This window comes from Dermacentor albipictus, chromosome 8 (genome assembly GCF_038994185.2).
Source record: "Dermacentor albipictus isolate Rhodes 1998 colony chromosome 8, USDA_Dalb.pri_finalv2, whole genome shotgun sequence".
NCBI lineage: Eukaryota > Metazoa > Arthropoda > Arachnida > Ixodida > Ixodidae > Dermacentor > Dermacentor albipictus.
The window spans coordinates 64,195,836-64,321,289 of NC_091828.1; the positions used below are offsets into that span (position 1 = coordinate 64,195,836).

Here is a 125,454-nt window from a genome sequence, read left to right on the forward strand (position 1 = left end):
AGATGTTATTAAATCCGCCCCCCCCCCCCCCGCTTGTAGCGGCTCGAGGTGTCGTTTGTGCCGACGAATAACCAACCCATCGACAAGTGTATTCAGTTATAGGAATGAAGGAAAAGGGCTTTCTTTGTGGTTAGTTACACTCTGTGATGATACGGGAGCCCACGGCTTGCAGGAGCAGATCAAATGACTGAGTTCACATCAGGACAAGTCAGCCTTACTGCTCGAATGGTCTCCGATTTCTATGCCGTCTTCTTCCCTAGGCGACTAGACTAGCGAACCTCATGACTATTGCGGTCAATCACAATTGTCCAATCGATAGCAGTATACCACCCAGGATGTGACACTGTTCCTCCGAACACTGCTTCCAATGGTATGGAATAGGTGACCATGTGGCAACTTGGGGATCCAAGGTTGGCGCCGCTCTTGCGTAGGCGTTGACTTGGCACTTTCATCATTACATCAGGCGGTTCGGTACCGGTAAAGGGGCCTTTTCTGGACCCGTTAACAATTGGTGTCAACGCTCTGTTGAATTCTGAACACGCGCTGATGAATGGATGAGGTTGCGTCGAGGGAAAAGTCTAGTAAATGGTCTGAGCCGTTTTGAGGCGCAAAAGACACATCCGTCGCCAAGAGATTCGACCTGAAGGTGACCAGCTGTCGGATTGCCCGAAGCGTCGATGTTTGCCCACCGTGCCAGGAATTGTTCTAAAAGTGATAGCTTATGTCACAATTCATCTCAACGGCAAAGCGCTCACTATGTTGTCACCTTCACCCTGATAATATTGTTACAAGCATGAACACACTCTGGTCAATGTGCCTTAGCGATATGCCTACTGGACTCTATGCTCCCTGCATCGATTTACTAAGTTTTACCCACTCTCTCTCTTACTCCTCTTTTTTCCTGGTCAGCTATTGGTAAGACAGAAATAGGATGCCTATCTCAATAATACCGACAGCGATTCGTACAAAAGAGGTTCCTAAAAAAATACCGTGGGTTCATTGCTTAAAACCTTGCCTCTGGCCGCTTGAATTCTTACTCTCGCTCCCGCTTGACCTCGAATTCCTGCAAAATCAGACTCTATCTAGGCAGTCTCACCCTTTTTCCTGACATTTCCTTAAGCCATGCAAGAGGGCAATGGTCGCCCTCTACCATGAATTTTGTGTCTTCATTAGAGTATCCTAGCCTTTGAACGGTCAATATAGTGCTAAAACACTCTTTCTCCGAGGTGCTAAACGCCATTTCTCGCCGTGTCAGTTATCGACTGAGGTATAGCACAGGATGCTCTCGAAAGCGTTCATTAAGTTGGTCAAGGACGACATCAAGGCCAGGTTTGCTGGCGTAACGCCAGACAATAAATCTTCGGCAAAAGTCTGGTGAGACAAGCACTGGTCGTGAAAACAAGGCATCCTACTCAATACAATCATCAGATTCCGAATAAGGCTCCACAAGTCTTCTACTTTTGTGCAGCTCACGCACTAATATTTTCTCATAGTAGATAAATATTCCTAGAGAAATAACCAAGAAAACATCGCGTAAATGACGCGCTCAAAACTAAAGAAAATTTGGGGCGTATTTCTGAAGACTTCCACGCAGGCTCTAAGCGATATTCAGAACACTGTCGTTTTATGAATATACGTGCGAGACCCGCAGAGACGCCTTGTTTCTCTGTGTCGGAGCAAACCACGCCTTACAGCAACAGCACAAACGCTTCCTAAATTGTTCTGTTAAACAACGGCTCCGCTAACTAACGCGTCATTCTCCCAAAGAAAAAATCTCGCGGCCACTTGTGAAAAGGGAACTGAGACTCAAGCGCACCACTACAGGCCTTCAAACAAGAACCTAGACTTGGCAGCGCAAGCGTATCTCACGCAAAAAAAAAATTGAAGCTTAACCGCTTCAAAGGAAGAACGCCATATCGATAAAAATAAGTTTTAAAAATTATGTGTGCACAAGGTTTCTCTTTCAGAATGTAAGTGAGCTACTCAAGCAATCAACCTAAACAAAGCTCCTAACTCTATTACCGAAAGAATCTATCCAACAAAAAGCGTGTAACTTGACACTATAATGAAAGAAACAAGCAGTTCCCACACAACACGTACACCACTTTTAATTCTAAACACGCTACGATCGCGTCATATCTTTGAGCAGTACAGGAGGAGGACGTTGTTTGCATGCTCTTGCCAAATTTGGAAACCATGCAATACAAAGGGCGCAAAAGGCATTGCCCAAGCTAGAGACGTCAGATACCTCGTTCTATCAACATGCCTTTATGGCATTGGTCTGCAAATTCACTGCCTTGTATGGCCACTTCGCATCTCCTTAGCGCCGCGCTTTGCCGGCTCATACAGGTTGCACGTTAAAAGGTATCCAACGTGGGGGAACATGAATGCCCCCTGGCTTTTGTCCTTCTGCGTGCCGAACGTCGCTTTCTTTTCTTCCTCGTCTTGCGGCTCGGACCCGCACTGACCTGAAAAATTCCAAGCGGTAAGCGCGGCTTTCTCTTTCGCAATGGTGGATGGATGCATGGAAAAAACTCTATTGACGTCCATCGGTCCATTCCCTAGCACGTAGTGGGCCGCTCCCACGTCGGGACCGAAAGAACTAGCCTCGCCGCCGCATCACAGGCCCATTAGAGTGCCAAGAGTTCGGCTAAGAAATCGGGAATGTGTAGGGCAGCCTCCTACGATGGCCCTCTCTTTTAGCCTTTTGCGATTTACTCTGGCGCGTTACCATCTCTACTGCATTCCTGAATTTGCGACACCTTGTTCTCAAGATAGCACGCTATCTGCTACAACTTTTCGAGTATCTTTTCTTTCTTCCCTTTGGCAACTCCTCAGCCAGATCAACTTCCTGAAATGTTATCGGCGAAATCGGAAAGATTTTCTCCTTCAGTTTAATTACTTCTCCTGATCCAGCTGTTTTATCCTGTTTCTTTGCACTGTGTTCGTCGTCGTAAATCAGAGCTGGACTTTCTTCATCAATTTCTCTGGGGGAAATCAGAAATATTTGCTCCTCCAACTTAAATACTTCTCCGGAGCTAGGCTTTTCATGCTCTGTTCTTGTGGTTTGCTGCCCCCGAGGGCAAGATTGCAACCGTGGAAAAGGCTTTTGATCTTACAGGGAGCTACTGCTCTGTCACTGCAAACCATGATTTGCCATATGGTCATCGGCCAGCAGTGCAGCGCTCTTTGCATGCACACCTTCCAGCCCGTCCTTTACAGAAAGACGCGTGGTATGCATCAGGGTCTCGTTAAATCGCTCTAAGCAGTTTAAATGGCCCATTTACTGATGTTATCCGCCCCAGGTCCTTTCACCCACTCTGCAAAATTATCCATCAGGCGACACGCAAACGCGACAAAGCTCTCAGTAGACTTCGTTTTGGTCTTGAAATCTCCACCGAAATTCTTTGCAGCGAGCCTTTATTTTGCGAACAAACTGGGGCTTACTTAGCTGTACACGCCTGCCTCGAGTGCACTCAGTAAAGTTACAACTTGTGACGCTCCTCCTGGCAGATACTCAAGGAACTTCTCCGGCCAAGTGTGCTGGTGAAATTATCACATCTCACAAATCCATTCAAAATCATTCAGTTAAAGAGCGATTTCGTCACCCGTTTTTACGGCTAAATCAAACTCGCAATTTCCACGCTTTCAGTGTGTGGCGGCGTCGCATCTACCCTGCGTGCTGATCTCCCTTGCTCTAGTGTTATTTTCGCCCGCTCAATTTATGCCCGCTTTTGTTACATCACTTCCTGCCCCTTCTCTTCCTTGTTGTGTTCCTTCTTTTATTCCGTTGCTGTCTCTCACGACTTATCTTTTCCAAGGCATCCGTGAGCTGGTCCTGTAACTCGTCCGTGTAACTGCTTTATGGTGCCCTTCATTCAAGTTTGCTCGAGCCGTTAAAGACTCCACTGTGATGCTTCTGCTTTACTGAGCCAAAAAAAGGAGTTCTGCTGATCCTGGATCCACAGAAGTCGCTCTTGCGCCCACAGTTTACCCCAAGCACCCAAGGTTCGTCTCTCTCAGCGGGACGTTCACACGTCCGCCGATGGCAGGTGGCGGGGACTGCCTTTTGCGGCTCTTCCGTAAAGCTTCCTCGAGTCGTGCAAGACTCCATGCAGTTTCGGTGACGGTTGTGCTGCCTAAGCCGCCTAAAGGACCTCTGCTGATTTCAGATCCACGGAAGTTACTTTTCCGTCTACCGCTTACACCTTGCTTACGAATATGGCCAGGTCCGTCGATCACAGATGGTGAAGGACTGCCTTCTTGATCATATGGCTTTTAACCAGATTGGTTTATCTCGAGGCGGTTATGGGCCAAGAATCCACCAAGCACATCGACGAGTACGTAGAGCAGTGGGCACGAAAAAAGGTTTTTTGTTTTACATTAGTTACACTGGCTACTGGAACGCAAGTCCCTCCAATGGAGGGGCATATTAACCGCGTTACGTCACATTAGGACACGGCATCCTCACAGCTTGGATGGGCTCCGTTTTTGATCCCGTCTTCTTCCCTGGGTGACAGACTAGGGAATCTGATGACTATATCGCGGCCAATCACAATCATCCAATCAGTCGCAATATCCCACCAAGGATTTCACGCCGTCCCGTCAAACTCCACCTCCGATGGTATGGAATAGGTGACCGTATAGCAACCTGGAAAGCCAAGGCCGGCGCCGTTTTTCGTTAGTCATCGACTCAGCCTTTTGCAGGGTTAGTGCGGGCTGTAAGTACACGTAGTGGTGCCTTTTGTGGCCCCGTCAACAATCGGTGTCAGCGATGCGTTGACTTCTGCATAGGCACTGAAGAATGAGCGGAGCTTTTTGCTGCCAAATGGCCAGTTATTGTCCTTGGCCATGTTCATACGCAAGATCCTGCACTCAGGCGTTAGAAAAAGTAATTCGTCGAAGTGTGAATTTTAAATATTTTTCTTATGCGCCAGCATCAAGCAATGTCTTCTAGTCGACCAAAGAAACTACTAGGAAGGTCATAACTTATCCGTCACTCAGCTGGCCGGTTTTTTGAGGAATGATTCAGTGGTATGAAATCAAGAACATGTACTGTAAAAAAAAAGAAAATATTATTTACGCAATTATGCTTTCTACTCTTGCGAAATGGGTTGTTCCATTTTGTTATATATATGAGCTTGCAAGAGATACAGATGGCAAAACAAACAAAATACTGAATATTACATGTGCCAGAACATAAGCTTTATTGACTAAATCTATTCTTGAGCATAAAGATTAACTGAGCGTAACATAATCAGCATGGATGCATTTGAACGGCGCCTGGCGAGGGTACTTGTTGACAAATTGGGTGAGGAACTTGATGTGCTTGGTGCGAGTGTATGAACCAGGCATCCAGGGCTCGCAATTGCTGGGAGCGTAATCGTAGTTGACGTCATAAACAGCGATGGTGTGGTTATATGTGTTGTAGTAGAACGTCTCGCCAGGGAACTGCATGAACGAGAGCCCAAATGAAGCACAGTTACTGTATGTGCGTTTTTTAATGAAAACGTACGCATATTTATATGCTGCTCATTCAACAAGAAGCTGATGAATTCGCAATAAGGCACGGATACTCTACAACGGACCTGATCAAATGGTAAAGGAACGCACGCACACCTTCCCCCTTCCACACACATCTCACACATGTACACACGCTCTCTCTCACGCACACATACACAAACACATATACACACATACACACATGTTCCAAAGAAAAGTCAACAGGCAAGCGCCACTCATATCTTTATTCAGCGACGCCATGGTGGAATATTTCTCCAATGTGTACACATCACCAGCTGCACTATCATAAAAAAGCTCCAAACATTCATTGATAATGACGTTCTAATACATGCCTCAAGAAATGCAGGTTTTTACAAATAAAAAACAGAACATGGCAAAGTAATTCTACGCAAGCCCGCGCAACGTGAAACTTTCACTGAATGAATCATCAGTCAACTGAGACGTTCTCCATTCGAAAAAAATAATTGTTCGCCCCCCTTTAAGCGATGCAGATGTAAACAAGAAACGACAACCGGGAAGGCAGACTGATTGGATGAAGGTAGCCATAAGCTTAAAATGGATGTAGTGCATGTTCGTAACGGTAAACCCCACAATACTACACTGCACCCCGCCACGCTGTGTACTGTTCCATATGAAATCTTTCCAGCCAGAATAAAACAGAATGAAGGAAGCACGGCAGGGAGCGAAAGGCGCCAGGGAGACCGAGCCCAGCTAGAAAAAGCAAGCGCCTGAAAGAGCCGCGACGAAATGTCTCAGCAAGTCTGGATTCTTGCTCCGTGATCCCGACGCCGCCACTGAGGAAAGGGCTGGCTTCATGGAGTGCTCACTTGTCAAGGCTGGCTGCGAGACGTAATCCTTTCTCCTAACTTTCTGCTTCTTTTATGAAAACCATGCAGCTCCTCTAGACGCCTCCGGCGCCACGCACCACAGCGGTGAAGGCAGTAGATCCACAACAAATTCCGGATCCAAGATTTGAAGTGTATGGTGTCCTGTGTCTGCCTTTTGAATGTAGCTGTCGGAAATGACAGAACTTCAGCTTACTATAAGTTACAGCTTGAGTGATATTGTGAACAAACATAAGAAGGAATCCTGAAGCAATATTTTTTAAAACTTGTTTGGGACTAACAAGCGTACGTAATGTGGTTATGTACAAACGGTGGGAGGACCTCGTTTTGTTCTCGCAGCTTGTCCGGATGCTCCCATTTGTCTGCCCCGATAACAGCTGGAGCTTTTGACTCAAGGTTACTTGAAGGTCGTCGACAGCAGCACCTAAAAAGTATTTCATGCTAATTCACCTATGAGTTTTCTGCATACATTCGCGCCATATTCGGGGCGGGGGGGATAAATCGTTCCTCGCTAACGAAGCAGAAGCGTCGCTGGTGCATTCAGCTTCGTTCATTCTTCACGCTTTGTCCTTTGCATGGAGTGTGCGCATGTGTATGCGCTTATTCATCACGCCATGTATGCATCTACTAGGATCCTGCGAAGTTCCTGTAAGAGCTGCTTACTCTCACGAGCATCGGACATCAAAGGACGATGATCGAGATAGGGGGCGCTGATGTTGGGAAAGGAAAGTTTGGGAATCAGGAAACGGGTAATTTATGCTGCTACTGCTTATTTGCACCATCTCTTCCTGTGGGAGAGACTTGTAACTGCTGTCATACTTCGTTACCCGTGGACAACTTCGAGGTGTGCAACGGTTTAGCAAGGTGAAGCGACATAAGTGACACTTGACAAATGGTGATAGTTTAGGGCAGCGTCTTGCTTCGTTGTTTTCCTCAAAAGTTGTACAATAATTTTCGTTTCCTTTGCGGACGTTAAAACGACAATAGGCGTTATGATTGCATAGCTGTCAACGTAATTTCTTCAATTGGAACAGTTGCGGTGAAATAGCAAGTTTTGACATTCACTGTTCTGTTTTTCGCTTCTTTAGCATAGAATCAAACTATATTTTACGTATCACAATTAGCATGGTCCAAAAAAGATGCAGTTGATGATCATGATGTGTGGTGTTTCATGGTGCAAGGGCCAATTGTGGCCAGAGCACCAGAGCAATGTTAATAATGCTCTGAAATGGTGCTACCTAAGGTGTTTTATGTAGTATGGCTGTAAATGGACTTAAAATTAGCGCAAGATGTTTAAAACTATGCAATAAATGTAGGATCGTGCGCGCATTTAGGAATTAAATGTCTCAGAGTTGACGGTATTCAAATATAAACAAGATGAGAACAGTGCCTGTGAATAGTCATGCGATAGTCTCAGTTGGTGTATACTTATGCAAGGCTAGAGGATGTTGCTCGGTCTCCAGAATAATCAAACACCTGCTGATCAGGTGCAGTGAGACCGGCGACAAGTATGAGATGATAGCAATTCTTTCCTTCCATGTAAAAGGCTTGGCTGCAAACCGATCATTCATGGCTTCGTGCCTCGGTGGCGCGAAAATTTCAAGGTGCGGTAAAGGCCATAGTCTCGATATTAACTTATACTGGTTTATCACCCGCTTTTGTATTAATCTTTCTTTTCAGTGTTGTAGAAGCACGATAATATATTGCATTTCGGCCTGAACTTCCTTTTGAGTATACCTTTAGGTGCTCCCTTTCTACCTCGTTTTCGAACAGACTGAATGGTTATTGGCGTGAGATATATCGACTTTCTCTATTTGCTCACCCTATCCTCAGGGGACCGGAGATCTCCAAAAACGAGCGTTTTCTTTCTCCCTCGAGACTTATCGTATGTAGCCGCATATAAGTCAGCCTTCTGTGTCTCCATGTGTTTCAAGTATGCCGAATCTGATTCGTTGCAAACCTGGAATAAAATACAAAACATAACGTCACTGGTAAAATAGAAACTGCAATTATTGCACCGCTAAAAATTACAATTACAAAAAATATTGCATGTTGTATCACGCACATAATTATCGGTCTTTCGCAGGACCACAAAAGCTACTACAGAAGTGTCATTCACTCTGCAAAGCACGAATTGTTTAACGACATTGAGTCATTCTCGTTCTCCTATGCATGATTAATTTAGAATATACAGCTTTTCTATAGGAAGTTTAAATGTAGAAAAGGTGGCATTACTAAAGGGGAATTCCTAGGCGAGTCTGACTCACCTTGCGGACAAGTTACGTGAGCTTCAGAAGACTAATGAACAGAATTTATTAAAGTCCCTTTAGTACAGCTTTTGGGGCCGTTGCTTATGTAGTGAATTTCGAGGCACTCCCTTGTCGCAGTTTTTTTAAATCCTGAAAGTCGGATAAATAGGAGGTACTCCTCATTTAAATTCAATGGTAAATCCAGACAGTATTGTAGCCTACCGACATGGTAGCACAGAAAAGGCGGGCCCGCCATCATATAAGACGGAAATGTCCCGCGACGAAACGCCCGGCGTCGCTCGAAACTGAACCTTTCGGCCAGTCACAGCAAAAAGTGATACGGCGAGCTTTTCTTCGCAAGCATGTGTTGCTTGTGCAGTGTCACCTTTTGCCGCGACATGAAATCATTCAAGTTTCATCTGACACATCGTGATAGAGCGTTTCCCATTGATGTAGCAGAGGGACGTGCTTGGTTATGATATAGTCACGTGGTAGTTATGGTCAAGGACACAGTGAACAACATTGAGGGATGAAACTACTAAACGGAATGATAGCTCCGACTATCATTCTACCTGTCAAGCACAATTCACGTCGCCCATACAAGGAGATCACACAAGGTTCGGTGACAAGCAGCAACAAATAGAACCATCGTAAACATTCGGGTGTGTTCGAAACATGCGGGCGCGTCTTGCGCTGAGCGGTAACTTTAAGCTGTTAGTGGTCAAAATTAAGTACCCGAAAAAAGCGTAAGTACACGTGTCAATACTGCCTTGAGTGATCTTTGAAATGTTATGACACTTTTTTTCTAATTAGGTGCAATTTTTAAAATTTAGGAAGTATGGGTACCATGAAATGGGACGGCCTCTAAATTTGCCATGTACGCATGTGCCCACAAAGAAAAAATATTAAGACTGAATTTCTTATGTTTATTCATGTGAAGGTCACGTTACTAGCAGCAAAGTATGTCCGTTTCGCCCAACTTACATTTGCTTAATGGCGTGTTCACAGAGTTTATAGCGTTTTATAAAAATCTGCATGCTTAAAAGGAAGACGATCCTCTACGGAAGTCAAAGAACATGAAACATATTGCCCTCCAAATATCTAACATAGCAAATTATTTACTTTGTAGACTCACATTGGAACCGTTATCGCATCACCAAGCTCTTGAGCGCATGAATGAAGGAATGTTTGCAATTTCCCTCACTATGAGAAGCAGCTAACCCATAGTTGGTGAACGAAAACACGCAGTAGCGTTTCACTGCTACGTGCGGTCTACTTTGTTGCAATATTTGAAGATGCCCTCGAGCAACCTTCTTTAGCGACATTATTAAATAGACATGCTCCTTCAGCAGCTGTAATGTAGAAGGCCAAGCATATTTTATTGGCCAGGGGAACGCCGACGCGGTTCACTTGCGCGCAGGTGCGCTAACATCGGGCTCCGCAGTTTCTATGTTTTCCTGGTGGTCCAGTTTCTGCTAACGGCCCAAAGAGCACAAAATTCCATCCATGAATTCAATACATCCGACGATACCAAGTTTTTGCACCTACGACCCAATTCGGTGGATTCACGACCGAAAGAAGACCTCCATCACGTGGCAGCCGAGATAAGCCTTCCGAGGAGTAAAGGACGGCGGCGGTCACTAAACCGTCGACGCCGGCGAATGCGCACGATGCATCGGAGACGCTAACGCAGATGGCGGCCCGTACACCGTCGTCCAGAGGGGACAACAGCTCTGCGCGTGCCTCAAGGAGCCGTGAATCGACTGCAGAAGAGCGAATGAATATTTCTAACGCCCAACCACGTCCGAAACCGGCCACTATGGTCAACGAGCAAGCCAACGATTCCCAACGGTGGATCCGCACGACAACGCGCTTCACTGAAGCCTATGAAGAGGGCTGCGGAATTACCCGTCGTGATTGCTTAGTGGCTATGGTGTTGGGCTGCTAAGCACGAGGTCACGGGATTGAAGCTCAGCCATGGCAGGCGCATTATGATGGGGGATTAAGGCGAAAACACCCGATTACTTTGATTTAGGCGCATGGTAAAGCACCCACAACGCCGTGGCTCATATTCAGAAAGGGGTTTTGGCACGTAAAACACCATTTCTTAGTTAATGTTTTTTAAGGCTGGAGGACGGCGCCACTTTCTTCCAAACAAAGCAGCAAGCTAGGAAGCGCCAACAAGTGGCGAGGAACGGCCCTCGTAACTGAAAGGAAGACAAATCAAAATCTCGTCGTCGACTCAGAAAATTCCTAAAACTACCACCCCTGCCGCACGACGACTTCAGGGTGATTATACGACCGCCCCAGGGCCTAACGATGCGGACTCTGACAAGCCCAACGTTAGCCGACGCGCCCATTGAGTGTGCCAAAAAAAAGTCACAGGTGAGCAGTTCTTGCTACGCATGAAACCGGCTCGAACATCACGATAGAGTCGACCCCATGCCAAAAGGTGGCAAAGCACTTGCGCAAGCTCACATCGAAGGTGGTAAACGGCAGGTCACACGTGGTAAACGCGTACGTTGCCACAGACGAGGGGCAGTACGTGGAGACCTTCATGGACTGCCGCCTCGCACTCCTCCCGAATCGATGAAAAGAAATCTCCGCTACGAAAGAAATAAGATGACGAGTAGGACGTTCGTGCCCACACCGGCTCCTGCTTTCTTCGATATTTTCGTTGAGAAATTCATCTCAATCTCTACGATTTCTGCATCAACGGATACCAACTTTTCTACAATGGGTGGCCTTTTCGTTAGTTTTTTGAGCTGCTTCTCTTCCGTGACGCCACGCTCCCCTCAGTCTTACGGCAAGGCCTAACCAGCGATCGCCGGGCAGGGTTAGTCCCGCCTCGTCATGGCAGAGAAAATGGTTGTTATAATGGATAGAGACGATCTTCCGCCGGAAGAATTTGGTGCGGAGCATGGCTGGTGCTCCGCCGCTGTAAAGAAAAATGCCCTGCGCGTCTCTCGTCGCGACAGCACCCGTGAAGCGGCAAGCAGCGAGGAGCACCGCGAGCGTCTCAATGGCAGCAGGAAGCCCATTAGCCTAAAGCACAAGATCATCAAGTCGTCGCGAATGCCTCAGCTCCCGAAGGAACACTGGAAGATTATCGCCCGCCCCAGGGGTGGCCTGGATGTTCAGAAAATGGGCTCCGCTCGGCTTGGTCGGGCCTTCGCCGCCGCGGTAGGACTCACGTCCGAGCAAGCTAGCCATGACATCGTCTGCCCCAACGCAACACAAAATATGATCGTCCTCAGCACCGCCTCTCGCGATAACGCAGTTGCTTATCTAAAAATGAATAGCATCACCCTGGGAATCAAACAGTACGAACTCAGCACTCACGAAGCCGCGCCGCACGCCACGTGTAAGGGTGTCATACGTCAAATTGATCTGTCGGAAAGCCAGGTCGACCTGGACAGAAGGATCCTCAATGACAGAAATCCATTAGCCCTGGGAGCCAAGCGAATCAAGAATAGCGAAACGGTAGTCATCGTTTTCGACGCCTACAAGGTCCCCAACTTCGTTTTCTATGGCTCGGCGCTCGTCAAGTGCTCCTTGTACCTCAGGCAGCACGACTGCTGCTACGCCTGCGGTAGACTAGGCCACAGAGCCGCCGTCTGCCCAGCGCCGGAGGACAAGCTATGCAGGAATTGCGGGGCCAACAACCCCGACGACAACCACACATGCTCGCCTACTTGCAGACCCTGCGGGGGCACGCACGCCACAGCGGACAAGATTTGCAAGCAAAGATTCCAACTCCCGTACATCGTTCGACGGAGGAGAAGGGAAAGAAATGCAGAATCCAGGAATCGAGACCTGTCGCCAGCACAGACAAGCGCCGACAGCGAACCGGCTAAATCTTCGAGCAGGCGCTCCCGCTCGAGAAGCCGCTCGAGGTCCAGGAGCTGTTCCCGCTCCAGGTCCAGGAGTCGTTCCAGGTCCAGGTCCCGGGGCCGCTCCAGATCGCGTAGCCACTGCCAAGGCCCACAGAACAGTGTCCGGTTCGAGGAGCCAGCCGGTGCTGAGAAACAAGGCGTCACATGGGCAGACAAGGTTCGGAGTGGAGGGAGAACTGCCTTAAAGTTAACGGGGGGTGTGGGGCCAGAGCATGGTTCGTCTGAAATAAGCAAGCTTAGGAAATAAAATGCCGAGATGCACAGCATAATCGACTTAATGCGAGCCGAAATAGCAGAGCTCAGGAAGGCTAACCAACCTCACAGCGCTCCAGTCCCTAGTTCAACCCCGTCAGAAATCCCTTCGGCGACCCCCCTCTGTCCAACCCCCTCGGGGACCTCACGCCGTTCCAGTCCCTAGTTCATCCCCCTCGGGGACCCCCTCTCCCCAAACCGCAGACGTTCCCATGGTCGTGGACGCAAGCCACACGGGCAACCCCACCAAAAGAAAGGCCGTTCCCAGCATGCCCGAAAGTGTACCGGCTAAAGCCAAGTCCGAAGTCAAAGAAATGTTGAATTCAATCTGCTACGAGATCAAGAAGATTACCGAACGACTATCTGCAGTGGATCAGCGACTCTTGTTCGTGGATCAGAAGTTAGACGCGCAAAGTGTAAAAAATTCAATGCTTCGAAAACAGAATGTCAGAGATAGAGTCCAAGGTGCCGGATATGGACATCAGGACGTCGACTCACATACGTCCCGTTTACTTCACCCATGGCACGTTGGTACCTACGCTGCCACCACTGCACATTCCCGGACCGATTAATAGAACCATCTCCCTCGAGACCCTAGCAGCAACGCCGGAAGGCGCTCTATACAGCATGGATGGCGCCACACACCAAATTTAGGATTTGGCAGTGGAACTGCAGGGGGCTCAGCCGTAAAAGGTGCACCCTGCAACAGTTTGTTCGCACTCACAAAGAAAAGCCACATGTCATTTTATTGCAAAAAACGATGACTGATCAGGTTTCACTTCAGGGATACAAAGCTCTTGCTATCCGTGGGGACGGCAGAGGAATATGCACATTAGTCAGCAGCAAGTTCACTTCCGTCGCACACGATCTAGGGGTCCGGCCTAGCAAGACGGAGTCCTCGCTAGTAGAAGTCATCCCAAGCCAATCCAACATCTCTAGCATTTTTATACTTAACGTTTATAGCAGCCCGAGCGATCACAGACAACGTTTCAAAACCATCATCCCTACGGCAACGAAACTCGCCGGAAACTCTCCACTGGTTGTGGCCGGCGATTTCAACGCCCCCTTTCATGCGTGGAACTACACGCACGACACGGTCAAGGGCAGAAGCCTGTGCCAGGAGGCGGGAGATGCGGGACTCTCTCTATTGACTGACCCAGCCTTTCCCAGCAGACGGGGCACCTCCTCGACGAGGGACTCTGTTCCGGATCTCGCCTTTGTTAAAACGCTGGCTCAGCCATGTGGTCGAATCTGCTCACAGACCTCGGTAGTGATCACTACATAACGGTCACCAGCTTACATGTGGAGCAGAAAAGAAAGAAGGCGTTTTTGGTGCCCGACTGGGACAAATTTCGTGAGATTCGCAAGGCCCGCGCCGCCCAAGGAGAAAAGCCGGAGAGTCTCGTCCAGTGGTGCGCACTAATTCTGCAAGATGTCTGCTTCACCACCAAAACCATAGAGATGGATCTACAGACAGACAATATGGATAGCAGGCTACGCACCTTCTCGAGGCTGAGCAATCACTTCTCGAGAGGTGGAAAAGTCAACGTTTGAATCACACGCTAAGAAAAAAGATAGCCGAGATAGACAAGCAGATCGACGAGCACTGCCAAGCCCTGTCTAGGCAGCAATGGGACGACATTTGCAATTCAATTGACGGGCAGATGCGCACAGGCGGGAAGTGGAATCTTCTCAAACATTTGCTGGACGACTCCAGCACCAAGTCAAACCAGAGAAGTGTCCTCCCTAAAGCGCTCCTCGAAGCCAAGAAGTCATCTTCGGAAAAGGACATGCTGAAGATGTTGGCTAAGAAGTACCTGCCGCTCAGAACTGTGGCCGATGATGCGGCATACCCAGTATACAAAGGGAAGCCGAACTCCGCGCTGGACGAGCCTTTCAAAATCAGTGAAGTCGGCGGCGCCCCACACGACCTCAATGGTAGGTCAGCCCGCGGCCCGGATCACATTAACAACAAGGCTCTCAGAAACCTAGAGGACGCATCGATCGAGTTTCTAACAGATGAGATAAATGGGCTTTGGGAGCAGGGAATTGTACCGGAAGAATGGAAGTTCGCGAAGGTCATACTAATCCCAAAGCCCGGTAAACCGCCGAGTCTGGACAACCTCCGCCCAATCTCACTGACGTCATGTGTAGGGAAGGTGGCCGAGCACGTCATCCATAACAGAATTGCCGAGTATATGGAAACCAACGACCTTTTCCCTCACAACACGATAGGCTTCAGGCCAGGCCTCTCCACCCAGGACGCCATGAAGCTTATCAAGATCCAAATCCTGGAACGCTGCACTCGGGACACGAGAGCCATCCTTGGTTTAGACCTGGAGAAGGCCTTTGATAACATCTGTCACGAGTTCGTTCTCGACGCCATCTCCAAACTTGGCCTAGGCTCGTCCTTCCATGCCGTCGTCAGGTCTTTCTTGAGCAAACGATGCGCCACTCTCAAGGCTGGAGATTGGTAATCGGAGAAAATGGAGCTGAACAGCAAAGGAACCCCCCAGGGCTCAGTCATCTCACCACTCCTCTTCAACATCGCAATGGTCGACTTCTCAATGTATCTAGGCAAGGTCAAGGGCATCGGTCACATGATCTACGCGGACGACATCACCATCTGGTGCGTGGGTGGCAGTGACGGACAAGTCGAAGCCGCTCTCCAGGAAGCTGCCGACACTACAGAGCGCTTTTCAACCAACACGGGACTCCGGTGCTCCCCAAAGAAATCCGAGCTCCTTCTCCACAGCCCAAGTAGAAAGGGCCGCAAGCCACAGAACTAGAATCCCCCCACTGAAATTGACGTTATTCTCTACACCAATTGCGGAGATCTCATTCCCAAAGTCGCGTCCATTCGAATCTTGGGAATGGCACTCGAAGAGGCGGGCACGAATAGCATCACCATTCACAAACTAGAAAAATAGACGGATAGCGTCATCGGTCTAATCAGGCGGGTAGCTAACAGGAGGAGAGGCCTGAGCGAAGACAGTCTGTTAAGACTAGTCCACGCTTTCTTGTTATGCCATTTTACGTACGTAGCGGCCATGCACGTCTGGAAGAGGGCCGAGCGAGACAAGCTAAATGCCATGATAAGGAGGGGGATCAAGAGCGCGCTCGGACTACCAAACTACACACGTACCGACCGACTCCTGCAGTTGGGTATTCATAATACCCTGGCAGAGATTGCAGAAGCACAAGAAAGGGCACAGTTTCTCAGGCTCTCCGGCACCAGGGCGGGCAGACGACTCCTAACTGAGATGGTCGTCCCCCCGGCCAGTGTCGAAGACGCCTGCCAGGGCCTTCCGAAAGAGCAGAATCATCACATCATAATATCGCCTGCCCCGCGCAATATGCATACCCAGCGCAACGTAGAAAGAAGGAAGGCCAGAGCGGTAGCGCTCCTACACCGCGCAACCGAACTCCCTGCCGGCAGCCGCTTCGTTGACGCGGCCCAGTATGGCAACAGCAACAATTTCTCGGTAGTGTCAATCAACCACAGAGGTTCGTCCGTTAACGCCGCTTCGGTACGAAGCACGTCATCACGTGCGGCCGAGCAAGTGGCCATTGCCTTGGCTCTCCTGGACGACGGACATGCCAATATCTTTAGCGTCTCCAGGGCAGCCATCCGCGCCTTCAGCGTTGGCGCCATGTGCAAGGAACCCTGCAGCATCCTCGACGGCAAAACCATCGCCACCCACACTCTCACGAGGTTCCCCGCTCACATGGAATTCATCATGGGAGGCCCCACAAACCTCAACGAGCTGGCCCACTCCAAGGCGCGAGGTCTCGCTTTCCGCGACCGTAGAGAACTCCAACGCCTGCCCGCAGTGGTGGAGAACAGAGATCAACCGACCACATACAACGAAATTGCGTAACACTTTTATCTCGGCAGGCGAGACTTTCCCCTTCCACAAGAAGTTAAATAGAGCGCAGGCATTGACCCTCAGATAACTGCAAACAGGTTCATATCCCAACCCGGCTTGTTTCCACAAAATTTATCCCGACACCTTTGCCACTAGTTCTTGCAGGCACCGCAATGACATCGTTAGCCTAGACCATATGCTCTGGCGTTGCCCCTCGTTACGAGGCCAAGAAGAAATCGACGAGGACAAGTGGCTCTCCGCTATCAAGAGCCCCGATGTCGGGGCGCAACTATGGGCTGTCCAGAGGGCCCACGATGCGGCGGTCGGGCAAGGCCTGACTGTCCCAACGTAGGAGCGGCCCGCAGTGTGCTGAGTCGCGTACCTCGGGACGTTATTAAAGTTTTGCATTCATCCATCCATCCAAATCTCCGCTACGTTACGCAAAACGTTGAAGTGACCCAAGCGAGCGTGCTAGGAGACTCTAAAAGTGCGGTTATCACCTTCTGTGGAATTTTTGTCCCCCGATACTTGCATTATCAGGGTGGGGCGAACTCGCTTGTTACCCTTAACGCAACACGGCACAACTGTGTAAAATCAACCAACAAGTCGGAGATCGGACCACTGTTAGCCGCAACCAGAATTTACAGTCTGCAAAATCTGAAGCACCCAAAAACCACCTCAAGGGCACGACAGCAGAGCGCGGTGCGCTCCACGTGGCGGAGAACACGTGATTGTGGACTGGAGCTGCAGAGAACAACTAAAGCCAGCTCAGCGCTGCCTCAATGATAACCCGAAGAAAACCCAGATGAAGGGAGACACCGCCTCGGTGTCCTACAAGGACTGTCCAAGTTGGTTCACATCCGAGGACGCACAAGCGTGCTTCTTCGTCCTTCCGAAAGGGATACAGCAAAGGGATACGTCCTTCCGGAAGGGGCCTTCCGAAAGGGATAAAGCAAGACCGACATCCCACTCTAAGTCCAGGTCAAGATCCCGTGCCATATCAGGAACGAGATTCCGAAACCTTGGAAATAACACCAAGGTCCCAGCCCACTCAAACAGGTAGTAAAAAACAAACCACAGTCTAAAGCGGCGGCTGGCAAAACAGTATCGGGGGCACAACCGCAGGTTAGCTACGCTCAGGTCGTATCTCCCTATTCCAAACAAATTACTCAAACTCCAGAATATTGTTACGTAGGAAGACGCAGACGAAAAGCTATTTACAAGTATATTTACAAGGAAAGGCGCCGCACTTGGCGAAGAAGCAACAGCCCGCGTTAGCCTCTAGTCGTCGTCGTCGTTTTCACCCTGCTCGCCTCTTTGTCATCGTAAATACTGTTCCAGAGCACTACCCCCGGCTGCAAAAGCGCCGTCCCAGAGCGACTAAACACCGGACTCGGAATCAGTGTAGTAGGCCTTGAGCCTACTGACGTGCACAGCATCACTAGGTGCTAGAGTAGAGGACGAGGTTGAACGCACAGGAGCAATTTCATACGTCACAGGCGTCACCTGCCGCAGCACGCGGTTGAGCCATGTGTATCGCGAAAGGAGTTTCTCGGAAAGTCTGACGTGACGAGATAGCGACAGCAGCAGCACGAGCGCACCAGGCGAAAACTGTAGGTCGTGGTGGCGGGCGTTGTACTGACGCTGCTGAGTGGTTTGCGAGGCCGTCAGTCGAGTGCGCGCAAGCTGGCGTGCATAGTCGGCAATTGCGATGGCGTCGCGCGCATACTCGCTGAGATCGCAGTAGGAGGAAATGCCGTGTCAAGGGTCAATGTCGGTTCGCGACCGTACAATAGATAAAATGGAGAAAATCCGGCGGTGCCATGCCGGGAAGAATTATACGCAAATGTGACGTAAGGAAGGGCAATGTCCCAATCGTGGTGGCCCTTGGCAACGTACTTGGACAGCATATCGGTAAGAGTGCGATTTAACCACTCTGTCAGGCCATTGGTTTGAGGATGGTATGAGGTAGTCAGCTTGTGTTGAATGGAACAGGAACGCACAATGTCGGCGATAACTTTCGAGAGGAAGTTGCGACCATGGTCAGTAAGCAGCTGTCGCGGGGCCCCACGAAGCAAGATAATGTCACGCAAGAGGAAGTCCGCAACGTTAGTGGCGCAACTGGTAGGGAGAGCCCGCGTGATAGCGTATCGGGTGGTGTAATCAGTTGCGGCGGCTACCCATTTTTTCCCAGAGGATGGCGTGGGAAAGGGACCAAGGGGGTCTAAGCCAACACGAAAGAACGGTTCCACAGGGACGGTGATCAGCTGGAGATGAACGGCAGGTAGCATATGAGGTGTTTTCCGAAGCTAGCAGTGATCACAGGCAGCAACTTAGCGTCGGACGGAGCAAGCGAGACCACGTCAATGGAAGCGGCGGCGGACGCAGTCGTACGTGCGGGTTACTCCAAGATGTCCTGTAGTGGGTGCGCCATGCATCTCAAAGAACATCGTCTATTGTAGATGTTTAGGCACGACAAGATGATCAGATCCGTGAGGGAGGAAGTTCCTTCTGTACAGAATGCCGCCCTGGAGAACATATCGGCGAACGGATGCGTCGGTAGCTGTACAGCGCCGACACTCGATGAGTGCTCGCAGTGATAGGTCTCGGTACTGCTCATCGACGATGTTAGCGAAGGCAGACACAGAAAAAATGCCGTCGGCGGCACTACTGTCGGCGTCGTCGGGCTCGTCTACGGGTAGCGAGACAGGCAGTGAGCGTCCTTGTGTAGTCGGCCAGATTTGTAGGTGACAGAGTACGAATATTCTTGGCGGCGTAACGCCCAGCGGCCAAATCTTCCTGTAGGATCTTACAGTGAGCATAACCAGCAAAACATGTGATGGTCTGTGACAACGGTCTGTGACAAATAAGTATGGGCGGAACCTCGCAACCGCCCAAACTAGAGCCAGACACTCACGCTCAGTGATGGAATCGTTGCGCTCCGCGGGCGAGAGGAGCCTGCTGGCGTAAGCGATAACACGGTCGTGGCCGCGCTGGCGTTGTGCGAGTACTGCGCCCATTCCGTGACCGCTGGCATCAGTACGGACTTCGGTAGGCGCAGAAGGACCGAAATGGGCCAGAACGGGAGGCATGGTGAGAAGGTCGATTAGAAGCGAGAATGCAGAGGCCTTGTTATCGCCCCACTGGAAAGTGGCGTCTTGTTTCAAAAGCTCGGATAGTGGTCGTGCTATGGCCGCGATATTTTTCACGAAATGGCGGAAGTACGAACAAAGACCTATGAAACTGCGAAATCCTTCACACATTTTGGAACAGGAAATTGCGTAAGAGCATGGATCTTGCCTGGGTCCGGTTGCACTCCGTTTGCGTCAACGAGATGTCCAAGGACGGTAATCTGGCGACGGCCGAATTGGCACTTCGATGCATTGAGTTGCAGACCGGCTCGACGAAAAACGTCCAGGACTGCTATGACGCGCTCTAGGTGCGTAGTGAACGTTGGGGAGAAGACTATAACGTCGTCAAAGTAGCACAGGCACGTGTATCATTTCAAACCGTGAAAAAGGGAGTCCATCATGCATTCAAAAGTGGCAGGAGCGTTACATAGACCGAACGGCATCACTTTGAATTAATGAAGACTGTCGGGTGTTACAAAAGCATTCTCGCGGTCGAGATCGTCCACTGCAATCTGCCAGTAGCCGGAGCGAAGGTCAATAGACGAGAAATGGGCAACCAGCGCTGGCCAGGAGGCGCTACGACATTTTTCATGCGTTACTAAAATATGCTGAAACCGTCCGATAGGGTGGCTACGAAGATGGCACGACATATTTCGCGATAAGAAACGTGCGCCTGTATCAATGTTTGTCTAGCCCGATGCGGCCAGCCAAGTTCTGTCCATGGCCATGCGCGCTGCGTAGAGCGCATGCGCTGCTACGTCCTAGCACGTCGGTTCCCTGCCGTTTGGTGAGCCGTGAAAAGTGTGACTCAAGACAATCGGTGAATTTGCTGACACGAAATCACTGCGTGTGCTACTGGAAACTGTGTCTACCGCTCGCTAGGCTATGTGTTACGGCGCTGCTGTCGGCACGCGAAGCTTCAGCGCTGGTTGCCCATAGCGAGCAACGTGGAGGCAGTCAAAGACAACGTCAATGCGAGGTAGGGGACACACTACTTTTTTCTTAACCCTGTTAAAGTGCCGATAATCCATGCAAAAGTGCCATGAGCCATTCTTTTTTTTTTACCAGTACAACAGGTAACGCCCATGGACTACATGACGGTTCGATAATGTTCTTTGCAAGCATTTTGCGAACCTCGGCGTGAATAACTTGACGCTCAGCCGGTGACACTCAATACAGGCGGCGATGAATAGGAGGGACATCGCCGGTATTAATGCGATGTATAACAGCTGGAGTTTGGGCCAAAGGACGATCGTGAAAGTCAATAATATCGTGGTAGGAATAAAGAACGTGATAGATCTCACGAGCGTGCTCCGACGGTATGTCGGGCGCAATCACCTTCTGTAAGTCAACGATGGTACAAGTTGCCGACTGCGATGGTAGAGGAGGATCAGCTGAATCGTCGTCTACTGCAATAGATGCTATTGAATGACCGTGGAATGAGCAAAGCTGGGCCAGAGACATCCCACGCAGCATCACTTGTGTCGTCAAGCCAAAGTTGACCACTGGCAGGCAGACGCAATTCGCCGTAATAGATAACACTGTATGAGGTACTGCTATCCCGTGTGTAAGGAGGACGTCTTGCACAGGAGCCGCGATGTAGAGACTGTCGGGGCCTGGACCGTCGGGGATGACACGAAGTCAACGTAAGTCAGTGCCGAAGGTGGCAAGCGAACGAAGTCGACGGAACTGAGGCGACTGGGGTGTGGTTCAGCGAGACTCAGAATAGGCAGGTCAAGGCGGATAGTACTGGTGGAACAATCTATGATAGCAGAATGTGCGGAGAGGAAGTCTAAGCCGAGGATGATGTCGTGGGGGCAGTGGGCGATGACTGTGAATAGCACAATAGTGGAGTGATCGGCAAAGGAGACGCGGGCGGCACACATACCAATTACGGGGGCTGTTCCGCCATTGGCGGCATGGACACCAGGGCTCCTGGTGGGCGTGATTATTTTCCTCAGCCGGGTACAAAGGTCAGCGCTCATTACCTACAAATACATTGCAGATACAGAAACACCGTCGACTTGCACGTCAAGAAGGTTCAGATGAGTGGGCAATGTCAGTGGAGGATTTGGTGGCGTAGGGAGCAGTGCAGCGTCACCTCGAGACGCTGCATCGTCTAGTTTTCCGGCTGGGAACTGTGTCCGAAGGTAGTCGGCGAATAGGAGCGACGGGGCTGGGGGTAGCGGGATTGTCGTCGTTGAGGCGAAGGCGAACGAGACTAGGGGCGATTCGACGAAGGATAATCTGTGGCGGCATTATCGGAGCAGGCGACAGAAGGAAAAGAAGGGCCACCTGGGGTGTCAGAGTAGGCACTATAAGTACACCGGTTCGGGGAACTCCAGCGACTGCGACAGTGCCGAGGAATATGCCCGATTCGATGGCAGTGAAAACAAATAAGCTCGTCGTCAGCAGTGCGCCATTGAGACGGGTTGCTGAAACGTGGTGGGTAACAAGGTGCAGGGTGGGGCGGAATCGAAGAAGCCGGGTCGGTATAATGGCGATGGGCCGAGCAGATGGTGTGAAGACCAATGTTGGCGAACTCCTGGCGGACAACTGCCTGGATTAGGGAAACCGTAACTGCAGGTGCGTTGGAGGGACTGGAGTCCAAGGCAGCCGGATAGGCGGCCTCGATCTCACGCCAGACGATTCTGGTAGCATCACCAGTGTCGTTGGGACGAGGAGCGTCGGCACAGGAAGATGTCGCTGGGGTGTTAAGCAGACGGGCAAACTGCTGGTCGATACGTCGGCTTTTAACAAGTTCCAGGCGGCGGCACTCATTTATAACTGCTTCCACCGTCGCGACGTTGTTGAAAACGAGCAAGTTGAAGGCGTCATCGGAAATGCCTTTGAGGATGTCAGAAACCTCGTCGGACTCAGTCATATGTGCGTGAACTTTGCGACACAGAGCCAAGGCGTCCTGAATGTACGTGACGTAGGGCTCCATTGACATCTGCACACGGCTGTATAATGCCTTCTGCGCGGCAAGTTGGTGACCCTAGGGGATGTCGAACAAGTCCTGGAGCTTTTGCTTAAGCGAATCCCAACTGGTGAGCTCATCTTCGTGCGTCCGAAACCAAACTCGAGGTGTGCCACCGAGGTAAAAGACTACGTTGGCGAGCATGATAGTAGGGTCCCACCGGTTATTACGGCTGACGAGTTAGTAAAGGCTGATCCAGTCCTCGACGTCTTCCCCATCTGTGCCCGAGAATACGCCAGGATGACGGGGAGCGGGGAGAGTGATGTAGGTCGTCGAAGTGGCAGCAGGTGTCGGAGCCGGTGGAGTCTAGTTGTCGTCGCCGGGTGCCATGAAGCAAGGCTCGATGTACCATCCACTACGAAGCTCCCTGACGAGTTACAGGGAACGTCCACCTCCACCAGATATGTTGCGTAGGAAGACGCAGACGAACAGCTATTTACAAGTATATTTGCAAGGAGATACGCCGCACTTGGCCAAGAGGCAACAGCCCGCTCTAGCCTCTAATCATCGTCGTCGTCTTCACCCTCCTTGCTTCTTTCCATCGTAAATACTGTTCCGAAGCAATATCAAAAAATAATTGCAGAAAACCACCTTCTAAAAGCTAGCCTGGCCGAGATTACGCAGGAGCTGGCCGCTCTGAAACAATGTCAAAACCAGAGGTAGCCACGGCCAGGCCAATAACAAAAACCCCGGATGAGGCGGAACCAACCGGCAATAGCAAACAGCTTGTCGAAATAACACAACAGATCCTGCTTCTGCTCACACAAATAAGTACACTGAAGCGAGCGATACACGAATCGATCAATTACCGAAAAAAGCCACCCGCAAGAAAACTAACGACAGCGCCGGGGCTGCGACCCGCCGTCCCAAAGCTCTGGAGACGACGGATAGCGACGCCGCCAATCATGCCTAGTTATGGAAACAGCTTGCATGAAAACCTCGAGCTGCGACAATGGAACAGCCGCACACTGAAAAACAAACATGCTTTCCAACTCAATAGGTAGAGTCGGCACTAATACCGCCAGACATTATCTGCATCCAAAAAAATTGGCAGTAGAATACCGAAGCTCCGCGGTTACGACGTTCATTGGAACCCCGTTTTCCCGAAAATCGCTAGTTTTGCCAAAGCATGATGTTGCGCTATCTAATAAGCACATCCCTGTCTGCGAGATACAACATCAGATAATCATGATGGGGCCATACAAAAGAAACAAAGCAAGAAAGTTATACGGAACGCTTACAGTCCGCCCAGGCAGAAGCCAGTAGACTTCAGTCGCCTCGTGGATTTTACGAGGGAGGAAGCTTTGGGGGTAGACAGAATTATGATACTAGGGGACTTCAATGCACAACACTCGCACTGGAATTACCCGAACGACACACGTAAAGGCAAGACACTATTGGAGTCAACAGTACAAAGAGGTCTGGAATTATTAACAGGCCCAGGAATGCCCACTCGCACGCGCAATAGTGTAGCACTAGATACGACACCTGAGCTAACGTTCACCAACGACCCCAACCGACTCATGCGGACAAACACAGAACAAAATTCAGGCAGCGATCAAAACATAATACTATTAGCAATAAACTCCCCGAAATTAGGGAGGACTACAGGCTCCGCCATGATAACGGACTGGACGGCCTTAAGGGCACAACGGGACCGACTACATGGAGAGGGAAATGCGACATCCTGGGCCCTATACATTAGGACATACATGGCGAAACAACAAGAAAGGTAAGAATCACAACCGAAACACCGGCACTGGACAGGCGTCTCTTGTACTTATGGGAAGCTCGATGCAGTCTAACTAAGGTGGAAAAGACAAACCCACAACAGAAGACTACAATACGCATCGTAGAGATAGCGCAGAAAGTGAGTCAGTGTGCTCAGAGCTTATGCAATAACAACTGGAAATAGTTCTGCGACTCGATGCAGGGGAAACTACATGCGAAGAAGGCGTGGGCAATCCTTCACCTTAGTAGCATGATGGATCCCGCCACTACGAAAACAGCCACAAACACAACGCTTAAACTGCTAGAGAGCGAATTGGCGGGAACAAACACTAAGCTAACAGTAAAACTTAAAAGAAATCTACGTTGGCGCAGCAACGAACCAATGGTACCTCAATACCAACTATGAAGGGCCGCCAAATCAGGTATAAGCCGAGTCTATAACGGTATCTGAGGTGTACGCCCAATCGTTTAAGAAAAACACGGCGCCCAGACCCGATTTAATCACAAATAGAATGATCCTTAACCTGAATCTCAATACCCTCACCCAGGTCCCAAATTTTTCAACAAACACGTCTGAATGGAGGGAGGTGAAGTACCAAAAGAGTGGAAAGGCGCAAACATCATATTAATCCAAGAAACCAGGAAAACCCAGAAACCTACCGAATTTGCACCCCATCTCACTTACTTCGTGCACAGAAGAGCTGTTTGAGAAAGTAGCACAAACAAGATTAAGCAACCGCATAGGAAGTCACAGGCTATTCCCGGATTCCATGTTCGGGTTTCGACGACACATCTCAGTGCGAGACGTGTTTCTCCTATTAGAAGCGGGAGCACTAATCTCACCAAATGTAAGCGACGAGTCCGGTCTAGCGCTAGAAATAAAAAAAATGAGCTTGACAGAATATCGCATAGCCTCATCCTGGAACAAATCGAGAAAAATTCGATGCAGAAAGAAAGTATACCAATATATACACTCTTTCCTCACCAATAGAATGGCAACAATAGGTCTGGGTTTGACCAGGTCAGAACGTTTTAGAATGCCAGACAGAGGCACCCTCAGGGTTCGATACTCCCCCCACTACTCTTCAACATAGGAATGAGGAAGCTAGCTATTTAACTAGGGGAAGCAAATGTCCTGGGACAAGCAATTTGCGCCGATGATATGATGATCTGGGCACATAGAGGCTCATATGGAAACAAGCAGGACTCCCTGCAAATAGCTATGCCAAAGTAGCGAGATTTACTAAAGAAGCAGGCATGAAATCCTCACAAGAAAAGTCCGAATTCGTCAAAGTCCGAGCCCCACACTCGAGAAAACAGCAACGAACACATTGAGAGCACACCTGAGTGGCTGGTCCATCAAGAGGGTGGAAAGACTGAGCATGCTAGGTCAATGGATGCAGGAGAACGGCAAAACAGATCACACCTTGCCTGACCTAAGGAAAACAAACATAAGTGTGGCGTGCATGAGCCACCGGATGACCAGAAATAAGAAAGCTTTCACGGAAGAAGAAACCAAAAGGCTAGTGCAGGCATTTCTCATCAGTCGCGTAACCTACGGGCTCCCGTTCCACAAGCTCTCACAAAAAAGAAATAATGCAGTTAAATGCCTCAATACTTGCAGCATACAAAGTAGCACTATAACTACTACGCAATACAAGCACTGAAAAACTCCAAGACCTGGGAATACACAACACGCTTGAACAAACCGCGATAACATCCATGATACTCACGCAGCGAGAAAGGCTAAACTCATTAGAACAAGGCAAAGCCCTACTACAAAGGGTAGGCTATCCCCTAAGACCGCAACACTCCGGAGTGCAGACACTTCTAAGAACAAGGTAAGGTAAGATAACACATTATAGCATCTCCCATTCCCAAAACATGAGTGCGAAATATCATAGGGGCAGACGCGATGCCAGGGCTAGAGCGTCACAAAATAATTTCGGAGGCAACTGGGACACGTACTATACAGGCGTGTGCAGCGTATCCACAAAAAAATACACTATACTAGCTATAAATCAAAACAGCATGCTCACAACAACCTTACAAATGGTATCGGTCTGCACGGAAGAATCGGCAGCCACAGCCTTGGCCATCTGAGATGCCGAACACCAAACCAATTGAACTAGTCATATCCGACTCGCAATCAGCATGCCGTCAATACATGGCGGGAACTGTATCGAAAATTCTTGGAACAGGCATGCAACAAAATCAAGCGATCACCTGGTGACCTGCACACGCGGGGCTAGAGGGTAACGAGAGGGCAGATGCTATACTTGAGCAGATGCTGTTTGCTTGAGGAATATGCGAAAGTGTATCTTGTAGCTTGCGGAATATGAGCGCCGATCAAGGTTTGCGAAGAACCTCCGATCAGCCCACGCGACATCCTGGAGGCACAAAGAAAGGCAACAATTCAGCCGGCTACACTCTATACTTGAACTAAGGCAGACTAGGGACTGGCGCCGACTGCAAACAAACGCCTACCCGAATCTGTAATTCTTCAACAAAACACATTCAACGGAATACCCGAACACATGTCCGTGGTGTTGGGAGTGGGCATCTTACGTAACCTGGAGGTGTCCACTAAGGCCACCGGAAGTTAACTAAACCTTGTTATGAAGAAACCCATTTGAAAAGCAATACGAGGTTTAGCTTGCGAGCAAGGATCGGGAGAGCCAAATTGCTCTGCTGGACAATGCCCAGCGAGCCGCTCAGGCAATTGGAGGCCTGGACTAGGGGTTTCTTCCATTCGTGCCCTATTACCCAAAAGTAGCGTAAAGTTTTTACTGCTATTACGATGTCCATGCAATCCAGCAATATTACGGGAATTGTTGGCAAGAACACACTCTATGGGTATCATTCTCACCTACACAGGTTTTACAACACCGGGACATATGCGATGGAATTTTTAAAAAATTTCAGGCTCTTTCAAGATTTCTCGTAAGAGGTGAATGGCGAAAGCCTACTCTTACTCCTGTTATCATTCGCCTCCTTCTCTCTGCCTCTTCTCTTTCTCTTCATATTGGTTATGTCATAGTCCTTTTTAGTCATTAAGGTCATTTCAGTGATTATCAGTCATTGCTGCTCACTAGTAAGCATTTTTCGTCATTTGTAATCAATTCTGGTCATGCAAGCCATCGTTCGACGTATTGGTCATTTCGTGGTCATTAGTAGTCATTACAAGTGATGATTAGTCAGTACTGGTAATTACTAAGCATATTTTATCACTTGTAATGAATTCTAGTCGTTACTAGTTCTCGTTAGACAAATTTGACATTTCATACTCATTACTAGTCATTACAAGTCATTATTAACCTCTACCGATCTAATTATAACGTTATTATTCACTAACTGTCACTTCGAATCATTTTTCATTCTTTAATCTGTCTTCATAGGGCGTAATGACGCTTCGGCGGACACTCCGGTTTTCAGGTGCGCTGACGCAAACTTCTCCAGGAGCCTAGAAATGTTTTCGCCTTATACTCTTGATTTTTACACTTTGGCCTATATTTTTAACGCATCATCTTCATAGAAAACGCAGAAAAGCCGTGTTATGCTTTCTGTGTTAGATTTAGCTTGTGCTTGACGCATTTGCCTTAAACACATCCGCAATCTAGGTATTCGCGTTCGTAAATATCTCCCAAAGAGTACAAATTCATCCTACATGGAAAGAGTTTGCTGTTGCGATTGCACGTCAATTTTTTTTACGTTGCCTTAACCGTGGATAGGCCAACTCGCATGATATTATCTAATTTGTCATAAGAATGCAGACGCTCGAAAAATGTGATTGTAGTGTTCTGCGGGTCTATAAACGAACGTCCCTTTTCGTCTGTCTTCCATGCCCTCTATCTGCTGCGGTAGCACGATGTCCCGGCATCAAAGGCTGGCCTTGGCGGCCACATTTCGGCGGGGGAAAAATGCAAGAACGCCCCGTGCATTAGAAACATGTTAAAGATTGCCTGGTGGTAAAAATTAGACCGGAGACACCACTAAGGCGTGCCTAATGATGAAATCGTGGTTTTTAGACGTGGTAGACGTGGTACCCAAGTATTCAATTCAATTACCTGCCCCTGTAGTTGTCACCATTTGGTCTTGGGAATATGGACTAGAATGATAATCTTTGTAAAACCCTCACCGGGAGCTTCTTCTGTTCCCCAGTTTCGTAGGTTCGATATCTTTTCTCACTGCTATATACAAGCTCTACGTGAAATTTGCACGGCAGCTCAACAGTGACTATTTTGTTTCTTGTCAGTCAACACCTAAATTGCGTTAACCAGTCTTCTAAATGTGGTGTAAGGTACATCGCCTAGCTTTGTACTATGGCGCTCACCAGTTGGGGAATCCCGTACCCTTCGAAGCGATTGCACGGTTTGAACACAGAGTACGCGCCCCAACCTGCATAGTCTTCATCGTCCAGTTTGGGTGTGTACCAGCGACCTTTCATGGTTAAGGAAACAGCGAAGAGTTGACTATTGAAGCTTTTTTTTTTCCGCATGCATTTCACCAAATCCACCGCGTCACCCTGCAAAAAAATATTAAGAAATGTTCACCTATTTTCGACGTAATTATCTGTTACAAATAACACTTACTGCAATCGGGACTTACCCGACATCATAACCTAATGGCATGGGTACATAGCACCACCAAAAGCATCACGAAAATGTCTCGTGGCGCTCAAAGGAAAAGCGTTGAATCAGGTCGAATCGTCCACACATTGCAGGTGGGAAGGCAGCGTGCAGAAATATTCTCTTTAGAATGAAGTTCCCCATTTCTCTTAGTTTTGAAGAAAAAGCTGGGCAGTCTTCTATTGGAGTGTATCTTGACACGCCGCCTAGTAACCAAGTCTGATTTTATTATCAGTTTGGCATAAATCATCTTTCCAGTAATGTAGTGAAACGACGAAATTGACGTTTCGAAGCCCGTACGGGTACGTTATGTCAATGGAATGGGTGAATGAAAATATTCGCCTCATCTATGCGAATTGACTTGGTCACATACCCAAGCGTAAATAAGCTTTTCTAGTGGCGACCATCTTCCATTTATCTTTTTGTGAACAAGGTATCTGCACTAGAACCGAAACATCAATGTATTCGTTTTACTGCTCGTTGACATTATATAAAATTGCTACACAATTAGCATGCCTGTAGCACGAGTAAATATGATGCCCATAGGGGAAGCTTTTTCTTTCAGCGAACCAAGGATACCTACATAAAATTTGCCAGTTTCAATGAGCTGATTAGGCTAATAACACAAGTAAAGGAAGCACGTTTTGTTGATGGACACCTACTTTACACATGACAACTTGGCTGTAGTTTAGTCGCAGACACCATGTGGCTGTTTATCAAATTTTTCGTAACAGCTAAAACTATAGCGGTTGATTGAACAATTTAACCGTTCGTCGATATAGCAAGTGGGCATGCCGTAATTCAATTTCATACAGCCCTGCGGCTTTATAGAAGCTTGAGAAATATTCCATATTTGGCTGCAGCTCACTGCAAAAAGAAATTATTTAAGCAATATTTCTAGACAAGATAAACTAGCACTTTACCCTGAAGCTAATATAATCCGTCAGCGCATTTTCTCGCACCTACGCCAGATAAAGGGTTAAATACGCCAACCCATGGGCTAGGTCGTCCGCAGTGACGAAGGCAATTTGTGCTAGGGCAGTTCGCCTTAACGAGTGTTGCAAATTGCTTTTGCCACAAGTACGTTATGAACCGCCTCCCAAATTTCGACGATGGCTCTCTATAATCGTGCGTCGAGGTGCGATCGACAGTAGCTCACGCAAGCACGCGAAGTGCTCTCCCGTGCCCCTCTCGTCAGTGACTCTGCCTACTTCAGGAGGGAGCACGCCGTGTAGTAAGCGTGAAATACTTTCAGCTCCCGTTGTCGGCGGCCTTCAAGTGACCTTCGTAGAAAAGACAGAGCAGTTATGAAGGCGCCTAGATGAGAACATCAGGGCATCGTTGCGAGAGTAAAACGAGATCATCCGGGCAACCAGGCATCACTTAAGAAAAACTCTCTCTCACTCCCAACAACTTGCAGAGGACCACATTACTCACGATAGCTACTGCCCATAGAAATTGCAAAAAATATTTCTCCCGAGTTCTTCCTAATGTATATTCGCAATATCATCATCACTAGCCTACTTTATGTCCACAGCAGTACGAAGGCCTCTCACTGCGATCTCCAATTACCCCTGTGCTGCGCCAACCCATTCCAGCAAGCGCCTGCGAATTTCTTAATTTCACCACTCCATATAGATTTCTGCCATCCTCGACTGCGCTTCCTTTCTCTTGGCACCCTTTCTGTAACCCTAATTGTTCAATCGTTATCTAACTTACGAATTGCAGTACCTGCCCTGCTACATTCCTTTCTCTTAATGTCAATTAGAATATCAGCTATATTTGCTTTCTCTCTGATCCACGTCGCTCTTTTCCTATCTTATAAGTTACGCCTAACATTATTCGTTCAACCTCTGTTTGCATGGTCCTTAACTTGTTTTCGAGCTTCCATTTCAGTTTCCGAGTCTCTGCCCCATAAGTCAGCACCGGTAGAATGCACTGATTGTACACCTTCCTTTTTAATGATGAAGGTAGCTTCTTGCCAGGATCTGACAATGCCTGCCGAATGCACTCCAACCCAGTTTTATTCTTCTGCAAATTTCCTTCTCATGATCGGAATTCGCTATAATTGACCTAGGTAAACGTACTCAGACTCTAGAGGCTGACTGGCGATCCTGAACTTTTGTTCTCTTGCTCGGCTATACATGATTATCATTTTCTTCTGCATATTATTCTTCAACCCTCCTCTTACACTATCCCTGTTAAGGTCCTCAAATATTTGTTGTAACTCGTCCCCAGTGTTGCTGAACACGACAATGTCACCTGCAAAGTGAAGGTTGCTGAGATATTCACCGTTGATGCTTGCTCCGATGGCTTTCCAGTTTAATAGCTTGAATACTTCGTCTAAGCACGCAGTGAATAGCATTGGAGAGATTGTGTCTCCTTGTCTGACCCCTTTCTTTATAGCTATCTTCATGTTTTATTTTGGAGAATTATGGCAGCTGTGGATTCACTGTAGGTATTTTCCAAGGTATTTGCGTAAGCGTCCCGTACTCCTTGATCACGTAATGCCTCTAATCACGTAATGCCTCGTAATCTATGAACGCCGCACAAAGAGGCTGTTTGTACTCAGCGGGTTTATGGATTACCTTATTGATGAGATGGATGTGATCCATTGTAGCGTATCCCTTCCTGAAACCTGCCGTTTCACTTGGTTGACTAATGTGCAATGTTGTCCTGATTCCATTTAACGGGAAGGTGTATGGAAAAATACCCGCTAACTTTGGGTGGTCTTACCCTTCCATGCATCAAAACGCAAAGGTTTCTTAGAGTGACTTTCGATAGGAACCTCCCATGGTCGCCTCAAGTGAAAAAAAAGGGAGTGTGAAGGCTTCCTCGGTGTCTCACGTATTCCGATTTTTAGCCGAATCACAGTGGGGCAGCAACTGTCGATCAATGGTGCTCCCCCATAAGGCCTACGCCAACGGAACACAATGATATTACCTTCCGATCCTGCACAAAATGTCTCCCACAAGCAAGAGAAAACTTGAGCCAGCACGGAACAAGTGTCTTCGCGTATGTCTTGGCCTTCCGCAGGGGTCATCTCGCTCAGGAATTGTAGCAGAAGCTGGAGGCCTGCCCCTTGAAGTGCTATCCTCTCAGGCGAAACTTTGGATTCATCTTCGCCACGTCATTCATACGAACACTCACTTTATAAAAGATATTTCTAGAACCCGTGCTACATCCAGCTTTGGAAAGGCCGTCGGTAGCATATCTATTTTGATTCCTACTCAGGCGCCACAAATTATGCCGCGAAACAGTTCACAATCGACACTGTCCGCGCTGTAATTTCTGCCATATATCCTTGGAATCACTGCGAAAAAGAAAATTCCTCAAGCATGACTTACCAGATGGCTTTGTAAAATATGCAAAGCGAATACGCAACCTCAGCGCACATTTTAACAGATGGCTCTATAACTCCACATCGCTCATCGTGCGGACTTTTTGTTCCCTCTACAGGGCAACGATTCTCGTTTCCTCTTGAGCGAGCGACATCATCTAGTTCAGCAGAGCTATATGGCGTTAAGGAGGCCTTTGTGTACGTAGCCGCCAAAGACACTGGCGATTTTCACGGATTCAAAAGCAGCACTACAAAGTGTGTGGAACAGGCACAAGCGTTGTAAAAATCAACCTGCAGCATTTTACATTGCTTACCTTCACCACAAGGCTAAGATTGCTGGGCATTGCATCAAGTTGCAGTGGATACCTGGCTATGCCGGTATTTCGGGAAATGAAAAAGCGGATGGAGCTGCCCGAAATGGACTCCAAGACCGCAATTTCAAATGGAAATATTTTACAAAAGCCGACGCTTCACACTTAGCAAGCACATATGCCTTTCAAGAAAAACACCGTATCTGGAATCTGCCGTTTCACGAAGATAACTTCCTGCGTTACATTGACCCCGAAATGAGACTGAAAATTGCACGACCACTTCGTCAACACTTAGAGACATTGTACCATCGTCTTCGCTGAACATGGCATACACGAACAATTATCTGTGCCACAAAGGGCTTACCACTATCCCCTACTGTGATAACTGTGGCAACTTAGAGACAATTCAGCACACATTACTAGAATGTCCCACGTAGTGCGACGAGACACAATTTTTTGAGCAACAAGTGGGCATGATTTGCCACGAACCGTTGATATTACCAAGCATCTTAGGTACAATGCCCCGGCCCTTCAACACAGGAGCGGATTTTGGATTTATTGTTCAAATACCTGTCAGAAATTGGTTAATAGGAAAGCTTTAAAGATTAACACATTTCATTTACAAAAGCCTAAATTTACCCGCCATGTCACCTGTAATTATTAGTATCAGATCCACTTGTACATTTCATATTTATTTTTACTCTCTTTTCCTCCCACTCTTCTGTGGAATCCTTTAATCCGATTCCTCATCCCTATACAGAGTAGCATGCCAGCGGTTGTGTACGCCGCGGCTAAATTCTGTGTTGTTCTAATAAAGAGTCTCTATGTCTCTGTGATTCCACTGGAGCTTATCTTCGTGAATATTTTGTATAATATTGAAAGTAAGCTAATGGGCATTTATTTTTGTAATTCTTTACGTCTTCTTTTTTTGTGGATTAGTAAAATGTTTGCATTCTCCAGTGCCCTGGGACCTATGAAGTCAATAGACCTGTATTATAAAGGGCCGCTTGTTTTTGAAGCAATATGTCTCCTCCATCTTTGTTTAAACGGAATGGTAGTTCTTCTCCGGCCGCTTTTACCCATTTCATGTCAAGAAAGGCCCTCTATCTTCATCGCTAGTTCTAGAAGGAGCCTCTATAACCTTTTCATTACTACTTTGAATAGAGGTATCCTGGCTACTCATAGTTGGCTGATCTGAAGCTTGGGAAAAAAGTAGCTGCAAGGTTATTTGAGTGTAATGACTAATGAATGTGTACCAATCCTATACTTAGTAGGAAGGCACGAAAACTTGTTTCTATCTTTCATAACACCACTCTCCAGTGATGTGCTAAAAGCCGGTACTCATACCAAGCATTCGGGCTTCATAATGCTTGCTTTTTCTTGCCTTATAATAAATTAAACACTATGTGAGAACGTCAGAACGATTCTGCAACATGAACGAGAGAAAGGACTGATATTTCCTTAACACAAACACTGTGATTACAGATGGCTTGGCAAATGTGTAACTCAAATACCACACATGTTCGCTCAGTAAATCTGTCACTTTGGCAGAAGTACGACATAGAAGGTTACTTTCTAGCGAGCAGATTGCTGCTCATGCCGCGTTCTGTGACATTGTCCAGATAAATGCATATATCTAATAGTTCAAGATCATGAAATCGTTCCCCCGGGCTATGTCATCATTCGCAAAGACAGGGAATCTAGGGGTGGGGGAGTGGCCTTGGTCTTAAAACGTGATCTACCCTTTACGCAAATGCCTGACATTCCTGGTGTAGAAGCCGTTTGGTGCAAAGTTCACTTGAAATGTAAATCTGTTAATGTGGGCGCGGTCTACAGGCCACCAAATGCTGAAACTGTGTATTTGGATCTTCTGTTTGATTACATGTATAAATATGTCTATGGCTCTATGATCATACTAGCTGGCGACTTTAATTGTCCGCTAGTTGACTGGAATACATTAAGCTCAACTGATGCAACAAGTAATGCCATGTATCGTATCCTATTCACTTTAGATCTTGTACAAATTGTTAGAGAGCCTACTCGTGCGCAAGGATCATCCAATTCTATACTAGACTTCGTGTTTGTTAGTAACAACTTCAGAATAGATGATTGTAAAGTTGAAGTGTCAAAAGGAATTTCTGACCATGAAACGGTACTGTGTACGCTGTTCTTGCCAAACTTGGGTCGCCAGCGCGGTCCGACGAAATATGTGCGCGCATTTAACAGAGCGAACGACGCGGCTGTTATGACGTATCTTATTCATGAATTTAATGATTTTTATGATTTATATGCTCAGAGTATCGTTACTGTTGACGCCTTGTGGGTACAATTTAAAGAGCACGTGATGCATTGCATCACAAATTTTATTCCTTTGAAAAAGAAGGCAACATGCAAGCACAATCCGTGGATTACTCGAGAAATAATCCACATGAAACGAAAAATTAATAGGTTAAGGCAACGAAATAGGCAACGACCAAACTTAGAACTAAAGGTAAACATAATTTCACTAACAAAACAATTAAAGAATAAAGTACTCGTAGCTAGGAAACGATTTTGTGGCACTACACTTAACAACTTCATTAACAATTCGCCGGCCAAGTTCTGGGGGTATTTAAACAGAAAGAATGTTACTGCTAGTTCGCCTACACGTGGAAAGCAGCAAGCTGACTCATTTACCAATTACTTCCAGTCGATATTCACCGCCGATAACGGTGTTTTAGGACCATTAGCGTGCTATGGTAATGAGTCTACACAACTTTCTGGCGCCCCGGTCATAAGTGTACCTGGGATTCTTTCTCTGTTGTTGAACCTTGATGAAAGAAAGAGTTGTGGTCCTGACGGAATTCCAAACTGCTTTCTTAGGCGCTATGCCGAACCAATCAGTGAATATCTCTACCTCATATTTTCTAAGTCACTTCAGGACAGCTGTCTGCCCGCTGAATGGAAGGTAGCAAAAATTGTGCCCATTCACAAATCAGGCGACGTAACGACCCCGTCCAATTACCGGCCTATATCCCTCACATGTACCTGTTGTAAAATTCTTGAGCACATCTTATTAAAATTTCTTAAAGAACATACTGAGACTAAAAACATAATTCACCAAAACCAGCATGGCTTCAGAGCAGGGTTGTCCACTGTTACCCAACTGGCAGAAATATTTCATGACCTCGCAGAGGGAATCGATCATCAATGTCAAACTGATATAATTTTCCTTGATTACTCAAAGGCTTTTGATCGTGTGGCACATGCTAAACTGAATTTCAAACTAAACAAAATACTTGGCGATGGTCCCGTTACGAGGTGGATAGCCAGCTACTTATCAGAACGCCGACAATATGTGCAATACAATGACCATGCTTCTGATATCGTTCCGGTCATTTCTGGCCTGCCGCAGGGCTCTGTGCTAGCACCATTTTTGTTCATTTTATACATAAACGACATAACATATCACGTTGATGTGAAGGTGCGTCTCTTTGCGGATGACTGCGTGCTCTACCAAAAAATAAACACTCATGCAGACCAAATAAGGTTAAACACAGCTTTGGGCAACGTCATAAAGTGGTGCAATACATGGCAAATGTCAATCAATATGGAAAAAACTGTAGTGATGTCTGTCACAAATAAGAAAACAAAACTTAATTTCTCTTACGGTACCTGCAACGGCGTTCTCAGAACAGTAACTGAAAAGAAATACCTTGGTGTGATTATTTCTGATAATCTCAGCTCTAAAACCCAAGTACAAAACATTACCAAAAAAGCAATGAACAGTTTATACTTCCTTAAGCGCACCTTGCGCTTTGCGACTCCAGATACCAAGTTACTGGCTTATAAAGTCCTTATCCGTCCAATCTTAGAATATGCAAACGTCGTCTGGTTTCCATATATGCAAAAAGATGTACGCATGCTCGAATCAGTTCAACGAAAAGCTGTTCGTTTTATCTTCCATAGATACCGGCGCACTGATTCTCCCACAGAGCTGCTTTCCTACGCAAGCCTAGACACCTTATCAAGCCGCGCCATGCTCCATAGACTAAAGTTTCTTTATCAATTAATTCATAACGCATTTAACATGGATCCTGCTACTTACATTAGTTTTAATCGTTCTAGAGAAACACGTCACAAGCATGACTTTACGATTAATGAATACTCTTGTGCTAACAACACATATTACTTTTCCTTTTTCCCTCGAGCCATAAGAGACTGGAACGGGCTAGATAAATCTATAACTGCGCAGGATTCCTTAAAAAAGTTCGCTGAGCTCGCAGCCTCGTCAGTCTTGTCAACAATCCACACCTTACGATCATGTTCAGACTGTATTGATATTGTGTTGCCCACACGGTGTGTAACTGGCGTATTACTGTACTGTATACTGTTTGCATTATTGCCCGCTTGATGTGTAACTGGTCTATTACTGTACTGTACTGTATTCCTGTATCTTTCTGATAAACCCACTCCTGTAACAGTCCCAGTGGGACTAACAGTATGTTAAATAAAAAAAAATATATGCATCCCGCATACACGATAATTTAGGGGCAGAGCCAGCAATATTGTGTGGAATCATAGCGTTGCATCACAGGCTTAAGTCATTTTTTGATTGATGACTTACAAACTGCTTGCAATGGAAGAATGATACTTTGTATATTCATATAGATATTAGTATGGAGGAACTACACAAGGCTCAACATATATTACTCCTGGTTTTATCTTGAAACATTGCAGCGCTTAATGTTCAATAGTATTTCAAAGTGTCTTTTAACCTAAAAAGTCAGCTGTGCGCGCTAGAAAATATTTTACTTGGAACAAATGATATGAAGAAGTGGCACACACTACTTCAGATGAGTAAAAACTACATTTACCTTTAACATTCTGCGAAGTCCTCAGCACTCAGAACTTGCTGACATACCGACACATGATTGTAAGATTCACGTACTGGAACAAATTTACATATTTTGATTTGTAGCTCGATGTGCAGAGCTGGATTGCTAAGCCCTTGTAAAATTACTACTCGCTGCTATTCTCAAGGAATAAAGAGCCGGAATTATTCGGCCACATCACAGACATTTGTACTATCAAGCAGGACAATCTTTAAAAGGACACTCATTGAGGAAGGCAAACAAGACACAAAGTTACACATTCATAATGCAACGTCATGAAAACGCATTGTGGTAATTTTAGCACAGATGCAGATAACTCTCAAAGATAATGAACAAAAAAAGAAAACTGTGTGTTACCGGCTGCGTCTGCTCGCGGAAATGTGTTGCATCAGTTGGCTCCAAACACATCGAACACCGCCGCACACTTGTGGAGCACAACACATGGGACACATTCACACTGAAGAGATTCGTGGGCCCCATGATAAACACACAAGGTACAGACAACCAGAGCGCAACCGGCGCGCATTCAACACACCGACACGAAAACGATTGCGGACGACACGGGTGTAACCTGTGCCGCACGAGCAATTTTATTGCCTTAGAGCGAAATTTAAAATATTTATAGCATTTTTTTGCGGTGGCAGAGATTAAATTCGGAAGTAATCGTTTTCCTAATGTGCGTCTGTGAGCATACTCCCGCTTTTCTGGTGAAAATGCATAGCGAAGACGCATCTGCCTTTTTTCCGATTATTTGTGCAATGATGTTTCTTCGCTTATGAATGCTTAGACGTTATACATGATATCTGCTTACAACGTTTTCGGTATACGAGGAGATTTCGGTGAAAAAATGTGAGCATTCACAGATTGCTACTAGTATATCTTACTTTTTAAGACAACATGTGTTCACATAAGTTTCATGTTACTAAACTTGATAGCGGCAAGTTGATTAAGCTGTCATGAAAAAAAAAGAATTATTACGTAAGGAAACATTCTTTTGTAATGTGCAGTTGCTGTGTGTAGGTGAAACTTTTATGTGATGAAGGTTCCTATTATCATTACTTTCATCAGTGATTTCTACCTTGTGCTCTTTTGTGACCCTGACCAAATGTAAACAATGTTTTCATAACTATTTTAAGTGCTCCTTGCATGTGTTTATAATGTGACAGCTTCAAGTGCCGCTGCCATTATTTAACACACATCTTCTTTTGTACTGCCGAGGCGGTCACGCACAACGGTGTCCACATAACGGAAGAGCCCCCAGAAATTCAGCAGCATGGTGCATAACCTGGATGGTCGGCTCAGGTATGTGTGAATAGTACAGGTTCCAAAAAGGAGAGTATAGCAATCATTCACGGATAAGCGTACAGGCATATTCGTAACACACCTTACTAAGTGCGCTAAATATATATGCAACTTTATTCAACTTGCTCCTTATTTTTCTTCTTAGACGTTATGCCCACAATATGGCGTTCTCCAGAGAAGTATATCTAACATGTCATGATGCTTACTATATTTTATTGCATCAAATGCTTGACTGCGAGTTACTTTTATCTTTGCTGTGTGCCCTATATACATAATATCACTTCTTGAAGGTTTTTCTGTTTAGAAGTTCTTTTCTGTGCTACAGCTTGTATTGAAGAATTTTTTTCTGTTTGTACTGAATGCTCATGTAAGAATACAAATTGCATGGGGAAAAATATGTCACAGGTCTAAGCGTACAGCGGTTTTGCCGTTGTTTATTAAGAATGACACAATTATGACACAACTGCCACTGGCAAATACATATTTGGTGAGGAGGAATTCCTTGAAATTTTACACGAACGTCCGTATTCACTGTGCTGCTGTTATTACAGTAGTGAGGTGTTTTCTAGTAGGCTTGAATTACTTTCTTTTTTGTTTCTTTGCAACGTATCCTCATTCGTGCAAGTGGACATTGTAGTAGTTGCAAGTCTGTCCAGTAAAATTATTTTTTCACTTCAAGTCAATACAGCAATCTCTCACTTAGTTACCTGGTAGATCTATCACTAAAGAAGCACACATTTTCTTCCATAGTGTTTAATTGTGTCCTTGCTCTTGCTAAGGCGTTTGCTGGTGATTGCAGTGTTGCTCATCAAATAAATTTCATTTCAACAGCACCTCGTAAAACACACTGATTGGCACTGGCCCTAATTCTACACCTTTCAAAATTTACTGCTAATGTGTTGGGTTCCTTTGCATATGTTGTTTCATCCTATGTATTTGTTGTGCACTGTGAGCAGTGTTCTATTCATTCTGCTTAGCACTGTTCAGGTCAGAATTGGTTCAATCAGCAAGCCCCAATTGCGGTGCTATCAGTGAGGCTTCTGTGTCTGGGCCGATAAATTGAAAGTAGAATATGCAACCTTAACCCTATTTTGACAAAAATACTTGTGCCTAGAAGAACCATCATATGCACTGCAACTCTTATGGTTTTAAGTTGGGTTGCAATATGTATTGCAAGTTTTCTGTGTTTCAGCTATACGAGACAGCCTATGTTCTGTCTGCTGAAGCCAAATCCATGGTTTGTTTGCATTCTTGTTTTTGTTGTGGTACACTTACACTTCTGTGGTGCTTAAGCACTGTAGCCTTGCGAGAGCTGGAGTATTGTGGCAATGTCGAAGCTTGCTTGCACCTATACAGTATACGAACACAGGCCTATCACCGTATTTGTGCGGCTTCTTAACACTACCCATATGCTCCAGGTGAAACTTGTAACGTCCCTTTGAGTTTGCAGGTCAGTTCATATATCTTTCCCGGACAAAATTTATGCAGGGAAGCGAGGGAGACCATACAAGACCACTGCTAAATGAATATTTTGATGGAACAAATAAAAATTTCATTAGCACAAGACATGTGAATATATGGTACAGAAGTTTTTTTCAGTGGGGAGGTGCAATTTCTAGTACAAAGGCACTGCTTAATATAGTAAACTTCCTCTGACAAACTCTAGACACATTTGCTGATATCTGTAAGGAAGCAAAGCTCGCTTGCCTGCTCACCTTTTTAAGTTCACTAGTGGACTCGTATATATACTGCCTACATTATTTTTTGCTGCAAATATGTGTGCGAAATTGGCACACTAGTAAATTGGAAAAGGCATCCAGGCAAGGGGTCCTTGCTTAGTTAGAGATGCCAACAAATTTGACTGCTGTGCGTCAGGAGTAGTGTAGTCTATTCCTTTGATCATCTTTATATTTGGTCAAATGTACATGGGGCAGGTGGGCTGGTCCCTCAACACGCACCCAAGAGAGCAGCATTATTCATTCAAGGGGTAAGTATACTTTTGTCACTTGATGATGCTCTGACACGAGTTATGCTGCACCCCAGATTTCTATTATTCATCTGGTCTTTTCACTTGCGGCAACCGATTGACAAACAAAATCAGTGAGAAATACCAGATTATGATTCCATGACAAATAGGAATACTCTCTGGATGACATCGACTAGCAAAAATTCCGTGCTTATTTATTCTGTTTTATTATGCACACATGGTTACACTTTTTGTATTATTGTATTGCAACTTGCGCTCTCTTCTTGAGAGAACTCTGCTGTAGAAGAGCATATGCATTGTAAATATTTTCTTTATTCCTTCCAGCAAAATAAATGTGGAATTGATAGCTTTTTTGTCATCTGGTCTCCCTTTTGTCCATTATCTCGCACTCAAATGTTGAACATGCAATGGCAGCAACTTTCTCGCTACTTGTCAGTCAGTGCTGATAAACTCGAAATATTTCTTTGAGCTAGAACATTTTGCCATTTATGTCACCTACAGTATAAGCATAATGTACTACCCTTCTGCCTTCCCATAAAGCATGCTCGAATGAATTTACTTTTCTATTGACGGTTTATGTAATGATAGCCTCATAGCACAAGCCGAGTGGTGTAGAGGTAAAACCTGTATTTTGGCTCTCACCAATTGCATAGAGGGTGGTCAGGGGCGAGTACTAGGAGAGGTTTTCGGGTTGGCTAGCACAAACTTTACTTCTTTCTGCCCTTCACAAAGCTGAAATACTCTACTTCGGCTCAAAGAAACTTCTATTGCTTTTATTTACTTTAAAGATGTCTTTCACACAAACGTAAGGCATACAATTTTCGTGTAGCACCTTCAGTTTTCCAGCTAGCGTACCTGCTCTTCCAGGTTACATTTGTCGCCAATTTAGGCAGACTTCGCTTTGTTACTAGTACTTAATAACAGAAAACTGGTAATGGGGTAACTTTATTACATGGAAACAAGTTTTATTGATGTCATGAAGAATGTGTAATGAGGCGTACAATTGCTTGTATATTTCAGGCTGTACTGGGTCTCTGAGAAGCATCACAGGATGCAACTGTCTGTTTACTGGCCGTGGCTTCCACACAAAACTTCCAAGTTCCATTGCCACTCAGCAATAGGAGGCAGCGCTATCCAGCTCCGGCTCGACGGACCAGCTCAACCCGGTCAACTGAGTGAAAAGGGCAGCTAAGGCCGCTGGACTGAGGGGATCATCCACCGCAGAGCCGATGAAGCATTCTACACTCGTGTGCTTTTTTTTGTATGAAGCCAATTCTCTCTCTATGGGTATCAAGCTGAGAAAGCATTTAGTTAGAAATAGGAAGCTACGCAGCTCATATATAGCATACTGACTTGACAAATTAAGTAGTTACTAGGGCAGCAGAGTACGTGCAAGGAAATTTGGCGCACTCAAGTTACTTGATGCTCATATATTCAAAGCAAAATCTATTTTCATCTTGTGTACCATGTAAATGTTTGCAGTGCTCTTTCGCCTCTGATAATACAGCAACTTGTAATCTACAGAATAAATGTAAAATAATTGTTAACCTCGTAAATGTGCCTTCTGCAGCATGAAACTAATGATGTATAGATAATCGATGCAAGCTAAAATCTGTCGAACGCATCAGAAGGTACCAGTATGGTCCCAGGGAGACCACACCAGGATAGAGAAAGCACCAGCCAAGCACACCAAACACATCGAACACCTCGAAAGTACCAGGCCAGGTACACCAAGCACACCAATGTGGGCTCACCGTACACGCCGGCACGGTCACACCAGATACATAAGACCAGGCTTACCGTACACACAGGACTGGCACACCAGACACACCAGACCCGTGTCTGAGAACCCACGCCAGTGTAAATGATAAAAAACACGTGAACCAGTCAGGTGTATTTTTCGGCTGGGTTGTTATCTGCTTGGCGGAGAGAGGCGCTCGACTAAACGAAGCAATATTTTTGGAAGCCTGGCTTTAAATGGGCTAGGGCAGCTATTTTTCCGATTGCTATGTGCACTTGGAGGCAGGCCCTTAACAGTAGCGCATTATCAGTGGCATTCGGAGCTAATGGTATAGCACAGAGGAGAAGGTCAAGAATCACTGTCCCAAGATCGCGATTACAAAATTATAGAAGTGCCGCGAGAAGTAAGAACAAAGGCTAGTGCAGTTACTCTGCCGCTTCGCCACTATCCCCTACTCAAAAAAGCAGATTTAAAAACGCAGTTTTTCAACCAACAACAACATAAAAAACACAAAGGCAAATGCCCCACAAAACACATATAACATGTTTCTGCCAACTTCTGTCAAGAGGTGACGCACACGAAAAGAAGTAAATACACAATACTTTAGCAAAAAAACGATAAAGATAATAAAATTAAATCCCCAGACTACTCGGAAACGTCCTAATAGCAATAGTAACGAGTTTGATTGTGGTGCAACACGTGCACGAGCATACTGAAGTTCAGCGAATAGAGTTGTAAGATAGTGAAACGAGCCGCAAAGAATAGAACAATACAACTATCATGAATAAAAGCACCTATAGAGACAAACACACCACTAACAGTGAGCATCACTCTAAAAACATCCAGAAGTGGTGGAACTCTGACCGCATAGAAAGAACTATGTTCGCACTAGTTATTGCCGGTGACACGTATAAATGTACTGCAATGGTTTTGAGAACACGCGCCGAGACAGTGTTATTGCAAATGTCCACGTGTAAGCGACATCACAACCATATCAGACGAGAACAGCATCGTGCAAATATTTATTCCTGCAATGTTTTGCTGTGGCACTTTGCAACGGATCCCTTTCTTACCTTGGACATACTCTAAAACTGCATACGCTATTTGGACGAAGTGTGTGCTCACCTGCACTGTTCCATTGTGAGGCCCCTACACAGGAGCTCTCGCCCTTTTTTACATTCCTTTAGAAGAGGAGCGAACCTGTTCCTCTGCAAGATGTCCTTCATGTCACAGTGTAGTCTTGGTCTTTTGTCAAAGCCACGGTGGCCTGTGCGAATTTTTATTCAGCTCATTTTGAGTTCCCGAGTGTTGTTTGTTCTTGTCAGGACTGAAGCTGTTGTCTTTCTTCCAGGAACGTGACGTTTATAGAGATGGTTCGAATATGCGTTACAATCTCCTCTCCTTTTCTACAACGTGTCACAGATAATGTGAAGAGAATCTTCAAATATGTTCACATTATGTTCTGAGAACTGCAGTGTGAAAATAATTTGGTCACTGCGGGCATGTGCCTCTGTCGGCGAGAACACTTAGAGGCAGTTAGTTAATTCTGGTTCTATACTCTAGACGCTTAAAAGTTCAGAGCTCGTGGCAACTGAAGCAGCTTGCTAGCTCTTGATAGTGCTCCAGCTATTTCTTTCAATTACGACTATCCAAGTCACAGAATAGACTTAACAGTAATCTAGAGGGCCTCTTGAAGCCTCTATCATATCTTTTACAGATGCAGCCTTATGAAGCCAATCTTCGCGACGAAACACAGCTGTGTTAACCTCGATGCTCGGCTCATCGAGTCCTGGTGGCTTGCCAAAGTTCGTGTTTCCTGCCGTACAGAGTACAACGCAGGCCGCCAAACCGTTTACCACGTTCGTGCGCCAGTGCATGCCCAGATTGTTGTGGCTTCCCGAAGCGTCACATGACTTTGCCACTGGCGCGCTGGTGTTTGCATCTCTTTCGCTCCAGTGCAAGCGAAGATGTTCTACAGCTAGCTCTAATGTCTGCTAACTCTTGCTCGCGTGCGTCTCGTATCTGTACCCGCGCATATTACCGTTCCTTCACAGGTTCCTCATATTCTGCTCCTTTTCGATCACCCAAGCCAGAAATCTATATACACTCCACCCGAAATCCTTACCTAGCGGCAATATCATTCTCAACTTGCCCATTGTCACTTACCTACCACATGAATGCAAGGTGAGGCTCTAAGACCGAAACATAGCTCGTAGCCGTCGCGCACTACAGAAACATGTGATGAATAAAACATTCGCCACTTGTTTGTGTGATAAGAAATAGGAATTGGGCAAGTAAGGATGGTTACAAACCTTTTTTGCTATTAGTGCTGAGGACGAATCAGGGTCATATACGTGTTTGGGGGCTCCTATGTGCTCGTGGCAGGCACAGCTGCTACAAATAATTTTGACGATATGCCAAGTTCCCCCTTTCGCCGCTAGGAGGCCTCATATTTTGTTCATCTAGGTTGTTCTTGTAGATGGGAAAAGAAAGCAACTGAGGAGAGGCCCCACCTTGACTACTTGCTCAGAGGAGTGTGGAGGAAGTCGCGTTGTATTTTTCGCTGTAGCAGCCATGTTTTCGGGGCGAAATGGTTGTTTTGTTCTAGTTGTGTGTGCTCGTGAGTGTGGGGCTCCGTACGTTATGTACGGTGACAAAGGCGTTGTGTGTGTAGGCTTCTGTTAGCCTCCGTGACTTGTTTAGCTATGTTATCTAGACCCTGCTCTAAATGGCTATGATTGGGGGAGGCGAGACTAGCAGAAGCATAACCCGTAAAACGTGCACGCATGCGACGCCTTACACGAGGTACCATGTTACGGACGAGTGACGATCCGGGAGCAAGCTTGCCGAATTCAGTAGATTCACGCTAATGAATCTTCCCAGACTTAAATCACTGTACTTCAGTTCACAATATATACACGAAACACTTTGGAGGCCAGTGACAGCTGCGCAGTGTCTGTTTTAGACAGCGATGTGGACGGATTGAAAAAAAAGCGACAGCTGTGGCTACGAGGAGGCCCTCTAGTGTTGCAGATAAATGAAGCCATCTCGTGCACCAAAACATTCGTCATGACAAAGGCGCGAATTCACGTGCTGTTTTCTTCAACTGGACCCAAACGCAAAGATAGGTTGAGGGATGAACCACTCTTACCGTGGACATATGTGTGCCCGAGGGGCGCAGGGAAATGCATGTTAGCGGATGCGGCAAGAGTGAATAAAGCTCGACAGAAGAATGTATGCATGCGCGCACATGAAACGGCTGGCGGTTGCACGCATCCGTCATACAGTTCGGCTCCCTATTTCTCACATCTCCTTCGCTCGTGCTGGCGGAGAAACTGCAGCCAATTTCTGCGAAGCTAACCCCGCCTATGGAAACTTCAAGCCCGCCATTATCACCAACTTGGACTACACGTAGAAGCTTGGATACTATATTTTCAAATTGCTTGGTTCAAGCATTGGTCTTACGAGGGAAACATTCGCACTAAGGAAAAGGCATGCTTGAGCTTCTATCGGTGGTATTTAAAGCGTTCTCGTATCACGCGTTGCCTATACCAATTTCTGGCGTTTAATGTCCCGAAATAGAACTTTGTAGAATAGCAAGAACACACGAGGCTCCGAACTGGTGCGCTTAAAGGGCCCCTCATCCGGCTTGGTCATTTTGAGCTGATCCGCGCCGTGCATACAATGCGCGCTAACGATCGCGCCTGAAATCTTTCAATGCAACGCACCACGGGAACAGCTGAAATTTCACACTGAACGCCCTGTGGCCTTCTCCATGCAGGCGGTAGGCTTCAAGCCACAGGTTTGAGGTATACGTGCGAGTGCGCCTACGTACATGTGTGCTTGCTGTCACATTGCTCTTAGTTACCCGCGACATAGTTAATTATTCAACGCAACATTTGGTATTGTGCAATATGTCGTTTACAGAGTAATTTAGGCTTATAGCAACAATAAACACTCAAAGTGAATGTCTGCGTGTAAATGTTTTAATTCGCACTGCAACGAAAGAGATGTCCTCCACTTTGCTTGTTCCTAGGTCTCACTTGTACGCACCTCGCTTGTACGTATTATGGTTGTACGTACGATATTATTTCGCTGCAATAAATACCATATAAAAAAGGTATTTGTGGTGTAGTGGTGTAGTGGCATGATCGTCGGAAACGTAGTGGTGATAGGCTCAAATCATGTTTTGTATTGTGCGTGTTTTCTGCGAAATAACACGGTGTGCTGTTGTAAAAGTACTTGAGTACTCGGCTGTGGCGATTGTGCTGCGAAAACGAAAGTTCAGAAAGTCTTGTAGCACGCAATGAATGAGTCCCCGCACCTCCACCAGTATATTTCCTTGACGTTGGGGCAATATACAGAATGTAATTACAGTGCATATACAAGCAGAGTCAATGGGATTAAGGTGGCCGAGTAGTCACAACACGCAGCAGCCAGCGTCTCGCGACCTTCTTCCGCTCTCTTCTTTTATCATTCCGCAAAGATCTATCTATCTATCTATCTATCTATCTATCTATCTATCTATCTATCTATCTATCTATCTATCTATCTATCTATCTATCTATCTATCTATCTATCTATCTATCTATCTATCTATCTCTCTCTCGCTCTCTCTCTCTATACATACATACATACATACATACATACATACATACATACATACATACATACATACATACATACATACATACATACATACATACATACATACATACATACATACATACATACATACATACATACATACATACATACATACACCTCCACGAATATTGGTGGAGGTGCGGCAATTCGTGCATTGAGTGCGACAAGGCTTTCTGAAATTTCGTTTACGCAGCACAATCACCACAGCCTCCCACTTGAAATACAATAGGAAATTTATTGCAGTCTGTCGTATTTTGGGACATTGTTTCTGTCGTTCTGTTGTCCCACGTTCTGTTGTCTGCAGTGTGACGTCCTGTAGTCGGAAGTTCTGTAGTTCTTGATCAATATTAAATAAAAAATTGACAGATACGTCTTTAGGGCTATGTAAATTTGTTAGTACAAGAAAGAAAAATATAAAAGTAAATGATAAAAAACTTTCCCGCCGGGCATTCGAACTTGGCACCTGAGCATTCCAAACCCAGAACCAAAGCACCACGCCGTACATATCTCTAAGCGTACATTTTGGCTATGTCAACAGCAAGATTCTCTGTGTGCGTTCATGTTTACATTTGCGATTTACGAGCCAAGATATGCTATCACTCTACCGTGTCAACTGCCGCCTCTCTAGAAGAGCAATAGTGTTATTACCATCGAATGCTACATAGCGGAATGGTAGAACATGGATTTTGCTGTACAATATTCATATTAAATAAGAAATTCAGAAATAGACAACGGTGAGTAGCGACACTGTTAGATTGTTAATGCTAATTTCGGCAGTTATCTGTCGCTCTTTACACTTTTGAGAGCGCATATAATTCGTGTTTACAGTGCAAAATAGCTGCATAAACATTCGTGGATTAGTCTTCATTCTGACAGCATACTGGCTTCTCACGGCAGCACTGTACCAGAATAATGAGATTCGACCGAGACAGCTTTTCACGCAACTTTGTAGAACTACACAAAGCTTCTTTTTCGCTTCGCAAAAGCTTATGCCATATTTCTGGGAAAATAACTAATGTGTCAGTGTAACGGCACATGTAAGTCCACAAGCCTTTGTACCCCATTTTACCAAATAAAACAAAACGGATGCGCAGCCATTCCCGCCGATGGTATAATTTGACCAGCGGCCGATATTGAGGAGGCTGGTAGGGCGTTGCTGGTGCCTCGTTTTCACGGCACAATTATAACAGTTGGCTACGTTGACTTTATTACCGGTGTCAGTGCTATCAGTATTGCCGGCTTCAGTGAAGCACGATTTATTACCATGCAAGAGAAAATTACAGTGTACACCACCGAGGCGAAACTGACATAGAATTTTAAAGCGTCGCGATGGAAAGCGCCTGTGTCGTGGCGTCAGAACATATGTCGATGCGACAGAAAGTGGCACATTTCTAACGCCAGGCGAGAATATGTGTAGACCCAACAGGGAGTTCCCGTTGTGACGTCAGAATCGCTATTGCGATAGGAAGTTGTTGCGACTTCATAAACCCTTGTTGTCGCGACAGAACGTTTCTGTTGCGACTTCTGAACTCTTGGCTGTGGCGACTCAATGTTTCTGTTGAGGCGTCAGAATTGCTGTCTTAACGTCAGAGTCGCTGTCACGATAGAAAGCTGTTGTTGTGACTACAGAACTCTGCATGGTTGTTGCAAGAGAACATTTCTGTTGTGACTTCAGAACACTACGTCGTTGTGAAAGGAATTCATGTTGTATTTTTCAACTGGGGTGTACTCAAGTTCTTATATATATATATGGACCGCTTGGACTATATATATATATATATATATATATATGGAACACATGGACCGCTTGCGTTTAACAGGCAACCCTGTATCCGCACCGAAACTTGACAATTAGACGTATGTTGCGTAGTATGTACCTTTTGAAGGCAGCCATTCGAAATGACAAATAAAGCGTCAGCGTCCGAGAAGTTACAGCATCAGTTATGTTGCGTACAAACCTCAGGAGGAACTTGTAATTAATATTTTGTCACTTGTAAGAAGCGTATGTAATGCGGTCCTGTACCAAGTTTTGAGTGGTAGCCCGAACGATCTCGTTTGTTTTCGCAACGTTGCCCGGTTGTTCTGAGCCTCGCCTGAGTGCTCAGATAACGGATCTGGCTTTTGGCTCAAGGTCACTTGAAGGCCACGGACAACGCGAGCTAAAAGCATTTCATTCTTGTAAAAACAAAAGCACAGCCGGTAACACTTATTTCGTCCGCCTAGTAAGTACCACTTGTAACTTTCGTGCCAAACGTGGGCTTTTTGAACATTTGTACCGCATAATTATGCCTCATTTAAACGGCAGGGTGCTTCGTAAGCGTCGTTTTTTGAGCTTCTGTACCAGAGCAGAGTTTTCTGCTAAGCACACGAGCTTGATATTTGCCGGGCAAATCAACTAGGGTGCCTTCATACCGTTACTCGCTTAATAACCGTCATTATGTTAAGCTTTCCTCCTGGATACACACAGAAGTGTTATCAGGAAGATTTTACTGAGACTGTACCATGCTTTCTTAAAAAAGAAACCGAACAGTAAATTAGTTTTATGAAAATATCGAACGGCCGCACGGGCTTGAGCATGCAGCAGACCATGAGAAAGAGGTTAAGTGAGGCCGCTTACTGGGCGGGTGAAAGAAGTTCAAATTAAGAGGAAATGAATGCACTGGATAGGGAAACAAATATGATTATATATATATATATATATATATATATATATATATATATATATATATATATATATATATATATATATATATATATATATATTAGTGTCCCCGTGAAAATACAACCCCGCTGTGGCCTTTCGCGAAGTACCCGGCCTCTATCACCCTTTCATTAGCAGGTCAATACCCAGCCAATATATACGTATATATATATATATATATATATATATATATATATATATATATATATATATATATATATATATATATATATATATATATATATATGCGCCTGGCAATTTTACTCACGTTTTAGCAAATTCATGGTGTAAAACACAAATTGACTTCAACGTGACTTCATTGGGACGGGAACGTTAATCCTCAATATTCACTTAAAAAGGTGGAAGTTGTACTTACAACAGTGTGCCCGTATTTCAAACTATACCGTATTGATTTTGGAATTATGTGAAAGGTAGGCGGCATTATATAGCATTCGAATCCTGGAGTTTGAGCCTGAATCTCTTGTTCTGTATAAGATATGTGACCGAGGATCACCAGGACGGTAGGCCGGTAAACGTTCCTTGAAAAAAAAAACAGCGCTATGAACATTTCACCAACGTTATGTGCAGAAGGAAAGCATGATCATCATTGCGACACAGTTGTCAAATAAAAAAATTGTAGAGCGAAGGCGGAGACAATATTCTACTTTCCAAATAACATATACCTTGCAACAATTCTCGTTATTCAAACTCTCACGACGTGTTAGTCAATGCTACTTCTTGGCGTAAATAAGCATTCGAGCGTTAAACTCGCCAAGTAATGTATGCTATAGCGCATGTAAATGGCTGAAATAAAATAACGTTCACAGCTTGCGCAGTGATGACAACGATATTTCTTTGCGTACAACATGCGTTTACTTTGGGTTGCAAGCGCTAAACTAATAGTGGCCATGTCTACTGTGGTATTTGCCACCACTACTGCGTGAGATCTGATGGAGCTGTTAGCGCTCACCTACCACACGCCCCCAAAACGCCGTGCCGAAGCCCGAACGCAGAAGACAACACCAACGTCTCGAACAAACAGCGCAGCAGCCGTCTTCTGCTCTAACTTCGCCCGGAGCATGGGCTTTTGCCTCAGACGGCCAGTAAGATTGTCGCCAAGTCAACCCCAATGGCAGAATCAGCGTATCCCATCGTGCTGCAACAGCCCAGAGAGCCAACGACTTTCCGTGGATCTTAGATTGAAGACGCGGAAAACTGGCTGGAAATATATAAAAGGGTCACTGCATTCCACAACTGGAACATTTACGATAAGCTTCAGCATGTGTACTTCGCCTTATAAGATGGCCAGGGCATGGTTAGAGAACTGGGAATCAACCCTGACGACATGGGAACCGTTCCGAAACGGCTTCCCGCAGACGTTGGCGAGCGTCCTGCGCAGAGAGCGAGCGGAAGGTCTACTGGAAACCCGCATGCTGCTTCCAAACGAAAGCATTGCGATCTTTACGGAGCAGATGGCTCGCCTCTTCCGACAAGCAGACCCAGACGTGCCAGAAGACAAAAAAACATGTCGTCCTGATGCGCGGTTTGAGGCAAGAGCCTTTCGTTTGATTGATAAGCAACCCGACTAAGACCATTGTCGAATTTATTTCCGAGGCCTCTACTATTGAGAAGACGCTCAATATGCGGACAAGGCAGTATAACCACCGACCATTGACCATAAACTACACAAACGTTCAATCACTTGGCACCGACGACCTGCAGCAGACCCTCAGAGCGGTCGGTCGCGAGGAATCGCAGACGTGTTTCCCAAGGTCGCAACCTTAAGTGAGCTGAATCGCCGACTTCGTCGAAGAAGAGGTTCAGCGATAGCTTGGAGCTCTTGACGTGCAACCACACCCACCGCGGTCCCAGTGGGAAGCAATCAAGTACGCTGCCTTCGTCCGCCATCAAGGTCTTCCTCTGCGCTCGTGCCAGGGCCGCATGACGCCGCGATTCCTTCGCCAGACGCCGCCACACCACCCACATGTCGGCTAGCGAAACACCCCGGAGATTACAGACGTTTGGCGTGCCCCCGAATACGGTCGGGCCGCATATAGCGCTGGTGCCCGTACCGCAAAATGGGACTACGAGGATTCGCAGTGAACTATCCGCGCCCGCAGCGAGGGAAGCGCCCTCCTAATATCGCCGACTACCTCACCACCACTCAGTGGAGCCTTCGACGGCAGTCCCATTCACCGCCGCCAGGACGCTACCTGTCGCCGCAACGCTCACATTACACTGGCCCCGCCCGGGACCTGTCCGTATGCCCCTATCCGGAAAACTAAAAGCAGCAGTCGATGTGGTTACGGTTGTTCTACTTCGATATGACGAAGACCATCAGCCGCCGAAGATGACGGTCCACGATCCATTTCGACGATGCAGCAGCCACACACCGTCATCCCGACGAAGCCTGGGCGCTAACAATACGCCGACAAAGCACGAGTTAACGAAGCGAGTTAACGCAGCGGTGATCTGGCGACATGGCTTAAATGCACCTGAGGACAGAGAACGAAACACCTCGACGTGCTTCCCCACGGCAACACAGTGACCGCCTTAGTGGACAAAGGAGCCGATTACTCCGTCATCACTGGATTATTCACAGCTAAGTTGAAGAGTGCCAATACTACGTGGGACGGCCCTCACATTCTTACAGCTGGAGGACATCGCATAACATCAACGGGAACCTGCACGGCAATAATTATAGTCAATGAATGAACCTACCCTGCCACGTTCATTGTCTTCCGACAGCGCTGATGAGACTTGATTCTCGGCATAGACTTCCTGAACCAACACGGCGCAATCATCGAACTAAGGCTGGAGTCGATAACACTGTCCGCAGACCAAGCCCTACCGACGGAGAGACCTCACAGTCAGCGTGCCTTGAGTGTACTTGAGGACCAAGTCAGCCTCCTGCCTCGCTCCATCGTTGTCATTTTCGTCGGCAACCAAAGACCGGGAGAGTAGAAGGCGTCATCGAAGGACGGAATCCTGCGTGTCTGTGTCGATTAACGTCGGCTGTACAAGATGACGAAAGAAGACGTATACCCCTTCCCAAGCATAGGGGACGCATTGGATCGGCGCTACAACGATAAATTCTTATGGTCTGTGGATATCAAGTATGGCTGCTGGCAAATTGAAATCGACGAGAAATGTCGTGAAAAGACCGCCTTCTTCACGCCAGGCGCCCTCTACCGATTCAAGATAATGCCATTCGAGCTGTGCTCGGCGCCAGCAACGTTCCAGGGCTTGATGGACACGGTGTTAGGAGGAGTAATGTGGCAGAACTGGGGTCATATACGTAAAACTATTCTAATATGTTTTTATTCAAATCTCCTGACGTCAAATTCGCTTAACCGCCGACGCAAGCATCAGGCGTTCACCCACAGGGTTGTCTCAGCTGACCAGTCAAATACTCTCCTCGTTCATAGGAGGTAAATTTTCTTTGCTTGAAAAACGAATAACATTGCCTAAAATGAGCAGCTTGTCTTATCTAACTGGATCGCAAGAGGCGAGGAGCACGCGCAAGTGCAGATGGATTCGATGGGGCCGAGCCAGTGCACTGAAAATCGATAACTTGATGAAGAGGGTGTTGCAGGCGCATTTGATTCGGCCGTTTTCACCTACTTAGCTTACTGTGGATCGTCGACAATCGCGGCGGCATGCAACGAAAGCTTGAAAATGACCATAAAACGGATCCTCAGCAAAGAAGAGGTGGCAGAACGAGGCTGTAGACGTGTCGATAGTGCTCGAAAACGTTACGTGGCCACGCAAAATGTTTCATTACACGCAAATAAAACGATGCTTTTCGGTAGGTGCGAGTACCCTTGTCTGAGAGATCAGCGGCAGCCATTTTTTGCGCTTTTCGGGACTGGGCAGCCTGCCGCTATTCAGAAGAAAATTCATTTTTGTTCGGCATTTTAATACATCTTCAACGCGTATAAGTCACTTCGACGCGGTGAGTTTTGCGGTTTTGTGACGTCGCGTGACAGGCAGGTGAAGTTGGTGCAGCACGACAACGTTTGACCAATAACCGAGGGCTAATGGCGAAAAGGCGTCGAATCAGAAATAACTTTTTTTTCAGTCAAATCATGCATATTTAGTGTGCACACGTCATATCATATGGGAAGCTATTGCAGCTTTTGTGACGTGGCGTGACAGACAGGTGAAGTGGGGGTGGTCCGAAAATGTTTGTCACCAATCCTGGAGGGCTGAGTGCAGAATTGCAATAGAACTGTTCGGAATGATCTTGCGTTATAACGCCCGTCTTTCTAACTTCGACGACATCGTCATCATCGCGAGAAATTTTGACGATCACCTTAGGTGTCTTAGGACAGCATTAGAGGCTTTCATGTCATCAGGGCTCACGCTGAAGCCGGAAATGGGCCGCTTCTCTTATGATGAGCTTTTCTTCCTGCACCACGTCATCAGCAAATATGGAGTCCGCCCCAACCCGGAGAAGAGAGCTGCCATCGCAAAGTTCCAGCTGCCCATCGACAAGAAGGCAGTCCATGCATTCCTTGGCATGTGTGCCTAATATAGACGCTTTGTCAAGGACTTCTCATGCATCGCTGAGCCGCTGATATATCTAACTAAATGTGATGTCCAGTTCACGTTGGAAACGCAGCAGGCCGACACATTTCAAGAACTGAAACGACGCATGCATTCGCCACCGGTACTTGTACACTGCGACGATGACGCCAATTCAGAAATACCCTCTGATGCCAGTAGCCTACGCCTTGATGCCGTTCAATTGTTCAGGAAAGACGGACTTGAACGGGTGATATCTTACACTAGCTGGTCGGCTGTTGAAAGCGGAAGACATTCTACGACCGAAAAGCAATGCCTCGTCAGGATTTGCACTATAGGAAAATTCCACCCTTACATAAATGGCAGGCCGTTCAATGTAGTCACCCACCATCCCGTGTTGTGTTGGTTAGCTAATTTAAAGACCCTTCAAAATGCCTGGTGCGGTGGAGCTAAGACTGCAAGAATATGACATCACTGTTATCTACAAGTCCGGACGAAAGCAATATGATGCCGACTGTTTATCTCGCGCCCTCCACTGACCGACACCACAAGACAACGACGATGACGATGCCTTCATTGGTTAATAAGCAGGAATAGACGTCAAGCTAAAACGCTTCGTCGAGTATTCGGAAGGGCACACCGACGTTGTCTCTAGGCCATTTCTGCGAGAATTATCTACGTTTTCGCTTCAAAAGAACTTACTCGGAAAGAAGTTCTTAGCAGTCCGCGCCAACTGTACAGCACGTCCTACATGGCGACCCGACCGCTGGGAAACCTTAGATTGTCCAAGAGGCTATGGAGGATACAGGAAAGATATTACTGGCGACGCCTGACTGCCGACGTCGCCCTCCACGTCAAGACAAGTGCAGACTGCCAGTGACGCAAGACACCACCGACAAGGCTGGCGGCATTACTACAGCCGATCAAGCCTCCTTGCACACCGTTTCGGCAGATCGGGTCTGATTTGCTCGGGCCCTTTCAGACGTCGCCATCTGGAAAAAAGTGTGGCCGCAGACTACCTTACCCGCTACGCCGAAACAAAAGCTCTGCCTAAAGGTACTGCGGCCATTGTAGCAAAATGTTTCGTAGAGAACATCCTGCCGCGACACTATGCGCCAGAAGTCCACATTGCTGGCAGTGGAACGGCTTTTACTGCTGATCTTACTGAACCCATCCTGCAGTGAAGCCAGACAAGTCACCGTAGTGCCGCTGCATGCCTACCACCCACAGACGGATTGCCTAACGGAATGACTGAACAAGAAGCTCGCGGACATGCCAGCTCTGTACGTTGACGCCAAACGCAACAAGTGGGAAGTCGTGCTTCCGTATGTCATCTCTACTTACAATACCTTAGTGCACAAAAGAACACAAGTCACACTGTTCAAACTGGTTTACAGAAGGAACCTGACGACGACTCTCGACGCCACGCTGCAGCAAGTCGCCGACTACGAAAATATTAACGTTGCCGCCTATCCCTTACGCGCTGAAGTAGTATGAGAGCTCGCCGGCCTACGTACCAAGAAGCAGCAAAAGGCCGACAGCTGGCACTGCAATGATCGACGGTGATATGCAGAAAACCAGCGCGGCGGCCGTGTTTGGGTTTGGACATTGATACGCAGACGGGGACTCAGTGAGAGACTGTTGCGATGCTATTTGAGACCCTACAAGATCATCCGACTCATTGCCGCATTTGAGTATGAGGTCATGCCAGACAGCACTTAGCTATCACAGCGGTGTCACTCAAGACCCTAAATAGGCCATGTTGTGCGACTTAAGCTGTTATCTTTATGAAATATGAAGACGCCAAATAAACCGACACACACAAGAGAAGAGAACGGGACAGGGCGCCACTCGCAACTTGTGTGTGTCGGTTTACTTGGCGTCTTCATATTTTATAATGAACAGCTACCAACTAGCCCTACAAGAAATGCTATTAAGCTGTTATACCAGCGCTAACGAACTTTTGGACTGTGCAAAGCCGAGTTTTAGACTTTCTTTTTTTTTTACTGCGTTACTTTGGACTTTGTTTCTTTGTTTATTGCTATGTTTGTTTAATGCATGTCATTTTGTTTTAGGCGATGTTATGTCTCAGTGCGTGACGCGCACGTATGTATCGCAAGTTTCACGAATGTTATCGGTGTCTGTCGTCACTAAAGCTTGTGTAATCTGATCGTATGTGCAACATGAATTCTGTAGAGTTTTCTGGAAGACAAGTGGGCAGCAGCGATTGCTCTAGAACCTTCGATGACGTATGCGTGAAAGCCGACGCCCTTGACCGGCAGATCACATTTTTGACGATCGCCAACTGTTTGCCGCTATCGTTGTGCTTTAATTGTGACTCGCTTTCGTGGGCACAGGTTGGCCATATAAATGGTAGTTACATTATTCACAGTATTGCTACTGTGTTCTTTGCCACCACAGCTACGTGACATTGTTATCTTGATCACAAATTACAAGGCTTCAGCGAATTTCTTGACAGAGTCAGCAGGACAATCCTGTATTCGAGTTTGGTAAACATGCAGTTGGCAGCACTTCATAACGAACGTGTGAATGCGAGGGTTATGCCTTCTGGAGATATCACAGTGATCTGTGTTTCTCTTTATTGTCGCATTCCAGACCTCAGCGATATACATAGACTGTAGATTACGAAATTACCCCTCTCATGTTAGCCAAATAAGACATAACACTAGAATTCTCATTATTTACTGAAATGAAAAATTACTGATGATTGGAGGTTTTAAAATTACAAAACGCTGTGGTACTGGGCACATGGTACGCTTGGGTCTCCGCTCATTAAAGGCTGGCTGCCAGCCTAATCGGTGAGCTGTGCTTATTGCCACTTAGTACTGTAAATCGGGGCAAATTCCGAGCAGAACGCACTTATCGCATATTTATCCAAGAGTCTCATATCACTACTTCGTGCATTTTTTTAAAGTAGCAATAGTGATAGATTCTGGACGAATACAGCAGCGACTCTAACCTATCAGGCATAGCGACCAACCGTAACGATGCTGTTTTAAAATTGACTGTGTCTAAAAGTGGATTGCGATACTTATGAAAATTTCGGCGATATTACATACGTTTTTACGTGCTGTATGAAGCTACTACAATTGGAGAAAATAAAACCTTGCTTTGCACGTACCGCACAATCTCTGCAGAATGATAGCAATGAAGATTACAATAGATGCACAGTTAATGCGTAAATTTTGCGCCCTCGTAAATGTTCCGTCAGCACTACCATGTTTTTCTTGAAGGGGTTGAAAATCGTGAATTGAGCCAATGACATAAACGCATCCTATAATTACCTTCCTTTCACTGTTCCTTTCGGACGCGTGCCACAATATGTTGGAAGCTCATTATACTTCTGTTGAGCGAAAGTTCAGCGAAGGCAGGATAGGAAATGCAAAATTGTGATAGAAGGATTTTCTCCCTTGAAATACCCCTATAAGGTTGTAATTTATATTTGCGCATGCATCACCGTCATTGGTGCTCAGGGCATTTCTGCTGAGCTATTTGGAAACTCAGATGTCTTTATAAAGAAAAAATCGATTACGTGTTGTCGTCTTATCTGAAAGCTACAGTAATCTGCATCATAAATAATTATTTGTTGTCAACTCAAGTCATTACTTCTGATGTCTTTGATGCACTTCATTGCGATGAAGTTGAAAGTATTATAAGTTCCAGCGAGAGTTTCGGACACTTTGAAGACCATAATTGACATGCCTAATTTCAATGCTCAGGAATCTTTTTCTGGTGCAATAACCGCAATTCTAAATTATCAGATGTCTGTCTCTTCCTTTGTACCAAATCAGGCAGCTCGACTTACCATAATTAAGCTAATTAATGTGTACAGTAAGATTGACGATGGAAGCCTATGCAGATGTAGAAGCAGATGACGTTTGTAAATCGCATGATACGCTGTTATTTCACCTAAAGAATTTACAGAAGAATGCTTTTCAGACGACGTTCTGAAGAAATATACGGATTCAACGAATCTATGGACAGTACCAGTACTCTACAGAATATTAATCCAAAAAATTATCAAATGCATGCCCCTTTCACAAAACAACATATCCAGAACTTCTTCGTGAATGCGAGTATGTGCAAAATGAGCTGGGTTGTCATATCAAAGAAGCGCGAAATCAGCTTTACCTAAACAAGTTCTGCAAAAAAGAAGCTCCAAAGAAACCTAGACCATAATTTATTACTTAGTAAGTACCAAAAGCAAAACTTCAATAATGTACCTCAATATTCACTGCGTTGATTGCACAGAAAATAATTACAAAACAAAATTAATACACGTCTCTTTACATCTGCAGGAACAAACTGCTCTAATACAGAGAAAAGGACCTTATCTATAAATTAAGCTCCACCAACTCAAGCTGAGTTTTCATAGCTCCTTGTAGCAAAATTGAAAAATTCAGCTCGCTTTTTTCCTTCGCAACGCCGAGCCTTTGAAGTTGCTTGTATTGTCATTTGGCCTATTCAGGCAATATCAGCAGTCATTGATAACCACGCGCTGATAATATCAAAAGTAGACCTAACACGCGAATTTTGATTTATGGACCTAAGGTAACACGTGTCTGAGGGATATTTAAAAGCAGCGCAATTAGCGAAAATACTTAATACATACGATCTCAGTCGAATCACTTTTTCCTAAAGTCGTCGAGAAGCATATAAGCAGTAGCGTCATTCATTACGTTGACATGTGTCAAATTTACGTTTATCATAAATCTGGGTTTTTTTAGAAGCCATGTAGCTTCATCTACAAGACGTTCCATGGAGAATATGGAAAATAAATTTTTCCTATTACAAGTATTTTTATATCTTCTCAAGGCATATGACTCCATCAGTCATGACATTCGTTTAGCAAAGATGTATCAGTATGGTATTAGGGGATTATCGCTGCATTTATTGAGTAGTTATCTCAACCAGACAATTCATCATATTGCTGTAAATTATTTTTGTCTGATCATGGGCACATTGTTGCTGCTATTGCCGAGGAATGAATTTTGAGGACAGTCCTACTAATGCTCTGCGAAATGCATAGTTAGCATACATCACGCCAATGACATAACAATTTCTCCAGACTAGACAAAGCTCTCCCTAACCATGCACAACCTGTGTGTCTATATTAAAAATGAAGAAAAGCTTTTGTACAAAAATAAGGGACGCCATGGGTGGTTCTCTTACATAAAAATGCCAAATACACAATATGCAGGTACATAATAAAGAAGTAATAGTAGTAATATTTCACACAATGTGACAACACTACTTTCACACATTGCACACACAATTATAACACTAAAAAGAAAATGGGCACAGGTCACAATATGTTCAAAATTTATGAAACACGGCAGTACATTACAATATGACCGGAACTCGGCGGTTGGTCTTACTCGATTAAAAAAAAAATAATTCAGCGACCATGGAAATTGAGATTGTTGAACAGTTACACTTTTGTATGCCTGTTCAATATAGCAGGGTTTTCATTAAACAAATTCATAATCCCATAATTTATAGCTCTTTTTCATGATTTGTTCGTGCACTTACTTCAACTATGTCCGTTTTATGCAAGTCATGACGATTGTTCCTGCTTAGGAACTGACGACGAAAAACACTATGGTGTCGCAGTATTTAACTTGACACACGCACACTGAGTGCCTAATTTTACAAAGAAGGCAGAAATGTGGAATTCTATGCTTAAACAGAAAAGCCGATATCCATCTGATCTGCACAGTTGAGCAGTTTAATTATTTCCTATGTAAAGCACAAAGTTTATCCTTATACCTTACAATATGCATTCTGCACACCAACACGCAAAAATTGTGATGGGAATAAATGCGAGTAAACAACAATTTTATCTTTTGCCTAGTTGGCAGGAAATAACCTAAACAGTTAAGCATGTTGGGGACTTGCGACTTTAATTCTGGTGTTTACATGCCATGACCAGCTTAAGTGCCTTAAAAAAAAGGACATCTAAAAAGGAAAAATTAACAAGATAAAGTAATGAGTCATTGTATTTATGGCAGTCCTGAGTAATCAATTATATTGTTCTTACGAAAAAATGACTCCTTTTTTGCACTGCCTTTTATTATAAGAGAGGAGACGCATAAGTGCTCAGAATCTGTTGTTTCATGTCTCTTCGAGCTCCTCCATATTAGCCCAAGAAGAGGAGACGCTTGCGGTCATCAGCACACATATATAGATCACCAGTATTAAGAATATTAATATCATTCAAATACACTAAAAACAATAGGGGCCTAATGCATATCCTTGGGGCTGACCATATTTAACTGGGCTACTTTCAGAACGAACAAAATCGACACAAACTCATTGCAGTCGATTGCGTAGATAACTTCGGATAAGATTCTGTGCGAAAACGGCAAGTTGGGCCAGTTAGTTGGGATTCATGGTAAGGTTTGTTAAAGCGCAACACAAGACAAGAACAACAGAAGGTATCAAACGAAGAGACGGCATGGCGTCATCTTTTTCCACCTTCTGTTGTTCTTGTGTTGTGTTGCGCTGTAACAAACCTTACTAAGGTTCTGTGCTTTTCCTTCAAACCGTTCACTGCGAGCTTCTGTAGGAAATTATCGCGTTGGATTGCATCAATGGCCCTTTAAAAACTTATACATTTATATTGCAACTCTAAATAACCTTTTTCAATCTTTCTGAGTGTTTGATTTTATTTCTCACTAAGGACGTTTTTCTTGACTGGCCCTTTTGAAGTCCAAATTTCTGTTCTACTACATTCTTGGCTAGTATGAAATATAATAAGTTGAATGTGCAAGTCCATTTCAGAAACGTTAGAGGGAAGTGATAGCAGAGATACTGATGTGTACTGAAGCAATTTCTTGTGTTGTACACCTCTATGAAGTTACGCGAGAAATTTTTAAGCTTTTGGTGTAGACACCAGATGGCACCATTACTTTGAGAATATAGTTTAGTGGCATGGCAATTTCATACGCAACAACCTTATTCAGTGAACATTTTGTGGGATCTTTTGCGGCTGCTAACTTGCTTCCACGATATCGCAGGAGAGATGCGATTTTATCTTGAGATGTACGAGTCAAAAATAGCGCGTCTTTTGCAACATTGCGCACGTACGTTCGGCGCTCTGTTAACGGAGCACGGGGAACGAGAACTCAGCTGCCCCAACATTCACAACAAAATTTTTCAGCAAATCGCCATACCAATGACCACTACTTCACTGAAGACATGCTGCAGAAGTGTTCGTCATTTCATGGAAGATCTTCCATGTCTCGCGGCTGCTTTGGGCTGCGCTTTCGAACTTGCGTTCGAAAAACGACAACCTTGCTTATTTAATATCTATGCTTAATATTTCCTAAACTTATGTTTATTTAATGTCTGTGCTTAACCTCTTGCTAAACCTATTTAACTCTTGCAAAATCTCCAAGTCACGTGGCTTTAGAAACTGAATTATTTTTCCGTATGTTTCATACGCTTATAGAGGCCATTGGCAATCGACGGTATTCATGCTTTATTATGAAGAACTCTTGCTATGACAGGAAATGCGGTATTGTAAACGTGCTCTAATCTTAAAATATACTTTGAAAAGGTGGAGATCGATTAAGCTCGCTATACACGTTTGCCCAACTTCGGCTCGCTCTGCTTGTGAGTCATCGCTGTGCATTCTCCCACTACCTTCCGCTGTTTCTGTAATCTCGTTGGTGTCAGGGCTCGTTCACACCGGCATTTGAAGGACATCACACGACGGACCACGATTGGTAACCAAGGAGCGTCTCACAGAGATCAATGCTCGCACCACTGAGTGCTATTGGCCCGTCGCCTGACTAAGATGTTTGGGACTGATGCCGCACACGTTTGCTCGCACCCCTACCACTGCCCTAGTTAGGCGGGTGCAGACCTATTTTTCCTGCGCCATTGATTGCTATAGTAGAATCAAGGACTGCTACTGTAGTCGCGCCGTGGAGAATTTTGGCATTGAGTCACTCAACAAGAACAGTCGCTTTGAGGCCAATGTGTATACATACGCCAATTACCGACAGGTCGCTTTGTCGCCTATCTCCTGCGAGTCGAAACCATGAACGAACCTGAGGCCTGTCGTTAGCTTAACTATTCCATTGCCCTCTGCACTATCACTTTTAAATAAATGTCGCCTCAGCTGCCCCTCTGACGACTACCACAGCGCTATTGCACGTGGTGCGGAAGCTCTCACTTTCTGAAGAGAGCTTCCTTACAGAGTGCAGAAAATTACTTACTTCATTACTTCTGCAGCTTCATCGCAGCCAGCGGGCTGTTTAGCGTAATAGCCAAGGAAGGTGTACGACACTACTCTCTTCGTAGGAGATGGGTCTGATATTTCGTGTGCTCTCTGTAGGAAAGAGGTAGAGGGTCATTGCGTAAATATCACTGGAGTCACGAATAGTTTCGCACGATGCTGCTAGAAGTCCTTCATAATATAAATTTGGACATTACTTTTTATTTTAACACATACACATTATCAATGTAACTCCACTAACGACTCGTAAAACAAAATTCTATCGTATATCATATTGACCTTAAATAAAGATGGTCACAGCAAAAGAGAACAGGAAAACGGCATGGGCGGGATCTTCTAACTGGTGACTTTCCAGTTGAAAGTAACGGCCCGTGTCGTTTTGTGCTCTCTGCCACTGTCCCCGTCTTTATTTGCGGTCAAATGATACGCAGTAAACACCAACTAGGCCAAACTGAAGTTCTGAAATCTTATGTCGCATGAGTTCCACTGAAAGTGGCGTATATTAGCCACTTTCATGTCCCTTGACTTGTTTCCAGATCGCCTAAAATTCATGCTTTCTTCACATTGATATATTTGCATAAATTGCAGTTTTTCGTCGCCTTTTTTGATAATAGATTTATGTTGTCTTGGTGATTTTCTTTTTCCTGTTGTGTTTCTGGTCCATGTCATGGAGAGCCTCTTCGGGGCACCGAGCAGTGCAGTCTACCTAGAATCGTGTTCTGCATTTTAAATAACGTCAATAATATATTGTGGCAGAAACCACCGAAAAAGAACTCCCACAGATCCGTAAGAAATAGAGGAATCCGAGGAGGTTACCAAATTGGGATTAGACCGCTTTGGCCAAAGTAACGAATCCAAATACGTCAGCCCAAGGTGGTGCAGTTGCTTACCCGAACGCCGTGAAGACATTGAAGCAACGGTTGCACCGGCGGTGTGTGCTCCGGCTCGGAGCTGTCCTAATCATGCATGCAGAAGCAACTTGAGATTTCAGGAGCACTGGAACGCTACACCAGCAAGAATCAAACAACGAGGATGGAATGGACCATACCGGGCCCGATACGTTGAGGGGGTAGCGAACCAAGCATATAGATGTGAGCCGACATATGCTACTTTCCATCACCCCCCCCCCCTCCTCTCCGATATTGTCAGACCGTCAAACGGTGCTAGCACTACGCCAACAAAAACAAGCGTTTGGACAAAAACACGGCAAAGCACCGGTAAAAGACCATTTGGGAAGGAACATGGACGCCAAGAGACCATCCTCTCTGAAAGGAAGGATACCATCCAGACTGCCACCGCAACCAAATGCAGATATCGTTATACGCCTATCAGGGCTTACCCCTACGCAAACTCCTTATAGCAGCACAGGCGCCACTACACATTGAAGCCTGAAACAATAAATTTTCTTGGGTTTCTGAAGAGTTGCAAGAACCAAAACGAAACGTGGACGATTTCATTAGCAGCTCTAACGACTGCGCAAACGTCGGCACAGCCTTGCTTTCGAAAACCTGAGCGCACAGACCATGGTCGCGATGGGCACCGAGCAAACTACAACATCCAAATCTCCTCATGATGGCTTACAACACAACAAGACAAGAGAACTTCACGATATAGCGCTGGAACTGCCAATCACTGCGAAACAATCACGCGACCTGAATAAACAGGCACTGAAGATAAGCTCATCCAACAACTGAAGAACACTTGATCCGGAGAAGCACAGACACCTACGCCAAAGGCTATCACGTTGAAGAACATGGACATCTAAATGCCTCCATCAACTTAGAATAGTTCTACTCCGCTGCGATGGCATTTAAGAACACTGCATGGGGTCGGATCGAATGACCCAAGCGATGCTGAGAAACCTTAGTTACTCGGCCAACCGATTTGTCTTCCGACACGGTATGTATGCCTCCCGGCCGACAACCCTCCGACTGGAAAACACCCAACATAATTTTTATACCGCAGCCCGGCAAACTGCGCGAATTAGGACAACTGCGACCTATCCCGCTTACCTCCTTTCTGCACCATCTTTTCCAGAGAGTCTTCCTCACCAGACTCGAGAGACACAGAGCTTTAGAGATCTGCTTCCGGTCACGTTTGATGTGAGGAGGGGGGTATCCTCCCAAGGGCTCTCCGTACTCCTGAAGGACAAAATCCTGCACTGCGCCCCCCTGACTAGGAAGCCCGGACAAGTTCTTGCTCGCACTTGATATTCAAGAAGTTTGTGGCAATATGTCGCACTCCACGATAATTGAGGGCCTCGACGACGTAAGAAGTGGAGATAGAATAGATTCCTACGTGCAAAATTCTTGTAAAACCTCTCTGCTCATGTTTGGACAGGTAGGATTTACTCACTGCCATACGGCCTACCGGATACTATCACCGCTCCGGTTAACATCGGCTTAGTCAAACTGGGGTTACAACTGGATGAACAACGAAATCTTGAGTGTGCCAAATACGTGGGTGACATCACGTCACGGGCCACTTCAGTCTCGTACGGAGACATAAAAGCCATCCTTAAGAAATACGGCCCTGATATTCACAAAACAAACGAAACAAATAGGCATGAAATGCCCCATTAGATTTAAATAAATTAAGGGGTTTTACGTGCCAAACCACTTTCTGATTATGAGGCACGCCGTAGTGGAGGACTCCGTAAATTTCGACCACGTGGGGTTCTCAACCGTGCACCTAAGTCTAAGTACATGTGTGTTTTCGCATTTCGCCCTCATTTAAATGTGGCCACCGTGTCTGGGATTCGACCCCGCTACCTCGTGCTCAGCAATCCAACACCATAGCCACTGAGCAACCACGGCGGGTGTAATGCCCCCTGGCCAAGTCTGCATACTTACAGATCAGACCCAAGAGTACACAGGAAAACTGAACACTGCCCTCACAACGCTTTCTCGATTGGGAACCCATCAAGAAGACAGCAAACATGCGGATTCTGGTAATGCTACCACAACAACTGGGCTGCGTTTGCATTGCGCTCTCCAAACTCATACGTACGGTCAGCAGTGTTACCGGAATCACTAAGAGAATCGCACGCGGCAATGAGAGGATTACAAAGACACACATGCTGCAATTGTTCAAAGCCTTAATAAGTCGCAGGACACACGCATTACCTTTCAAGCCACGCGCTGCACAGGGACAGACCAGGTGGACAAATTAATTCGAGTAGCCTGTAGGGGGGGCTCTCGGTTTTCAGGCAAGCACAAGTATGGAACGCCTCCAAGTGCTAGGGCTGATCAACATATATGAAGAGCTCGCCACAGCCACAATCATCACCGAGTGAGTGTGGCTTGCGTGCCGTCACAGGGACGTTGTCTCTTAAGCCGCCAACACTACATTCGGGCAAATCATATTGACCGCAAAAAAGACGGGGACATAGGAAGAAAACACATAAACAGCACAGATGCAGCTTGCCTTTGACAATCAGATTTCCCGTCTTAAGACGGCAGGGTTCCCTGACTCGATGGTAACGCCAGTGGTGGAAACCCTCCTGCAGAAGGTAAAAGGATCTAGGGGCAAAGCAAGGGTGAGGACGACTTCTATGGCCATAAAAGCTGAAGTAGTACCGTATATCCACAGGGTCGCTCACAACCTAAGGAAGGTGGCAGGCAGGTTTGGAGTCCCCCTTGTCTTTTCAGCCCCTTTTAAGCTGGCGCGGCTCTGCCCCCGCACCTCCCGTGATCCTAAAGGAAGGCTAGGTTGTTGTAAGAACCACACCAAGCCGTATGCCAAATGCAATGTAGGAGTTGTGTATGAAATCCCCCTGGCCTGTGGCAAGTCCTACATAGGGCAGACTGGACGGTGCCTAAATGATCGAGCCAGGGAGCATGAGCAAAAGTTAAAGAAAGATGAGTTGGCGCACTTACCTGCGCACTGCAATGCCTGTCGCTGTGCACCTCTTTTTGAGGAGATAAAGATTCTGGGCAGAAGCCATGACCAGACTGCACGTGATCTGATGGAGGCTTACCATATAAATAAGAATGGCGAAGATTGTGTTAGCGATACCTCAATTAGGTTGTTTCAAGCGGAAATAGATTTTTTTGATAATTGGTTGCCACGCTAAGCGGATGTGCATTCTTGTTTGCCGCGATCTGCGCATGTTCCATTTGCCTATATATCTCTATACAATTTTGTCTCGGGTTCTCTGAAGACGCTTTTGGACGTAAGGCTTAGTTAGGTTTGACGGCCAACTACTTTTTGCTCGCCTTTTACGGCCGCGCTTCAGTGGTACCAGGACAAGAAAAAAGCATGAAAACACACTGTAAGAAAAGGTCAACAAAATTTATTGTTCCAGAGGATTCACGAGGAAGGAGGCTGTTTACTACATTGACGTTGGCCGGGGTCAATCGTAGAGCGAACGATGGCCGGGCGCGACAAAGGATAGGAACTAGATGGTGACATAACACATTTCCTTCATCGTGGGTAGAAGTCTTCACCTTTCTCGGGCGTTCGTCAGGGTGATGGATGGATATTTGCAGTGCAGCAGTGGTTTGCACCACCCTGCTCTTGTTACTTTATTGCCTAATGTCCTACATATGTTAGAAAACAAAGAAAAAAAGAACCCACGATGAATTCGCTTAACAGTTTCTGAACTTCTATTGTGAACTTTGTTTTGTACACCGCCATTGTCTGTCATTTCCCTACTCTTCTTCCACCAAATTCCAATCGCCTCTTACTAATCTCTATTAGGGACATGTTTACTTTTCCCTTGATCTCGCTGAAGCCAATGGCTTCAAGGAGGCCAGTGATCCCTAAATCCACTGCTAGACAGATATCTTCACATGCTAATACAACTTGCTCCATTGTTTTCTACGCTTTACCACAGCAAGCACATGTTTCTTCTTCCTTTTTATATCTCGCTATATGGGTGCGTGCTCTAAGCCATCCTGACCTCGCTTCGAAAAATAAGGAGCTTCCCTTTGAGTTATCAAATTTTTTCTTTCCTGAGTCTGTTTTTTTTCCTGTTATACTTAGTCATGTCAGGTTTCTTTTCTATTGCGGCCTCCCCTGAGAGCGCGCCAAATTCGGCACTCCCTGCCATGTTGTTTGCGCGCTCCCCCAATGGGAGCGCGGCACTCCTGGGACGTTACCGCACGATTGCAACTCGTTTGCAAGATGCTTTGGCTACACGAGAAAAAACGTTTAGCTTCCCGCACGGGAAGGGGAGAAGAAGGCGTCCGGTCTCTCTTCCGTAGTGCGCGTAGGATCACGACAAATTATGAACTTTCATAAGTCCCACCACCCTTAAGACCCTTTAAGCCCGCTTGACTCCAGTGGCGCAATGTTAAGACGCTCATAGCAAAACTGACCTGCTTGCTTTCGCGGCTTTCGCAACGCAGTCGGCGGTGTGGATGTTTTGTAGACACATTTTCACCAGAACACATTGTCCAGTAACTTCCCCTGAAGTCAGCAACGTCAGTGTGAGCTGGAGAGGGCATGACCCACATGTTGGACAAGCCGTCGCCAGCCAGGTTGCACGTGCCCTTGGATAACAGGGACCTAGTTCTGCGTACCCCTGATCGGAAGGCTTGAGCCACTCCAGCTCAGCACTAGCACGGCTAGAGATCAAGGTGCACCGCTTGAGGTGAACTGCAAATGATGGCTCCTCGTGCTGGCAATCTCCTCTATCCGGTGGCCTCCGCGCGTGCACCAGCGTGGTTATCTGACGGAAGGCTAGTTGTTGGCTTGACTTCTTGACGACTTGAGGTGCAACCGTGGTTCCATGCCATATCCCCTCGGCGACTACTATGGACAGCTTTAGCTGCTGCTCCGTAGCTGCTGATTGTGGATTCTGCTGCTTCGAGTGTGTGTGGAGTTGTTATGGTCTGTTTCGCCAAATTCCGGTGTTTTAAGCATCGATGGACAAACGCTTGCCCGCCCACGGGTAGTGGTACAGCTTCCAAGGCGCCTTACCTTCGGAAATACCGCTTCACCTGACCGACATGGACTGGCAAGCTGATACGACCTGCGTTCAGATCCTTCCATGCTAAATCAACTTCAAAAGGCCCAACCCATTTTGGTGCTAAACCCGCCACAAACTCGGGCCTCGCGTCGCTGAGCTCATACGCGTAGGCGGAATTTCCTCTCGCCCTTGCTCCTGCACGGTTTCAATTCGCTTCGATCACCGCGTTTCCTGGGCGATCGCAAATGTCAAGCGTAGTAGTCGAAAGGCTTCTTCGCGCCCGGTGAATCTGTCCGCTTGGCCGATATTGTGTCCGTCGACGTCTGGAGGTGTCTCCCGAACATCAAAAAACCTTGCGTAAACCCGCCGAACGACTTTCCCTCGTTCATGGCACGAAGGAGAGCGGATGTAGGTGCTCGTCGCAGTCGTTTTACGCTAGGGCGCACGCCTCAAGTAGTGGCGTTACATATTGATTCCGGCATTCCGTCATGATCGAGTGAGGAAACTGGTCTATTCTATTTTAATTCTGTTCAGCTTCTTTACTCTTTAGTTTATTGAATAATATAATTTACGAACGTGAGCGTGCCGCTCAGCTTGACCAACGAAGAAACGTGCTTCCAGAAAATGAAATGCCCAGAGTAACAGCATCGCAGAATAAAAACTTGCTACTTACCTTCAAGGATAAAGTGGCATTTCTGAGAAAGCCTGGTTGATTAAAAATCGTCTCGTAAATATTGAAAATGCCCCAGTGGTGAATGTTGTGATTCCACAAGTTATCCTGCGCCCACGCTTTAGCGGACTGCTTACTCAGGTGGGTCAAGAAAGCGTCTATGTCCCTGAAAACAGTAACAAATAATTAGACAGAAACAAAGTGCTTTTCCAGGCAAGCAGAAAAGACAACATTATGAGAGAAAGCAGCGGCAAACTATTTAAATTATTATGATGACAACGCTTCATAAAGTGGTGCACTTCTGCAGAGAAAGCAAGCAGAAAGTAAGGTTCGAAACGCACTGAAAAACATTCAGCAAATTTTCGTCACTTCAGCAACACATATGATAATTATTCGTTGTGCGCTATGCAACAAAATATGGCGACACGAATTTCGGGAATGAAGAAATTGGATGAAGCAAGTGGATATCCCTTAATTGAGCGCTAGTGAGCCAAACACCGATGCTGATTTGAAATGGAACATTTGCACGAGTGGAGACTACAATTTTGTGCAGACACACTCAAAAATTCACTGTATGGCAGCAGAATGCCTATGGCCCCGCTAAAACATTGATGTTGCAGTTTTCATAGCGTATTTGGCAGGAGAAGTCTTGAAGTGCGCATTGCAACGCATACTATCGCAATGCAACTTGCTGATAACCCTAGCTACGTGGTAATAGAGCATTTTCACTAAGAGTTCACTATGGAGTGAACGAAAGCTATGCCGATAATTGAAAAATGTTTAATGTGGAACGATGCTCTCGTGAAACGGCTAAATAAAGGCAAAATGACAGTGTGATGTGTACAATTGATATATTTACATCGTGTTTAACGTCTCGCTCACAAAGTGCGTGTGCTTAGGCACTGCATTGGTCGTAGCTTTGATTATATTTGATGATCATGTTACTGTGCTACACCATTAGCAAGCTATGCAGTTTGAGACGCCGACGCAGTGATATCAGGAGGACGAAGGTGATGTAGGACGCTTGTATAGGGAATAGCGCAATTGATAAATGCATGGATAAGAAGGGGAGCACGGAAATTTAAGGGCAATTCACAAATACAATAAGGTGTTCTTTACCCTATATGCCGCAGTGGCACATATTTATAACGAAGCATTGGCCGAGAAGGCCCGCATTAATTATCGCCTAAATTCCGTGCAGCTAATAATTTATCTAATTAAAGGAACACGAACCCTTGTACATGTTGTGAAATTTATTAAGGTTTCATCGGACTTCATAAAGATGCGTACGGGGATGTATCTACTGGTTTATTGGGTCATGTATTCTTTCATTAGCACGAATGTGGCAGTGCTCACAGGCTTCATTTTTTTCAAACTCTCCATGGAAATGCTGTTAAGGTAGCCATAGGAAGATTTGCTTTTCGCTGAGCTTCCTTGAACTTTGGCCAACACTTCATTCGACAGGAGGTTGGTAGGTAGCGATAGGTAGCAAGGCATTGGAAGTGGTAAGGGAATACATCTACTAAGGGCAGGTAGTGACAACGGATCCGGATCATGAGACTGAAATAATCAGAAGAATAAGAATGGGCTGGTGTGCGTTTGGCCGGCATTCTCACATCTTGAACAGCAGGTTCCCATTATCCCTCAAGAGAAAAGTGTATAACGGCTGTGTCTTACAAAACTCACGTACGGGGTAGAAACCTGGAGGCCCCCTGCTACGCTTCCCTTTCCTTTTAATCCAATCCGTAACCCTTAATGACCGTCGGTTATCTTCACTCCTCATTACAAGCCCTGCCCATGCCCATTTGTTTTTCTTGATTTCAACTAAGATGTCAATATTGCGCGTTTCTTCCCGCACTCAATCTACTCGTTTCTTATCCCTTAACATTAGATCCATCATTCTTCTTTCCATAGCTCATTGCGTCGTCCTCAATTTAGGTATAACCCTTCTCGTAAGCCTCCAGGTTTCTGACTCGTAAGCGAGTAAAGTTAAGACACAGCTGTTATACAATTTTCTCTTGGGGGATAATGGCAACGTGCTGTTCATGATCTGAGAATGCCTGCCAAACGCAGCCCAGACCATTATTATTCTTCTGAATATTTCAGTCATGATCCCGATCCGTGGTCACTACCTGCCGTAAATAGATGTATTCCCTTACCACTTCCAGTGCCTCCCTACCCCTCGTAAATTGCTGTTCGCATCTGAGAGTGTTAAACTTTGCGTTAGTTTTCTTCAGTTTAATTTTTAGACCCACCCTTCTGCTTTGCCTCTCCAGGTCAGTGAGCACGCATAACAGTTGGTGCCCTTAGGCAATATCATCAGCGAATCGGAAGTTACTAAAGCATTCTCCATTACCTCTTATTCCCAATTCTTCCAAATCCAGGTCTCTGAATACCTCCTGTAAACACGCTGTGAAGAGCATTGCAGAGGTCGTATCTCCCGGCCTGACGCCTTTCTTTATTGATATTTTGTTGCTTTCTTAATCGAGGACTTCAGTTGCTGGTTCTAGCTGTAGGGCTAGAGGCTTTCATACATTGGCGCTTCTTCATCAGACGAAAGATCTGAGCATGTAGCGCCAATGGATGAAAGCCTCTAACCCTACAGCTAGAGTAGAACTGGTATAACTTTCCAAGTTAATCAACAATCGTAAGACAGCTGACATAAGGAAGTGTAATATGGATAGAATTGAACGTGCTCTCAGGAACAAAGGAAGTTTAAAAGCAGTGAAGAAGAAACTAGGAATAGGCAAGAATCGGATGTGTGCGTTAAGAGACAAAGCCAGCAATATCATTACTGATATGGATCAGATAGTTCAAATGGCTGAGGAGTTCTGTACAGGTTTGTACAGAACCAGTGGCACCCACGATGATAGTGGAAGAGAGAATAGTCTAGAGGAATTCGAAATCCCACAAGTACCGCAGGAAGAACTAAAGAAAGCCTTCGGAGCTAAGCAACGAGTGAAAGCAGCTGCGGAGGATCAGGTAACAGCAGATTTGTTGAAGGATGTTGGGCAGATTGTTCTAGAAAACTGGCTACCCTCTTTACGCAATGCCTCATGACTTCGAGCGTTTCGGAATCTTGGAAGAACGCTCACATCATCCTAATCCATAAGGTAGGGGAAGCCAAAGACGAAAAATTATAGACCAATCAGCCTACTGTCCCTTGTCTACAAAGTATTTACTAAGGTAATCACAAAGAATCAGGAACACCTTAGACTTCTGTCAACCAAAGGACCAGGCTGGATTCCGTAAAGGCAACTCAACAATAGACCATATTCACACAATCAATCAGGTGATAGAGAAATGTGCAGAATATAACCAACCCTTATATATAGCTTTCATTTACGAGAAAGCATTTGATTCAGTCGAAACCTCAGCAGTCATGGAGGCATTAAGGAACCGAGTGTGAGAAAAGCCGTATGTAAAAATACTGAAAGGTATCTATAACGGCTGCACAGCCACCGTAGTTCTCCACAGAGAAAGCAACAAAATTCCAATAACGAAAGAAGTCAGGCAGGGACATACGATCTCTTCAATGCTATTCACAGCGTGTTTACAGAAAGTATTCAGAGACCTGGATTGGGAAAAATTGGGGATAAAATTTAAGGGAGAATACCTTAGTAACATGCGATTCGCTGATATTGCCTTGCTTAGTAACTCAGGGGACCAATTGCAATGCATGCTCACTGAACAGCAGAGACAAAGCAGAAGCGTAGGTCTAAAAATAATCTGCAGAAAACTAAATTAATGTTTAACACTCTCGGAAGAGAACCGCAGTTTATCATAGGCAGCGAGGCACTGGATGTGGTAAGGGAATACATCTGCTTAGGACAGTTAGTAGCCGCAGATCCGGATTATGAGACTGAAATAATCAGAAGAATAAGAATGGGCTAGTGTGCGTTTGGCAGGCATTCTCAGATCATGAACAGCAGGTTGCCATTATCCCTCAAGAGAAAAGTGTACATCGGCTGTGTCTTACCATTACTCACGTACGGGGCAGAAACCTGGAGGCTTACGAAAAGGGTTCTACTTAGTTTGAGGACGACGCAACCAGCTATGGAAAGACAAATGATGGGTGTAACGTTAAGGCAGAAGAAAAAAGCTGATTGGGTGAGGCAACAAACGCGAGTTAATGACATCTTAGTTGAAATCAAGAAGAAGAAATGGACACGGACGGGACACGTAATGAAGAGAGAAGATAACCGATGGTCATTAAGGGTCACGGACTGTATTCCAAGGGAAGGGAAGCGTAGCAGGGGACGGAAGAAAGTTACATGGGCGTATGAGATTAGGAAGTTTGCAGGGATAACATGGCCACAATTTGTACATGACCGGGGCAGTTGGAGAAGTATGGGAAAAGCCTTTGCCCTGCAGTGGGCGCAACCAGGTTGACGATGATGATGATTATGACGATGGTTGCAGTGGAGCATATATAGATATTTTTCAGTATTTGTACATACGGCTCGTCCACGCCCCGATTCCGGAATGCTTCCACGACTGCTTAGGTTTCAACTGCGTCAAACGCTTTCTCCTACTCAATGAACGCTATATGTAAGGGTTGGTTGTATTCAGCACATTTCTCTATCACCTGATTGATAGTGTGAATATAGTGTATTGTTGAGTAGCGTTTACGGAATCCTGCCTGGTCCTTTGGTTGACAGAAGTCTAACGTGTTCCTGATCCAATTTTCGATTACATTAGTAAATACTTTGTAGTTACCGGACCGTAAACTGATTGGTATATAATTTTTCAAGTCATTAACGTCCCCTTTCTTATGGATTAGGATTATGTGAGCGTTCTTCCAAGATGCCGGCATGCTCGAAGTCATGAGGCATTGCGTATACAGGGTGGCCAGTTTTTCTAGAACAATCTGCCGGCCATCCTTTAACGAATCTGCTGTTACCTTATCCTCCCCAGCTGCCTTCCCTCTTTGTATAGCTCCCAATGCTTTCTTTACTTCTTCCGGTTGTACTTGTGGGATTTAAAATTCCTCTAGACTATTCGCTCTTCGATTATCATCGTGGGTGCTAGTGGTATTGTATAAATATCTGTAAAACCCTTCAACCACTTGAACTACCTCATCAATATAAGTAATGATATTGCCGGCTTTGTCTCTTAACGCATACGTATGATTCTTCCCTATTCATATTCTCTTCACTGCTTTTAGGCTTCATCCGTTCCTTAGAGCATGTTCAATTCTATCCATATTATACTTCGTTATGTTAGCTGCCTTACGCTTGTTGACATACTTGAAAAGTTCTGCCAGTTCTATTCTAGCTCTAGGGTTAGAGGCTTCCATACATTGACATTTCTTAAAGGGAAAATGATTTCCCTTTATTCATTACTTCTCTCCACCTTGCGGGTTTCCGCAGAACTACTACGTCATTGACATTTCTTGATCAGATCTTTCGTCCTGTGCGATACCCTACTAGCATCCTATCTAACGGAGTGACCCCCGTCTTCTATTGCAGAATCCCTGATGATTCCCATGGGATTGTCGTTCGTATCTTCAACACTAAGGTCCTCTTCCTGAGGTAAGGCCGAATACCTGTTCTATAGCTTGATCTAGAATTTCTCTATTTTCCTCTTACCGCTAGTTCATTGATCAGCTTCTTATGTAGCAGTTTCTCCCGTTCCCTCTTCAAGTCTAGGCTAATTCGAGTTCTTTCCATCCTGTGCTCACTGCAGCGTACCTTGCCAAGCACGTCCACATCATGGATGATGCCATGGTTAGCGCACATTATGACGTCTATTTCATTTCTATTCTCACCATTGGGGCGCCTCCACGTCCACTTTCGTCTATCCCACTTGCGGAAGAAGGTATTCATTATCCGCATATTATTCTGTTCGTCAAACTCTAGTAATAACTCTCCCCTGCTATTCCTTAAGCCTATTCCACATTCCCCCACTGATTTGCCTCCAGCTTGCTTCTTGCCTACCCTGGCTATAAAGTCGCTTATCAGTAGAGGGTTTTGCCTTTGCCTATCATTGTTTCCACGTCTTCATAGAAGCTCTCGACTTCCTGTTCATCATGACTGAATGTAGGGTCGTAGACCTGTATTACCTTCAATTTTAGCGCTTTTTGAGTTACACAACAAGATCTGCCACCCTCTCGTTATTGTTATAGAATTCCTGTGTGTTACTGGCTATATCCTTATTAATCAGGAATCCAGCTCCTAGTTCTCGTCTCTCCGCTAAGCCCCGGTAGCACAGGACGTGCCGCTTTTTAGCACTGTATGTGCTTCTTTTGTCCTCCTAACTTCAATGAGTCCTATTATATCCCATTTACTGCCCTCTAATTCCTCCAATAGCACTGCTAGACTCGCCTCACTAGATAGCGTTCTAACGTTAAACGTTGCCAGGTTCATATTCCAATGGCGGCCTGTCCGGAACCAGTGATTCTTAGCACCCTCCACTGCATCGCAGGTCTGACCGGCGCCGTGGTCAGTTGCTTCGCAGCTGCTGGGCACTGAGGGCCGGGGTTTTATTGTTGTATTCATGTAGGAGGTTGTGGCCAATTACTGCACCAGGGTGGCCAACTCTTCTCCGGTGAGGAAGTGTGTTGCTGGTTCTTGTCACCGGTACCAGGCCGTACCCCAGGCCTGTTTATTCAATCAACACAAGGATTTTTACTTTAATCCGAAGGAAAATTGCGCGGCACCGGGATTGGAACCCCGGTCCTCTAGGACGCGAGGTGGATGTTCTACCACTCCACCGCTGCACCTCGTGGTTCAGTGGGTGTCACAGCCTGCGTCCCGCGTATGTAGCAGCGAAAGGGCTCCAAAATTCGCATTGGCTGCGAAACCACGCCACGAGCATTCCTCTACCGAGCGGGCGAACGGGAACACTTGGTGCCGCAGTAGCGTGCCAGGAGCAGCGTTAAGGCAGAGGGCGTCGCCGCCACTTCAAATCACCTTACTCTCCAAAGCCTCCGTTATTCAAGCGCTCCTTGTCCACGCAAGCTGTCCCCTGCATTCTAACTGTGCTTCGGTAAGGCGAAATCAAAACGCGCCGAGCTTCACAGCGCGCTCTGTTGCCCGCGAAGATTAATGAGTCGGAGGACCACTCATTGTCGTTTAGTTGAACATCAACGTTTTACTTTTACCAGCTAATAAGAAGAGTGCTGATGTCCTCAGGTTTTTTTTAGTTCAACCAATAATTATCGACATTTTCATCGGTTTGTTTGATTCCTTCCGATATATTGTGCAAGAAATAAATAAGCACGTCCGAGCGCAATATCATGCAAGGAATTCAGTTGGGCTACACACGGGTAATTGTTAAAGAGTATGGTAAAGATATATTTCTTTTCCTAGTTGAATAAAAAATAATTTAAAAGTATCATGCGTCTTTCTCGCATCTTTGGTCCATGCCTTGCGTTTGTTTGGCCCCACTGTTCTGTCGCTCCTCGAGACAGCTTGAACTTACAATGCGAATATGGAGATGCCGAACTGCGTCTTTTGCCCCTTGGCCGCCATGGATTGAAAGGTCGCGAACTTTCCCTTGGACGTCTCACCCGGTCTCTCGAAGGGCTTTCCCAGCGATTCGTAGAACGTGAAGTCGCAGACCCCGTCTTTTGGCGTCTCCATCTCGCCATCGCTGGCCACGGTGCAGATGAAGGCGTTATGTTGCGGTGGCTTGTCAACTAAAGCTGCACAGAGCGGGACGTGGCATACAGAAAGTCTACTCATGCGCTATGATAGCGTGTGACCACGTCAGAGAGCAAATAGGGCCATTGGACTCTGACACACGTAATAAAACATGCAGCACAAGAAAGGAACTCTGCAAATACATACCTATGTATTCCGTGATTAAGAAGAAAGAAGTATAAACCCATGTAGTGCAACGAAATTGTGAACTTGAGCTAAAGGCTGTGTTGGTGACTTTGTTACTCAATTTTCCACAAAGTCGCGAATTACGAGCCCAAAATGTCTCTATCGGATTACATTCTTGTATTTTCCCACGTCCAGGGCTTAACAGAACAACACCAATGGCACTTCGTAACAACGGCGCGTGAACAAATTCCATATTGAGCAACAATCAGGGTTGTGATACCGACCTAGCTCGCTTTTTTTCAATGTTCCTTGCTGTCTATCTTATATGTTTCAGTTCTGCACTTGTGAATTGGCGATCATAACCTTAAAATTGCAGAGAAGTCCGATTTTCTAAAAAAATACGATATCGATGTTGTGCCTTTGCCGCCCCGCCAGCTACATGGCTAAAAAAATGTCATTCGTTTTACTCTGGCAATAGCGGCAAATGAAACAGAATATATCCCAGCCCCGTCTGCCTAAATTGAAGGCGAAGCAGTTCATACACCCAAATCTCTACCAGTGTAATTTACTAAAGCTTCCTGCCAAACGTCAATAAGACTATATAAAGGCAACTGTCTCATTAAAGTGACTAAAAGCTTGATATACTAAGAAATCTTTTCCCTAAATTCCTAGATCTGCCACAGCCGTTTGATTTAGGTCTGAATATGCCGAACGAAACGCACAGCAATGTAATCGTATTTAAGTAATTGGCTTTCTCTGGATACGCGGAATTCGTTGGAACTGGTGTATTTTTTTTTACAAATTATGAATGCGTTTTGTACCAAATCAAGAACTTAACACGCTAACACATAGAGTCCACCCTTTTTAATGTCATTCTTGGTTCATGAATGTATAACCAAGTGGTGCCAGTTAAATTTTACTAATATGTCTGCCTTTTTTACCTTAAATTACATTTCGAATGTGGTATGTCGTATCTAGCGCAAATATTCTCTTGAGCTGGAAAAGCAGGTAGCTGGATAAGCAAATAAGCAGCCAAGAAGTCAACGTTCAGAGTGATTCATTTACAAAAGTTGCGAATAAAATATTTTGCCGATTACCTTAGTATATATTTTAATATTTATGAATTAAAGCGAGCGTATCCTCAACAAACATTCACTCGGGGAATTTTTTTAACTAGCCCGAGTTTTGATGTTAGCGCGTTTAACTTTGGGAAGAACTTCAATAATTGATCCAATAATTGTATTAAAAAAGCGCCTTGTTATGAAGGGCATCCGAAAATTAAGTGAACATTCCATTGAAAGATATCTGTTCAGTGCAACAAAAGCAGGACACAAGAAGAAACGAAGACGAAGACAAGCGCCTGTCTTCATCTTCATTTCTTCTTCTGTGTGTTTTTGTTGCGCTATACAGATACCTCTCAATGTTGACTGACCAACAAGCCTATATGACCGCCCTCGTTGAATAACCCAAACACGATGGCATCCTGTCGCACATTTCGGGAATGAACACACCAAAACTGACAATCTGGTGTCAAGCTCAGAATTAGTTTCAGTTGAATAGACTGAGCGAACCGAGAAGGGGCAACTTGTAAATTGAATTTGCAATAAATAAACAATGTGGAAGTTAGGCCGAATTTGTAATACAGTAGTGTCTGATTGTAACTTTTCGCGCGTATATTTCCCGCTTTTTAGAGTTGTTATTGTCTAGGATTGAAATTTCGCGTTGATAAAAAGAGGTATGCCGGAAAGACAGCCTCTAAAGGTTCCAACAAAAAATTGTAAGAATGCACGCAGCAGTCGCTGCCTGGTCTTGCCAAGGTACGGCGCAACTTCTTAAATTCTATAGCAGTGAATTTCCTTGATGAGGTTTAAATGGCCATCAAAACGAGGCGTTGAAAATTTATTCAAGGTGTGTACGTATATCAGGCTCCACCTTACTGGAGAAATTTGGTGAACTAATTGGTGAACTAATATGGTGAAATAATTTGGGTCTAAAATAAGGAAAGGGGGGGGGGGGTAGGAGACGAGTGTGGCATCACAAGCATAAGGAGAACACCTATGTCCGTGTTCTACCTGTGTCAAATTGTTTTCGGTCCACTTCCACTTCCATATGCGGTGAGCAGCCGGTCAAAGGATAATTTTGTATGTATTTGCTGGCTTTGTTCGTGCTTGGAAAAATACTTTTATGTTGCAGCTATAGAGCAACAAAAATGGCCAGTCTTAGCTTGGTTAAGCCAAGAATGCGTTGCATATTGCGCGGTCTTTTTTTTTTGAGAGTGAGGTATGGATGGATGGATGGAAGGTAGGAGCGTCCCCTTTGAAACGGGGCGATGGCAGTTGCCACCATGCTCAGATTTTTTTTGCCTTTTTATTTTTATCAATGTTGTGTGTTATTGAATTTCTCGATTTTCTTTAAATACGTCTTCCTACCCTTTTAACCTTATGTCACCTCTCTGCTTTTGAGCCACCAATCCTCCAATCGCCTTTTGCTAATTTCCACCGCACATTTATTTACATGACTATCATTATCTCTGAACCCTAGGGCCTCAGGAAGGGTGACTGTGGCCGCATCGACATCGGGATTGATACCATCAAATTTTAGTATAAGGTGTTCCATTGTTTCTACATATTTACCACACACAGTACATGTGTCTTCTTCTTCGTTAAATTTCTTTTTATAGCTCCGTGTTCTAAGACATCCTGATCTAGCTTCAATGAGTAGGGTACTGCCTCTTGAGTTATCATAAAACGCTTCCTTCCTGATCTGCTGTTTCCAGTATCGATATAGTTCTACACTATGCTTCTTTTCCATTGAATATATCCAATTTTTACCTTCCGCATGTTTAACCTGTCGTTTAGTGCTCTGTTCTTTTTCGTCCTCGTGTCTGGCATACTTACTGGTTAGCTTCCTAGTTCTTTTACGCCATTGTGAGTCAACGCTCTTTCTGTATAGGTATTTAAACACCTTAGCTGCCCACCTGTTATCATCCAATTTCCTCAGACGTTTTTCGTATAGGATTTTACTCTGAGCTTCCCGTGCTTCGAATGATGCCCAGCCCATATCTCCCTGTACTGCTTCGTTTGTAGTTTTCCCGTGGGCACCTAGTGCTAACCTTCCCACAGCTCTCTGATTTACTTCTAGCCTCGACTGAACCTCTGCCCTTAAACACAGGACCGCATTCCCGAATTTAAGCCCCGGCACCATTACTCCCTTCCAAATGCCTCTCAGTACCTCACACCTGTTGTAACCCCACAATGCCTTATGTTTCATTATCCCGGCATCTCTTCGCCCTTTTGCTATTAGAGACTGTTCGTGCTTTTCCGTGTACATCTGCCCTTTGTTTATCCATACCCCGAGATACTTGTGTTCGGTCACTCGGGGTATTTCGTGGCCTTGTATTGTAAGCTCCTGATCAGTTGTATCGTTGAAAAACATCCCACCGGACTTAGCTGCACTAAAACTGAAACCTAAACTGTCTCCTCCGTCCCCACAGTAATTAACCAGAGTTTGCAAACCTTCCTGGCTATCTGCTAACAGTACAATATCGTCCGCATACATTAAACCCGGTAGTCGTTGCTCAACAACCTTTTCGCCTAACCTGTACGACAGACTATACCCTAGATTGCTTCGTTGTAACTTTCTTTCCATGCTTATCATATAAAGCATGAACAGCAGCGGTGATAGAGGACAACCTTGCCTTAATCCTTTGTGAGCCTCGACAGTTGTGGTGCTCTTGATTCCTTCCCATGTTATTTAAACATTATTTTCTCGATATAGTTCCTGTAGAAAATCAATTACCTCATTACCGATACCTTCAGCTTTTAATATGTCCCGCAGGAGTTCCCTGTTCACATTGTCGTATGCACCACTTATGTCCAGGAAGGCTAAATACAGAGGTCTATTTTCCGCCTTAGCTATTTCTATGCACTGGGTAAGCACGAACAGGCTGTCATCTAAGCGCCTACCACTTCTGAACCCGTTCTGAAGTTCTCCAAGTATTCTATTACTTTCTACCCATGACTGAATTTTTAATTTCACCGCCTGCATCGCCAGCCTATATATAACTGATGTTATCGTAATTGGTCGGAAAGATTTTATGTTCTTCTTATCACCTTTCCCTTTATAAATCAAATTCATTTTACTCTGTTTCCAGCTGTGCGGAATTTGCATATTTCTTATGACTGCCTCCAATGTTTTTATCAGCGTTTCCTCGCTTCTTGGGCCAAGTTCATTAACTAACTTGATTGGAATTTCGTCTATCCCCGCGGACGTGCACTTTGGAACATTTGCTTCCGCCTTTTTGCAGTTAAGATTGGTCAATTCTAATCTGTTTTCTATTATGCCATTCTGTGTTGCTCCATCACTTGGGGCGATTACCCTATCGTCTTTCCTAAATGACTCTGCTATAACTGAACCAATGTAGTTCACAGCGTCATCTCCCTCTAAACTATTTCCTTCGGCATCGTGAATCTGCTCCTCTTTTGTGTGATTAGCTTTACCCAGCCAGCTTATATGGTTCCAGAATTTTCTTGAACCCCTTTAGTTGCATCGCGAACTTCAGCCAGCCAGCGCTCAGAGGACTGCTTTATTTTAGCCTGGACGAGGACCTGCACTTGTTGTTTCTTTTGTCGATAATATTTCCATTTTTGGCCTATTTCCTTTTCAGATAACTGCGCCCTCTTTGCTTCTCTGTGTTCTCGAGATGCCCACCGTCGTTGTTCCATGGCCTCTCTAATTTCCTTACTGCACCAACTTCGTGGCTTCCCTTTTCCTCTCCAGCGCTTTACTCGTTTTACCTCTTTTATTTTTGCACTAATGAGTAGCTCGAACTGATTATAATCCCACCTTTCCATGGGATGTTTCTTTATTGATTCCTCTATGCAAGCCGCTATTTGCGCTATTTGCGCGTCATTTTATTTTGCGTACTCTTTTTGGCTTCGCTGCATTTCTCTTTTGAGTAGGGCTCCCAACTGTAGACTCATACGCTTATGATCACTTCCGAGGCTGTACTTCCCCTCTTCGTCTATTTCCATTATTGCTAGCTTGCTATACAATCCCTGCGACATTAAGCAGTAGTCAATGGTCGTTTGTCTGTTATGGGACTCCCACGTGATTTGTCCCTCACACTTAATCTAGCATCAACTTCCCATTACAATCTGTGTATCCATCCAGATCCTCAATGTGGCCATTCATGTCACCCAGCAGACAAATATCGGCACCTTCTCCCAACTGCTTTATATCGTTATCGAATCACTTCACTAGATCTTTGTTCTCTTGCCTGTATTTGTCCCCTGTCCCTAAATAAACTACTCCTAGCCATGCCTTTTTACCGGCAATTGTACCTGAGCCAGACATGTTCTTTGAAAGTTAACTTTATTCTTTGCCAATTTGGTCCTTGGTGTACGAGCATACCTAGTCCTCCTCCCTTCCTCTCCGATGTTGTTCTATTGCTCCCTTCCCAGACGTAGCCTTCAATAAGCCGTGGGTCTTCTAGATCCCTGAGGTGTGTTTCGCATAGCACGTATACACCTACTTCTTCGTCCTTTAACTGCTGTTCTATTTCTAACCACCTCGCTCTCTTTCTAACGCCTTGCATGTTTATGTACCTGATCCTGGTGTTAAATGTATTTGTAGTTTTCTTCCTGGACCTCCTAGTGGCCATTTTATCGGCATCAGCCTCTATTGTTGCACTTTCTACACTGTTTCTACCTACCCCTACGCCCTGAGGTGCAGTGGACCCCCTAACACAGCTACTGCCTGACCTGCCAGGCGCCAACCGATCTCGGCTCCTAGCCTTCCATTAAAGTGGATGCCATCTCGTGTAAAGCCTCCGCCAAAGCCTGCTCTATGCACTTCTCTGTTTATGTCTGCCACTTCAAATCCTTTCTCCTGGCTTAACTTTCTTATTTCACAATTTACAGCCACAACGTCCTTGGCAATTGCTCCGTTCCTTCCTTGCACCTCCGGCACTGTGCATACCACGATCTGGAATTGCTGTGCTATCGCCCTTAAATCGTCAACTCCCTCCGCTAATCTTTCCACTACTTTTGCAGCTTCACCATTCAACACATCATTTAGCCCCGCCGCTACCACTACCAAATTGCGTTCTGCAACATTCTCAGAAAGCTCGCTTTTTGTTTCTCTCAGTACTGCGTCCATTGTCCTGCCTGGGAACGTCCCGACTGCTACCCGCTTATCACCCTTTGCACGCTCCATTGTAGCTCTTTTGCACCTCCTCATATTTCAATCACCACCGATAAGTACTAGGGCATTCTTTCCCTCCCTCCTAACTTCCACGTTGTGCTTGTCATTGACTATGAGCTCATTCCTTGGGGTTAGCTTGTTCCCCTTCTCTCCTTGCGCTCGCTGGCGCCCCTGTGGCTGCAGCATCGCCTCCCGCGGGGCGTCTTGCGCTGCTTCGCTATAACTACGCTGATTCACCGGCGGCGAGCTGACTACCGTTTGCTCTGCCACCCTGCCCCCGACTTCGCATGTAGGGTCTACCCTACTTTCTGTGCTTTTCCCACCGGATTGGTGTCCCGACCCATCATTCTCCGCTGCACGCGTCTCAAGCGCATCGAGACGCCTATGCAGTTCTGCTCTCCTTTCCTTCTCTTCTCCATGCTCGGCCACGGTTCTTAATAATTGCGCGGCCTGCACCGCTTCCACCATGACCAACTCGGCGACCTTCGCATGCAAAGCTAACTGCCTCTCCCGCTCCTCCCTCAGGTCTGCTTTCAGCTCCTCGAACTTGGCTGTCCAATTTCCGTCCAGTTTTTGGACTGCTTCCCCGACCCCTTCGCACAGCCTGCACGTAAAGCTAGACTCCTCCGCGTCTGCTAAGCTCTGGAATCTGGTCTCGTCGAGGGAGCACCAGCGCAGGCACTCGTCGCACTGCACTTGCTCCGCGTCCCCCGGGGCCTTCCCATTCTTTGGCTTCATCGCTAGGCCTGCGTCCTTAGGCTCAACGAGCACGTCCGCCAAATCACTTCGAAGAGCTAGCTGAGATAGTTAAATAGGCCTATCAAATAGGTCCCGCCTAGCACCTAGGCCTAACGAGGAAAACCGCCAGACCTAGACAAAGCCGGTACGTTTACCACGCTTACCACGAATTCAAAATTTGCGCTCCTGCTTCATGCAAAATAAAACACTTCAAAAATATCAGCTAATAAGAAGAAAAAAGAGTACTTAGCTACGAACGAATTCGCTGAAGCCGCGACACAGGAGCGTCCGCACGCCCAATTAGTATTTAAATGCAAAAAAACAGCAAATAAAAACAGAAGCAAGCTCAAAGCATGCACAAAAACCTATGATTTTGTCGTCGCCATGGAGCCCCGAAAAGCATGTCCATCCACCACAAAATCCAAATCCAACTCCAAATCCAACTCGATCAAATCGACAACGAACACACCACGGCGAGGTGTCATGCGCCGGCGCAGCGCCCCTAGCGGAAGGAGTGGGAGTCAGGTGGTGGCTTCGGCCGCGCGCGACCGCGCGAGTTGGGGCCCAGCTTTTCCTCCGGCTGTCATGAAGTCACGTCACGTGGTTGCGCTCAAGGCCAATGGTGGCTGCCCGGCCGCGCCCAAGGGCTGAACTGAGCGATTGCAATATGCAACGCATAAAAAGCTGTATCCGGATATTTTCATGTTGTTCTGCAACTTTATCATTGAGGCACTTATTCTAAATATAATATTTGGGAAGCTGAAAAATTCAGAAAAAACTAAGTAATTAGGTGGTATGTAATATAGTATAGCCTGAGTATCTCGAAGCGACGGAAAACAACACTGCCATGGTTCTGTCCAGCTACATGGTACTCGCAAATGTTTTTTAAAATCTTGGTGTATAATAATTGCAACACCCTGTGCATGTAGATGTGCGTTACCACCGATCCATGGTCATACCTTTAGGAAGTAAAAGTTGCTTTTTCGTATGTCGGAGCACAATATATATATCAGGCCCCTCGGTTAACCCCCGTTCTTCTAGTTCATTGCATAACAGGTTTTCGAATCCGGCAACATCGATGCCTTCAGGTAGCACGTGCGGATTTATTGACCCGTTGCCTTCACCCCAAACCATCACGTACTGGTGAGGCCTGCGGAAGAAAGGAAGTTGCATATCCGCCGCCAAGGTTTGTGAGTGGTGGCACTGGTTGACACTCCCAGGGTTAGTTCTAGTAGTAACGCATATATACCCCACCAATTGGATGGGAAGGCGGCGGCGGCGGTAGCTCAATTGGTAGAGCATCGCACAAGTAATACGATGACGTGGGAGCGTTCCCCACCTGCAGCAAGTTGTTTTTATCCACTTTCAACTCCACTAATTTAAAATTTCCATAGTTTATTATTAAGAAGAAGTAATTTCAACTGTGTTGTCCGAGTCTTTGTTTGTTGGCTTCTTATGACTATATATATATATATATATGTGTGTATGTATATATATATATATATATATATATATATATATATATATATATATATATATATATATATATATATATATATATATATATATATATATATATATATATATATATATATATATATGCGCCTGCATATGCGCCTCAAGGGGGCGAGTGGAAAACCAATAAATTCAGTTCCCTGGACCCTGCCACTGAAGTGGTCATTCGGAGTGACCTATTGCCCTTCCTGAAATACGCACGTGCTGACTTGATGTCAGTTGTCTGTTAAACGTTCAAATATTGGACCACAAGGAGGCTATTTAACTCGACTCCCTAAATCTAAGCCCATGGGCGCACTTGCTTTGCGAATCCCATGCATATATTCTTTTTTGGAACTATTTTTTCCTTTTTTTCGCACCGTAGCTGGACCACAAAGCTGCCGGAATGGGCCGTGCCTTGCATATTTGTACTGTGACACTGTGTTTCTTTCTACAAGTTGCCGCTCTTCTGTCTTCCTTCTGGGCCCCTTCTCTATTGTGCCCCCCGACACCCGCTCCCGCTACAACGGCAGCCCACGCACTGGAGCTGCGGAGCGACCGCTTTCTCCCTCCTTGCCTCGGGTGCACGGGAACCTGGCTGCCGCTACTTCCCGCCCCCCTCCCTCTCCGTCTTACGTCTCCCTCCTCCCGAGTGTTTTTTTCTTTTTCTTTCCGTTTTCTTTCTCTCTTCCTTTTTACTTTTTTTTTCCTCACACACCTCCTTGCTCTAGATACATGTGACTCCGCCTTCCTCTTGCCCTGCATAGCTACCAAAGGCCGCTGTAAATCTGCCAAGGCGCCGAAAATCAATCACTGTCACAACTGTTCCTCTCGGTTTGATGTATGTAAGAACGACCGGGTACCCGGTCTGGTGTCTTCCCTACCACGGCCGAACTGCCATTTTTTTGTAAACCCTGACGAAGATCGGTCCACCGATCGAAACTGTCGAAATTAAATACTTGTTCTGTTTACCTTGTAGCACCACTCAAGTTCTTTACGTTTGAAAGGTAGCCTGAAGAAACCCTCTTTGCCTACTATATATATATATATATATATATATATATATATATATATATATATATATATATATATATATATATGTGTGTGTGTGTGTGTGTGTGTGTGTGTGTGTGTGTGTGTGTGTCTGTTTGTGTGTGTGTGTGTGTTTAGGTATATACTGCTAACATGGATTAGGACACGTACGTGCAAGCGTGGTGGGTGGTGTCGTCGACTGTGGTGTTGTAGTAACAGCCGGCGTAGTAGGAGGCGGTTTGGTTGTTGTGGGCTTTCGCGTGGTTGGCGTCGTAGGTGCTGGAGTTGGTGGCGCTGGGGTGATCTTCAGTGTGGTAGGTAGCTGTGATGGCACCCCTTTGTACGGCGTTGGTATAATCTCCTGCTCCCTAGTAACAGGATGCTGTACTCCGGCTGATGTCACAGGAGTTGGTGCCTGCAGGGGATGCCAGTTTCCAGGTGAAATTGTTAATAAAGATCCTCACCACCACCACGCAAACCATTTTTATAATCACTTTATTTCCATGTGCCGTAGGAAGAAGGCCTCTCTCAGAAGCCTCCGGTTTCCTTTGTCATATGCAAACACACAATATGTCATTTAGGCCTGCGAATGTTTTGATTTTTATGACACCATATACTTTGCAATCATCTAAGATGGCGCGTCCCTACTCTACGTACTCATTTCGTAATGCTAATAGACAAGTGAATCATCTTTATACTTATCTCACTTCCTCAACTGTATTGCTTGGTGAAAATGTCAACGAGAATATAGGCTACTATGGCGTGTCTCTTAATACGCACCACTTTTTTGCTTGTCACATAACGGGTTAAATTAGTGACATTCACTTATTGGCCTTGTAATGTGAACTGACTTGACTAAGAGTAGCACACGGAAAGTATACAAACAGCGGTTACATGCTTCATAAAGTATGCTGTGTGCTGCGTGGCCCTTCAAACACCACTATTTGTGAAAGGAGGCAACAATGGAAGCATTTCACATCTTCATCAGCCAGATGCTACCACAGTATCAAAATGGTGCGACACTGGGATAACAGTGTAAAAGGAATTAAACAACTACGTGAAGAGATGACACGTTGCATGTGTGGTATTACTAAAACAATGTGAACCAACTGTAGTACGCCGTCTACCAAGGCAATTTTGCTTCAATTGATGTCAGAACAGCTTTCACGAAGAAGTTAAAAGTGCAATATATATATATATATATATATATATATATATATATATATATATATATATGTGTGTGTGTGTGTGTGTGTGTGTGTGTGTGTGTTCGTAAGTTAATTTGGCATACTGGGTGTGAACAAAGGCGATTATGGCGCTTTCATTCTTACATATATATATGTAGTACTTGTATATAGACTAGTATACGAGATATATTGTATCAATTTACCGTGCCCACAAGATATTGCAGTCCCTGCTATTAGTGTTCTTCAGTACTATATGAGGTCTATTCGCAATTGTATTTTACTTTTGGTCATGTGCATCTAGCACAAATAGAGGCTGCCAATTCGTCGGTTCATTCAATGACACATTCTCCCCACCAGCGGTCGGTAATGGACATAGCGACTGCGTTGATAATTCAACCTATGATGAGAACCACGTTTTAATTGTTCTCGGGTTTTTAATGGAAGTGACTCTATAAACTGAGTTGCTTTTTCTTCGCCTGATTCTGTTGTGCACACTTACACGCTAACCACCAGTATCACTTTAGATTTATGTAGTCAAAAGCTGCGCAGATTGAGAGGTATTGCTTTGCGAGCCAACTCACCGGCTGTTGCAGAGTGCTTATGACCTCTCCACCTCCGCTGCTATTTCCAGAACTAGGAACTTTGTCGTACGTTGCTTTGGTGTCGCCTCCCATATCGCTATCACCTTCATCACCTTCATAAATACAAGAGAAAGAACACCTCATGTAAGTTGGGTAACGCAACCTTCTCTCCTACTTGATTCCTAATATCGCAACTGAACAGTTTTCGAGGGAAACAGGCCATCAGTTATCCTATTGGGCAGTTATGGAAGGGCGTGTATAGATGACACCTGGTGTCCAGTTAAAACCAGGTGCTTTCCATCAGCTGCCCCGTTCCTTAAAATAAAAAAGCAAACTCCGCTGTGCTGTCTCGACTGCTTGTCCATTCTGTAATAGCTCTTAAAGGACAGTTTAATGTTTTCATCAGTGCTCTAGTAGATTGTTCGTTGGTCATGTGCACCACTGCGCTCTGTTGCCTTTACTGCAACGCACTTAGGGGCGTCATGTCCAGCAACCGGTGAGGAGAAACAGCGAACCATGGGAGCCTGTGGACAGATGCAGCCAACGACGCCTGACGGCAGTGCCTGATGACAAGGCTGCCGTTCGCGTCCTGTCGAGCTCCAGAGGTTGCAGTTATCAAGCATCTGGCAGCCATCTTACAAGCCTCGGACACTGCCCCAATGCGGATTCCTGCTTCTGTATTACGCGTCTTTAACGCAGCCTATAATGATAAATATGTTATCGCTTCTCACGAACGATGGGCTGCGGATGCAGTACTGAGAAAATTTCTTCCCTGTTCAGGACAATTTTCTTGAATGCGTGCGGTATTAGAAGCAATAAGATGCGTTTATTACCCGTGAAGTGCTCAAAAGACGCACCTAGCGGCAATTTCCAGAGGCCTCAGTGGTTTCTGACGGAAGTTCAATGACTCCCGTCATTGCAGATACGATAGGCCGCAACCATCAGTGGGTGGATGGATGGATGGATGGATGGATGGATGGATGGATGGATGGATGGATGGATGGATGGATGGATGGATGGATGGATGGATGGATGGATGGATGGATGGATGGATGGATGGATGGACGGAAGGATGGATAGATGGATGGATGGATGGATGGATGGATGGATGGATGGATGGATGGATGGATGGATGGATGGATGGATGGATGGATGGATGGATGGATGGATGGATGGATGGATGGATGAATGGATGGATGGATGGATGGATGGATGGATGGATGGATGGATGGATGGATGGATGGATGGATGGATGGATGGATGGATGGATGGATGGATGAATGGATGGATGGATGTGATGAGCGTCCCTTTTGGAATGGGTCCGGGGGTTGTGGCACAAGCTCTTGCTATTATATTCCCTAATGTCCCACCTAGGTTGTAAAAGAAAAAAACGAAGAAAAAAAACACTGTGAATTTCGCTTTTGTATAGTATCAGCACCAGTGGCCTGCCTTCTGGTGTCAGTGGGAAGACTCAGATGCACTCTTTTGGCTTGCATGGTTCTGTCCGCGCTTTTACGCGACCACAAATCGCCGAAATAACTAGGCAAAAGGCGAAATAACAATCTAATATACCATTGACGAAGAGATTGGATATTCCTTTAGAGGTCACTAGATTCTCAAGGATGATCGCCGTACAGTGAAGCTGGGATGTGGAGGGGGGGGAGGGGTATTTAGTCGCACAAACCGGCAGCCTACTCACACCGCTGTAAATGTTCATTCATGTTTACTATCGATTCTATCTACAAGCAGCTAGCTTGCCCCGCAATGACTGACCTCAGCCCCACAGTGCTCATCATCATCATCATCAGCCTGGTTACGCCCACTGCAGGGCAAAGGCCTCTCCCATAATTCTCCAACAAGCCCGGTCATGTACTAATTGTGGCCATGCGGTCCCTGCAAACTTCTTAATCTCATCCGCCCACCTAACTTTCTGCCGTCCCCTGCTACGCTTCCCTTCCCTTGGAATCCAGTCCGTAACCCTTAATGACCATCGGTTATCTTCCCTCCTCATTACATGTCCTGCCCATGCCCATTTCTTTTTCTTGATTTCAACTAAGATGTCATGAACTCGCGTTTGTTCCCTCACCCAATCTGCTCTTTTCTTATCGCTTAACGTTACACCTATCATTCTTCTCTCCATAGCTCGTTGCGTCGTCCTCAATTTGAGTAGAACCCTTTTCGTAAGCCTCCAGGTTTCTGCCCTGTAGGTGAGTACTGGTAAGACACAGCTATTATACACTTTTCTCTTGAGGGATAATGGCAACCTGCTGTTCATGATCTGAGAATGCCTGCCAAACGCACCCCAGCCCATTCTTATTCTTCTGATTATTTCTGTCTCATGATCCGGATCCGCTGTCACTAGCTGCCCTAAGTAGATGTATTCCCTTACGACTTCCAGTGCCTCCAGGTCAGTGAGCATGCATTGCAGTTGGTCCCCTGAGTTACTAAGCAAGGCAATATCATCAGCGAATCGCAAGTTACTAAGGTATTCTCCATTAACTTTTATCCCCGTTTCTTCCCAATCCAGGTCTCTGAATACCTCCTGTAAACATGCTGTGAATAGCATTAGAGAGATCGTATCTCCCTGCCTGACGCCTTTCTTTATTGGGATTTTGTTGCTTTCTTTTTGGAGGACTATGGTGGCTGTGGAGCCGCTATACATATTTTTCAGTATTTTTACATATGGCTCGTCTACACCCTGATTCCATAAAGCCTCCATGACTGCTGAAGTTTCGACAGAATCAAATGCTTTCTCGTAATCAATGAAAGCTATATATAAGGGTTGGTTATATTCCGCAGATTTCTCTATCACCTGATTGATAGTGTGAATATGATCTATTGTTGAGTAGCCTTTACGGAATCCTGCCTGGTCCTTTGCTTGACAGAAGTCTAAGGTGTTCCTGATTCTATTTGCGATTACCTTAGTAAATACTTTGTATGCAACGGACAGTAAGCTGATTGGTCTATAATTTTTCAAGTCTTTGGCGTCCCCTTTCTTATGGATTAGGATTATGTTAGCGTTTTTCCAAGATTCCGGTACGCTCGAAGTTACGAGGCATTGCGTATACAGGGTGGCCAGTTTCTCTAGAACAATCTGCCCACCATCCTTCAACAAATCTGCTGTTACCTGATCCTCCCCAGCTGCCTTCCCCCTTTGCATATCTCCCAAGGCTTTCTTTACTTCTTCCGGCGTTACCTGTGGGATTTCGAATTCCTCTACACTATTTTCTCTTCCATTATCGTCGTGGGTGGCACTAGTACTGTATAAATCTCTATAGAACTCCTCAGCCACTTGTACTATCTCATCCATATTAGTAATGATATTGCCGGCTTTGTCTCTCAACGCATACATCTGATTCTTGCCAATTCCTAGTTTATTCTTCACTGTTTTTAGGCTTCCTCCGTTCCTGAGAGCATGTTCAATTCTATCCATATTATACTTCCTTATGTCAGCTGTCTTACGCTTGTTTATTAACTTCGAAAGTTCTGCCAGTTCTATTCTAGCTGTAGGGTTAGAGGCTTTCATACATTGGCGTTTCTTGATCAGATCTTTCGTCTCCTGCGATAGTTTACTGGTATCCTGCCTAACGGAGTTACCACCGTCTTCCATTGCACACTCCTTAATGATGTCCACAATATTGTCGTTCATTGCTTCAACACTAAGGTCCTCTTCCTGAGTTAAAGCCGAATACCTGTTCTGTAGCTTGATCTGGAATTGCTCTATTTTCGCTCTTACCGCTAACTCATTGATCGGCTTCTTATGTACCAGTTTCTTCCGTTCCCTTCTCAGGTCTAGGCTGATTCGATTTCTTACCATCCTGTGGTCACTGCAGCGCACCTTGCCGAGCACGTCCACATCTTTTATGATGCCAGGGTTAGCGCAGAGTATGAAGTCTATTTCATTTCTAGTCTCGCCGTTCGGGCCCCTCCACGTCCACTTTCGGCTATCCCGCTTGTGGAAGAAGGTATTCATTATCCTCATATTATTCTGTTCCGCAAACTCTACTAATAACTCCCCCCTGATATTCCTAGTGCCTATGCCATATTCCCCCACTGCCTTGTCTCCAGCCTGCTTTTTGCCTACCTTGGCATTAAAGTCACCCATTAGTATGGTGTATTTAGTTTTCACTCTACCCATCGCAGATTCCACATCTTCATAGAAGCTTTCGACTTCCTGGTCATCATGACTGGATGTAGGGGCGTAGACCTGTACAATCTTCATTTTGTACCTCTTATTAAGTTTCACAACAAGACCTGCCACCCTCTCGTTAATGCTATAGAATTCCTGTATGTTACCAGCTATATTCTTATTAATAAGGAATCCGACGCCTAGTTCCCTTCTCTCTGCTAAGCCCCGGTAGCACAGGACGTGCCCACTTTTTAGCACTGTGTATGCTTCTTTTGGCCTCCTAACTTCGCTGAGCCCTATTATATCCCATTTACTGCCTTCTAATTCCTCCAATAACACTGCTAGACTCGCCTCACTAGATAACGTTCTAGCGTTGAACGTTGCCAGGTTCATATTCCAATGGCGGCCTGTCCGGAGCCAGTGATTCTTAGCACCCTCTGCAGCGTCGCAGGTCTGACCGCCGCCGTGGTCAGTTGCTTCGCAGCTGGTGCGGACTGAGGGCCGGGGTTTGATTGTGTTGTTCATATAGGAGGTTGTGGCCAAGTACTGCACCAGGGTGGCCAATCCTGCTCTGGTGAGGGAGTGCGTTACCGGTTCTGGTCACCGGGATCAGGCCACACTCCAGGCCTGTTTTATGCAATTTTATCAACACGCGGATTTTTTTTTTAATCCGGTGGAAAATTGCCGGCACCGGGATTCGAACCACGGACCTCTTGCACGCGAGGCGGGTGTTCTACCTCTACGCCACGCTGCCCACAGTGCTAAATGGCGCTAATGAGCTTAATGCGTGGAGCTTTCTCTTACCAGTTTCGCTGTTTTCCAATGAAGCAACTCGCAGAAAATTTTCGCCAGCCAAGCCATACTTGACAAAACCTTGAAGCGAGAAATCAAGTTGGACCACCTTGACAGTTCAAGTTGGGGATCGCAAATGAAGGAATTGGTGTATCAGGGTAGAATATGCTCCTGGCGTTGAGATATTCTTTTGTTAGGAAATACTGGCTTTATATGAATTTCATTGCTACAGAGGTGGTATTGAATTGAACAGGGTCACTCAATAATGAACGTAACTAGTGCGTTGACGTTGCTGCACCGTCAACCTAGGAGTTTTCAGGCACTAAATCAGGCGGGGGTATAGGGGGAGCTCGTTTCTTACGGAATATCCTGTGAAACGCTGGAATTGCCTTCCAAGACAACGGGCCAGCCAAACGGTAAAAAGTCTTGGTACGTCACAACACCTGCCCTATTCCTGCACGGCAGCATTTCTCCTGCAAATCATTTTCAGGGGAGACATCTCTTCAGAAGGCTGTTTAAACATCAATGTGTAAATTTATTTAGCAACAAAGGATTCGTTTTAAAAAATGCTCAACATGTCTGAAAACAGTACTTATAGTTTTGAGCTAGAGTTTGCAGTGCTACCTATATAGGTGGTGTATACTTGTGGTTTGGTTGCTGACTTTTCCACCGATGAAAATTGGGGAGTACATTCCGTGGATTTGCCAAACATTATTAGCCCTGCAAGGCCTAGTAAGGCTACCTGTTCTCTTAACACCGCTCTTGAACAAAAAAATGCGCTAATACTCCTGTGCTGGAATGATTCCAACCCATGACACAAGTGTTCATCAACAAAAGTGGCCCAGCTGTTTGGCGCTGCACCACGAGTGCCCGCAGGTAGTTGGGGAACAATGCTCAGTGATTGCGCTGACTGCCTCAACATAAAAGACTACGCAAAAGAAGGAGAAGGTTGCCATCTACCCCTAACGTAGAATGAAGCTACACAGGAAACCCATACAGGTATCTCAGAAAGAACGAAGAATAAAAAGAAAAAAGAAAAGAAAAAATAAACTGCACAGATTTATTTTGTAGCTTCATCCTACTGGCGGGTGGGTGAAAATATTTCTCTTGCAAGAACCTTTCACCGACTTGCAGGATTCCGCAGAACTCAATTGCGAAAAGCAGGGAGACTTCGTGCGCGACCGCCAGATGGCGCACCATGTGTGGAGGGGTGCAGTGTTTTCTAAGAACTCAATTAAGGGAAGTACGGCGGGAGAGAACTGGGCTACAGTGTGCAGCTTACACATGACGCGTTTTGTCGGTGTCCATACGGTGTCCAGCAGGATTGCTCAAATGCAAACCGCAATAATGTCGAGAGTCATCTGAGAGCAGTTCGGCACGTTGAATTTCTTTCTAAAAAGAGGCTTAACACCCAAGCACACCAGTCAAGTAATGTGGAATATAAACAGGGCAGCGCTATGTCTTCGAACATAATATTGTGCTGCTACTAGAATCCCAAAATAATCAATCATTGTTCTGCTCAAGCAATCCATCGTGCGATAAAGGTGAAGCCGAGGTGACATAATTTTATGCTAGCTGTGGCAATATTGGACGCTGTAGTTTATTGTGGCGTCGACACTTCTTTAAAAACATCGAAACATGCAAAACGTCCACTTTATTTGAGGATATCGAGCCGGAACCCATACCTTTGAATTTAGTTTACTGTCTAAAAAATCATGCAAATGTTTTTATTCTTATGCTTTTCCTGCAAACTAACAATTTTGTTGGCCTTGATATAAGCCGAAGGTTCTGATCTTCTAGTTATGGCATTGACGTAAAAACATTGCCCGCATCTCGCCCATGGTCTAAAACTACATGTCAGGTCGAACTGGGATGATGTGTGGAAAGAAAAAAAACAGTTTTAAAGTGATACATCATTAAATATGTGACACCTAACGTCCACGGCGGATGCGCCAGCTATTCAAAGTACCACGGTAGAAATGCTCAAATGGCAAACATTCAGAGTATGCCGGGCTACAGTGCAGCAATGAAGATTGATTTTTAGAGCGTGGCCAACAGTACTGCTTCAGAATTCCCTACGAATTGAAAAGTAAACCACGTTCCCAACCCTGGTTTTGCAATATCTGCAATCCAAGGAGTATTAAAACCATCAGCTCATTTCAATAATAACCTCATGTTCCTAACAGTTGTGTTCATTCTGAGATGAGACCTAGCCATGGCGGCTTTTAGAATTTGCTTCTTTCCGTTAGCAAGGACCACATGTGGCAAACCCAATTCCAATTTAGGTAGGTGACCTGGGTCCTATGGCCATTATCATGTTGCATATGCAAGGTAAGTGCCGGAACCATCCACCGTAGTTCCGATGTTATCAATATATTCTGATATTGTTGATGGAATATATTCTGGTGGTAAAGTTATTAGTGCAAGGGGAAACCACTATAAATAATAAATAATCTAGAGATACCTCTGAAGGAAGATGGGGCCTTGATGTGGTAACCTGTGATCGAACAACAAATGTCGCTGGATCAATTGGTTTTACGAACGAACTTCTGTTTGAACTCAGCTTCTCAGAAGGGATGTTAAAGCGACATCCCTCGTTCTGCCATAGGTCATTCCTAGAATTAACATATTTCCAAATCCTCACACCACCCTGCCCGTGCCTAACCAGTTGATAGGCTACAATCAAATTATGTCCTCAGAATATTATATCCTGGCCAATAAAAACGCGTGTGTGTTTGATTACGAGTGGCAACCACTGGCGTGGTTTTTCTTTTCTTAACTACGTGGTTGGAGGTTTCGCTGATGTTGATGATCCAGCATGGTCACGACCATGAGAATGATGCGGTATTTTCTAGCCTCTAACGACAACCAGAAGCTGGACAGAGGAAACCCAGTGTCCATCTGTTAACTGCTACACATCGCCGTAGATTGAAATAAATTATTAATAAGCGTAGATGCGTAGAAGCCTGAAGGAGCCATGAAAAGGCCCGTACTCACCGAGGAAAACCAGGAGCGTGACAAATAATAGAGACAGGAGCACGCCGATTGCCACCAAACAACACGCTAGCAGGAATACCGAGTGCCAGGAATCATTGTCGCGTTCACTGTGAGTAGGAGAAGAAGGTGATTTTGTTAACTTCCTACTCGGCAGCTGCCTTCTTGTCTACAGAGATCGAGTCAATGCTTGAGGTAGGTGCTGAACAACACAGCCACGAGACGTAGGCGGCACTAATTTCATCTTGAACATTCTTGATAGCCGCGTTGACTGTAGTCATTCTTTCGCTACTTCCTTGGCAAAATTAAAGCACACGTTATCTCTGAGAAAGTTGCAATTGCGCGTTGATTGCAGTAAATTACTTCTGCGTGCTTTCTAAACATTTATATGGTTTAAGGAATGTGGTTGTAAAAGCTGTAAGCATCCCTTGCTTTTTCATAATAGGGCTCAACGCGAATGGACGAGGCCAGGGAAAAATCTGACCATCAAAAATTTTCATTTTTGCCTCGCTTACGAAATATGTACACAACATCGCGATTGATAAAAGAAACAAAACTGTCGACATGAAAATAAAAAAATATATACAGATCAGCTGTGGAAACACAAGATGGTCCATGGGCACGAATAATAAATGGCAGTTTAGGTAAGATAACGCAGAAATAGGAAAACCCATTTCTCTATTTGAAGACTGCTTAATTTTTGAGTGCTTTACCACGCTTGTGATAGGTGAAATTTTGTACATGGCATAACCAAAAAAATTAAGTGGCACATAAGTGTACCACTGATTATACACATTGGGCCGCATCTCAGCAGCCGCAAATCTAGTGTTATGCGCGCGAGAAACAAGGTAATTGATTAAGAACGTGGTGGCTGCTTTTTTAAAAAGTGTCTTATACAGCGGTTGTGCCGACTGTTGTGCACTTCTGCTCCAGCTGCTAACAAGAATTTGTACAATATATTTTGCGTGACTCTAAGCTTCTATTTATACTCGTTATCAACAATAATAGTGATAAATTTGGAAGGTGATTCAACTTTCAATTGAAATCGACGAGAGACAAAGTCTTCCTTAGCGAGATAGAAGACTCATGTAAGGTGCACGTAAATGTCACCATTTGAATAATTTCAAGGTACTTTGCAATGGCTAATTATTCGAGCTGTTGTTTCGAGCTTCGTTGTGCTACTACTCTCACAGAGTGGATTGGAGAACAATTTGTTTCACTGCATTACCTGTCGAATGGGCCCACAATTTGAGCTTGCATTATCATCGGAATCGGCTGCTATGTTTAGACGGCACTACTGAGCTGCAGCCTGCAGTGAACACGCCACCGCACAATATTGCGACATCTGCATTGACGTAGTGTTCTTGACAGGTATCGGTACCCGCCTTGCTTGAGTGCTATTCACGTTTGGATGGAGCTCCGCCGGCGGTGTTCACACAACATGCGGGGTTATGTTTGCGCTAAATGAGGAACGCGCTGCAGAAACTTCCCAACAGCAGGTACTGTTCAACCACCCTTGGACGGTTACTACCCGTGCGAAAACAGCGACACCGGCTGGGCCTGCAGAGTCGGCATAGACTGTTACAATTTGTTCGAACAAGCAAACATCTCCCTTGAATATTCTCCATGATTAGCTTAGTTGCATTGGCACTGCATAGCTAAACACGAGGTCGTGGATAAACTCCCAGCCATGGCATCCGCATTTTATATCGGCAAAATGCATGACGCCCGTGTACCATGTAGCCGGCGCCTATTAAAATAAAGTCGCAGTTTCGCCCGAAAGGCAAGAAATCAATTGCGACAGCAAATGAGTAGGCAGTTATATGAAGGACTGAAAGTGGTGTTGTCGGCCTTATAAACTTGGAAGCAATCGCTTACTAAATAAATTGACAAGCATCGTGTGTGTCCTCCCCCCCCCCCCCTTCCCCGCATATAGGAACATACCGGGCTCGATCAGCGCGGACACTCCTTGTCTAAGTGCTTGCGTGAGCAAGAGCGCCAGATGCAGCGAGTGAAGTCACCTTCGTGCTGTCTGTCGCTTCAACGCAACCGGTGTGGCGAAACTCCAGTACGCACGAAGCTATGCGGAGTCTGCAGATCGCTGTGAAGATACGGCTCGCGCGAGTGCACGCAGCCGCACAATGTATACACTTGGGGGTAGAGAAGATATCTCCCACGTCCCTCCCGCCTCCTGCTTTCCTCCCTTCGCGAAATACGCAGTTACTGCTGAAGCACAACGCCGGCTCCTCCCTCGCTCCCTTCTGCCCTTCCTTCTGCCCTTCCTCATGGCATTTCGTACGACGGAAGAGAGCGCGCTTGCTCTCCACCTACCTACTCCTGTCCAATATTTTTTTTTTCACTCAGGGTTCGAGCACGGCGTATGTGACACTCCGTCTGTGCTTGTCTTCTTTTAGGGTTTTTGATGTCAACTTTGGTCCCTATTATGCAGCAGCAGGTGTTCGCCACACTACATGACGAATACCTCTCCTCAATTTTATCCGAGGGTGAGCGGTATTCAGCCCCCGTCTCAACGGGTCCTCTAGGACAGCAGTTCAAAGCTTCAGCAGGAGAGCTGCAAATGCACTCTATTCCTGCCGCTTTTCAGAGAACGCCTTTCACGTCAACGCTTTAGCGAACTGCGCAAGGGATTCACCGGGTGGGCTCCACTCTTGAACTTGACCGTGTGCCACTGAGTGTGCAGAAAGCGAGGGAACATTCCTCAGTGTTCCCAGGCACCGGAGCGTCACGCTTCTCGCCTCGGAGACCACGCACGGACTTCTTGGAGGCGCCACTAGATGGCCCAGTAATTGCACAAACAAGCGGAAAAGGAGCTCGGTTGCCTCATGAGGCGTTTCCTCGCGTTCGCATCCACGGACACGTCATCCATTTCGGATGACATGGGAAGGGATCGCGGTGATGCCACTGAATTGCACCAGGCGTACCTAGAGAAGCGCGAAAGAGGAGTCTGGATGCAAAACACGTTTCAACTGTGGAAATGAGCGCGCTATATGGCCGACGGTAATCGTGACATGGTTTCTGAATGATTATTTTTGTCCGAGGCCTTATAATGCAGCTTCTACCAAGCACGAGCCTTCGCAACGCCTAGAGGAAATTCTCCACCTGCAGTTCAAATTCTGACGTAAACATGAATCGCATAGGTAATGTGAGTAATGTTCTTCAATAAACGTATCAAGACTTTACCAGTCGGAATTTTCATTTATAATAACTGGCGACGCAGAAAATAACTTGCAGTGTTCAAGTAATTCACATTCTTATACAACGCGCCAAGAGCTTCAACGCACTGGCTTGCGGGCGTGATGTTCCTAAGGATGTTGTATTTCCCCTGCTTGGGCTTCCGCCGTTAACCCAATGGTTACAGTATCGATATGCTGTGCTAGCGTTGCTGTGTTTCTATGCTACCTTGAATTATTTTGTTTATGTTTTCATTATATATATATATATATATATATATATATATATATATATATATATATATATATATATATATATATATATATATATATATATATATATATATATATGTATATATATATATATACATATATATATATATATATCTGTATATGTATGTATATATATATATATATATATATATATATATATATATATATATATATATATATATATGTGTGTGTGTGTGTGTGTGTGTGTGTGTATGTGTATAATATGTATAGATTCATCCAGAAAAGCATAGTAACGAATGGTCCGTAGGGCACATTACCAGTAGCACATATTGGCCCTTTCTTAGGCTGCACTATCTCTTGGATTGGCCAAAGAAAGAGGCTAGAACAATGCCTGATACGAAAAGATTGTGACTCGTTAGGAAAGGCTTTGTCTCTTAAAAATAAGTCAAAACTATAGATTCCACACAGCGCAATACAAACTTACCTACACACTATATGAAATGACAGTCATTTATAATAATGCCTCTCAGTTACCTGTATTAACCACCATAGAATGTTTTTTTTTTCAACTGTAATCTCGTTTTTCTAAACTTGAGTGAAGAAAAGAGTATTACTTTTTTATGCTCTTAAGATCATATGAGGAAATGAAAGAAATACCACATTTTACTCATAAAGATGAATCCTGGACGAGCTCGCCCAGTCAGTCCTTACCCTTGTGTTGTTTCTGGAAGTGAAAGATCAGAGCAACTTAGCTATGTAGATGTGTATGAGTTCAATAATGGGTTGTTTAATTAGTGCACTGCGCATGGGCCCGCCACCGATGTACTTCGTAAGACATCACGTGCACACTACGATGTAAGGAATATTTGGAAATTTCTATTAGAATACAATATGAGATATTCTCTGTGTGAATGTATAGGTAGACGCAAATCTTGGCAAATGCTTATCTTCTGTGAAGTGAGTGTATTTGAGGAAAAAATAATTGATAGTCTATGTTTATAAATATGACTGCGTCGCTTGTGAAACGCCAAGAACATGTGATTGTTATTTGTAATGACATAGCGTGCAAACAGAATGCACACATGTGTTTTTATGCTTGCCATGTTTCTCTGCTTCATACCTTTAGGATACATCTCAAAATAACTATACTTCACGCAGCACCATGTTCATATTTTTGTGCACACCTGGTATATTAAGTATAGTCTTAGTGTGCCGAGTTTGCATGCTCTTTCGCTGGCACAGAAATGTTCATGGAGTTCAGCGGCCTAACATATGCTCGTGAATATCCTTCAAATAAGTTTACATTGCAGGGGCAACTTCAAATAATCTAAAGCAAGAGAGGAGTATTTGGATATCGCTTTCCCAGGCCTTCGTACTGCAGTGGCCGTAAAGACAGGCTAATGATGATCATCATGATGTTTTCTAAACTGGGGTTTGTAGTAATTTGTCGTGAATAGTAATAGTTCCGTTAAAAAAGAAGCTCAATATTTATCATGCTCTCATCTTTAAAGCAAACGCTAGAAACGGCATAAACGAGCTACGTCGTACGGATTCGTTGGAAATGTACGGAATCGTACGGAAATGTTGCAAAGAAATAAATCTTTGTTTATGCACAAACCTTGATACATTGTCAAAAGTATGGCTGTAACTTTGAGTTCAGTATTACCATACCGTTCGTGTCTTAAAGCATAGCCAAGTACGTAAAATTGTAAAGTGGACCGGCTCATGGTACTGCCGCGCTTGAAAGTTGCGTATTGCACGCCAAGCAAGTACGGATAAAATAAGGCATTCCCAATCGAGAAAGCAAAACCCACCTGTGCTCAGTTGCGATGCATCTAGAAAAAAGGAATGCAAATGATAGTCATAAATGAAATTCCTCTAACATGCCTCTTCATTTGCATCTTAACGTGCCTCCTTACGAGTAGTTTTTTTTTATCTCAAGCTAGATCCTTGCAGACCACTTGTTTCAGCATACTAAAATACATTTTAGCAGACTGCAGTATCTTGCTGTGGTTCTGTATCGTAAACATTTTTTTTTCAGAAAATGTGCACTTGTATAGCTTTCCTGCTCTATATCCTGCTCGATCAGGCCGACTGTTGGATCTTGCTAACAAAGCAACCGGAGTGTCACCAAACCTTCAGGGAGGAATTAAATATGTAAGACTTCCTTATATAATTGCAGTGATGAGTGATGAACGTCAAAAATGTAGTCAATAACTGACAATTGTTACGGAAGCCCGTGTTACCAAAATAAATTATTGTTAGGTGAGGCTGGGATCACGCTTTGCAACGTAGTAAGTGAAGTTCTGGCTTTAGACGGCGCAACTTGTCAATAATAAGGCAAAAGCCTGAGATGGCTGATGGGTCGAAAACTCCGACGACCACCCAGCATAATGGCACCGAAATTCAAGCACATCCGCCAGTAAGCTGTTCATTTCTTCTTCAATAACAAAGCTCGATTATATATTCTTGCGTGGAATGGACACCCTTCAAGATCATCAGCGTGGTCATAAAAAAAATGTGTCGGCGCGTGCTTTTTCTGGTTTTGTTCTTATTTGCCGAACAATGCCTACTTGTCTTATGACGTTTGCAGGAGTACAAGTATCCCTGCGAGAAGCGGAAACATTTTTTTTTGAAAATTAGCGCTGCATGTTTGTCTGATCTGCCTTGCCGTGTCCCTCTCATTCTGCCTCCGCTGCAAGAGCGTAGAAGGCACCATATTGTCACGTGGTAGTGACGGTGAAGAAAGCAACAGTACGGTGGAATACAAAACTAGCTTTTATTGGGCGAATCTGTGCCCACAAAAGAGGCTACACTTATAGCACAACGAAAGCGGCGAACACAGTCGGCGATCGTCGAAAATCTGATCAACGGGTCAAGCGCGTCGGCTTTTATACAGCAGTCATCGAATGTTCCAGACTAGTCATTGGGACCCGCGTGCCTTCCACAAAGTTCTACACCATTCGCGTTAAGCGATGAAATCAGATAACACAAGATTCGGTAACAACAGGCAGCCGGGTAGAAGCATCGATAACTTTCCAGAAACGTCGTATACATGCACGCGCGTCCCTCGCTGTGCGATTACACTTGTTAAGCGGCGAAACGTGGTCACCCGCTAAAGATAAGTACACGTGTCAATACCCACCTCTTAAAAAGCATCAACCCGATGCTGCAAACAAACGAAGGTAATAAACAAAAGTACTCGTAGCAAAGAAAAGAACAAAAATGACGAAGTTCGTCAGCGTCCGTCAAAGGGTTTAAGGCGCACCACGTAGACCACTTCAGATTGTGCGCGGCGCCGCTGTGAATGCGAAATGCCGTCTGGCACGACCTCATAGTCCAGAGCGCCGATACGTCGGATGACCTTGTAGGGTCCTAAATACCGTCGGAGTAGTTTCTCACAGAGTCCTCGTCGGCGTATCGGGGTCCAGACCCAAACACGGTCGCCAGGCTGGTACTCGACGAAGCGTCGTCGGAGGTTGTAGTGTCGGCTGTCGGTGCTCTGCTGGCTCTTGATTCGCAGGCGGGCGAGCTGTCGGGCTTTTTCGGCGCACTGGAGGTAGGTACGGACGTCAAGGTTCTCCTCGTCAGTGACGTGAGGCAGCATGGCGTCGAGCGTCGTCGTCGGGTTCCTGCCGTAGACCAGCTTGAACGGCGTGATCTGTTATGTTTCTTGCACCGCCGTGTTATAAGCGAGTGTTACGTACGGCAGGACGGCATCCCAGGTCTTGTGTTCGACGTCGACGTACATCGCTAGCATGTCGGCGAGGGTCTTATTCAGCCGCTCCGTAAGACCATTCGTCTCCGGGTGGTAAGCCGTTGTCCTCCTGTGCCTTGTCTGACTGTATTTCAGAATGGCTTGGGTGAGCTCCGCTGTAAAGGCCGTTCCTCCGTCGGTGATGAGGACTTCTGGGGCGCCATGTCGCAGCAGGATGTTTTCGACAAAGAATTTCGCCACTTCGGCTGCGCTACCTTTCGGCAGTGCTTTTGTATCAGCGAAGCGGGTGAGGTAGTCCGTCGCCACGACGATCCACTTATTTCCGGTTATTGACGTCGGAAAGGGTCCCAGCAAGTTCATCCCGATCTGCTGGAATGGTCGGCAAGGCGTCTCGATTGGCTGTAGTAATCCGGCCGGCCTTGTCGGCGGTGTCTTGCGTCGCTGACAGTCTCGGCATGTTCTGACATAACGGGTGACGTCGGCGGTCAAGCGCGGCCAATAATACTTTTCTTGTATCCTCGATAGTGTCCGGGAAAATCCGAGGTGTCCAGCGGTCGGATCGTCATGTAGGGCGTGCAATACTTCTGGACGAAGTCCTGACGGGACAACAAGAAGGTAATTGGCGCGGACTGGTGAGAACTTCTTCACGAGTAGACTGTCTTGAAGCGTGAAGGAAGATAATCCGCGCCTAAATGCCCTGGGGACAACGTCGGTGTGCCCTTCCAAATAATCGACGAGGCCTTTAAGTTCCGGGTCCGCTCGTTGTTTTTCGGCGAAGTCTTCCGCGCTCATTATTCCAAGGAAGGCGTCGTCATCCTCGTCTTCTTGCGCCGGCGGGTCAATGGGGGCGCGTGATAGGCAATCGGCGTCTGAGTGTTTTCGTCCGGACTTGTATGTTACAGCGATGTCGTATTCTTGTAGTCTGGGGCTCCACCGTGCCAGCCGTCCTGAGGGATCCTTTAAATTCGCTAGCCAACACAAGGCGTGATGGTCGCTGACGACTTTGTATGGGCTGCCATATAGGTAAGGGCGAAATTTCGCTGTAGCCCAAACGATGGCAAAGCATTCCTTTTCGGTTGTAGTATAATTGCCTTCCGCTTTTGACAACGACCGGCTAGCGTAAGCTATCACATGTTCATGACCATCTTTTCTCTGGGCCAGGACGGCGCCGACGCCTAGGCTACTGGCGTCAATGTGGATTTCGGTATCGGTATGCTCGTCGAAGTGCGCAAGTACGGGCGGCGATTGCATGCGCCGTTTGAGTTCTTGAAATGCCTCGGCCTGCGGCGTTTCCCACTTGAACTCGACGTCACATTTAGTTAGCTGCGTCAGCGGCTCAGCGATGCGTGAAAAGTTCATGACAAATCGCCTGTAGTAGGCACACATTCCAGGAAATCTACGCACTGCCTTCTTGTCGATGGGCTGCGGGAACTTTGCTATGGCAGCTGTCTTCTGAGGGTCGGGGCGGACTCCAGATTTGCTGATTATGTGGCCTAAATATAGAAGCTCCTCGTAAGCGAAGCGGCACTTTTCCGGCTTCAGAGTAAGTCCTGATGACCTGATGGCCTCTAGTACTGTTGCCAGCCGCCTAAGGTGAACGTCGAAATTTCCGGCGAAGACGACGACGTCATTCAAGTATACAAGACAGGTCTGCCACTTCAATCCTGCTAAAACCGTGTCCATCACGCGCTGGAACGTTGCAGGCGCCGTGTACAGTCCGAATGGCATAACCTTGAACTCGTAGAGGCCGTCTGGGGTGATGAAGGCGGTCTTTTCGCGATCTCTTTCGTCGACTTCTATTTGCCAATAGGCAGACTTGGGGTCCATGGACGAGATGTATTTAGCGTTGCAGAGCCGATCGAATGCGTCGTCTATCCGTGGGAGGGGGTATACGTCCTTCTTCGTGATCTTGTTCAGACGACGATAATCGACGCAGAAACGTAGGGTTCCGTCCTTTTTCTTTACCAGAACAACAGGGGATGCCCACGGGCTTTTCGACAGCTGGATGATGTCGACGAAATGCTGCGCGACGACCTGTTCTCTTATAGCTTCACGTTCTCGCGCCGAAACTCAGTAAGGGCTCTGACGGAGTGGTCGAGCGCATTCCTCGGTGAATATGCGATGCTTGGCGACTGGTGTTTGTCGAATCCTCGATGACGTCGAAAAGAAGCCTTTGTATCGTCGGAGCAGACTTCTGAGCTGCTTTTGCTTAATCATAGGGAGATTTGGATTAATGTCGTAGTCTGGTTTGGGAACCATGGTCGTCGGGGTAGATGCGGCGGTAGATACGCTTGAAAAAATACAGAATAGGGCAGTGCGATTCGTTCTAGGTAATTGGGATCGTCACCTTAGCATGAGCGAAAGCAAACGTAAACTTAAATGGGAAGAATTGAAAGATCGTAGACGAAACCTCAGGTTGAAATTTTTCCATAATATCTACCATTCTAAAACTGGAATCAATAAGGAGAAGTACATTCAAGAGCCGTCCTATATATCCCAAAGAAGGGACCACAGTCTCAAAATAAAAGAATTTTCCTTTAAAGGTGACGTCTTCCGCTATTCATTCTTTGTTAGATGTATAAGAGAGTGGAATAATCTTCCGCCTATGATTGTATCCAATGTGTCAAATGATGCTTTTTACCGCGCTTTGTGTAATTAGTTTCTTTATTGGTATCAAATATGATGCTTATTTTTATGTATCCCCCTGCTGTAATGCCAGCAAAGGCGAAGCAGGTATCAAATAAATAAAATAAATAAATAAATAAAACGCATTACTTGTTTCCAGAATTTCCTCGATGTACGCGATCGTCGTGCCCTTGTTGATGTTGACCCAACACTTCAGTTTTCCCTCAATGCAGTCGAGCGATCCCTCTTGCGACGCAAATTTCACGGTCTAGCAGTAGACGTTGGTCGCCTTCGATGACGCCTTCAACGTCAGCGGGTGTTTCGGTGCAGACCGAAATAACAATGCTGCAGCGAGGCGGGATGCTCACTTGATCTTCGAGCACACTCAAGGCGTGGTGACTACGAGGGCTCTCCGGCGGCATCGCTTTATCTTCCGACAGCGTTACTGACTTCGACTTCAGGTTGATGATTGCGCCGTGTTGGTCCAGGAAGTCCATACCGAGAATGACGTCTCGTGAACACTGTTGGAGGATAACGAAGGTGGCAGGGTAAGTCCGGTCATGAATGGTTATTCTTGCCGTGCAGATCCCAGTCGGCGTGATGAGGTGTCCTCCAGCGGTGCGAAACTGAGGGCCTTCCCATACGGTCTTAACTTTCTTCAACTGGGCGGCGATGTGTCCACTCATTAAAGGCAGTGACTGCGTGGCCGTCGAGAAGCACGTCGAGGTCGGTTCTTTGTCTGGCATTGCAGTTAGGTCTTGGCGTTGGATCACGGCTGCGTCGTGTTGAACAGAAGTTGGAACGTCGCGTCGTCAAGTCGTCTTTTGTCGGTGTTGTTTTGGCTTCCTGACTTCGTCGGAACGGCGGCGTGTCGTCATTAGGTCGTCGAGATGGTTTCTTCATTGTCTTCGTCGGCGGCGGAGGATCTTCTTCAGTTCGACGAACAGCAACCGCACCTCCATCGGTTGCTGCTTTTAGTTTTCCGGGTATGGGCTCGCGGAGCGGCCCCGGGCTGGGCCGGTGTATGGTCGGCGCTGCGGCGACAGGTAGCGGCCTGGTGACGGCGAACGGGACGGCCGTCGAGGGCTCCACTGAGTAGCGGCGAGGTAATCGGCGATGTCACGTGGGCGCTCTTCAAGCTGTGGACGCGGCGCGTTGATGGCGAACCCTCTCAGTCCCGTGTCGCGGTATGGGCATCGGCGGTACACATGGCCGGCTTCTCCGCAGTCATAGCAGAGCGGGCGGTGGTCGGCGGCTCGCCAAATGTCCGTCTTCCTCGCGTAGGTGCGCTGGGTGGGCGTGCTGGCGGCGGCGGTGGTCGACGAAATTGCGGCGTTACAGAGCCTTGGCGCGGTCGCGGAGGGGAGCCTTGACGGCGGGCGACGGCGGCGGCGTAGGTCATTGCTTCCGGCTGCGGTGGTTCTGGTTGCACCTCAGGAACTCCAAGGGATCGGTGCACCTCTTCTTTCACGATGTCGGCGATAGAGGCCACTTGAGGCTGCGACGAAGGCAAGACCTTGCGCAGTTCTTCGCGCACAATGGCCCTGATGGTCTCGCGCAGATCGTCCGTGGCCACTTATTGAATTCCTGCGTAGTGCGTAGAGCTTGTGCGGCGGTTGAATTGCCGGTTCCGCATTTCGAGTGTCTTCTCAATGCCGGTGGCCTCGCGAAGGAACTCTGCTACGGTCGTCGGTGGGCTTCGTACCATTGCGCCGAAAAGTTCTTCCTTCACACAACGCATGAGTAGGCGTACTTTCTTTTCCTCGGCCATATCCCGGTCGGCGTGGCGGAACAGACGGCTCATGTCTTCCGTAAAGATGGCAACGTTCTCATTTAGTAGCTGCACTCGGGCGTCCAGCATAGCTTCGGCCCTTTCCTTGCGCACGACACTTGTAAAGGTGCGCAGGAAGCCGCTACGGAACATGTCCCACGTTGTCAAGGTCGACTCTCTGTTCTCAAACCATGTTATGGCGGCATCTTCTAAGGCGAAGTAGACATGCCGCAGCTTGTTGTCGGAGTCCCAGTTGTTGAATGTCGCGATCCGTTCGTAGGCTTCCAGCCATGATTCCGGGTCTTCGAATGTTGAACCGCGGAACGTTGGAGGCTCCCTGGGCTGCTGCAGCACGATGGGGGACGCTGGGGCTGCCATTGGGGTTTCCTTGGCCACAATCTTCTTGGTCTTCTCAGGTAGAAGTCCGTGCTCAGGGGGCAGCTGTTGAAGACGACGGATTGCTCGATGTTCCGGGACGGCGCTGGTGTTGTCTTTGCGGTCCGGGCTTGGATTACGGCTTGTCGGGGGCGTCCGGTACATGGACGTAAAGCACCTCCACTAGATGTCACGTGGTAGTGACGGTGAAGAAAGAAGCAGTACGGTGGAATACAAAACTAGCTTTTATTTGGCAAATCTGTGCCCACAAAAGAGGCTACACTTATAGCACAACGAAAGCGGCGAACACAGTCGGCGATCGTCGAAAATCTGATCAACGGGTCAAGCGCGTCGGCTTTTATACAGCAGTCATCGAATGTTCCAGACTAGTCGTTGGGACCCACGTGCCTTCCACAAAGTTCTACACCATTCGCGTTACGCGATGAAATCAGATAACACAAGGTTCGGCGACAACAGGCAGCCGGGTAGAAGCATCGATAACTTTCCAGAAACGTCAGATACATGCACGCGCGTCCCTCGCTCTGCGATTACACTTGTTAAGCGGCGAAACGTGGTCACCCGCTAAAGATAAGTGCACGTGTCAATATGAACAAGTCCCTGTGGCCACCCTCTTGTATTGAATAGTTAAAATTAAAAGAAAATTATTCAGTGAACCTGCATGTTTGTCCTGATGCTCTTCGTACACTTGCCACGACCATTCTACTGTGCTTATCACCACGCAGAAGCAGTTGCGATGTCTAGAGACCGAGCAAGGGGAAAGACTAACGAGAAAAATAACTGGAGAGAAAACAATAGGAAATAACAAAGCACTCGAATGATACTGTCAAAGTAATTTGATAAATGAGAAGAAAGGGGTTAACCGAGGGGCCCAATTTTTATTAGTCATATCATAAGAAGCCAACCAACACTGACGCCAAGGACAATATAGGCGAGATTACTTGTGCCTAAAAAATAAAATAAAGAAACGACAAATTAATGGAAGTAGAAGTGGATGAAACAACTTGCCATAGGTGGGCAACCATCCCACAACCTTCGCATTTCGCGTACGATGCACTACCAATTCAGCTGCCGTAGCACCGTTTCCCTGTGCACTTTTTTGGGTATTTATGTTATTAGTAGAACCGGCGTGTGTAATTTGAGAGTAAATAGATGAGTCTATCGTGAGCGAGGAGAGTTATCTCTTCGTCCTCTTTAGCCTGTGTTAAAATTTCCGTTCACCTTTATGAATTAGTTACATATATCTTGTTTGAATGAGCGACCACGGATATCGGTTCATTTAGACAGCGAAAATAAACATGAATGAACCTGACTATGTAGCATAGTTTGTTTACTCCAAGAAGAGGAAACTTTTGAATTATGAAAAGATGACAGAAGAAAGGTGACGGAAGATGCGGCTTGAAGCAACGGACAGTGGAATTAATATTTCTTTAGTATGTTCGGAAAATTCATGCAGGTAGAAGCACGCCCCAAGCCTGGTAAATTTTAGCAAATAGCAGTTCCTTCATCGAGGGGAGTGCATTGAGGGTGGCTCCTTCTCCGCACGATGCCAAATCGCATATCTGCAAAAATATTCAGAAGGCACGGCCAATTCGGTATGCCGTAAAGTGCAACGACACTTTCAGCTTCTAGAAAAGCGTACATGCTAACGAAAATTGAAATTGTCTGCCCAATAATAAGATGCCCAAAAATGTTTTATCGACAATTTTTTAAAGGTCACGCCACCTGTCTTTCTACGTCCGAAGGCCGACCAATTGGGCACAGGTATTTTGGCTTCGTATTTTACCTACGAAGATTCCAGCTTAACGCAACAACAGTACTTGTCTACCAACCTAGGTAGTGCATTTTATTCACTATTCATAGTGCTAGCCAATGTATATGTTAACACTCTTAGCAGACGTTCTTGGTAGCTCTTACATGTAGAATGAATCTTCGCCTGTCTTCTAAAGGTCTCTATGCACCCCTGATTGAGTCAGCTTTCATGCAACATGAGACGCACATGCATGCTTTAAACTTGTGTGCACATTCCAATGAGTTGCTGAAGCTCGAAAGTCTGTTTCAGTGCAGTTGCAGCCAAGAGCTACCGCACAAGGGTGTTCACAGGAAAGTAATCCATAAGGCTGCCACAAATGCACGACAAGCGTAGAAAGAAGCACTGCAATGCAGTTTTGTCACTTGGAATGCTTAAACTAAACACTAACGTGTACAACAGCTATTCTTATTGCATAACTAAATATTATTGTCTGGTCCCTGAGAGGGAATATCTGAGACCACATATGGAGCTTAAGATAGAAGTTGCCATACTACGCCAACTTGAGGTGCACAAATACCTCCTCGGCACTCTGCTATACGCAGTCTACCCGTAAACATTACCAAAGGACTGCCAATTCTGCGATACACCAGAAACCCTTTACCCCATGGGCTGCGAATGCAAAAATATCCAGCGAACACAGCCTTCCTAAGCAGGAAACCATATCAGCGGGAGGTACAAGTGATAAGCCCTAAACCCGAGGACCAACTATGGCTGATGAACTGGGACAGGCTAACAGCACAGTGCCACGGCTATCGGGAGTACTGTCGCCGCCCACCTTCGGCATCAACAGCTTGGTCTGCGAGATAAAGTTTATTCACTCACACGTGCTCAGGTGCACCTGACTTTCAAGAAAAATCAAACCAATCTATTTACCGAACAGTCACGCGAATAATTTAACAAAGTTCACACCGATTCTATGGCGCATGTCTATATAAGGAAGTTTATAGGAATGGACATAAAAGACAATATCGATGTTTGTAGATTTTGACATTTACATGTAGACCAGAAAGTAACTCGCATAATTTTTTTCTTCAGTTTCCTTTTTTAGACAACGCGACACCACGACACGACATCTCTTTGTCGAACCCTCTCCGTGGCCCAAGAGCTTGGTATAAAATGAACTGCCGCCGCATTGCCATCTTCACTGAGTGGAGATGTGTGCACCTCACGATCGGATAGGTAATAACATCAACAGCAAGGGTGACACGGACCGCTTTATCACGCAGCATAACCAAGCCTCATTTGATGCCGCTGCTAGGTCACATCACGGTCGCGCTGCAAGGCGCATTGCGCGGCGCTGCTGCGTAATCATGTAAACAGAGCAAATAATTTGGCAACCGTTATTTTGCCTAACGCAATCGTTTTGAAATGCAGAAACGTGGAAGCGGACTGTTTCGACGATCACTTTATCTTACCCATGTATACTTATGCGGTAATCAATGTAAGTATAGAGGCAATTGATGTAACTAGTTTATTTACGGCGATTATTTAATGTAAATAATTCATTTCATCTAGATTTATTTTATTAGGTGAAATAATTGCTTTTTCGACTGTTTACTTGTCTTGCAAATGATGTCTGCATGGGGAGATAAATATTCAGCAGTAAAGTGACTCGCGCAACTTTCTAGGCTCCCTTTAGGTGTTTGAGCTACGATAACGCTCTTTTTTTCGTGGGTTCTGGGCCTCTGAAGAGAAAATGATTTAACATTATTTTGTTTATTGTTCAAAAACCAATCCCTAAAAAGCATTTATATATTACCTGAACAGATCGAGGTGCCCAAATTCAGGGACGACAGTCACAATACCATACAACTAATTAACAAGTAACCATGAAGAAATTTAATTTATTTATTGAATTGCTATTCCAGCTAAGTATATGATGCTTGCGCAGGTGGGTTATAAGGTTGGTTTTCGTGGACCAGTTCTGTCAACTACAAGACCTACGGATAAATATTTCCTAAGTAATTAAGCGACAATCGTATTTCAGGAGAACGTCACTTCATTTGTCAAGAGAACACGCATTTGGCTTCAAAGATAATTATGGTAAATGTTTACGCTCCCTACGCTCATTTCGCGTTCAGAGGAATAAACCACAATACAACAACGCACCACGCAAGTGACAAGGCTTCTTTTTGGAAGCCTAAAGGACGGGAACCCATATGCTATCTGCTCTACCTGTCTTCTATACAGGCGTGAAACACAGAATCAGCCGCGACATCAAGGGTGGAGGGGGTGTGATAATTTGTGTTCAACCTCTCCTCTGTGAATACAAAACAAGCCTTTTGAAGGTCAGGTTAGCAAATAAATGACTGGCACACAAACGCTCTAGAAGTGTAAAATCGAATGCTGATGTCCTAGAAAACGAATAATAACTGCGAAATTAGTAAAGTTTACTAGCTTTTGTGTCGATGTATTACCTACTTTTACTTTTTCGCAAAATGTTTTACCACTAAGCAACTGAACCACCAACTACTCAGGATTTTCATTGCTAGCGTAGACTGTTTATTTGAGATACTGAATATGTTAAAGTGACAACCAACAAATTATATATATATATATATATATATATATATATATATATATATATATATATATATATATATATATATAGCTTGCGCCAGAAGAAAGCGTTTCTGGGTCGGGGCAAATATGCGCAGTGAAGTAGATGCGTGTGTGCAGCGATATATCGACAATTCATTCACCCTAGCTTTCTGATGAAATTCTTCTGAAATTATGTATAAATTATATACAGTTATACTGACAAATTATTCTTCGCTGTCACGCCGATGTGAAGACTCGTAATGTTATCAAATTATTTTAGTTCAAATAAGTAATACAGGAAACCAAAACGAGAAACCATTGTAACTAGCCTGGTTTTCAACAAACCTATGAAATCACTCACCGATTCGTTGCTAATCTAATAATTTAAAAAAAAAACCTTTGTGTTGCTTTAATGTGGATACTTACCTTCCGCAAATGCAAAGCTCGACTCATCCGTATTATTGCCAAAAAGGAAAGTGTCATTACATCGAGACGAGCTCATGGCACATATTTTCTGGAGCACAAGACATGACCATTGGAATTTTCGTTTCTTCTACAGGGGGAAAATATGAGTTTGCACGAGTTCGAACACATATATATTCCATGATGAATATTCACAAGCTTCCATTTGCTTTAATACAAGGGTGAAGCCTTTCAAACAAAAAAAATGAGATCTGCAATATTTTAGAAAACACTGGGAAATGACAGATGATGTAAAGGAAAACGTACGTAGGTGAAAAGAAAAGCCTTAAAACTAGATCCATGCGCAATAATTTCCTCAACGCCTATTTCATTACACAAGAATTGCATTCCTGAACACATGATTCTTGGAACATTTGAAATCCAATATTTTTAGCGATTCCACAAACGGGAAAGATGCTCTCGAGCCCCATTTACTTCGTTTTAGTGTACAAGCCACTTCATGCTCGAATAGTTTGCCTCTTCTCAATTTACAGAAGTTTCAATTAATCTGCCTGCTGTACTGTTCATGTTAGAATGGTAGAGTTAATTTTGATTCTAGTAGTTCAATCAATAGTGTCATGTTTCATTTTTATGTGGCTCCAGGATAGTCAGAAATATTTAGCTTCTTTCTCCCCCGTCCATGGTTTTCTGTCACAACTATGACAAAAAAAGAATGGTTGCACAGGCAGTGGTTGAACGAGCCTGAAGAAATGTGTGAGTTGTTTAGAAATCTGTTTAGAAACTGTTTATAAATGGAAATTGTTTAGAAACGTTAGATTGAAGCGGTACTTTAAAATCTCCCTAAAATCTACCTATTGTCTTTTCTTTTTGCCGCCAAATACTTGAGGGCAATTGTGTAGTGACGATGGGAAGCGGGGACCCCGGATGTTTAGGCTGAGGAGATATGTCTATATTTTTCAGCTCCGAATAAACTAGCGAATTGGAAGATTTCGCAGATTTTCTTTCATATTGCCACCGAAGCTGATTTGGGGCGAAGTGTCACAAATATGGTGCACACGGCAAACGGCAGGTAACAAAATTCGCTGGCTATTGGCTTTGGTGTTTGCGCTATCATTTGAGACTACTCTTGTGGTTTTGCGAAGCGCCATTATATTTGAACAGCAGCATTGCTAGGCTCGAATATGACGATTCGAGCGCCGGCAGCGGTGGCCGCATTTCGAAGAGGACGGAATGCCAGAATTTCCGGTGTTTAATGTCTATCCGGAACGCACCATTGCGCGTTGCCTCTTAATCATAATTGTAGTGTTGGCAAATATAACAATGGAAAATATTAGTATATTCCATAAGTTCACTGAATCATGCGTAATTTATATGGAACATTTTAAATACTTTTTAAGGGTCATTTTTAATCACTCTTGCTAATTAATGCAAGGACACGGTCTCCAATTCAAGATAAAAGTATTGAATTACCTTATTACGTGAGCGTTCTGATCTAATAGGTATGTCTTTAGCAGGCATCGTCACTAATAATAGTTTGTCAACCGGTTTGACATTGAACTAACAGTCATGTCTGTTACATATTTTGTCTTTTGATTAGTAACGTTATTTTTACCTCTTTTTTTTAGTTCTTCATTTATTGCACGAGCCATACCAATCAATTACCCGAGCTAGAGTACGCTTACAGCACAAGCGAGAAGTCACTCGCTGTGCATCTTAGAGAACAGAAAGCGTTCTATTCCATGCATTCCATAAAAAACCGCTACGCGGTGATGAACTACGTAAGCAACGAACAAAGGCGCGCCGTAACAATGGGGTTCGTCTTCGGGAGCACTCAAATTCATCGCATTAACACTAATGTACATGGAGAGTGAAAGACAACTGCTGAGAAAAAAGAACTGCGTATGACATCTAAATACGCACTCCATTATAATATTTTTTTTAATTTAGTTTAGAATGGGAAAGCTTTTCTCGTAGTGACATGGCTGATTTGTATCCACATATTATGAGTAAGTGTTGCTTAAATACTATTTCAGTCTTCTCACACGCTTCCGAAATGTGCATTCATTGGAAGCCGTTCAACTTCCACCGAACTGAACAGATAATTATTTCGCTGATTCGTATAAACTAACGCTTCGGGCACTCAAACGCATTAGAAATATCTAGTTGAGTCGTGCTTTCTAGCACCCGCGAACGATGGCACATTCACAACACCAATACAAGTGTATTTCCTTGTAATGTGAATGGCAACGCACAAGCCGCGAACTTGACGGGGTTTTGCCTTCTTTAGCCTTAATTTTTGAAGGCTTGGATAACAATAAGTCCTTGAATAAGAGAGATTTATTTTAAGAAATAGCCTTTAGGAGCTCACTGGCACTCGCCTCCACTCACAATGACTGGCACTCACTCGCATTGACCTCCACTCACACTCTCGGGAACTCACTTCCCCTCTCCTCCACTCACACTCACTGGCACTCACTCCCACTCACCTCCACGCACACTCACTGGTACTCACTCGAACTCACGCCTTTGAAATGAGGGGGAATTAGTGTGATTGAGTGAACTCATGAATGAGTGTGCCGACCAATGCCCCGTACATAAAGCAAGTACCATGCAGGAAGCCAGATAAACATACGTGAGTTTCACATCCGAAAATCGCATGAAGGTGTGATCTGATATATCTAGGGTACACCATACAGAAGTTAGCTAGTCACCCTTGGCAATTGCATGAAGGAGGCTTTGAGGAGGGGATGTCTGCAAATTGATTACATGCTCTAGTTTCTTCTCTAAGCATTTGAGTGCTGGGTTCCGAGTGAGATGACGAAGTAGGTGGGGCGTTCTGGCCAATGACATTACCTGTATTGTTATCCATTTGAGTCCACAATGAGTATGACACGCATTTTACAAGAAAGAAGAGCAACAGGCAGAGTTTCGATAACAAGACTGTCCAATTTGCGAACGAGATTATTTTGATATGAAAATTAAGCCATGTTACACCGAATGCCCATGCCCGCAAAGTCCGGGTGTGGCTTCTGAGATCCGCAGCAAGCTGGTGCACGCGAAAACTGAGACTTTATTCCTGCCGTCAAGCAAACATTCCTGAGGCAACGTGGTTTCGAATCGGGCTGCCGTGTAGTAAGAACCACTTTGGCGCCGCCTACGTTCCAACCCCCGTCAAATGATGACGTGAAATAAACTGAGGAGAATATCGCTTTCCTTAAACTGCAATTTCAGCTCCACTTTCTTGTCGGGTTTTTCCTGTGTATATTCTAGCTCTGTCTTTCCGTCACCTGTCACATATACACACAAACACTCATACACGTATAGACACATGCCTATGCCAGTGTGCATGTGTGTGGGCCTACTATATATACACATATGTACGTGTGTATAGGAGGCTACAAAGATAGGGAGGAAGAATAATTTAAAGAAGAGAGCCCTGGGCAATCGTTGACGACAATCTACTCCTCATCCTATATTCTTCACTGGCAATGGACTCGGCCAAAAAAGTGACCTTCCGACTAAAAGAGAAAATAAAATCGTTTGCTTACTGACTGAGTGGTCGAAATCACCTGAAAGGCCAAAGAAACAAAGAACGTTGCGAATTAGACATAAAGTATCTTGTTTAATGAGTACCACTACAGCTTCGCTAGCATTCAACACCGAAACACCTACGTGCCACATTGGCAAACAATTCGACATTTTCAAGCTCTCCCGAACTTTTATACCTTTGTGGCTACAGCGTAGAAACTTGTGAACTTGTTTTGAGACCAATGCCTGTTAATATGTCGCATTGCCTATGGCAAATTATAAAATCTTTTGTCCAGAACCTCTACTAAGGAGTTAGAAGTGCGTGTTTCGGATATGGCTGCGTTTGTTTTGCTAACATACGGAATCTGATACAGCGTTCTCCTATATAAAAATAATATAGAGCAATAAGGGTTGTTCTATTGAACTTCTGCTTAGGTCATTAGGAAGTTGGTATAAACAAAAAATGGAAGTCCCAAGAACAACAGGCTGTCACGCAGTGGTAAACATATTCAGCGTGTAATGGACAGCTCGATAGAACCAATCGGCTGCACTAACAGCTTCATTGTAGTAACACAGGGAAGCGAGCAATGTCTTGAAACAGTTCCGCATAAAAGGGGAAGCACCGATTGCGAACGCGAATTAGTAGATAGCTGTACGAAATAAGGATAGTAGTTTTATCAGCCGTATCAAGTTGTAAACATTCGCTTACCATTAAACTAACAATGATAGAATGCGCAAGCCTGACTCAACCAGGACGTAGAAAGAAACAGAAACACGGAGAGAGTGCTGTCTTTGCGTGTCTGCTTCTTTCTACATCTTTGTTCAGTCGCGCTTACTCATTATGTCATGCATTCAAAGGAACTAGCCCGTCAACGTGCTTTAAATAAGTAAACCAGCACCGTGTCAGGCACGCAAAGGTAAACATGAACGCACATGGCTCGATGTCAGCGGAAAGTGTCTGTGAAAAGGATGAAGTTACGAAACGCGGCAGCAGCCACGAGCCAATTCAGCTCCGTGCATCTGCCGCTTCACGTCGTACGAAACGTCGAATGCACAGCGCATACGAAGCCACAGGCACTACGCGCACTCTGCAAACATCGCAGATCGCTTTGAAAATGAGGCCCATGCGGGCGCGCACTTTAGCGACGTCGCAGACCGCTTTCAGGGCACACAAGCGCCAACAACGCGTCCCTACGGCGCCCACCAAAGGTGTCTACTACGGCGTCCGCGATTCGCACGGCCAACGGCCTAGCAGACGCCGCCGTTGTCTCCACTTTGCACGGAGTGGCGGGAGGGGAGGACATCTAGGCACCCTAGCTCGGTGCCTGCTGTCGAGAGTATCACAGTGCGCGTGCGCGTCGATCTTATCTCGCTGGTCTGTGTGCTCACTCGCTGCGCACCGGCGCGGGGCCCGATTACCGTAATTTGCGTCCGTTGCCACTAGGGGCGCTATCGGAGATCTTTGTTCGTTTCGCGTTCTGTCCAGCTGCTGCATCGTCACAAAGAGACAGTATGTAGAATTTCTGACAAGGAAGGGAGAGAGCTGCCAATTGGCAAGCAGTGGACTCCCCGGACGACAAAGGTACGGAGAGGTTGTCGTTGTTTTTGCTGACGTCAAGATGACGACATGCTCTTGTCCATCACTTTGATTACGAGCGCGTCGTCTGCTAGGAGCACAACGCGATTAGAGATGTGAAGTTTGAGCGGTAATCCGCCCGGCTACGAGACTGGCTTCGCATGGCACGAATGGTTCACCGCCTGCTGATTGGCTACACCCTCACTCCCGTTCTCACAAATTTTGCATACTGCAACTTTGTGACGTTGCGGCAACTGAACAGAGCACGTCGAGATCGTCGAAAACAATGCCCAGATTGAGGGCGTCGAGCACGTCGAAAACAGCGCCAAGATCGGACCAAGGCAATCGAAGATGCCGCGACGCTGCTTCGCGAACAACACTAGTGGCGGCGGCGGCCACAAATTCCTGTGAACAGCGCGCTCGCGGGTACGCAGCGAGCGAGCGAGTGAGCAGGCCAGCGAGATAGGATGGATGCGCATGCGCGCTGCGACACTCTCGACAGCAGGAACCGAGCCACCAGACGGCGCACGAATGCCCACGGCCATGGCCTCGCATGGTCTCCAATCTATAAACGCTACTGTACGTTAGACCTGCCTCTTCCAAGCATGACGTAGACAACTTATGAACGCGCACATTAGATGGGTGCTTGGTCCGGCTGATGACGATCAAACTCGCGTTCTCGTGGTGGGCAACTTCAACGTGGACGTGTTGCAGGAAGATAGCAATTGTCTGCCTTCATTCATGCTCGAACAGTTGGGGCTACAGCGCTACAGCAACGCCAAGGTGTGAACGACCACGAGACGCTCTTGTTTTAACTTAAATTTCGCCAAGGACATGTCCATCTTCGTCACTGAACAATTGGCCGTCTACGGTAGTGACTACAAAGCCATAGTAAGGCGTGAAGTATTAAACAACACCAAAATAGTTATGTATCCTTGGGTTGTTCATTTAGATGTACCATTTGTAAGCGTCGCTGGTCACCCACCTTTACAGAGTAGAATGGCTGCCTAATTTTTTTTTTACTTTGACATATCACATGCGAAGATAATAAGCAAGCGAATAGAGATTCTCCATTAGAATGGTTACAAAAATCGTAAGCTCCAGTTATACCGCGAAGTGCGTGGTTTTAATTTTGTGAATCAGAGCATGTAAAAAAACTACTTGAACGAAATATGTCAAACCTATCGGAAAACCTCAATTCGGTGTTCCCGTTGCGTCCTGAAATGTATTTAGCAGCAAGACGAAACTTCCTACGAGGCATCAGTCTCATTTCACTAGAGGTGAGATGCACACACTTGGTCTGAAGATCGCATCCTACTGCGCATTTCCTGCACGTTTACCACATGTTCAAGCTTGGTGTGTAAAAACGACAACAGTTTTCTACGGACGCTAAATGAGCGTCCAGAGAGCGGTAACTGTAAGCATTGTCATTCAAGAACGTTTGTCTACAAATCACTCATTCTCTTTACCGCATGTGAAAGGCCCGTTCGTGCTAACCGTAGAAGGCGTCACTCTTCCAATGAACACTACTAGGACGTCTGTATCACCTGCAGGTGCATTGTTATCCAAACATGCTATATTGAACAAAGCATAATAATTACATGTCAGAAAATGGGCATTTACCGGGGCACTCGCAACTTTGCGGTTTGGTTGATGCCCTGCGCTTACGTTCAATCATTACAAGTATGACAGAAGGCTGCAAAATGAGCGACGAATCTCCTCACCCATTTTGTTGGGCTCCAGCAGCTGAGTGCGTCCCGACGCGTCTAAGGAATCTTCGCAGCGAGAGGCGACCCACCGGACAGCAGCAGGGACAGTCTTCTTCTACTTCTACCACGAGGCTGCAGAGCTCGTGCAACCCTCACATATAAAGGGAAACCAACCTCTACATAGTATGCATGGGCTATAGGACACCTTTATCCGTGCTAGGGCAGCAACGCGTTCGTTGTTGCTTAGTTGTAGCGTTTTCGGAAATTTTAATGAGAGATTATGTTCCCACTTCAACCGCTCTGAGCCTGCCTGCCTGCCTGCCTGCCTGCCTATCTATCTATCTATCTATCTATCTATCTATCTATCTATCTATCTATCTATCTATCTATCTATCTATCTATCTATCTATCTATCTATCTATCTATCTATCTATCTATCTATCTATCTATCTATCTATCTATCTATCTATCTATCACTCCCTCTTACCGTCACCTAGTCTCCCAAGCTTTCTACTTGCCTTTGACCGCTAGATAGGAGGTGTACCTGGTCGCAATGCCGTCTTGATCATTCTATCTTCGTCATACCAACTTCATGATACGACTCTCATCGTGCTGCTGCCGCCATACCGGCCAATCCGACCCTAGTGGTCCAAATTGTCTAATTGCTTTGCCAATAGGTAAGTCTTCGTGGTTGTGACGCCGCCGACATTGCGTCGTGGTCGCTCCAGCTTTGTCTACCCACTCTCGTCATGCAGCCATCGTCAAGCCAACTTCGCCATATATGTTTTGTTGATGCAGTCATCGTTTACCCATTTTTTATCATATACGTCATCATACCGCTATCCTCATTCCGTTGTCATGCCATAGTGCTCACTGCGTTGTCGCCGAATGGTCGTCGTCATACATTCGTTGTCATACCACCGTCGTGATGCCGCTCGTCTCATATGACCCTATGACCCTATGAGACGGTCGTCGCATAGGGTCATTCTAACTGGGGCATGCGACACTCGTCATGCCATCGTCATGGGTCATCTCCGTTACACTGTCGTCATCATACGGCTTTCACCATGTGTCGCTGTCGAGTTTCACCGTCCTTAGCACTTCAGTACCTTGTTCCCGTCGTCTTAATGCCACCGTTGTCAGAGCACCTTCATTGGCTCACACAGGTCATTTCTCATTCTTCACGCAATCGTAATCACGGTGTCGACATTTGCTGTCGGTAATCATGCTGTCGGCGTTGCCGCTTAGCCTCCCGCATTGCCGCGTCTGGGCATCTTAAGATTAGGCTTTCACCGCCGCACCTCGGCCGCCGTTCTGACTGCACGGGGGAGATTGTTTGAGCGATGTCAGTGACGCAACACCACACACGCAAGTCTGCCGACGCCATTTTTTTGAAGGATGACGCACTACCGAGAAGGGAATCCGTGGTTTTATGGCTCTGCCGACCAGACGCATGAATTTAGCCCCTGTCAAATAAATTATGCGTTTGTACTTCCTTAACTGGGAAATAATGTATGCACAGCAGCGATCCATTAATTCTGCTGTTCTCCGCAAGTCATTATTCGAACAAGCGGCGAACTCTATTTTCGCTCTCATGTGGCCTCAAGAAATATTTTTTTAAAGAGCGAAGCAAGATCGCCCACTAAACTACATTTCGCCTTGCAGAAAAGTTTCCAAAGAAGAACTTGCCCAGAATACCATCAGACACGATGAGTTAGTTGTCCAACCGATTCCTCACTGTGGCACTGCATCCCACTGCTGAACAAATTGCGCTCGCGGTTTCCTTGGCCTTGACTCTGTTGCAGGGACTTCTGAAACTTAGTATACGTGCTAGAAATCAATGGCCCAAACTGGCAACTTCTAAACGTACGCAGTACGATTCGCTGCAGAGGGAAAACTGTCTAGCATGTGGCCTTAGAACACAGCCGCTTCTGTGCAGCTGTCTGTGCGAGTTGAATAGGAACACGTGTTGCCACAAATTTTGCCGCGTATGGAGTTTTTCATATTATACCCACTTTAATAACGTGCGGCAAGCACATGAACGCGCTGCATTGATCGCCTGTTATGTTTACCATTCTATTATTATTATTATTATTATTATTATTATTATTATTATTATTATTATTATTATTATTATTATTATTATTATTATGTTCTATTTCGTTTGCTGAGGCAAGCACGCGGGGCCTGATTGTTGGAGCATAGGGCTGTTTTGCTAGACGCGCTCAGTTCGTATCCTGTCGTCGGACTATCTAGTTCACGCCTTTTTATGAACAAATCATGAGCTGTTCCACTCTATCATGGTGGTTGAACAGCGAAGCTGTTTAGCACAGGGAACAAAGGTGTCACAGAACTTTGAACAAAGTTATTGTGATTTTCATATACATTCGCGTGGACTATATGGCTCGTTGCAATGACTCACAACCGAAAACAGTGGTGTCTAGTCATGTTATACAAAAAAGTACACGAGTGATAGAAGCAGACAAGTTGCAAAAAAATATAAACAGCAGTAGTGGCTCAGACCCTAAAAAGATAAGGATAATCAGGAATGGCTCATACCCCAGTAAGCAAGCAAACATGCAATGGCTCAGTATGAATGAAGAAACGAAAGAAAGAAACAACTGAAGAAGGAATGAGAGAGAACGAACGACAGAACAAAAAAGAAAGACGAAAGAAACATCGGAAGAAGGAAAGCAAAAACACGAAAAGAAACGGAGCGTGAAAGAAAGAACGAAAGAACCTTTAGATGGTGTATTAGGTGCTCGCAATTGTCGTTGAGGAAATCGACCTACAGGGCAATAAGTTTACTCCAGGCTACAGCTCATTATGTGTTGCAAGATGCAAGACGTGGTTGCTTAGTGGCTATGGTGTTGGGCCGCTAAGCACGAGGTCGCGGGATCGAATCCCGACCACGGCGGCGGCATTTCGATGGGGGCGAAATGCGAAAACACCCGTGTACTTAGATTTAGGTGCACGTTAAAGAACCCCAGGTGGTCCACATTTCCGGAGTCCAACACTATGGCGTGCCTCTTAGTCAGAAAGTGGTTTTGGCATTGAAAACCCCATAATTTAAATTTTTAAGATGTGTGACCCCTCGGATCGGACAACTTAATACCGCGTGTGCAGCAGGCTTTCCCTTTCACGTGTACAGGAGTGTAACATGCGTTCAATATTTTATTTAACTAATGGCTGTAGTATTCCCCCAGTGTCTCCAATGTAATATGCCCTTCAGTGCTTCGGCTATAAAAATATACAAAAATTCAACAATTCCGGCAGACCTAACCTGAAAACGAATGTAAAGGCCATCTCATTAGCACTGAAGCGGGTAGCGACGCACCCTGCTGAGGTCACTGAACATGCTGCGCCATCTATCAGCCCCCCCCCCCCCCCCCCCCGTGTTGCCTGCGTATGGCTCGCGCGTTTTAAACATTTGGGCAAGAATGTTGTACTATGTATGAGGCAAGTTTGATTCTGAGTTGTACCGCGGTAAATTCTTAGTGTTTTCACCATTGGTGAGCAGCAGATACATAACCACCCTAGTTGGCGTCAAAGTGATTCAAAGTGGTTCATGCACATATTCAAAGATGCACGGCGCGTCAATGAGTTAGGTTTATGAGCTGCACAAACCAAGTGGCATGTTACAACTGATACAAGCAAGCGTGATAGAGGGTCACCGAATTGCTGCATAGGCACAAGGGCACACACTCAGTGACTCAGCTTATCCTGGAAGAGGCCCATTGAACAGTGGCATATAGACACTCACACTTGCCGAATGACCTTAATTTGTCCAACGGTTAATTTTGTAGCCGGATTGGCGCAGGGCTACATACCCAGTAACCTAACTTAGCATGAAGGAGGTCCAATTAACAGTAGCACATACGCAGTCACGTACCCAATTACCTTAATCTGGAAAGAATATTAAGCGCCAGCGAACGAGGACCGAAGGCGGACACCACAATGCACATTGTGGTGTCGTCCCTCTTCTGTCCTTGTTCGCTGTCGCTAAGCATACTTTCCAAGTCGGTTTACCAACACGCCCAACAAATTGCAATACTCTAATTTGCCCAATGGTTAATTTTATAGCCCTTTTTTATCAGCAAAAGGGAACTGCTGCAGTAGTCTGAGGATGGACTACCCAGTGACTCAAGCAGTGGGATAGCGTTTAGACAGACAGGCAAAGTCACCCTAATGTTGGCGAGGTTTCTGAAGAAGGTTAATTGCAATAAAGGCTATATACAGCAATAGCGTCGGCCTTTTCGCCGTGGTAATCTTATGAAAGGTTTTCACGTACCAAGAGCAGAACCGTTCATTTCCTCCCGGAGAGTGGATAACCGGGCCACATGGCATGTATTTGGAAGCGCACACACACACACAACGCAGGAGGAGGAGACACAACGAGCGCGGAGTGGAATAAAATTTTATTCGCACAAGGAATAAATACGGGAAGAAACGTTGGAGAGGAGGACACAAAAATAAAATGAAAGGGGACATCAATAACACGTGCTGTGCTCAAATAAAATTAGACATTTTAAGAGGGATATCAAAGGTGTGCTTACACAAGTGTCACTGTTTCACTCTAGTAGAACACCTTCAACTATCTCTCTAGTTTGCGAACTCCGACGGCGATACATTCGCGAAGAGCGGGGAAATTCCAGAACTCACCCACGTTTTGCGCAAGGAGCAGACAAATACACACCCGGTACAACCTTTAATAATTCGGGGTGCTAGCTCGGGCCGACATTCAAGCAGAGTCCTGTCTGCAGAATTTATACGTTGTAGCAAGACAAACAAATTGCGTCCACAATTTATTAAGCAATCAATATGAACAAGCTTATTTCAGAGGATCTCCCTTAGTTGTTTGTTTATCAATTACGGAGCAGAGGGCTGAAATGCGTTGCTAGAGGAAAGAACCACATCAACGTTACATTTTTTGCAGTGGCAATTGTGACTTCACCATCGATTTCACCACCGTACTATCGCCAGGCTGAATTTTGTACTCGTTGTTTCATAACCAAACAGGTTTAGCAAATGCCACGTATATTACCCGTGCTCCACACAGGTCGTCGCGTATGTTTTCTTCTAAAGTAGTCCAGTCATGCTTTGCCCGCACAAAAATCTTTCAGGATACATTTTTCCGCTTACAAGCGAAGAATGGAATCATTTATCGCAATTTGTTGTTGAATGCACATCTTATGCTTCACTTGTAAAACTGTTAGAAAGGCATCTTTTGTAAGCCTTCACCTGCTTGGGCAGCATCGCTGTCTGCAGTATTGTGTAAATAAAATAAATAAAATTTCGAATTTTCAGTGAGTAGTTTTATTTCTAGACGGCATGTGCTTTTACAGCAATTTTCCCTTCCAATTTGTGCCCTGCTCTTTACGTTTTCTCATGTATTTATTCCTTGCGAGAATGAAATTTACTTCCATTGCGTACTTGTTGTGTCTCGTTCTTCACCGCTGTGTGTGTTTGCGGGTGCGAACGCCCAGAAATGGATTTTCTGCAGAGTAGCAGATTTGACTCTCCCGGAAAGCTAAGTTCTTTTATTAAATATGCTAAGCTTCCGGGTCGCTAACAAATGCCCCCCGCCCTTAGGCGTTGTAACACGTAAGTCGCCCAGGTGCGTTG

At 45.7% G+C, this 125,454-nt stretch overlaps 1 protein-coding gene across 11 annotated transcripts; it reads right to left on the bottom strand.

Moving 5' to 3' along the window:
* Positions 1-5,163: 5,163 nt before the first annotated feature.
* On the bottom strand, positions 5,164-119,940 carry LOC135914301 (uncharacterized). Of its 11 annotated transcripts, none has more exons than XM_065447086.2 (14): positions 119,845-119,934; positions 116,565-116,585; positions 101,547-101,567; positions 100,444-100,456; positions 96,311-96,417; positions 88,393-88,505; positions 86,796-87,039; positions 76,810-77,026; positions 69,388-69,550; positions 62,781-62,893; positions 50,384-50,546; positions 28,810-29,001; positions 8,191-8,328; positions 5,164-5,451 (listed from the first exon to the last, which is right to left on the bottom strand). In XM_065447086.2, the coding sequence occupies exons 1-14, from the start codon at positions 119,846-119,848 to the stop codon at positions 5,239-5,241; spliced, it is 1,722 nt and encodes a 573-aa protein (XP_065303158.1). In that variant the 5' UTR covers positions 119,849-119,934; the 3' UTR covers positions 5,164-5,238. The 11 variants fall into 11 exon arrangements, 9 of the variants coding, with proteins under 9 accessions (XP_065303158.1, XP_065303160.1, XP_065303157.1 ...); XM_065447085.2 differs by having other exon boundaries at positions 5,165-5,451; positions 76,810-77,032; XR_011507956.1 differs by lacking the exons at positions 5,164-5,451; positions 8,191-8,328 and adding exons at positions 36,410-36,435; positions 37,612-37,684 and having other exon boundaries at positions 28,891-29,001; positions 76,810-77,032.
* Positions 119,941-125,454: the final 5,514 nt, after the last annotated feature.

Bases quoted from the DNA above. Each gene is read 5' to 3' on its own strand.
- LOC135914301 (XM_065447085.2), bottom strand. The intron at 77,033-86,795 runs GTACGTGTCCTA...CGCTCTGTGCAG, and splicing joins ACCACCCACCACGCTTGCAC to CTTTAGTTGACAAGCCACCG. The intron at 50,547-62,780 runs GTAAGTAATTTT...TTTTTTTTCAAG, and splicing joins GAAGCTGCAGAAGTAATGAA to GAACGTTTACCGGCCTACCG.